The 144,179-nt window shown below is 35.2% G+C and overlaps 3 protein-coding genes across 4 annotated transcripts in view; 2 read left to right on the top strand and 1 right to left on the bottom strand.

The window, feature by feature from the left end:
• RCL1 (RNA terminal phosphate cyclase like 1) overlaps nt 1–15,637 on the top strand; it is a 170,847-nt gene extending 155,210 nt beyond the window's left edge. Inside the window, exon 9 of the mRNA XM_081067171.1 lies at nt 12,607–15,637. Within this exon, the coding sequence (XP_080923297.1) occupies nt 12,607–12,625 (19 nt within the window). The 3' untranslated portion in view covers nt 12,626–15,637. The remainder of the gene's footprint in view (nt 1–12,606) is intronic.
• A 10,894-nt stretch (nt 15,638–26,531) lies between these two features.
• On the top strand, nt 26,532–123,691 carry JAK2 (Janus kinase 2). 2 transcript variants are annotated; one of them, XM_081067163.1, is made up of 25 exons: nt 26,532–27,049; nt 27,432–27,558; nt 63,556–63,806; nt 74,048–74,171; nt 75,374–75,491; nt 81,038–81,183; nt 88,240–88,561; nt 89,347–89,466; nt 93,141–93,298; nt 94,148–94,259; nt 96,562–96,748; nt 97,728–97,855; nt 99,860–99,994; nt 101,038–101,125; nt 103,657–103,784; nt 104,584–104,722; nt 106,286–106,437; nt 106,590–106,740; nt 107,796–107,932; nt 110,119–110,308; nt 110,878–111,002; nt 111,151–111,323; nt 118,349–118,466; nt 120,030–120,143; nt 120,409–123,691. In XM_081067163.1, the coding sequence occupies exons 3-25, from the start codon at nt 63,587–63,589 to the stop codon at nt 120,514–120,516; spliced, it is 3,393 nt and encodes a 1,130-aa protein (XP_080923289.1). In that variant the 5' UTR covers nt 26,532–27,049; nt 27,432–27,558; nt 63,556–63,586; the 3' UTR covers nt 120,517–123,691. The 2 variants fall into 2 exon arrangements, with proteins under 2 accessions (XP_080923289.1, XP_080923290.1); XM_081067164.1 differs by having other exon boundaries at nt 26,559–27,049; nt 27,432–27,513.
• An 11,628-nt stretch (nt 123,692–135,319) lies between these two features.
• Nucleotides 135,320–142,910, bottom strand: INSL6 (insulin like 6; the record flags this gene model as incomplete). Its single annotated transcript, XM_081065967.1, has 2 exons — nt 135,320–135,737; nt 142,628–142,910. 2 exons carry the CDS (start codon nt 142,908–142,910, stop codon nt 135,427–135,429), a joined length of 594 nt encoding a protein of 197 aa, XP_080922093.1. The 3' UTR covers nt 135,320–135,426.
• Between the last annotated feature and the right edge of the window lie 1,269 nt (nt 142,911–144,179).

Raw genomic sequence — 144,179 nt, 5'->3', positions numbered from 1 at the left:
CCCCCAATTTTATTAAGGCATACGAGGTCAGACAATTAAGTTCGCGAACTCATCCTAGAAAAAGTGCTACATAACTCGTTGCTGAATATCACAATGGTCACCTTCAAAGTACTCCCCTTGGGAAGCTGTGCACCGACACCAGAGCCTAGTCCACCCTTCAAAGCAATTTTGGAACTCTTTTTTCTGGAATGGCCATCAGAGCTGTCGTTGTATTACCCTTGATGTCCTGAATGTCATCAAAATGTCTTCCTTTCAATATTTCCTTCATCTTCGGGTAAAGAAAGAAGTCATTGGGGGCCAGATCAGGTGAGTAGGGAGGGTGTTCCAATACAGTTACTTGTTTACTGGCTAAAAACTCCCTCACAGACAGTGCCGTATGAGCTGGTGCATTGTCGTGATGCAAGAGCCATGAATTGTTGGCGAGAAGTTCAGGTCATCTAACTTTTTCACACAGCCTTTTCAGCACTTCCAAATAGTAAACTTGGTTAACTGTTTGCCCAGTTGGTACAAATTCATAATGAATAATCCCTCTGATGTCAAAAAAGGTTAGCAACATCGTTGCCGCAAGTTCGTGATCTTAATTGGCCGACCTCATAAAGTTAGGTCATTGATTTGGTCTGTTTATTTTTCATATTATACATTTATTTTTATCATGAAGTAATTTCAAAAAGGAGAGAGAGAATTATATATTGAATGGCAATATACTCAGAATCCAGCTTAAAATAGAAAATATTTCAATTAGACAGCCTTTCCCTAATCCTCCTGGATCACCAACCTCCCAACCAGAGTTAATCATCATGTTATTTTTAAAATAGTGTTTACAAATTTCATTTATTACTTTATACTTTATTCTATATGTATGCAAATTAAAGCAATGTATATAGTATTATCTTCTGTTTTAATATTTAGGTTGTATCACTATGATGATTCATTCAGCTCTGTGTAATTTATTTCCAGAGCAGTAGAATGCCCTAGGATATGCATATACTAAAATTTATCATCTATTCTTTTGCCAATAGACATTTTAATTATTTCTAAATTCTTATGATTTCAAATACTGCTCCTTTGAGCGTTCTTGTGTGTTTGTATAAGAAAAAATATTTAAACATTTTTTTAGGGCATAAACCTAAAGTAGAATGGCATGGTTGAAGCATACACAGATTTTCAGCTTTACTAGATGTTTCCAAACTTGATTCCCTTGTTTCTTTCTTTTTTTTTTAAATTTAAGTATAGTTGGCATACAATATTATATTAATTTCAGGTGTATAATAGAGTGACTCAACATTTATGTACCTTACTATGTGATCACCACACCAAGTCTACTAATCATCTGTCACCATGCAGTTACCACAATATTATCGACTACATTTTCTTTTACCTTTTTCACCCATCCTCCCACCCCCCTTGGGTGGTTAGGCTCTGATAAAACCCCAGTAGTTTAGGTTCTGGTAAAACAATTTCTCTTGAGGGTAGGCCTTGTTAAGAACTATAGAATGTTCTGCCATATGTCAAAATGGTTACATTGCTCCTTCCACTGCCAGAAGCTAGAGAAAAATTTTCTCCAGTATTCCCCTTGAGAATCAATCAAGCTCTTAGAGATAAAACTCATGATAATGTGGTAGTCCCCCGTGACTGAGTTTTTATCTCTCAGGTTTGCCCTCACTGAACCTACAGCAATCTATCAGTTACAGTTTAGGTTTTCCTACCCTGACACTTGTTCTCTTGAAGGTTTCTGCTTTTCAGTTTCTGCTTTAGTAAGTTTTGGTTCTCTGTATCTACCTGTATGTCTCTCCAATTTTTTGTACTGCAGTTTGCCCTGTGATCTTACCTCTCTGATGGATCAAAGAAGAATTGTTGATTTTTTTTTGTTCAGATTTTTACTTGTTGTTAGGATGGAGTGATGACTGCTAAGCTCCTTAGACACTGTACTAGAAACTGGGAGTTTCTCTTTGATTTTAGAAGAATAGTTTTGCTATATGTAGAATTCTTGGTTGCACTCCCCCACTCCCAGTTCTTTAAATATGTCATTGCATTGCCCATTGCTCTATGGTTTGTGAATGGAAATCAGATGTTAATTTTATTATGGATCTCTTGTACACGACAAGTTGATTCTCTCTTCCTTTCAAGAGTCTCTTCTTGGATGTTTAGATTCATATCTTTCATCAAATTTGGGTGGTTTTCAACCATTACTTCTTCATATATTCGTTTTTGCTCCTTTCTCTCCTCTTACTCCAGATTTCCTATTGTATGTATGTTAGTGCACTTGATGGTGTCCCACATGTCCCTTAGGTTCTGTTCATTTTTCTTCATTCTTTTCTCTTTCCACTCCTAAGACAGAATAATTTCAAATGACCTATTCAAATTCTTTAATTATTTCTTCTGCCAGCTCAAGTCTGTTTTTGAACCCCTCCTCACAGCTATTATACTGTTTAGCTCTAGAATTTCTATTTCTACAGAGGGTTCTAAAAAATGTATACATATTTTAAGAAAGGAAAACTATGTTAAAATTGTAATACTCAATATATACCAATAACAAAAGATGAATGCAAGTCACATTTGACTTCTGCAATTATAAGAGGTGCTCAAAGTGGTTACCATCAGCATCCAGACACTTCTGATTACAGCAAACTACTACCTGAGGAACATTGACCAAAGTGCCCACTTGTATACATTTTTGGGGGACTCTCAGTATTTCTTTTATGGATTGAATATTTGTGTTCCCCCCAAATTCATACTGTGTTTCCCCGAAAATAAGACCTAGCCAGACAATCAGCTCTAATGCATCTTTTGGAGCAAAAATTAATATAAGACCCGGTATTATACTTTATATCATATTATATTATATTATATTATATTATATTATATTATATTATATTATATTATATTATACCTGGTGTTATAGTAAAATAAGACCAGCTCTTATATTAATTTTTAATTAATATTAAAAAGCTCCAAAAGATACAGTAGAGTTTATTGTCTGGCTAGGTCTTATTTTTCGGGAAACACAGTATACTGAAATCTAATCCCCAAAATCATAGTACTTAGAAGTGGGAACTTTGGCAAGTAATTAAGTTATGGGGGTGATGCCCCATTAATAGTATTAGTCCATTTATCAGAAGAAGACAGAGAGCTAGCTCACTTTCTTTCCACCATACTGAGGAGACAATGAGAAATTGGCAGTTTGAAACTGGAATAGATTTCTCACTACGACCTGACCATGCTGGCACCATGATTTCAGACTTCCAACCTCCAGAACTATGTTTATAAGCCACCCAGTCTGTGACATTTTGAGAGAGCAGCCCAAAATGACTAAGACAGTTCTATCTCTTTATTGATAGTCTCCATTTGGTGAGACACCATTCTCTTGGTTTCTTTTAGATATTTGAGCATATTAAGAAGTTGACATAAAGTCTTGGTCTAGTAAGTCTAATGCCTGCACTTCTTCATTGACAGTTTCTATTAATTTGTTTACTTGAATGGGCTATACTTACTTATTCTTGCATACCTCATACTTTTTGTTAAAAATTGGGCATTTTTAACATAGTAATGTGGCATTCTACCCCCTCTGCAGGGTTTGTTGTGTCTTGTTGTTGGTTTTTGTTGTTTGCTTGTTAAGTGACTTCTAAACTATTTTTCTAAAGTGTATATTCTGTGTTATGTGTGGCCACTGAAGTATGTGTTCTGCTAGCTAGTTGTAGGTCATGTTTTGAGGGTTACCTTACATGCCTGGAACCAACAAATGGAGGGGGAAGAGAGAAAAAAACCCTTCTTCCAGTCTTTGTAGATTGGTTCTATGTTGGCGCACTCCTTCAATACCTACCAGGCCATTTACAATTCTGCCTTAGCCTTTACTTTTTGCTTGCACAGAATCTGCAGACCAGCTAGAGGTGAAAACTCTGAGTCTTCTTGGGCCTTTTCTGAGCATGTATTTTTCCTTGGGTACTCATGGCCTTCTTGATTCTCCAGTATATATGGGAGCTTTTAAAACCCCAATTTTCTTGTGTATCTCCTTTCCCAAGCTCTTCCATGGTTCTCAGTTTAAGTGTTTCCCCTTGCTCCAGGCTGCTGTGTCTCATACCTCTGCCGTTAAACGATTTCAGCAAAAGCTGCCTGGGAAATGGTCCCAGCCCCGGGAATGTTCTGAGTAGAAGGAAACAAAGGGAAACCTTTGTGCAGGTCCTTGAGCGTCAAGACCCAAAACCACAATGCTTTGAGGTTTGTGTTGCTCTCTCTGGCTGTAGCAACCTGCAGCAGGGTTGTCAGCTGCCATACTCATGGCCACTTTTTTGTTGTTGTTGTTTGATTTTTTCTCTTTGTGCAAAGATTTTTTTTAACTCCAAATTAAATATATGGTATAGATGTTGGGCTTTTCAGTTAATCTACTCCTTCTTGAGTGAGTTTTGCTAGTTAAGATCTTCCAAGGAATTTTTTTATTTCATCTAAGTTTTCGAAATTATTGGCATTATCTGTTCATAAAATTCTTGTAATATCCCTTTATGATATGATATGCAGCAATGCCCCCTCTTCTTATCAACATATTAGTAGTTATTATCTTCTGTTCTTTGATTATTCTATCTAGAAGTTTATTCATTTTATCGATCTTTTAGAATAATCAGCTTTGTGTTGATTGATTTTCTCTATTTTTTTTCGGTTTTTAATTTCATTGTTTGCTAATCTTATCTTTGTTTTCTACCTTCTGTTTCCATTCATTTTAATTTGCTCTTCTTTTCCTATTTTCATAAAGTGGGCGCTTCTAATATTAATATTTATTTGAGACCTTTATTTTTTTCCTACTATAATCAACTGATGATATAAATTTCCCCCTAATCACTGCATTTGCTGTTTCCACAAATTTTGATATGTGTATTTTCATTTTCAATCAGTAAGGTATTTTCTAATTTCCCTTGTGATTGTTTTCTTTGATCTATAGATGTACTTAAAATTGTGTCGGTTAATACCAAATTTTCAGTGGTTTTTCTGATAGCTTTCTGTTACTGATTTTCAGTTCCAATAGTTCAAAGCTTAATACCTTTTCTTTGTATGAGAGAAGGGTGTGGGGACCTAGGCATGATTTCATCCTGTTCACATGGGCTGCTGATCACCACATGCACATAAAGTTGATTCTGACTGCTTTAGTTAGCTCATTAGTTGCTTTTGTAGATGGCAGAGCCCTGGAGTTTTTTACTGCACTATTTTCAGTCCATGTTATATATTTTAATGAACATGATTTTGATTGTTATATAAGATTCTATCTGGTAGATTGCCATCATTTACTTATTTTTCTATTGTTGAACATTTAGTTTGTTTCTTTTCTTTTTTTTTCTTTTTTTTCTTTTTTTTTGTTTTGTTGCTATTTTAGGTAAAGCTAACGGGAACATCCTTACACATAAAACTTTTGCCATTTCATTGAATTTTTTCTGTAGGATTCATTTCCAGAAGGGTTGTCACTAGGTCTGAAATAATAACTATTTTAACATTCCTGATACTATTACCAAATTGTTGAAAGGATTTTACCAATTTGTACTTAAACCTCATAAATAATTTGAAACTTGGAATTTTCCTGCAATTTCTGTTACTGCAAAAGGCTTTCTGAGAAGTTAAAATAATATGTATTTTAACTTCCTCTTAAGGTTTCAGAGAAGTGCTTCTTCAACTGCAATGTAAATAAAAATGACCTCAGGATCTTGTTAACATGTAGAAACTGATGCAATACATCTTGGGTGGAGCCTAAGCCAAGCTCCCTAGTTGTTCTGATAGTTCTCGTCTGATCCTGCTGTGAATACTAAGACTTGAGGCTTAAGCCATGGTAGAAAAGGAAGTAAGAAAGCCTTTCTTGAGTTACAAAAATGAAGCAAGTTTGAAAAAATATCTTACTTTAAAAAAATGTTCCAGAGAAAATAATCTCCCCAAACTGTTTATATTAGATCAGGAAAAGGGCACGATCTTGATATTAATGAAAGCCATAAATAAATAAATAAATAAATAAGAAGAAGAAGGAAAAGAAGAAGGAAGTAAAACTAGAGATAATGCCTGTGGTTTTGACTAAAAAACACAGCTTTGAGTGCTCCTCTGTGCAAGGAGTATGTTGAGGCTAAAGGCCTGATACAGTTTTGTCATTCGAATGTGTAGGTCTTTTTGGTATCATGGATTTCTTTGAAGAAATTTCCCATAGCATACAAACATGTCTAAGAATGTCTTTCCATGTTAAATAGATGTTCATCAATACTGTTAGTTTTCCTTAGGACAGTTTAAAAGATTATTGCTATTCTAAACGAATTCACATTTCTTAGTGAATATTTAGATATTGAGTACAAGGGCGTACAACCCAAATACACTCAAGGCTAATTTAATCGTGTATTGAATGTCCTGGAAAATAAAGGATAAAATTATGTTAAAATTATTTTATGTTTATATCATTGGACATCATACTTCATGTATACTGATGGTATAAATTTACACTGGTGGTATAAATTATCATCATTAACATAATTGAAGAACTTTTCTTTTTGTCTTCCCCTGATGGTAGTGCTAGAACAGTAGAATAAAAGGGTTCTAGATATGCCATTTGGCCTTTCCATGTCTCAAGTCAATTCAATAAATATTTGTTGAAGAGTATTTATTGTTCTAGGCTTTGTGATAACTGCCACACCTATGAGATGAAGTCCTTTTCCTTCAATTCTTTCCAAATTATTTTAGCTGTGAAATAATTACCAGAGAATCTTGTTCAGAGAGAAACTTGGCAAACAAATCACTGTGACAGTCCACCTTGTGGTATTCTACAAGTTGTTTTAGGCTGAGGTTTATATGAAGCATTAGAGATTGTAAGGTGGAAAAAAATTCAATGCTACTATTTTCTCACCATTTTTCATTGATCACAAAAGCAAATGTCAAATTGTTCATTCAAATAGCTGTCTTTAGATACTCTGTGTTTTATAAATAGATTTACCACTATGTTGCAATGCTGAGGACAGATTCCTCTACAGAGTAATATTTCTCAGCCTGTAACTTATGCCGCCTTTTAATAAACACACACACACACACACACACACACACACACACACACACACATACCTATCCAACAAAGCTCTAATATTAACTCTTCTCATAGGCCAAGTGGCCTGGCTCCCTGAGGATTAAGTATTAAGAGCAAGTATTTCCAACATGTGAATAAACCTAAGTAACTGCACCTAGACCTAATTGCAAGACCATGTCAATATTAAGACTCCTACCCTTAAAGTAGTGTTAATTTTCTGGTGCTGGCATAGATGTCTTCGAGTTCCATGTAGGACAATTCATCCTTCATACTTGGAACATAAATGAAGGTGAAAATGCTTTCACTGTATTTTTAAATTCAGTCAACGATAGATGGTTCTGCTTCTTTTTTTCTGCTTTTAATTACTCTGTGGCTCCCTTTCCAAATCTCCTAATTTTTGCCTTATAGACCTAGACCTACACAGGCAGGGGTGCTGGGGTTTCTTGTGCCAAGGCAGAGAAGTTGCTGAATGGTGAAGGGAAAGGCTGAAGGGCTTTGTCAGAGTGGATTCTGGGGAAGAACTTTCTGAGCTTGATGGCTGTGTTTAAACAAACTGGGTGGCCTCTGTCTGAGCCTTCAAGCCCTTTGAGGACTGCGAAATGAATCGGGCTCCACTCTAACTATAGGCCACTGTGACAGATAGCCATCAGAGCAGAAATATTTAGGGGTACTGCAGGCTATGCAAGGAATTAAGTATGAGTGTTCACAGTGAGTGTCTTTTTATGACTGCTGGATTCCTGTGTCTTATGGGGTAAAAGGTGGTGAGGGTAATTTATCACTTCTATTTATCTAATTTATCACTTCTATTACGTATTTCACCTTAATTTGAGGCTGGGTTTATCAACATCATGTAGAGTTGTGTTTCAACTCTAGCTGTCCATTGGGATCAACTGGGAAACTTCTAAATGACATCAGTGCTTGGGCCTCTCCCCAGACCAGTTGAATCAGAGTCCCTGGGGGTATGGGCCGTAGCACTGGTACTTTTTAAAAACTCCTCAATTGATTCTCATTTACACCCGTATATTAGGAACCTTTAATTTAAAGCAATGGTTTTCAGACTCCGCTGCACATTTGAATCACTAGGGGAATTTTAAAATATCTTGATACCCAGGCTCCACCCCAGGCCAATTAGGTCAGAATCTGTGGGGATGAGGCCCAGGCATCAGTATTTTTTAACACTCCCCAGATGATCAAAATATGCAGCCAAGTTTGGGAACCGTTGGAGAACATTCCTCCTCTCCATCTAAACTAATTCATACCTTATACAAATATGCTCTTTGCTCTGATGAATTATATCTGTGCTTCTCACAGATGAATCTTTATATGATTACCTTGGGATCTAGTTAAAATGCAAATTCTGAATCAACAAGGATGGCACTAAAATTCTGCATTTCCAACAAGATTCCAGGAGCTGCTGGTTAAGTGGACAACACTTTGAGTAGCAATGAGTTTTGCCACTGTAAATGGCCATCTTGATGAACCTTCAATGAAAAATGTTTATAATAGAGCATAGGATTTCATATAGAGGTCCACACTTCAAGATTGTTAGTTATAGTTAATTAACCTTTATGTAAACTTCTGGTGGGAGATGATATTTTATTTTGGCAACTAGGGAAAAATGTATAGTCCCAGATATTACTGCAGTGTTTCAGAAAGAACCACATTTCAGGCAGGTTTTAAAAAAAGATTCAAGCATTGGATGTTTCACTGGACTAGATCAGTGTTTTCAAATGGCAGAGGTTTTTAAAAAAACATTTATCTGCAAAACCTATTATGCAAAGCAGACATAATAATTATACAAAATTTACAGTGCTATTTAATTTTTGTTTGTTTGCTTAATGGGAAGATATGCCACCATTTTTTGGAAACCCTGAACCATGTTCACACGGCCTGTGATCCCTCTGAGCACAGACTGAAGTCCTGTGATTCAACATACAGAGAATAGAAGAAATGTATTCTGAGAAATTCAATTAGACGTAAGTTGAGTGTAAATATGAAATCTTCATTTACATGATATGGCTTGTTGGCCACAAGGTTAATTCAGTTGTTCATGATTTATTTAAAAGAAACACCCACAAACTTTCATTGTTGGCTTCTTATAGGCTAGCCATAGTTCTAGGAAATAGAAATACCAGTGGGAAGATCTATGCAAAATTAAAAGAAGAAATAATTTTGTATTTTCTAATTGAAATACATGCAATTATGCAAAAATTCAGAAAAAAATTGCTCAAAAGCAAATTCAGAAATCAAGTCACCTATAGTTTCATTATCCAGGGACAACCAATATTAACGTCTTGTCATATACATGTACTTAGTGTACTTATCGACTTTCTTCATATGTACATATACATACACATACATGTTTTCTTCATCTGTTGTCCCTTTCTTCTTTTCTAACTTTTTTTTTCTTAAGTGAGATTATATCATATATGCTGCTCTGTAATCTCTGTTTTTCCTTGATGTTGTGTCATGGACATTTTACCATCCGCAAACTTCAGATTTGCCTGACCCTAGTGCAGTGCGAAATGGTAGCTTGAGTTGGGGTGGGGGGTGTCCTTAGCCTCTCAATTATCTCTATCGGGCCTGCCAAAGCCACCTCAATAAAAATTTAGTTCAAATAGAGTGTTTCCTAGAAAATGTTGCTTCTATACAACTTCTCTGGTGGGACCTGGCACCACCCTTCCATCTATATTGTTCCTGTTAAATCCCTCCCACAGAGCCATCACTGTCAATCCTAAAGGATAAACTTGACTAACTTGTATGGGATTGGGTGAACAACTTTGTTTTACTGTTTTTTTACACCTTAGTTATTCTCCAGAGGTTTATTTGTTATATTTCTTTCCACACATTATGATAACCCAAAGTGATTTTTTTTTCCAAACCCACTAAAATGGGCACACCCACTTCCTCCAGTCCATTCATTGACAAAGCTCATAAGAAAATGGGGTGAATTAGGCTTGTTATTCTCTGGCCTCTTTGCCCCAGACAGACTAAACATTCCAGAGAAAGATGTGGATATAAGGAGTTGCTTTCCTAAATATTAAAGGAATATTACAGTGTAAAGGGCATACGTACTGAAATATTAGTGTCTTTTTTTTTTTAATGATGGAAGAAAGACAGCAGTTTTTTGTGGGTCTTGGTAATCAACTAAATATAGCAAGTAGAATGCGAAACAGATGTAAGTGCCTTTTTTTAAGTTTAAAGAGGAAAATTAATAGAAGAATAATAAAGGTTCTTGCAGGGATTCCAACAGCTGTCATGGGTTAATAGGTAGAATCACACCTTTCTGAAGGACAGACAGGTTGTAATCACAAACTTCTATTTCAGGGTTTTGCTAGATCACAAAGAGAAGAGAATATCCTAGAGAATGTGCCTCCCTGTATAGTGAATAAGAGACTAAAGCGTGGATTCATTTCCACTTGGTTTTTGTCCTTATATTCCTTTATGCTGGCCTCAGACTTATCAAGCACATGTTGGCAACATTCAGGAGCTCATTCAGGCCTCTCTGAAATGGCTCAACTGGAAGAGCATCTTGAATCTGAATGCGTAAATTAATTTTACTGGGTCCTCCTCATCAATCTCATTTGATGGTTCCTACTAATGTCTCCAAACTCTAAACACTGGAGTATTCCAGGTCTATGTCCTTGGGTCTCTTCTGTTTTCTATCTACATACATTCACTCTCTTGGTGAATTAACCTAATCCCATGCTTTTAAATATAATCTATATGCTGATGACTGACACATTTATATCTCCAGCTAAGATCTCATTCCTAAACTTTAGTCTAATATATTTAACTGCTTATCTGACTTCTCTTCTTTCATACCTAATATAATAAGCTTCTCATATTTAACATATCCAAAACAGAACTCTTAAACCTGATTCTTACCCAGTCTTCTTCTCAGTTAAAGATAACTCCTTTCTTAAAGTAGCTGAGGCCAAAATCTTGGAGTCATCTTTGACTAGTTTCTTTCCCTCACACTCTAGATCAATCCATTAGCAAATCTGTTGACTATATCTTCAGGATGTATTCAGAATACTGTAAGTTCTCACTACTTCCAAGGCTACCACCCTGGTGCAATCCGAACCATTTCTCTCCTGGCTATTGCAATACGCTCCTTATTGGTCTCCTTACTTCTGCTTTTGGTCCCTGGAGTTTGTTCTGAACACAATATCCAGAGTGATCTGATTAAATGGAAGTCAGCATACCATCTATGAAAAGACCTCTTTGAAACAACCAGGGATATTTCAATATGAATTAGATAATAGATGATATTAAGGAATTAATTTTTATGGTTTGATAATGGCATGATAGTTATGTTTTTAAAAAGTGCTTATTAGTTAGAAATGCATAGAGTTAGAGTTACATACTATTTATTAGAAAAAATTACATGATATCTGGAACTTGCAAAAAATGTGGGGCAAAGTAGAAACAACAAGATTGTTGATAGTGCTGAAGGTGAGTGACAAGCTTATGGAAGTTTATTATCTTATTCTCAACACCTGAAGAGAGTAGGGAAATACCTTCAAAGTCCTGAAGGGAAAGAAAGCACAACCAAGAAATTTATGTGTAACCAAACTTGTTTAAGTAGAGAGGAAACATGAAAACATTTTTGAATATGCACTAATTAGAGACCAGTTTTCCTGAATCCTTCTTGAAGAAACTACTAAAGGATGAACCTCATAGATAAACAGAGAAATGATAGCAAAATATTGAATCTCTTTTATTGTAAGGCTAAGAATAATGGAAATGTGGAGGTTATAGCTACAGAACAGAATGTAAATTTTTAAAAGGAACAATGTAAGTTACAAAAATGGTCCCAATAACATTCATTTTTTAAAGCTCAACTGACATCTACTTTAAGAGAACATCCTTTTTGGGGTGAGGGTTAGTTTCAAATTACAACTTTAATACTTGGTGGTCATGTTATTTTGGGCCAATTAACTTCGCTGACTTTCATTTCTTGTTTGTAAAATAGAGACAATAACACCTCATAGACTGTGCGGCAAAATAATGAAAAGTTCATGCATTCAATAGATATTCATTGCCTCATATCATATACCAGGCACTGTCCTAGGAGCCAGATCTATAGTATGAATATAACAGACATGGAGCTCACCTTCCACTTGAGGGAAGACAGACGAATAAATAAGTGAAATGTATGTAAAGTGGTAATAAGTGCTATGGAGAAAAACAAGTCAGGGGACTGGTGTAGGGAGTTCTGGGGACTGGGAGACACTGCAATTTCATTTGCATCACACCTGAAGGAGGTGATGGGGCAAGCCATGTGGGTAGAGGAACGTAGGGAAGGGGCCCAGAGAAAGTCACTGTCCTAATTCCTGGCTGCAACTGTAGTTACTGTTGTTAGCTCTTATAGGCTTCCGTGAAGCAGCAACTCTGACTTCTACAACTTCAGACAAGGTCTTCTGGTGAGGTACCTCCTGATTGTACTGTACAACTGAGCCACAAACAGCCCTGACTTGAGTTCTCTGTTTCCTAGAAAGGCCCTGGATATATAAGTATTTCATCTGGCATGCTCTTAATTACAGCCCTTTCCCTCCTTTCCCTTCCAGTCTCGGACACAGGTGCTAGATGACTGGGCTGGAGGGCAATCTTGAACAAAACCATCCTGTGCTGAACTCAGCCATCATTCATCACACCTCCTGATACTCATCATTTTCTCCAGGTTAAATTTCTGCAACTCAAATTCATACCGTAAGGTGAGTTACTTCCATATCCAGGCCTTTCTTCCCAAGGAGTTAAGTGGTAACTTGTTTCCCGATAGCTCAGAGGTATTATTAGTACAGAGGATTTGGTCACTACCCCCTATCATGTCCTGCTATGGTTTTTATTCGTTAATTTAGTTATACATTTATTTAGCACCAACTATGTGTCAAACTCTGACTGGTACTGGATGCGCACTGGAGAATGAAACAGACATGTTCCCTGCCTTCAGTGTCTAAAAGAGTTTCTTTGGGTTCTTATACAATAGACTCTTCCCACACCTACCAAACCAGGAAACAAATAGGCACATTGCTTGAGCTACGTCATTTTTGCAACCTCTGTGACTTGTAGAAAATGGTATTTAGATTTGATGATTTTATTTAATTAATGATCTCTACGATCTGTAATTTTCTTCAGTGTCAACACTTTATGATTTTAGAATTTGTTTGGTTTGTATTTAGTGAACTCACTGCTATTTGACTTAAATTCATTGTAACTTAATGTCTAGGGGCTCCTGTATGATCTAGGCATTATATAGGAGCTACATTCAAATAAAAACAAATTTAATAGTCAAGAGTAATTGAAGAGAAAATTTGAGTATTAAGGGAATGAAAGTGGTCCAATTTATAACATAAAGCAAAATGTGTTAAAATCCTCTTTTGTCATCCATATCTTATTTCCATCCACATAACTGCAGCAACTTGAAATAAAGATCTCTTCTTTTTGTTCATCCCTTAAATCAGGTACTACGTCTGGGCCTTATGTAACTTTCGTCTTTCCTCCTCCTTCTCTTCTCCATATCATCTGTTTATTAGGAAAGTCATCCTAAGCTTTTGGGCTTATTTCTTTTCTTTTCACTTCCCCCATTACATGGATCCTCTACAACAGTGGTTCTTAAACTTTAGCATACACCAGAATCATCTGGAAGTCTTGTTTAAAACACAAGTGGCTGGGTCTCACCTCTAGAGTTGATACAGGAGGTCTGGTTCGGGGCTCAAGAATTTACGTTTCTAATAAGGTCCTAGTATGGATACTGCTAGTCCAGGGACTACCTTTTGAGAATCACTGCTCCATAACAGTATTTGGGAGCTGCTTCAGCAAACAAAACTCATCCTGGGTAGAAGCCTTTGTTATACATAAATAATGTCACCTGATTTTTTAGTATATGTGCTGCCGAAGCGAGCACACCTGATTTTTTATGTTAACGTAAAGCTTAAGGATTTAATGAGTCATCTTCTATCACTATAGTTAACATTCTGTAGGTAGGGATATGGATTAAGTAGACTCTTCTATAAGGCAAGAAGAATAAAGAAAATAATATTTATTGCTTCATTGCCTGTATGAGAGATAATAGAGTGGGGTGGGTAGGAGAGTTATCTATGAAGACACGTCCTCTGGGATTCAGTCCTGTGGAGGCAGGATTTCTAGAAAACTCTGGCAAAGTTACTCTCTTGTGCCTCAGTTTCTTACTTTTGAAATGAAGATAATGGAAATAGCCATTTCAGAGTTGTTGTGAAGCTCAAATGATTTAATACATATAAAGCCCTTAAAAAATGACTGGTGTGTTTTACATAATATGATGTTAATTATTATTAGTGTTGTTGTTAGGAATTTGTTGAATGTTTTCTGTATTATCTCTTTAAAACCTAAAATCAGTCCTAAAAGGTAAGTATCCTTATTATTCTCATTGTGGAGACTAGGAAACAGAAAGTCCCCCCCGAGCTAGTAAAAATCACTGGTCTTTGTATGTCACCAGTATTTTTCTCAAAGGAATCATTATTTCCCATAAGAAAAATGGAACAGGGAAACTAATTTCAAAAGTGTATTTCAATGAGATTGAGTAATTACTCGCTTAATCAAAATGATTGGTAAATTTTATAATCTAATATTACGTCTACTTTAAAATGTATTAAAGACAAGTAATGGAGGCAAGGATGGGTATCACAGTGGCTGTATAACACACCAACAACAGTTGGCCTTGGTTCACAGCTTAGCCTCTCCCAGGCATCTCTAAGGCCAGCACAAGTGGCAACCATCTGCAGATCACCTTGTAGCCTATACCAAGTAGCCCCAGGAAAAGCATTGGCAGTGGCTGAACTTGGCCTGCAACAAAGCCTCTCCCATGAGGCCCCAGCAACAACACACCTGGTGACTACTTTCAGATCACACCAGAGCATCACCTAACCACCTCCACAAAAGACACACCCAAAAGGCAGACTGGACAGGCACTGAGCCCTGCTAAAGCGAATCCATCTCCATAGGGTCAGTCCCTACACAACAGCTCCTCCAGTGTAGTCACAGCCAATCCACAAAAACAAACAGCCAGAGGGTCAATCCTCCCATTATGTGCAAACAGCAGCCAAGACTCAACAACAGCAGGAGGGCCCATACAACCCACACAAAGAAACTCCTGGAGCACTGGCCTCAGGCGACCAGGGAGGATGTATGACTGAGCCTCCTTGGACACCTAGTCCATAAGGCCACTCCACTAAGACTGGAAGGCATAGCAGCCCTACCTAACACATAGAAACAAACACAGGGAGGCAGCCAAAATGGGAAGACAAAGAAATATGTCTCAAATGAAAAAAACAGAACAAAGCTCCAGAAAAAGGACCAAACAAAATGGACACAGGCAATCTACCAGATGCAGAGTTCCAAACACTGGTTGTAAGGATGATCAATGATCTCAGGGAGAACTTAAACAAAGAGACAGGAAACATAAAAATGGAGATAGGAAGCATTTTTAAAAGTCAGAAATAAAGAACACAATAACTGAAATAAAGAATACATTAGAGGGAATCAACAATAGATTAGATGAAGCAGAGAACTGAATCAGTGATTTAGAAGATAAGGTAGCAGAAAATACCCAACCAGAACAGCAAAAAGAAAAAAATCCAAAAAAGTGAGGCTAGTTTAAGGGGCCTCTGGGACAACATCAAGCATGCCAACATTTACATCATAGCAGTACCTGAAGAAGAAGACAGAGAGCAAGGAATTGAAAACCTATTTAAAGAAATAATGACAGAAAACTTCCCTAACCTGGTGAAGGAAATCGATATACAAGCCCAGGAAGCACAGAGTCCCAAACAAGATGAACCTAAAGAGGTCCACACCGAGACACATCATAATTAAAATGCTAAAGGTTAAGACAAAGAGAGAATCTCAAAAGCAGCAAGAGAAAGGCAGTTTGTTACCTACAAGGAAGCTCCCATAAAAATGTCAACTGATTTCTCAACAGAAACTTTGCAGGCCAGGAGGGATTGGCATAAAATATGCAGTGATGAAAAGCAAGGACCAACAACCAACATTAATCTACCCAGCAAAGCTATCATTCAGAATTGAAGGACAGATAAAGAGCTTCCCAGACAAGAAAAAGCTAAAGGAGTTCATCACCAAACAAGTAGTATAAGAAATGTTAAAGAATTGTATACCTGAAATCTATGTAACTTTACTGACAGTTTTCACCCCAATACACTTTAGTAAAAAAAAAGAGAAGGAAAAAAAAGATCAAAACTATGAATAATAAAATGGCAAAACTACATATTACCAACATTTACGTTAAATGTATTAAATTTTCCAATCAAAATATAGGCAGTGGCTGAATAGATAAGAAAACAAGCCCCTGACATATGCTGTCTACAAGGCACGCACTTCAGATTGAAAGAGATACACAGCCTGAAAGTATAGGGATGGAAGAAAGTTATTTCATGAAAATGGAAACAAACAAAAAAAGTTGGAGTAGCAATACTTATACCAGAGAATATAGACTTTAAAACAATGGGTATAACAAGAGACAAAGAAGGACCCAGTAATCCCACTTCTGGGTATTTATCTGAAGAAACCCCAAAATGCTACTTTCAGGGGCCAGAACATGTACATCCATATGTTCACTGCAGCTTTCTTTACAACGGCCAAGGTGTGGAGGCCGCCTCGGTGTCTGCTGATGGATGAATGGATAAAGAGGAGGCGGTACATACATACAATGGCATATTCCTCAGCCATGGAAGGGAATGCGTTCTTGCCATCTGTAGCAGAGTGGATGAACCTGGAGGGTATTGTGCTGAGTGGAGTGTCAGACAAAGCCAGGATAATGTAATATGATTTCACTTATATTTGGAATCTAAAGAACAAAATAAACAAAATAGAAGCAAACTCATAGATATAGAGGACATTTTGATGGTGACCAGATGGGAGGGGATGGATGAAAAAGGGGAAGGGATTAAGAAGTACAAATTGGTTGTGACAAAGTACTCATGGAGATGTAGGGTGTAGTTTAAGGAACATAGTCAATAATATTGTAATAACTACATATGGTGTCGGATACTAGATTTTTGGGGGTGATAGATGGGATGGGGTTTGGGGCACAGGGTGAAAAAAGTGAAAGGATTAAAAATACAAATTGGTAGTTAAGAATAGTCAAGGGGATATAAAGTAAAGCCTAAGGAATATAGTCAATGATATAGTAATAACTATGTGTAGTGCCAGGTGGGTACTAGATTAGCCAGGGGAATCATTTCTTAAGTTATATAAATATCTAACCCGTGCCGTATATCTGAAATTAATATAAAATAATATTGAAATTGAATAAAATTTAATTGAAAAATTAAAAAAGGGGGGAAAAGATAAAGGGGAATAAGAGGATCAAATTTCCAGGCATAAAACAACTAAGTCATGAGGATGTAATGTACAGCATGGGGAATATAGCCAATAATATTGTGGTAGCATAGTACGGTGTGAGATGGTTGCTGGACTTATGGTGATCACTTCTTTAGGTATATAGATGTTGAATGACTATTGTGTACACCTAAAACCAATGTAATATTGTATGTTAGCTATATTTTAATAAAAATCTTTAAAAATATATTATCCATTTTCTGAAGTTGATAAAAAAGATTCATAATGTCTAGAGTTTGTGAGATTATATATACAGAAATGGGCATTGATATACTATTATGATTTTTGGAAGTCAATGTGGCCAATGGCCACGAAATTTTAAATATACATATCCTTTGGCCCAGAGAGTTTAAGTGTCTATCCTAGGAAATACCATTGTGCCCATAAAAATGTATGTCCAATGATGTTCAAATTTAGCACTGTTTTTAATTGTGAAAATTATAAACCTGTATGTTGAGAAATGGAATTATCTAATAAATTATGAGTTGCTTATTTTATGGTGCACTGTATAAGAGTTAAAAAGAATGAAGGATAGTGGTACATTCAAATAATAGATCGCCAGGATGTTTTAAGTGAAAAAATGGAAAAAGAAAAAGGTATAGAATTATTAATTTTGTTTACACAGCTCAAACGACATCTATAGGAAATGTAGGGTAAAAACTTAGAAAAAAGTCGGAAAACTTACACACCAGACAGTTATCAGTGGTTATCTCTGGGAAATGAAGAGGGCTAAGAAAAGAGGGTCAAGAGGAACTTCCACTTTGTATACTTTACATGCTATATTATTTGGATTTTCCATAATTGGTATGTATTGTTTACTTGTAAGATGGAGAAAGAACAAAAAGGTAGCTTGCTCAAAAAATATACTTAAAATCCATTTAATAAGGATAATAGATGCTGAAATGTACAAGAGTAAGCTTTCACAAGACTTAAAACATGTCTATTCTAGTCATTAGCAGTTATTTAAAAAAAGAATTCCAAAATCACCATTCTTATTAAAAACTTGATTACTTGTAACGCTATTGAGTACAGAACATTTCCTGTGACTAGTGAAAGAGTTGAATTGGCATATGAGTGGAAAGCACATGATACAAAAATTCTTGTAGCATTATAGTACCTAGCCAAAGGAGCTTGCCTTAGGACTATTGCATCATTTTATGCTTGATCTGTAACAGCTGAAGGTGACAGTGAAAAACAAACGAAAACCCAAAACACCCGAAAAAACAAAAGCACCATTACACAAAAGGAGAAAACAAAGAAACAGTGTTTCTTTTTCCCCCTCTCCAAATGAATGGTTATATCAGTATTCAGTAGGAGACAGTATTAGGTGTGGGTGAGAGAAGAGAAAGTCATTCTCAAGCCTTTCTCAGTTTCAGTTTGAGGAATATAGCGTAGTGTATTAGTTTCCTAGACAACCATAACAAAGTATCACAAACTGTGCGTCTTAAAACAACAAAAATTTATTCTTTCACGGTTCTGGAGGTTGGAAGTCTGAAATCAGTGCCTGTTAACTGTGCCATGCTCCCTCAGAAGCCTCTAGGGCAGGGGTGTCCAAACTGCGGCCCGCAGGCCAACTGAGGCCCACGATCCATTGTTAATTGGCCTGCAGCAAATTCCAAAAATATGTTTGGTTTACTTAAATAAACCAGGTGAGGCAATACGTACTTCATGAGTGGCCCGGCTGTTTGTGTATTTTACTGCATGTGGCCCTTGGTGAATACCGTTGAAAAAAGTTTGGACATCCCTGCTCTGGGGATTTCTTCTTTGCCTCTTCCAGCTTCTGGTAGTTCCACATGTTCCTTTGCTATAGACGCGTCTATAGACTCCAACCCCTGCCTCTGTTCATATGGCTGCTTTTCCCCTGTGTGTTTCTTTCTCCTCTTCTCATAAGGACACCGGTCATATTGGAACAGGGCCACCCTAATGAACTCATCTTAACTTGATTATATCTGCAAAGACCCCGTTTCTACCTAAGGTCACATTCACAGGCACTGCCGGTTAGAACTTCAACTTATATTTTGGGGCAGCGCAATGGAAGCCAGAATAGATGGGTTGACGTCTAATCAGTTATTAATAACAGTTATTTAAAATGCATGACTTTTGCATAAGACTTTGTTTCAGTGGGCTTTAAACTACTTCATAGTCATTCAATTACAGTAATCTCAACAATAGACACCAGAATGACGTAGGTGTCTTTTTTTTAAGAAAGCAAATTTCAGGTACACAAATGCAGCCATAAGTCACTGTGATGGATCTTAGGTCTAGAAGGGAACTGAGGGGACAGCAATGGGGATAAAGAAAGATCGCCCTAAAGAAGGTGTTTACCAGCTGCCTCTCCTGGGAGGAAAACACTGGCTTTTCCTTGACCCAAGTCTCCTGATATAGAGACAAAGAAGTACAGCCTCTTAAAATAACTAATTTTAAAAGGAAACTTTATATCACTACTGTAACAGGAAAACTGGTATCCCCACCCAAAGTAAGAAAGCATTGGATATGGTAATCTTAAAGTTAATATGATGTTGTTAAATTCTAGCTCGATAATGTTGGCAGCCTCAAAGAGTTTATTGAAAAAGGAGATGAGCTAGTGTTAGATGTTATAGACTTATCTGCCCCAACTGAGACTTTCTCCCTTCACTTAAATCAGGAGGATTAAAAGACAAACAAAAGAATGACTTTCTCACTATGTGGTTCAGTTCTGCTTACTGTCATTGTTAAATCCAAAATTGTCTTCTGTACTATCAGGGACACGTGCTTCATATTTTGGGAAATATTGTATTTCCTCAAATACTCTTAATTAGAGAACAGATTCTCTTCCTTAAATCACAAACCAAATGAATTGAGCTGAAGATACTCTTCTGAAAGTCTGTAGCATTTGACACTGCTTTCTCCCTTCTTGGAGGTCTCCACTTCTGTAACACTAATTATAACACCTCTGACTTGTAGTGTAGCTAAAGCTTTACCAAAGCACTTTCACATTCACTATTTTTTAAAACCCACCATTGGGGGTTATGTTGAGATGAGAAAAGTTGAGGGTCAGCAAGTTAACAAAAGTTATTTGAAACAATGAGGAGAAAAACAATCTCTTAATGCCTGTAAATAAGTGTTTTCCAGAACTCTTCTCTTACTTGTTCCTGTTTTACTCATTTGTGTGTGTGTGTGGGGGGGGAGGGAGAGTGTGTGTGTGTGTGTGTGTGTGTGTGTGTGTGTGTGTGTGAGAGAGAGAGAGAGAGAGAGAGAGAGAGAGAGAGAGAGACAGAGAGACAGAGAGACAGAGAGAGACAGAGAGAGAAGGCATTAAGGGAAAGACAAAGGAGGGAAAGAAAAGGTCTATTTAAGGACAAATTATAGACATTGGGGGTAAGTAGGAGTAGAAATTAAAATTGAGAACATTTTCTTGCAGCATTTTCTGGTTCTGTTATGTATTTCATAGGTAAAACTGAAATACACACTATTTAAATATTTTATGTTTATGATATTTTAATATCAAATCAGATTTTGCTTTGGTCAGTAGTGTAGCTAGAGTGGCGTGACCAAGCAATTACTATAGCTACGACCCAAAAGATTTACAAAATTAAGTTACAGAGAAAGTAGAGTGAAGCAAGTGAGAAAAGAAAATTGAATAGTGGGAGGAGGAGGTGAAGGTGAGGAAATTTTCCCTGTAGGAAATATCCACCATACTCAAAGATAGCCTATTTTCTGCTAACCTATGGGTTCTGTGTAATGTTTTAGATTGTGACAAATACTTATATAGTTATGCTTAGTTTTATGATTGAAGATGGACTTTCACTATTTGTGGGTAAATTGAATTTTTTGAAAGACATACATTTTCCCTGTTGTAATCTGAGATAGTATTTTTTTCTTTTCTTCTCATCATGTACTATAATAGCTGCCTTACTCCAGTTTATTTCATTGCAAGTATTCTGACACTACTAAGTTAAAAACAGAAATTTGTCATAAGGAAGTATTTTCAAGATACCAAATACAGGAAGTTTCTTTGGGCCTTATAAGGAAGAGGAAACTGAAAAGCAATGAGGACTATTCCTGGTGCATGCTCTCTTTTTGTCTTTTCTTCTGTTTGTGTCATTCCTTTCTCCCAGAGCAAATCAGTGTTCTGTGCAACTCCACACATGAATAAAGATGGCAACCTCACAGTGGCAGCCTTAACTTTAGACCATGGGTAACTTTAAGTAAACAAAAGTCAACTGTCTTTAAATCTCAGTTCCAATTTCCACAGGAGGGAGACCCTGATTGGCTCAGCGTTTGTCAAGTGACAGCTCATGATGCAATCAAGGGTGTAGGAGAAGGGCACAATCACATGGGGGCTAGAGGCTAGCTAGTCTGAGTGAAGAGATAGTTCTCAGAGAAAGAAGCCAGAATCCTTAATCTAAATAAGGACTTTGGAATTAATGCTTTGTAAACTAACAATTATGCCACGGGAATTTCTATTTTTAAGAATGAATCTTGGTATGAATCCTTTTTCGAAGAAAAATATTTTTAGTGAATTGCTAACCCCTTTTTTAAGTTAAAAAATTTTTATAAAGTAGAGCATAATTATAATCGACATTTTGCATAATGTACTTATCCTCACCTGATGGTTATTAATTCCTGGCGTACAGAGGGGGAAATTGTTTGGGTTTTCATTCACGGAAGTTAAACTTATCTGGTTATCTCAAGGGAAGGAGGGACCTGTTTGCCAGGAACACCTTTTTCTTGGGACTATAAGGAAGGATGAGAGGATTGATACAGAGACAGAGAAACATTGTATCTCTGAAGTGCAGAGATGGCTTTGGAAAAGTTTTTGCCATATTCAACCAAACTTTAAAATAAATGGTCCTAAAATATCTGGATGATTCAAAGTAAAATCATTGCTTGTTTGTCTGTCTACCTGATACATAGTCCTGCCTTTGTCTTAATATATTACTAGACCTGGGATAAATCAGCCTCTCTTCACAGCTATTTCCTTTCTGCCTTCAGAAAAGTACATCTTCCCTATCTTGGAAAGAAACAAACTTTCAGGTCTGTCCCCAACCCTTTGTTGAGCCTATTTCCCCTTGCAAGGACTTTCCTATGTCTTTTTTTACTCTCACATTTATGTTCCCCTTAAGATTGTTTTAATTATTTCATGATTTAATGGCATAGTTTTGTTTTGTTAAATCCAAATGCAAGCCTTTGCATTTATCTTTATTACAACTCAACCTTTATCATTTCTGCCCACAAATTGTGACAAATGCTTCAGGATTACTAAGAAAATCCAACATCTTTCTTATACCTCCCAGCTTGGTGATATCTGTAAATTGTCCCTATGACAACCATAATAGGCATTTAAGAACTGCTAAGGGTATAAAAATGCTTTTTCATCTAATCTTCAAAACAACTCCAAGGAAGATGGTATTATTGCTGATGGGGAAATGGAAGTGTAGAAAATCTAAATGACTTCCTTGGTGAAAGCTGTAATTCAAACTTGAGTCAGCCAGACTCTCAAGTTCTTAAGTTCTTAAACCTTTGGCCATCGATTTCCAACTTTGGACCACCTAAGAACTTTCAAAAGAGATAGAAGCCAAGAACCCATTTCACACATAGTGTCACAATCTTTGTGCAGGAGTGGTTTTAGGGCAGGGCAGTCAAGAACCACTGCTGTCATGTTCTGCTACAGTGGAAGGACGGAATTTTGCAGCACACCACTACACACTGCCCAATAGTTGACAATTAGCTGCTAATTTTTACTTTTAGATATGGCCATACAATCCATTTTGAATCTAAATGTGTTATCATCCAACCCACATTTCTTGTTTCTCCATATTGTGTGAAAGAATGTTGTGAAAGAATTGGTTAATTTTTTTTGGTATTCTCTTTTATCTTTATCAAAGAATAGAGGAAACTTTCTGAAATGTTTGCCCTGGGATAAACTTTCTAGGTACAGCACTACCAGGGATCACATAAACAGTGAAAAAAATTCTCTATGGAGTGAAAAGAGCTAAACATTCCAGGGTAGGATTGGCTTAAAATCACATCTTAGTGAGGTGAGAGAGGCTTTCACTATCTGTCTGAATAATACTAAGCAAGTCACTTCATCTCTCTGCGTGGATATATTATTTCTCAATTGCATAAGCCAATATGATTTCTCAATTGTATAAGCCATTTGTATTAATAAGCCAATTGTATAATACATTTCCCTTGTCTACCTGTCTTCCATATCCAAATCACTAGTTTAAAAAGAATCCATTTCCCCACAAGAAACCCTCAATATTCACTAGTTTCAAATGTCTTTTCCCAAACAGGCAGTGGAGAGTAAAAATACCATGCCTGGTTGAACACATCATTGCACAATATAGCAACTTAACTACAATGAATGTATCTGCAGTTTCAGAGTTCTAAAACAGGTATTTTATTTTGTTTATTCTCACAAAAGAGAATGTTTCTATTTCCACAGTTCAGATGCTTTTCATTTTAACCCTGACATTAAGATGGCATTCAGCACTTTATCATCTTTTGTGTGGGCCTGTGTTCTGGTTTCTACTCCAGCAATAGATTTGTTTGCAGGCAAAGGGAACTCTCATGGCGGTTGCTGCTTATAATGTCAGTCTTAATATTCTAAGCAAGTTTTAGATTTGCTGTTGAGTCACAACTCCCATTTCAAATTTTTGTTAGAAATTTAAAAAAGGGCTACTTGTAAGACAGTAGCCAAATGAATATGGTTCCTGGACTCAATTCCATTGTGGCAAGTGGGGTTTCCCTCACACCAACAAATAGTTCTTGCTCTGACACCAGTTGAGTGTCCAAGAATTCAACTCAGTTCTGACACTACCCAGAGCAGCAGATTCCACAGGTTAAGGGTTCAGATCTATAAGACTGCCCTGTTCTCTACCACCCCACCCCAGAACACACACACTCAGATGCCAGCCACAAGCCTAGATTCTTACCTGTGTTTCTAACCAACCAAATATAAATTGGAGGTTCCAACAACCTCTCCAATTCTGAATGTCAATCTCAAATTCAAGTTGTTACCTGTACTTCTGATTGGCTATAAATCAGAGGTTCCCACAACCCCCCGTCTTGGGTTCAATTAATTTGCTAGAACAGTTCACAGAACTCAAAGAGAAACATTTTAATTACTAGATTACCTGTTTATTATACAAGGATGTTAAAGGATACAAATCAACAGCCAGGTGAAGAGATAACATAGGGTGAAGTCTGGAACAAAGGAACTCCTGTCACAAGGTGGCATGTGGAAACATTCTAATTTCCCAATTTGGAAGCTCTCTGAAAAAGGAAAAGCTGTCCTTCCGGGTTTTTATAGAGGCTTCATTACTTAGTCATGATTGACTGAGTCAGGGACCATTGGCAACTGAACTTAATCTCCAGCCCGTCTTCCTTACTCCGAGGTGGGGGTGAATGGGATGTAAAGTTATAAACCTGTAATCACTGGGTTGGTTTTCCTGGCAACCAGCCCCAACCCTCCGGTAGGGTCCCAAAGTATCCTCATTAACAAGAAACACCTACATCACTCTCAACACAGGAAATTCCAAGGGTTTAGGGAACTGTGGATGATGAACCCCAAATATCTTATAAGTCACAATATTACACCATAGGAATGCAATTCTTCTGAAATGCCTTCCTCTTACTAGAAAAGGATGTTAAAGGATACGACTCACTAGAGAAAACAGGGCTCTAGTTCATTATTTACTTTGAAGAAGTTAGTGTGAATTCGAGTCATTTCCTATCCTGCTATCATTTGCTCAAAGACCTTTTGCAATAGGTCTTATGTAAGAAGACATGCAGGAGTTGCTTTGGTGGTTTATTTAAAGAAACCATTAAATACAAGCTAGACCTGAATGGCAGGATCATTCGTGTATGTGGAAACCGGGGCTATATATGCATCAATTCTTTTAGATTGACAGAAAGAGGACTAATAACAAGAGAAAAAGGCTCTACACAGTCAGGTCACAGGCTACTTCTTTGGCCTCAGCTCTTACGCTGCCCCCTCCTTCACTGTCCTTAGTGAACTCTTTCTTAGCCCGTGAACTTGCTGAGCACATTCCCTCCTGGGGTCTTTGCCTCTTTGCTAGTCCCTCTGCCTGAAACTCTTTTCCAAGATAGTGACAGAACTGGCTCATTCTCATCCTGCAGATCCCTGCTCAATTGCAGTTCCTCTGCGAGGTCTTTCCCCGCCACCCTCACTAAAACAGCACGCCGCCTCCTCACTTTGTGTTCCTTTACTTTGTAGTGTTTTTCTTAGTGGCATTTATACACCCGCACATTATACATTTAAGGTATTTTTTGTCGCTTTATCAGAATACCAGCTCCAGGAGAGCAAGGAGTATGCGGATAAGTGTTCCCATAGCACCCTTGGGGGCCTCCAAGCCTGGCACACAGTAGGTGTTCTGGAAATATTTGTTGAATGAATGAAGGAGGCTCTTTGGGACAGTGGAAATTGTTTGTACTCATTCGCCCAGGCCTTGTTGACAATCCGCAGGCCGCTTCATTCCCCGCTCACCCATTTCTAGCAGAGGTGAGGGATTGGACTTCGGCGCCCCTGATGACACTGGCGCACAAGCGCGCGTGCGAACGCCTTGTCCCCACCCCAGCGCCACTTCCCCTCGGCCTAGAGGGCTGCACTGGGGAAGCGCAGGTTGGCTGCGTCTGGAGCGTGGAAGCAAAAGCAGAAAGGAAACACGAGTGCGCGGGAGGGGAAAGTCTCGGTGCGGAGCCAGGCCGCGCGCAGGGGGCGCCTTCCCGGCCGGGCTGACTCATTCCCAGCCGCCTCCACGGTGGGGAGCGGCCGCGCGCACACACACACACACACACACACACACACACGCACACACGCGCGCGCACACACACACACACACACACACACACACCCCATCTGGGGAGGGCCGGCCCCCCCAGCCTGCGCCCGCTCAACTCCTCCGCCCGCGCCGGCCCAGGGGCCGTCCCGGGAATCTCCGCGCGCGTCTACCGGCTTCGCGAGAGGCCACGGTCCTGCGTGGCCCTCCCTGCCAGCCCCGGCGCTAGCCGGCAGGGGAGCGCGCGGGTGGAGCGGCGCACGCGCAGTCCGGGGGCGCGCGCCAGGCCCCGCCCCGCCCCCGCCCCCGCCCCCGCCCCCGCCCTCGCGGGCTGCTCAGCCGCCTCAGCTGGGAGCAGGCTGCGGGGCTGGAGGCCCACTTGCGTGGGGGGTGCCGCGTCCGAGCGGGGCCGGCGGCGCGGAGAAGACAGGCCGGCCCGGGCGCGGGTGGAGAAGACGACCGTGACGGGCTTCCCGGCTGCCTGGAGTAGGAGTGCCGTGGGCTGCAGGAAGTAGAGAGAAAGAGGAGCACAAGGGGGCAGCAGCGACTGCGGCGAACGGCCTCCGCCGGCGCTGACAGGCGGGGCCGGCGCCCGGCTCGCTCGGGAGTTCGCGCCGCCGCCTCGGCCGCTCGGCTCCTGGGCCCCGACTTGCGGTGCGCGTCGGCGAAGAGCTGCTACCGCCGCGCAGGGAGAGGCCCGGTCCCCGCCGCCGAGGGATGTGAGTGGGAGCCGCACCCTCTCGGGAGGGCCCCCGAGGGCCCAGCCTGGCGGACGCTCGGACCCGTGCCCGCTCTTGGGGCTTCGAAGACCTTGGCCGGCTGGAGGCGCCTGGTAGGAGCAGCCCTGGTGGTTTTGGGGGCGCGTCCTCGTCGTCCGATCCGGGCGGCGGGTGGCTGTTGCTGCTGCCTCGTCTCTGGGGGGGGGCCGCAGTTGCCTTTCCACTTCTCTCTCACCTCTTGATCCCCGCTTTCCCCCTGCTTGTGGCGGTAAACTTCACAGCAGGAAAACCTTCCTCTTGAAGGACAACATACAATGCAGTGCTCTCCTGTTGACATTTGCGTCCATGTGTGCCTGATATCCACCCCCACCCGTTACTTAACCCTCTTTAAAATTTTCTAGACATCCAGACAGCCTAGAAAAGAGCATGCATTTCCCCTGAATTTCTGCAGTAGTAACTGCTGGGTTTTGTTTTTTTTTTTGTTTTTTTTTTAAGGTTTCAGACACAGGCAGGGGAACAAGATGTGAACTGCTTTTCTTCTGCAGAAAAAGAGGTCCTTCCTCCTCTTCCCCCGACGGTGGGTATGCAGTCCTGGCTGCGGTCCTTTATCGCTGCAGTAAAGGTGAGGGTATCCTGAGCTGCGAGTGCGTGCGTAGGAAGGTTGGAAGACAGGCGGGACTCAAGGTTGCTGACTCCTCTGAAAATGGCAGTGCTGCACTTTTAATGTTGGTCTGGGAGGGTAGTTTGGGGGGTGTTTATTGTTGGTCTTGGAGCTTGTAAGAAACAGTTATTGTTCAATAACACGGCTTTGCAGAGGAAAACATTGTCCTTTTTCTTCAAGCAGCCAGATTCTTAATCTTTCAAAGAGGAACATTTTCAATTACGTACTAAAAGATACCTCTTGAGAGAACACGTTAGCCGTTCTTGCTGGGGTTTCTGCTACCGCGTTGAATGCTTCCTGGATGGTTTTATCTGCCTAAGTGTGCTGTGTCGGTTGAATTTACCCAGTTTGCTTTCCGGTGGTTATTAATCTGCCAGGGGAAACTCCTTTTCTCTGAATGAAAGGCTGGAAGTGGCTGAGGTGTGTCATACATAGAGGGGTGGAGAAATGTGGAGAAAGAAGCTAGAAGTGGGAATAGGAGAGATGGTGATTGCTTTTGGTTTCATAATAGGTTTATACAAGTAAGTCGTTGGGTTACTGCAAATACTCTGATATAACACCCAGCAGATTTTAGGATGAATAATCAACCTTGGCCTCCCTCTCCCCCATACCCTTCACCTTTTACCTTTTCAAGTGTGAGAATCATTTGCTTGCATGTGCACATATCTGTTAGTGTTGTAACGTATCTCCAAACCGAATGTGTCCAACACTTGCCTGAATAGGACATGTATTTACTTACATCGGAAAGCTGTGGTACTTGCTGACGAGATAAGCACATAATATTTGTTTTTGCTTTAATTGAATGACCTGTGTTTGGAGTTTACAGTGTTTTAGGGATCAGTTAAGGAATAGTTTGTTTCATTTACTGGTGTTTCCTAGTGATTTGAGATAGTTGTCTCAGGTATTGGCAGGGAAGTGATATCTTCTCTGTACTTTTCACCTGGCTGTTGCTGAAAGGTGGGATGCTTTTTGAGGCAGAATAGGAAAGAGCATTGTCTTTGGAGTCAGATCTGCGTTTGAAACCTCGTGTTCCGCCACGTAACAGTTGTATTATTTGAAGTCTCTTTGAGCCTCATTTTTCTTATGATTGTTGTGAAGATTGAATAAGATTATGCATGCAAAGTAGTACATTGCTTGGCTACTGTAAAAGTCTCGGCCACTATCAAGCCTCGGTAGGCCAAGGAGATTCAGAGAAGGGCAGAATGACTGTGCATAAGGTGATCTGCCAGTGACCAGTGTTTCCTCCTCTTTAGTGAAAGGAGAAAAAGGACTTTTAGGCTTTGAACTGGTTAAGGGGTATATAGCCTTTTTATGGAAAGGTTCTATAGTCTTATCTCCCTTCTTGAAACCCCCTCCCCCATTGTGCTGCCCCTACCAACTGTTGTGCTGCCCTCTGGTGGTTAATTGTGCCAAGCACTTTCTTTTGCTCCTCCCACATTACATTTTTTTTTGGTCTCTTTTTGGGCCCCTTCCCTTTGCTCCCAGTTTCCCAGACTGTGTGCTGAGGTGCCCCGGAGCGCCAGTGAACTCAAGCTTGAACTATTCATTTGAAGTAGTTCACAGTTTCAACATTAAATTGACAAATTTCTTTCTACAATGTCATGTTTTTGCAAAGCTGTATTTTTAGAGATTGCTATGATAAAAAGCAAATATGCATGAAAGTCAATGATACAGGAAATGAGAGTGTAACATCCAGTTTAATTCCAAGGTTGAGAAGTTGTATAATGCCCAACAAACACTAAGTGGTAAGAACATTAACTTAAATGGTTAGAACCTACCTACTTAAGTATTTCTTTTGGCGTATGGGTGCTGGGAAAAAAATGACTAAGACTGAAGATTTCCTGAATGGACTAAGTTTGGGAACCTATGCCTTAGCTTTTGGTTGGCTTGTTTGATTTTAAAAATCTGTATTTGTAATGGAAAAACTTAATTTTTAAAATGTTGGTCACTAACTGATACCCATCTCCACTGAAATTAGTGCTACAATTGTTGATACAAATCTACTAGCAGCTGATCATGGCTTAATATATTTCCTCTCCTATTCAATACCTTTATAGCTGCTCTCAAGTTCTTTCATTTTAAAACTAATCTTAATGCTCCCTTGTCATTCTAGTCACAATACTGGTCTTCTAATATTTATGACTGTCTCCTTAAACTCAACATGCCCCAAATGAAAATCATTATTTTGTACCGCTTTGTAATTTCCTTCTCTCCTGGTTACATAGGCTTTAAATTAGGCGTCATCTTTAAACTATCTCTTTCATTTACCTCTTATATTAACCCATTCAACATGTCCTGTTCATATTTCTTTTATCCCTCTATCTCTGCTTCCCTCACTTTACCACCTGAATCCCAGGACTCGTTTCCCTAGCTTGGAATATCGAAAGTCGTATCAACCTCTCAGAATCTAGCATCTCTTCCTTCTATTTATCCTTAATAAAAATGTCACTCTCATACTCCTTATTGTGGCATTCTTTTGCCCCCAGGTCTTCACTGCCTTCCCACTTCATACCTGTTAAATTTAACTTCCCTTTTCTGGTTTTTAAGATACTCTGTTATCAGTCCCTGCTCTATTTATTCAGTGTTTTGTCTAAGGACCTTCAATAAGCATTCTCTTGCAAGCTGCTTTCCACGTTGTCTAAAGACAGCGGTGCTTATTCCATCTTTTAACTTGCACTCATGTTTTCCATACTTCTTCCACCAAGCTCAGTCCTGTATCCTGTTGCACTATTTACTAGGTGTGGAATAACTGAGCAGGGCCTCAAATCTCCTCATCTGAAAAATGAGAATTATAGTACCTTTTCCATAGGCTTGTAGTGAGAATTAAGTGAGTTAATACATGAAAAGTCCTCAAGCCCCGTCAGTGCTTGGCACATTAAGCACACCTTAAGTTTTGGTGATTATTATTATAATTATTTATCACCACTACTGTTATTACTACTATTACTATGACTATACTCCCAGTTAAAATTCCCTCTTTTGTGAAACTGTTTCTCCCTAAATATTGCTTTTCTCTATTTCTATAGTTCTGTTAGTCTTAGAATATCTTCACATAGTTTACTTATATACCATGCTTTGGTTGTTTGATAGTTACTTCCCTAGTGTTAGCCATATTTTTTCAAATTGATTGTGTATGCTTTGATGAACAATACCTAGATTTTTAAAAAAGTATGCACAGAGTGCTGAGCACATGGGGAGCATTGAATAAATGCTATGTATTAAAAGGGGACTTTAGTCAGTTGCCAAACAAATATTTATTAATACCTAGAATGTAAAAGGTACTTTGCTATGTCCAAAAGAGATGCAGAAAAATAGAAAATAGGTTTCTTTCACTGAGGGCTTAAAATGTAATTGGAGAGATAAGTAATGAAAGTCACTTAGAGTTGAAGTGAGCAGAAAAGGCTCCAGAGGAGAGGAGGAAGAATCACAACAGGCAGGATTTGATTTTGCACAAGAGGAGGAAACTTGTGTAGGAGGTAAACAAAGGCAAAATATGGGTGACATATTCAGAAAACTGTACATAAAACAGACTGAAATGAAGGTTTGTGTGGGAGAGTAGGGAGAAATCAGGTTGAAAATGTAGATTTGAATTAGAGTTGGATGCCCTTAATTGCTGGGATGAGAAGAGTGTACTTTGCTCCATAGGTAACAGAGAAGATTTAAAAGTTTTAGATTGAGAAAGAGCCTGCTAAAAGAAGTATTTTAGGAAAATCAGAGCAGCACCAATGCTAGGTATAGTATGAATTGAAATGAGAAGTGATAGGACTGGAAAATAATGTAGGATTGAAGTAATGAGGATGTGCATTTAGTGGAAATAAGACTGGAGAGATGTCACACAAGACTTCATTATGGAGTGGATAAGAAAGGAGGATGTGGGGGGGTGGAGAAGAGGAGTAATCAAAGATGACTTTGATTATTTTATTTTAGTAAATCCTGATTATGAAATTGAAGAGTGTTGGAACACCAAGACATCTGGGAACATCTGGCCCAATCTATACATTTTGTGCTTTAGAAATCTGCGACCCAGAGAGATTTAAAGACATGTCCCAAGTTACTCAGCTAGTTAGTAATGAAGAAAGAACCAGAAATTTATTAATGGCAATATTGACAGAAATAGGTATGAAAGTATAGGTAGCTGGTTGAGGAGATACAGATAGCTGGATTTATATTTTGGATATGTTGACGTGACAGTGGGATATATGACTAGAATTTGGCAGGGAAATTTAAGGCCTGGGTTGTGATGCTCAGCCTGGAGGATAGCCTGTAATTAGAGAGTGGGTGAAAGAAGAATTGGAAAAGGAGACAAAGAGGGAGCAGTTAATATGAGAAGCAAGTGGGTGGGTAGGTTAAGAAGGTGAGAATGATTAACATGTTGATCATTGTTGATCACTGCCAAGAAATGAGAAGAATCAGAATTGAAAAAAGTTCTTAAAAATATGTACTAGTGTTTTACCTAATATGAAATCTGTAAAAGCAGAAAAAAGAAGAAAGTTGCTTGTGGTTTCTCCATGCAGAAATAACCACAGTTAATATGCTGCTCTCTCTAGTATAACAGACGACATTTGGATTTGACACCTGGGTGAACAATAGAGCCTTCTATCCAAAACTTATCACTGGGACTAATGATGAGAATTTTAGGCATAATAAAGACTGGGATGTATTTTCGACAGTCATTCTTTGTCGTTCTTATGTATCCTTTCATTTCACACTACACAGGTACTGTTATTCCTGGTGGACATTAGCCCTGCATTTGTGTTATTTGAATAAGTAGATATTCAGTGGTTAGCATTAGACATTCAGAGTGATCTAACAGGAGAGACAAGTGATCCGAATAAAATGATAAGCTATGAGTTTCTAAAAGGAAAGAGAAATTCTTGGTAGATAACATAAAACTGAAGGTAGCGTGATTAAGAGTGTTCAGGTTAGGAGAACTAGAAAGGTCAAGAGGAAGCATCTGCTTTTGAAGCCTGTACAGTATAGCTACCAGAGATGGACGAGGTTGGGATGGCCCATGGGTTTGTTTTGCTTTCCCAAAGACAGCCTTCAGCCTGCATTTTTTATATCAGTCCTTGGGAATAGGGTATTCATTATTGCTTACTAAATGATTTTAGTTTAATAAATTCTGATTCTGAAATATAATGCCACTAGATAATATTTTTGTAATATGAAAGGTACTGCGCTGTGAGGAAGTGCACTGTTTTGGAAATCAGTGGATCAGGGATTGACTCTTGCCAACACCGTGTATGATTTTGAGCCAGTCATGTAATCATTGAGCCTTCTTTTTTCCTCATTTGGAAAATGAGAGGATGGACTAAATCTTTCCTAAAAACTTTATTTACTTTAAAACGGTGGAATCCCGTGGTAAAACGTGTATAAAATTTAAGAATTAAATGGCTTACCACTGTTTATAACAAAAACCCAACAGTTTCTTGCCCCTCCCCCCATTTCTGATTCCTGTTTTACAGGAAATTACTTTCAGATTTCATAATAGCATCTTCTGGTGCTTACTTCTATATTTCTAAATAACAATCTACCATCAGTACTCCCCCCACCCCTTATTCTGTATCTGTACCTATACTCTGCCCTTTTCTCCTTTGCAATGAATGAACTGTTCAGTGTCCCATCTAAGGCTTCTCCATCTACTTGTGTAGAGCAATCCATCCCCTTTTGCGCTCACGGACTTTGCCATTGTATTTCTCCCTCTTTTTCTTGTATTCTAAATTTTTCCCTGTACAAGATCATTTCTATCAGTATGTATTCTGGTTGCTATTTGCTGCGAGACATAACTACCCCAAAACTGAGTGATGTAAAACAAATTTTTACACTCACAGGTATTATGGGTCAATACTTCAGATAGGGCACACCAATGATGGCTTGTTTCTACTCTAGAATGTCTAGGATCTCAGTTGGGAAGACTTGTTGGCTGGGGGTAACTTGGAAGTGGGGGTCTGGAATCATCTAGAGGTGTCTTCACTCATGAGTGGTAGTTGATGTTGGCTTTGAACTCTCAGCTGAGGCTGTTAATGTGGCCTGGACATCCTTACAATGTGGGGCCTCAAGGTAGTTGGCTTCCTTACAGGGTTAGTCAGGGTTTAAAAGCGAGTGTTTGAGCACGGAGGATTGGACTCCACTTATTACTTGGGGAGTGTCAAGGTCACACTGTGGAAGAAAACATGTGGGATGGGAGATACTGTTATGGCCACCTCTGGGCAATACTATTGCCATAGTTTACCCTTTTGCCACATTTCATATCCCTCCCACGTCCAAAATACATGCAAAATAGAGTGACCTCCTCCTCGGAGAACTCTACTTCACGTTCCATTATGACTCAACTCAAAATCCACTATGTCATCTAAATCAGGTCCAGATACAGATCAGGTTCCTTGGGGATGAATTCTTGGGAATGATTCCTCTTCAACTGAAGACCTTTGAAGAGACAAGTTATATGCCCCCACGTAATTAACATGCAAGATTGGAAAGGCACTTGTTGACTGCAGTAGACACTCCTGTTTAAAGAGAGGGACAAGGGAGGCACATGGTCGTCTGTGCCAATTCTAAGACCTGGCTGGGCACATGTTGGCAATTCCTTGATTGGGGCTCACTCCTACTCCCTAGAAGTTGTTCGTGGACCATGGCTGCTGCTTCTGGTCTTTGGTTTCACTTCCTGCATCACTTTTTTTCCTCAGAAGAATTGATCTGTGTTTGCAACTGAGTAATCTTCTGAACTTGCTTTTTGTGTACAGTGTGATTTAGGGTCCAAAGGCCTCCTTTTATTTTATGTATCATATTTTGCTGTGTATAATGTGCATTTTTTGCCCAAATTTATGAGAGAAAAATAAGGATGCTCATTATACATGGGTAGTACTAATTCCATATCTATATAAATGTTTTTAATTCTTTTATTTGTGTTTATGAGTTAAAAGTGTAACTCTAGAAATCAATGACGATATCTGTATGCGATATCGTATTCCAAAATACCTGGAGTACGATAATCGGTTTTATGGAACTTAAGACAAACTTGCAACAACGAAGAGTTCTTGGCTTTCTATAATGTGTATACATCGGAAATTTGTTACTGGTACATAAATTTCTTCTATCTGTTCTTGTGTTTTGTAATTATTTGTTACATAAAATTTCTTGTACCATAATGTTAAAAAATAAATGCTAAAATTCCTTTATGATACAAAAAACAAGTAGCTAAATGTAAACAAATAAAAATGAATTAAAAAATTAAAACAAAAGATTTTTTCCCTGAAAGTTTGGGCCAAAAACGTGGGTGCGCATTATACCCACGAGCACATTATCCACGGCAAAATAGGGTATTGACTGTCCCTTTCATTCTCAGCTGATACAACTCCTTTAAAAACCTCGTGGACATCCTGTGTTCATAATCTACTCCATCAGACAAAAGCTATACCCACAAATCTCTTTTGAGAGGAGCTGTTTCCTGCTTTAGGTTCCCTGGGAGGCTGCTGTGGAACAACACTCCGAAGATCCTTAGATAATCTTTGGTCTGAAAGGATCTATGAGGTACTGACTTAGATCTTGCTGAGATTTTAACCAAGGATATTACAGCCCCATTCTAGATTTAATCTTTGTCCTGAGGCCCTTTCTTTAAGAATACTTTGCTGGCTGAAAAAACTGTTCTGAGCCTTTACATTTCCTTGAAATTCCACTGAAAAAGTGAATAGCTCATTCTTTAGTTCATCTCTCTGCTCTCTCAATTATAAAGACAGCTAGAAGAAGCAGGCTGCTTCTTCCACATTCTGCCTAGAATCTCATTAATTCATTAAGTAGAGTTGACCCATGAACAATTTGGGTTTGAACTGTGTGGGTCCACTTATATGTGGATTTTTTTTCAATAAATATATTGGAAAAATGTTTTGAGATTTGTGATAATTTGAAAAACTCCCAGATGAACTGCATAGTGTAGAAATATTAAAAAATGAAGAAAAAGAGTCCCACTGGCTGCTCTGAAAAGCCATCTTTGCCTTGTTCCCTTGTCTGGCTCCCGTCACCACAGCCGCCCCCGCCACGCGCGTCCTCCGTGGTGGTGGAGCCTGGCAGCTGTTTCGCCAGAGTTCTTGAACTCTCCTTTCTTTTTAATCCGCTGTAGCCGCTCACTGGCATGCCCCACCACGTGACACGGGCCGTGGACACCAGCTCGTAGATCACCACCAAGGACTTAAAGGAGAAGTTATGGAGGAAGCAGAAAATGTAAGAGAGGCACCTGCTAATGGGAATGCGAATGAGGAAAATGGGGAGCAGGAGGCTAACACTGAGGTAGATGAATAAGAGGAAGAGGAGGAGGAGGAGGAGGAAGGTGAGGGTGGGGAAGAGGATGGAGATGAAGATGAGGAGGCAGGGGCAGCCATGAGCAAAAGGGCAGCTGAAGATGATGAGAATGATGACGTTGACACCAAGAAGCAGAAGACCGATGAGGATGACTAAACAGCAAAAAAGGAAAAGATAAGCTTAAAAAAAAAAAGGCAGCTGTGACCTATTCACCCTCCACTTCCTGCCCCACGAAGGTGGTCACCAGCCAATGGAGAGTCCCGCCCACCCGCAGATGACAGACGCTCTGTACCACCCCGCCAAAAGCGCAACGTGAATTTGCAGCAGGGGAGGAAAAAAAGAACCAAAACATGCAAGGCCCTGCTTTTTTTCTTAAAAGTACTTTAAAAATGGAAATGTGTATTTTTACATTGTATATTTTTGTACATATTGTTAGAGGTCAGCCTTTTTTTTTTTTTTGAACAGGACTTTATTGGGGAACAGTGTGTACTTCCAGGACTTTTTTCCAAGTCAAGTTGTTGTCCTTTCAATCTTAATTGTGGAGGGTGCCGTTCAGCTTCAAGTTGTTGTCCTTTCAGTCTTAGTTGTGGAGGGCACAGCTCAGCTCCAGGTCCAGTTTCTGTTGTTAGTTGCAGGGGGCGCAGCCCACCATCCCTTGTTGGACTTGAGGAGTTGAACCAGCAACCTTGAGGTTGAGAGCCCACTGGCCCATGTGGGAATCGAACGGGCAGCCTTCGGAGTTAGGAGCACGGAGCTCCAACTGCCTGAGCCACTGGGCCGGCCCAGAGGTCAGCCATTTTTAATGATCTGGGGATGATCTCAAGCCTTTGGAGCATTCTTTGTCCTACTTCTGATTTTACTTGTAGTCTGACCATATTCATTGTAGTCTCAGAGGAGAAAAAAGGCCTTGTAAGAAAAGCAAAAAACAACCATACAAACATTCATTCCGAGCATTCCAGTGACTTTTTTGTGTGTGTACTTATCTGTACTATAAGCAGTTGCTTTGTTTGAGATGGTTAAAAAGGCCAAAGATAAAAAGTTTCTTTCTTTTGTCTATGAAGTTGCTTGCTTGCTTGCTTGCTTTCTTTCTTTCTTTCTTTCTTTCTTTCTTTCTTTCTTTCTTTCTTTCTTTCTTTCTTTCTTTCTTTCTCTCTCTCTCTCTCTCTCTCTCTCTCTCTCTCTCTCTCTCTCTCTCTCCCCCTCTCTCTCTCTCTCTCTCTTTCTTTCCCTTCCTTCCTTCCTTCCTTCCTTCCTTCCTTCCTTCCTTCCTTCCTTCCTTCCTTCCTTCCTTCCTTTCGCCTGTTTGATGCATGTGTGAAACAATGTTATTCAACAATAAAAGGAATTTTATTTTGCCGAGTTGTTCTAAAATAGTAATAATAAGAAGAAAAAGTTAGGTATTTTTTAAATGTATAGTTGTATGTGGATACTGGTCTATTTTATTTATTATAATAAAATGTACACAAGTCTATTATAAAAAGTTAAAATTTATCAACACTTATGTGCAGACTTTACATTGTGTCATTCACTGTCAAAATAAATGAAGGTAAACTAAGATGCAGTAGTAAATCATAAATGTGTAAAATTAGCTATAGCACATACTGCACTACTATAATAATTTCATACCCACTTCCTGTTGCTACTGCTGTGAATGCAAGTGTTGTTAGTATCCGCTTAAAATGCTGTGTGACACTAATCATCTCCACGTGTAAATTTCCTGTCACAGTCAAAAGTGATCTCTTGTGGTTCTGGCGTATTTTTGTGTTTAGTGCAATGCTGTAAACCTTGAATAATACCGTGGGACCCATACGAAGTGCCACTAATGATGTTTGAAGTGCTCCCAAGAAGCAAAGAAAAGTCATGACATCAACAAAAAGTTGAATTGCTTGATATGTACCCTAGATTGAGGTCTGCAGCTGCGGTTGCCTGCCATTTTAAGATAAATGAACCTAACATAAGTACCACTGTAAAAAAAAAAAAAGGAAAGAAAATTTGTGAAATTGTGATTGTAGCTGTGCAAACAGGTGTGAAAACTTTGTACTTTTTGTGAAACACCTTTTTATTTCATATTGAAAATGCAGCTTTTATGTGGGTGCAGGATTGCTATAAGAAAGGCATAACTATAGACTACTACGATTTAAAAAAAAGCAGTCATTATATGACAACTTAAAACAAAAGAAAGGTGAAGGATCTAAAGCTGGAGGATTTAATGCCAACAAAGGATGGTTTGATAATTTTAGAAAGAGATTTGGCTTAAAAATTGTCAAGATACCAGGAGAAACAGTTTCTGCCACCCGAGAAGCAGCAGGCAGATTCCCAGATATCATTAAGAAAATCATTGAGGAGAAAAGATATCCTGCTTGAACGTGTTTTTAATACAGACAAAAGTGCCCTGTTCTGGAAAATGCCTTAAAGAGGCATTTATTAGTAAGGAAGTGAAGCAAGAGCACCAGGATTTAAGGCAGGAAGGGATAGGCTAACTACTGCTTTGTGCACATGCAGTTGGCTTTATGATCAGGACTGCCCTTATCTGTAAAGCTGCTAACCCCCGAGCCTTGAAAAGATAAAACACCAGCTGTCAGCCTTTTGGTTGTGCAAGAAAGCCTGGACAACAAGAACACTTCTTCTGGATTGATTTTATTGCTGCTTTGTTCCTGAAGTCAGGAAATACCTTGCTTGTGAGGAACTGCCTTTTAAAGTTATTTTCATACTGGACAATGCTCTTGGCTACCCAGAACCCCATGAGTTCAGCACCGAAGGCATCGAAGTGATCTCCTTGCCCCAAAACATAGCGTCTCCAATTCAGCCTCTAGACCATGGGGTCGGTCATAAGGACCTTTAAGGCTCATTATAAACAGTACTCAATGGAAAAGATCATCATTGCTATGGAAGACCCTGACAGAGAATGCCATGAAAGTCTGGAAGGATTACACCATTGAAGATGCCATTATTGTTATAGAAAAAGCCACGGAAGCCATCAAGCCTGAGATAGTAAATTCCTGCTGGAGAAAACTGTCTAGATATTGTGCATGAATTCACAGCCCATCAGGGCAATCGTGAAAGAGATGATGGATATGGCAAAAAAAGGTAGGGTGTGAAGGCTTTCAAGATATGGATCTCGCAGAAATTCAAGAGCTAATACACACCACACCAGAAGAATCAACAGAAGACTGCGTGATGGAGACGAATGCTTCCTAACCAGTGCTAGACCATGAGGAAGAATAGGTACTAGAAGAAGTGGTGCCAGAAAACACATGGACGTTGGACAGTCTGACAGAGGGGTTCTGATTATTCAGGACTGCTTTGGACTTCTTTTACGACATGGACCCTTCTGTGATACTGGCAGGAAAACTAAGCAAATGGTGGAAGAGGCATTGGTACTATATAGAAACATCTTTAGAGAAGTGAGAAAGCAAAAAAGTCAGACAGAAATTATGGTATCTTTTCGTGAGGTTACACCTAGTGTCCTAGCCTCTCCAGTCTCCCCTTCCACCTCCTCCACCTCTGCCGCCTCTGCCGCTCCTAGACAGCAAGACCAAGCCCCCCTTCTTCCTCCTCCTCCGCCTGCTCAGTGTGAAGACTGAGGATGAAGCCCTTCATGATGATCCATTGGCCACTTAATGAATAGTAAATGATCATCAGGTGATGTGGACTTTATTGATAAATGCACTATTGTAAGTGTATTTTCTCTTCCTTACGACTTCCTTAACATTTTCTTTTATCTAGATTACTTTATTGTAAGAATAAATATATAATACATGTAATATACAAAATATGTGTTAATCGACTGTGTTATTGGTAAGGCTTCTGGTCAACAGTAGGCTAATAAAAGTGAAGTTTGGGAGGAGTCAAAAGTTATACATAGATTTTCAACTACAGAGGGGGTCAGCACCTTTAATCCCTGTGATGTTCAAGGGTCAACTGTGTATATTTTCCATGTTAGCGTTGGTAGTAGTTTTGCCAAGCTTTCCATTGCTGCAGCACAAGGGTCTCTTTATTCACCCTCCAGCAGCATTTTTCCTCACTGTCTTTCCTTGAAGCCCTCTCTGCTTGTTAGGCTTCCATTAAATCTCAGTGCCCGTTGTTTGTGAACACAAACCTCTGGGGGGGTCCTCTTTTGTTGCTGGCTGTTCTCTTAACTGTTCTCTAACCCAGTAGTTCTTATCAGAACCACCTAGAGGGCTGGTTGGAACATAAAAATGCTGGGCCCCACCCCCAGAGTTTCTGATTCAGTAGGTCTGGAGTGGGACCTGAGAATTTGCATTTCTAACAAGTTTCAAGGTGATTCTGATGATGTTTGTTTGGGGACTAGGCTCAGGATCACTGAAACCAGAGTTGGCAAAATATTTTAGGAAGGACCAGATAGTAAATATTTCAGGCTTTGCCGGCAAGATTGTCTCTATTGAAACTACTCAACTCTGTCTTTGTGGTGACAGACTACTCAACAGCAACCAAGGGCAATACATAAATGAAAGGACTTACAGAGGCTTATTTACAAAACAGGCAACTGTCTGAATTGGACCTGTGAGCATTAGTTTGCCATTTCCCAATTTGTATCATTACTTGCCACATTCTCTTCAAGCTACTGCCCCATGTTCCACTCCCTGTTAGAGCAAAGCTCTTTGAAAGAGATGTCTGTATTTTTCTCTTCTTTGTATTCTCTTAAAAATGTTATGTACTCTGAACAAATGACATTTTAAATGTTTTAAAATTCAAAAAATAGTAAATATCTCTTTACATATGTCAATTTGTGTATATGTAATCATAACACTAGATTAAATAGAAGAGGAGTTGCTTATTCAAAAGTGGTATATGTTACTAATTTCAGTAAGTATTGCCAAATTGATCTCCATAGAAATGCCAGCTTATACTTTTCTATACCTGTTTTCAAATGGTTTGATATTTGCCAATTTGAGAAGTGAAAAATGGAATCTTATAATCTGAATTTGCTTTAAGGTTTTTTTTTTCTGGGAACTGTTCACCATATCCTGGCCCATTTTCTGTCAGACCATTTACTTTGATTTGTGGGAGACCTTTTTAGACTAAGAAAAATAGCTCTGTGTTTGTGAAGTGAATTGTAAATATTTTCCCCAGGTTGTCTTTTAATCTTTTTGTCTCTATTTATAGTGTGATTTTCCTTTTTTTGGTCATGCATGCTTTTTTGGGTTTTAGGCTGTTCTTTTTGTTAGTATTCCTTTTAAAACTTAAAATCAAAAACAAAAACAAACAAATAAAAAAACATACTTAGGTCTCTGCTTAACCAGAAATTATGTTTTGAAACTCTCCCATGTTTTCTTGATCCATCTGAAGTTTATATTGGTGCAAGGTATAAGATGGAATCCATCTTTTTCCCCTCAGATGGTTGTCCAGTTGTTCCAACACTATTTGTTGAATAATCCTTCTTTTCTCTGATGCTGTGAAAGTGTTTTAAATGATGTATATAGTTGGACCTATTTCTGGACTTCACTTTGTTCCGTCATGGCTGCTGTGAAACTATACTGTCATTTCTAAGTTAGGGAATATTTCTATTTATTTATTTTCAGGCCCTGTATAGTGTTTATGGCACATGAGAGGTATTTAAATGTTTGAAAAAAATTGAATAAATCAACAGTTTAGGGATATAAGCAGATCTTTGTGTCAATTATTCAATTTAATTATCCTGTTTAATTTCCCTCTTTAGTCTTATTTTTAAATTTGGATTTAGCCTTGGTTTTTCCATGTTTATTTTTATTTTTTGGCTTTATTTTGAGGTGTTATTATTTGTATTTAATGAATGGGTATTTCCTAACTTGTGAGTCTGCTCTTATTAATCTATTTTTGGCCTTAAATTGTTAAAAATTCACAATACGGTTTTATCTATATCAAATTTGCATACCTAGAGAAGTTTGTCACGTTCATAATGGCAGTCCCTAGGATAGGGTGACTCATTGGAGAATTGGAACCCCTAACGTTCCAATGTATTGGTTTTTACAAAGGTTTGACATGGAAAGATTCACGAGGAGAGTATTTTAGGACTTGGGGAATGATCCAGAGGAGAAAATAGTGAACTATAGGGTAAGTCCACCTGACTCACGATGGATAAATGAGGAAGTGCAAATCCATCTGAAACAGAAAATGCTTCAGTGTCTAGAGAATTATGTTTCATTTCCATATTTATGTATTCCTTGATCTTTGCTTGTTTATCCACATGTGCTTAATTTTTAAATCTAATGCATTATATAATCTTTAAAGAATTATTTTAGAGGACTATCTGAAATAGTGATTTTCTGGCATGGTAGTATTTTTAAAATCATTATGAACTTAAATTTATCCTGATTTAAATAACTTAAATTTTTTTGAATACCAGTAGCAAAAGGTAGTATTGAAATTAAAGCAACAGTGGAATTAAAGTCCCCATGCAATTTTATTTTCTATAGGTAAACACATCACTTTTTAAATTAAAAAAGATCTTTAACATTTTTTTTTGTTGTTGTTGTTGTAATACAGGCTTGGAATATGATGGTTTTCAAATGAGATCTTAAGATGGGGGGAAAAAACCAATTTTCAAAGATCTGTTTCAAGCACTTTCCGCCATCGTTTTTCTGTGTGTGTTATAAATTTTAAATCTGCCTTTTCCTGTGTTGTCATCATTAAGCATGATTCTAAAGAGTAGCTCAAAATTTTCTCCAAAGACTAAAAATAGGAGAAGGGAATAAATTTGCAGAATAATTTACATTTTCTCTCCATTGTATTTATATGTAAACCCTGGCATCAGGTTTCACAGGAGGTTTTTAAACTTGTTGCCTGTTGTGTATGTGCTTCTGTGACTGGCCCAAGGTAAAATGATGGTTTGACTTTAGTATCCCTTAAATGTGAAGATGTTCTCATCGTCTTTTACAAAGCCTCAAGATTGACAAGTATTTACCTTAGATCCCTTGCTTCTTATGTGAATCATGATGTTATTTTTAAAAATATGCATTTGCATATATTTTATACACTGTTTTAAGAGGCAATAGTAATATACAAACTTTGAACCATATCTCTTCAAATAGAAAAATTCAAGTGAATAAAAATGGTCATTTAAAAATTACATTCATCAATAAAAAGGGCAAAAAGAATTGCACGTCTCCTTGTGATTGACAGAAAGAATTTGCTTAACAAATTTTAATACCTTTCTGGATGTTTCTGTGTAGTGGCAAATTCAGATACAGTTGTAAATGAATTATGTCATCTTGTAGGGTCGTCCACTCAGTCATTCATTCATTCAGCTCATCAGTCAGTCACTCAAGTCACTTAGTGGGTCAGTTGGTTACTTAGTGAGTCAATCAGTCACTCACTCACAAATTCTTAAGTACTGTTTTTTCATATCCTTGCCAACACTGCGTATTGCTGATCTTAATCTTTGTCAGTCTGATAAGGAAGAAACAATATCTCATTTTTATTTACTTTTATCTGATTATTGATGTTGACCTTGTCTTCATTTTAGGGAATGTTTGTGTTTTTTGTGAAATGCCTGTTCTTGTTCTTTGTCCATTTTCTCATTGATTTGTAAGGATTAGTTGTATAAACATATTAAGCCTTTGTAGCGTATGTTTTTTTCTCAGTTTTAAAAACACTTATGTTTGTAACTTTATGTAGTCAAGTGTATCAGTCTCTATTTCCTTTATTTTATTATTTATTTGTTTAGATGTTATGTTTGGAAAGGATGTACATATGTGAAAGATTTTATTGGTATAGAAATAATTAAAGTGGATGGCTTTCAAGCACACCAAAGAAATTACTGGAAATGTCCAACTTCAAATGTGTAAGGGAATGAGCGAGAAGAGCATGAAGAAGAGCTAACAGCAGTGATTTTTTTTTTTACAAACACAATACTATTCACAAACACTTGAAATGATTTAGTATTTAAGTCATTTTGAAGGAATAGAATACAAATATAAAGAGAACTATAATATAAAAATGAAATAAAGGCATCTATACTCATTGTAGAGTTGGTTTCCTTGTAACAGTTACTCCAACTTTGAAGTAATTTTTAGACTTCTGTCACGTTTACTTTTAGGAGGTTTCTTTTTTAAATTTCTCAGCATATGTTTCCTTATGATCAATTTTTAGGAGTTTTTTTTAAATTTCTGAGCATATGTTTCCTTATGATCAATTTTTGTAAATATTTTATGTGTTCAAAAATATATTTTTGGTGGAAGGTTGCAATATATTTGTCATTTTTCTAGTGGATTGTCTTTTATCAGTTTGTGGAGCTTTCTTACTGCTTGTTTAACAAATGAATTGCAGATATTTTCTCTCAGTCTATCTTTTGGTTTTGTTTATGATTCCTTTTGTCTAGAGAAATTGTAAATTTAATATAATAGATCTTTTTCTTAATTGTGCCGGTGAAAAACTTGAATGACTTCAGTGTCATTGTTGTGGATAAAGAGGCAAGTTATGTAAGATAGTGGGGAGAAGGGCAGACGGACTATGCGGAACGGAACAAGTGTATGTCCTGACTAAGGCATTGAAGTTCAAGTGGGAATGAAAAACGCTTTTATTAGGACAAGAAAATATGGACTCAGGCAGCCAATTGGTGTGACTTTCGTTATATGGATTTTGTGTTTCTCATTTTGCATAAGAAAGTTTTTCCATTCCAGGTAACTCATCTCAAAGGTTCTTTCATTATTCTCATTCAAAAATTTTATATTTATTTTACATTAAGTATTTAATTCATACATAATTAAATTTTTTACATAAAATATAGGTTTCTCATGTTTTTTTGCAGTTGTACTGTCAGTTATGCCAGTGCCTTGTGTAAACAAATATCCTTTTTCTACTGTATTAGAATATCATTATTAAGTTCCCTTATATACTTGGATCTATTTCTGGATGCTTTTTTGGTCCACTGATCTGTCTGTGTGTATACCAATACTGTTTGAGTTTTAAATACCTATCAAATACATTGAAACAGAATTTAATTGTATTAGATTTACAAAAATATTTGTCATTTGCATTTAATCTTGTTTATAGGAGATACACATGTCTTTGTTTAATAAATAAGATTCTCATGTTATCCCAGACACTACTCCGTTCATTAATACAAAGAAGGGTTTTTTTTTTTGTACTATTACAGTTTTTGTAAGTGTATTTTCGATGAAGAAAGAGTCTGTGTATGTACAAGCAAAGATTAGCAAATAACCAACTACTTTTTATGGGCCATCTTTTGGTTTAATGTATCAAATTCACAGAGGACCTTTTGCTTTAGCAAATACTTCTAAGTTTGGGCCAATGAAAATACATAACACTTCCCTTCCTACAGCCAAATAACTTTGGTTTTAAAGCATTAAAAACCTCTGTCTTTACAAAATTTATCCCATGGCTTTATAGTAAATGTGCTTAATATAATAGTCTCTACAATTTCTGACTTTATAAAATTTTAAATCTAATGTTCATAGTCGATTGAAATATGCAGCATAGTGGATTAGATGGTATGAATATGAAATAGAAACGTTTAAAAAGCTACCTTTTCTAAGACTTTGTTTCCTAAATTAGTTTTCCTTTTATATCTAGAATCCATCTTTCCTATGCCATGTGAAAAGGACATTTCATTTATGACAAGAGGAAATGAATGCTTACTCTCTCTTTAAAGACCAAAATACACATGAGAAAGAAAAAGAAAGTTTACATGTTAAAGTAATTTTTTTGCCTGTATTTACCATCCAGTTTTTACAATATTTTGGTCACTTTTTCCTTTAGACTTATTTTTTTGAGAATTAAGTATTATAGATCCAGTTAAAGCTCATCTACCCATTCCCATTGATGTATAGTGTAGTGTAGTGTAGTATTTCCATTGTATGAAGATTCCACAATTAATAGATACCATTTTTTTATACTGATGAACATTAAGGTTATTTCTCGTTTTTAATTATAACAAATAATGTTACTCTGAAAAGTATGTACTGGTACATTCATTTTTCTAGAGTTATACCTAGAAATAGAATATCTGGGTTGTAAAATAGGTGTATCTTCAGACTGATTAACTGTAGCCTAATTGCCCTCCAAAACCAGTTCTTTGAAGGATTCTTCTGCTCTGTATCCTCTCTACCATACTTGGTATTTTCAGACTTAATTTTGCCAACCTAATGGGCATGATTTAGTATTTTATTTTAGTTTGTATTTTTTGATTACATGTGATATTTACCGTCTTCTTTTATATTTATTTATTTATTTATTCATGTCTTTTGCTCCTTTTTCCAATAGGCATTTCAACTGCCTATTAATTTATTTTTTGCAGTTACCTTCTTTCACTTTGTAGCTTGGCTTATAATCAACAAGGATTAGTACCATTTTGTACCTGTCAAATCGATCATAATGTCCCTTTTTTTGGTTCACCTTTTCTGTATGGTTTGTTATGTGTCTCTTCTAAGCACTTATAGACCTTGATTTAAAAAATTCAATCTGATGTTCTTTGTCTTTGTCTTTTGAAGGTGGGTTTAATTGGCTTATTAGTTACATTTATTGTTTGGACTTAAAATTTTTTACTATCTTATTTTTTGTTTGTCATTTTCTTTACTTTTTTCTTCTTTCCTGCTCTTTTATAGATTATAAGTCTTCCTTTTAATGGTTACCTTTAAAATTTTTGACATACATACTTAAATATAAACTTTAATAACAAAGTCCAAAGTTGTTTAATATACTTCTCCTACTAAATAGGCAAAGAGGAGTCAAACACCATTTATCTTTTTATTCTTATCTAAAGTTTCAGTTTCATGTGTTTCTTTTTTAAGTTTTTTTTTTCATTTTTAAAAACCTGTAAGTACCTCATACCATTTACCAATACTTTATCAGTTTTAGTGCTTACTGCCGTAACTTAAATGCTTTCTATCTGAATTTTGTTTTCCTCTCATTAAAATTTATCTATTAATAGTTCTTTTATTAAGAGTCTGTATGGTTTAACATTTTTTTCTTTGTATGGATTTGAGTGGCTGAAAATGCCTTTTTCCCCCTATTTTTGAAAAATTATAGTCTGGACTATTTTCTGTCATCAATTTGAAGATATTACTTCATCTAGTATCGATTGTTGATGAGAATTAAGATGCCAATTTAATTTTCATTCGTTTGTAGATAATCTCCCTTTTCTCTTTGCTTTTCTCTTTATGCATGATGCTCTAATGTTCTGCAGTGTGCCTATGATGTATCTAGCGTGGATTTTGAAAATTTATTTTACTCCATTTGACTCCTGATGATGTCTTCATGTGGTTTTGGAAAAATTTCAGCCATTATTGCTTTCAGTGTTTGTTCTTACTGAATATCTACTAGATGCATTCTGGGGCCCCTCACAATCCTTTCTCTATGTCTCTTAACTACATTTTCAAATTTTTTATGTCTTTATTTCTAATTACTGCTGGGAGAATTCCTTAGTACTACCTTTCAATTTACTACACCTCTCTTCATCTCTTTCTAGGGTATCATTATCCCTTATATTCTGCTGAAATCATTTTTTTATAGTTTCTTGTTCTTTTCATGAATGTTATTCTTGCCCTTGTATCTTCGAGCATCAATAATGTATATATTTTGAAGTTTTTATCAGACCGTATTATTTCTTTGATCTTGAGTAGGAACAGACGTTGGTATTTTATAAAAAGTTCTCTGTGTTATTCTATCTTATAGCCAGGAATGAAAACCGTTGCTTTAAATTATTTCAGTATGGAGTACAGTGATTGTAATATTCTTTTAAAGATGAAGGAAATCAGAGAAGAAATGTGGTGAATACTAAAGACTCACACTGTGTTAAGATTAGACAGGGGACAAGAATTGGGACTAATAAATCTTAAACTGGATTATAAGTAAATATTTAAAAATCTATATTAATTGAAAAGTTTGAAAAGGTATCTTTAATAAGTTCTTACAGTGCATTTTTTCTTGCAGATTATTTAATTGTTCAAATTGGTTTTGTAAAGGAGAGTGTTTGATTAGATATTTTAGATATAATGGTATTGGACATCTTAAACATATTCTGTTTGGGATATTTTTTAAGGATAAGTAGTGACATTTTGGTTTTTGGCTGACTAGAAATGAATTAAACTTTGGCTGTATTTATATATCAGTATTTTTAAAGGAAAATTTTTTGTAGTAAATTTTATGAAAGAGCTTTGCTTTTAAACTTACAGGAGAGATGAATTATAAAATACGAAATAAAAATTCAGACTTCATTTCCTGAAATTTTCTGATTGAATAACCTAAAAACACTCTTATTACAAAATGCTAGATAAAATACAGCAAACATCCTTTTAAAAAGCTTCTTTTTTTAGGGGTAATTTTGAACATGCAAAAGTGGACACAATAGTATAATATACTAATCACTCAGCCTCAATAGCACTGATTACTTGTAGTCAATTCTGGGCCATCTACTCTTTCCACTACTCTGCTATTTCTACCATTAATATTTCTATATGTAACTCGAAAATATAAGAACTCTTTTTTAAATTAAAAAAACGCACAATTCCTTAACATCTTTAAATAGTCAGTTTAAATATTCAATTTAATTGTCTGATATATCATAAGTGGTTTTTATTTTTTTATAGCTATATGTTTTTAAACCAGGATCAAAGTAAGGTTCACATATTGCAACTTTTCAATCTCTCTTAATCTATGTTTCCCGCATTGCTTCTCCTTTTCCTTTTTTAACTAGGTTAATTATAGTTTCCCACAATCCAGATTTTGTGGACCACATTCTCATTGTGTAGTTTAACGTTTCTCTATTCCTTGCATGTCCTGTTAACTATTGGTATTTTACAGGCTTGATTGTCTTCAAGATTTTCATATGCTGCCAGAAAATATTTTCTTACATATTCTTGTCTTACTATTTCTACTTTTTCAGCTGATTGTCATTCCTTTCTTTTTATAGGGCCCATCTGAATCCCCTATTTTCTTGAAAATTGAGTTTTCTATAACATCTGTCTCCTTCTGCTTCCTTACCTTCATTGAATGTTGCCTTTCCTAAAGATACTGCCTCACATCTACCCTAGGCTCTAGACGAGGTATTTACATTGCTGCTTTATGTTTTAGCTTACTTTTGTACTCTTCTTTAATCTTTGACCATCAGTGGCTACCCTTTTTTGCTCTTTACCCTTAAGAATAGCCTTGCAACTTGATTTTCTTGTTTCTTAATTACTCCCTTCTAAAAATTTGCCTCCAGATATTTCATATACGTTGCTTTACAAATATTGCACAGAAGAGCTTACAATGCAAAAACAGTGGTTACAATAAGAGGCTCTATTCTTATGACTTTAATCCTTTTCTCCAGAGGGAGTCGGTTTTGACTCCTGTTGACATGGTAGTTCAATACCTATTTCACCGTTTTCCTCCCCCTTCTCTTTTCACTCTTTTATTTCCTATATTGGTGCACATTGTAATTTGAGGTAATATATTTATAAATTTATTTCTTGTTCCAGCAACCATGGGCAATATTTGTTGATTTCTGACTTTCTAAGAGTAATGCTCCTCTCCTAAGCTTCTGTTTAGCTCCCCTGTTTACTTTCACCTTTTAGCCTCTAACATTTGTATTTTTATGTTAAGATGAACATTCACATTCTGTTTAGTAACCATAATTAAAACTCTAGTGCTTTGTAGGTGACTCTAATTTGCAAAAACAGTACCAGTGCCTATATTATATTGAGGATTGTTTGTAACAGAGCCAAGGAGTGTGCTATACTGTTATTTCATTTCCTTTCTTGTCAAGCTGTCTTCCACGGGGATTGCGTTTTTTTTTTTCTTTCACTGCTTTCCTTTATGATTTCTTCTGCAGGTGTTTTCGTTTTGTTTACTTTTGTTTTTAACACCATCATAGCAAGCGATCTAACACCCATTTTTTTCTGAAGTCTTCCAGAGCCCCTCTGCTCCTGTCTGGCCCGAGTATGCCTGTCAGCATGCTGCCTGACTCTTATCAGTGACTTGACTACTTTCCAGGGTTGGATCTATTTTCTGGACAGGATATCATGTTTTGATTTATTCCTTTGGTTCGGTAGGTCTTAAGAAAGTAATTTTTTAAATACTACTTTTGAGGTAAACTTTGAATCTTTGAATGTTTGAAAATGTCTTTATTCTCCTGGGTAAGAATTCTAAGTTGAAAACCAATATGAGATTAGAAAATTCAAAATGAAAAGGAAAAGCCATCCTTACCCTTCATATCCTTTTCCCAGGGGTAGTCTTTTAACTTTTTATTTGCTAAGTTCAGTGGATTCTTTTTTTCTCTGTTTCTGTCTTATTTAATCTCTTCATAGGTAGTATTTGACAACTCTTCATGAAACTCTCTTGTTTTTAAGAGAACCTTGTTTTTATTAAAATATATGAAGAAAAGCACACTAATCAGAAATAACACATGTAGCAGAATGAAGTTTTGCAAAGTGAACACTTCCAATTTTTCTTCTATTTCTCTGGCCATTTCTTTTCAAGAATCTTTGCTGCATTTCTCTCTACATGCCTCTGTCTCCAATAATTCTAACTAGCTTTTAAGTGTTGTGGTCTCAAAGACTTGGTCTTTTCTCACCTTATACCTTATATCTGGGTATCATGTACATTTGTGATTATAGTTACCTTCTTTATGCCTAATGACTTTCAAATTTGTAGCAAAAGCACATAATGTTTCCCTTAGCCTTCATAAATCGAGCTGCTTGTAGGATATCTCATGCTGGGTGTGTCATAGGTAACTCAAATTCATTATGTGCCAAAATGGATCCATCTTTCTTCCTAAACTATTCTTCCGTATATCCAACTCCATGAATTGTAACACTGAACCCCCAGCCTCTCAAACCCCAAAGCAAAAAATCATTCTTAATTCCTCATATATCAAGTTGATTACTATGAATCTTCCATTTAATTGTCTCACAGGCGCTTTGGATTCCAATATCTTAAATTCATCTTTTCTTTCAAACTTACTGCTTTCTAAATACCTAGTCACGCAGTCGGAAATCTCAGATTCATGTTAGATTTCTCCCTTTTCTTTACATCCAGTTAGTGATCAAGGTAGATTTATGTAGTACATACTCGTATCCTTGCCATTTCACCTTGTATATTCTATTCCAGTTTCTGCAACACTTTCTGTATTGTTTCATATCTGTCCATATTATTTTCCTTCCACTCTAGATGAAGAGCTTTTGAGGCAAAGGGTTATAGCTTTCTTTTGGAAAATGTTGAATGAGTAAACGAATATGAGATAAGTTGAAATGAAGAAAGATAATATAACGATAGGTAAACAGAAAAGTGATGGAATACATTTAGACTAGAAAATTTGACATGACAAGTCTTAAAATTCTAAAATTTCTCATAAATTAACAAATATGGTATATTTGTGTTTTGTCTAGGTCTTAGCTGAATTACTCCTAAAATGTCTTTGTAAAGATGAGGGAAAAATATAAGGACATTTTATCTTGTTTTATCAAAGATTCATAAAGCAGCATTATGTATTTTACTGTATCACCAGGAAATTTCTGTGGCAGTCATAGCTTATTGTGGTGTACTTTCCAAAATAGTCTCTACTCTGTTAATGCTGGACTTAAGTGATTTTTTTTCTACTTTTAATTTTTTACAAAAAATAATGGAGAATAATGGAAACCAGCATTCACTTAAAGAAAATACAGCTAAATTCCAACAAATTAATTACAGTAAATTCCAAATATTAGCAATTAATACAAAAAGATATTTTACAAACTGTGTACAAAGATTGTTTTAAGATTAGCCCAAAGGCTAATTAATGAAGTAATTTTTAATAGTATCATATCAAAGAAGAATTCTACTTAATGGAAGAGATGATGGGGTGAAAACCCCCTAGGGAAATATTGCTAATATCAGAAAATGTGTTTTTAGGAAAATGTCCTTTTTATTTTAGATGAAGTGTATAGTAAATCCATTATCTTAAACTGCCAAATAACTTAAAAGTATGGGAGACAGAAAAATAATCGATACCTCCTCCAGTTGCCTTTTTAGCTGTCATTCCTCAAGTGTTAGCTTAGCCTTTGAGGAATGTCGGGATACAGAAGAACAGATACATTAATTCCATAGAACCCTAATACTCTAGTTCTCAGCCAGTGTTTGTCATTATTGTGGAAAGTTATATTTGAGGTAAAAATATCTGAGAACTTTTTTAAACAATAGTTGCTGAAAAGTAGATCTAACTTCTTTTCACTGATGATTTTTGTGAAAGACATGATGTTCCTATTACCAATGACAAGAAGCTCAAATTGGACTCTCTGCCCTTTTATTCATTAGAGCTGATGGTCCAGCTAGGTCTTATTTTTGGGGAAACACGGTAGGTATATTTTCTTGGCTGTCGCCTTACTTGGATGTTTGATTATAGCTTAGAGAGATATTGCCTTAGATGTAATTGGCCAAGTGTGAACTTAAAAGTATGTTTGGGCAGCCAAATATCTGGTAGAAACCAACACACCGAGAGTAGAAATGAGAGTAGATGAAGACAACAAAAGTTTGTTTTGACGCTAACACGTATCTAGGGGAATTGTTTAACATTTCTTCTAAGAATAGGCATACTTTTTTTAAAAAACAGTTTTATTGAGATGTAATTCACATACCATGCAATTTACCCCTCATCATACATTTTTGTTTTAATTGAAGAAGCAAAACTAGAATCTATATGAATGTAGGGCTTCAGAATGAGTCACCCCAGATGTGGTCTGTGCTGTGCCTGTTATTTTGAGCTAAAGGCAGGGGAGACCCTCCAGGCTCAAAAGAAACTTCTGCCCCCTCCCCCCTTAACTACCTGGAAGAATTTAAATTAGGGGCCTTGCTCATAGTAAGAAATCATCAGAGATAACCTTTTTGACTATCTATAGGACAAGGCAAACTACTGATTACTGAATGTCTGCCCTTCTTATCCTACAATGACCTTCCTCTCCTCTGAAGCGCCTTACCACAGTTTTAGCTCAGGGTGCTCTGTATACCTCATTTCAACTTTCTGTCCCCAAACCTCTCATGTACGTGGGGTCTCTGACGCTCATGTATGTGAGGTTCCCTTTTACATGAAATTATATTTGATTTTTCTCTTGTTAATCTGTCTCAGGTCGATTTCATTATTCAACCAGCCAAAAAAATAACTAGAAGAGGGAGGGGGGAATTTTTCCCTTCCCCACATGAACATGAATAGTGAGAAATTGTGTTTAGATATTATTCCCAACAGCTTTAACAGTAGGTTTTCTATTAGATTTTGTACTTTTCTCAAGCAATTCTCAAAGAACTTTTTAGGTTTATTAGATGAGGGTGAGGGATTATGGAGATAACAACCCTTTGTCTTCTGGAATGGTATTATGGACGAAGGAACAGAGGAAGAGGTTTTCCATGTTATTTAGAAATAAGTTAATTTTGCAATATTGGGAGATTTTCTAGATATCCTTTTGATATTAATTTCTAATTTAATTTCATAAATTAGAAGTCCAAGAACATAATTCTTATAAATTCAGTCTTTTCAAATTCACTGAAACTCAATTTATAGACCAGACCGGCATAGGGTACAACTTAGTGAATTGTCTGTGTGCACTTCAAAAGGACACACATTTATGCAGTTGTGGTGCATAGTGTTCTATACATGTATAAATTTCCATTTTCTTCACTTATTTTTTAATCTATTTTTGTTAATTCCTGACAGAGAAGTATTTCTAGCTACAACAGCTGTTTTATCTAGTTCTCTCTTTACATTTATGCTTCATGTAATTTTAAACTATTATATGTATATATAAAAAGTGTAATTTATAAATCTTTACTTTCATTGTAGTGTTTTTATGTCCTGTTTAAGAAATGTCATGAAGGAAAAAAAAAAAAAAAGAAATGTCATGAAGATACTCTTATTTTTTTTTTCTGGAATGTTTATTGTATTGTCTTTTACGTATTGGACAGTTACCCATCTGAAATAAATGTTTGTGAATGGTGTCCTCCCCCTATGACCTACTCTCTCTAGTACTACTACTATTAGGACTGCCGCTACCACCCTAGTATTACCCATGCTCACTAGTACGACCATTACCACTACCACTACCACCACTGGTACTACAAGTATTACTCCCGCTGCTGCTGCCTGCCGCTCAGCTGGTAGTGCCAACAACATTGACGGATCAGTTTCATGTGTCTACTCTCTAACCACCCCCTCTCCAAGTTTCCTTTGACTCATCCCTCTGGTACCTACTCAAGGGGAAGTGGTTTCCTAGCCCTTCTCACTAAGGATTTCCGTGCATCACAGATCTAAAGTAGCACCTGGTACCATTTCCTCCTGAGGGAGAAAGACAGCTTTTTCTTGGGTCACGGCTCAGTATGGTTTTGATTCATGCCCTGATTCAGATTAGCTTCCCAACTGAGACGGGTGGCACTGCTGTTTGACTCAGTAATCATTTGTGTTCATAACCCCAGATTTATATAGGTTATGGGAAAAAGATAATGTAAAATAAAAAATTAGATACAAATATAAAGTTAAATTTTCAGAGTGGCTAAGGGATGATACCCATTAAAAATATGTATGTGTATATATATATATTTATTTGTGTTTGTTGTAAAGTAGAGGTAAAGATTCTTTCCCCCCCTCCCATATGAGTTGCCAGTTGACTGAGAAGCATTTATTTAAAAAAACTAGTATTTCTTTACCAAGATACAGAGACACATTTGTACTAAATTAGATGACCTATTCTGGACTCTGTTCCATTTGCCCATTTGTCTATTTATGCCAATACCAACCTGACTTAATTAACTTTATAGTAAATTTTGATGTCTGGTAACATAAATCCTCCAAGTTTATGCTTCAAGATTATTTTGGCTGTTGTAATTATTTGTTTTTAACATATAAATTTTAGCTTCTAAGTTTCCTAAAAGAATAAGCTACTAAGATTTTAATTGGGACTGTGTTGAATCTATAGATCAATTTGAAGAAGAATTAATGTCTGAACAATATTGAGCTCTCCTATGGCATTATATCAACATATCCTCTTCCTCCATTTATTTTTCCTAGCAATATTTTATAGTTTTATTGCAGTTATTGCAAATGTTTCAATAGATTTATTCCTAAATATTTGATTTTTTTGTTACTATAGTAAATGATGCTATTTTTAAATCTTTATTTTTAAATTGTTTCTGGTATATGGAAATTCAGTTGATATTTGTATATTGATTTTGAATGCAATGCCCTTACTAAATTCACTTAATAATTGTTAGGTTCTTCAAAATTTTTTACATTTCTAATCTATCATTTGTGAATGATGACAGTTTTACTTCTTCCTTTCTAATCTTCCTTTCAAATCATTCTAATCATTTCTTTTTCTTGCCCCATTGCACTGGCCAGGACCTCCACGACAACGTTGAATAGAAGTCATGATTTTAGACATGCTTATTAAATGTTAAACTCAAGAAGAATGAAATCAATATTTCACCGCTAGGTATTTTAATTCAAGGTCTTTTATACTTTTATCGGAATGAAGCCATTTGTATTTATTCCTAGTTTGCTGAGAGTTTTTATCATGAACTGTCGTTGAATTTTATTAGAGGCAGTTTCTGCATTTATTGAAATGATCATGTTATTTTCTTATGTATTCTAACAATGTAATTCATAAACACTAACCTCACATGAACCCTTAGTGTTCTACCTATAATTTTATATTTCCTTAGTTCATTTTACTCTTCTACTTTCCTAAATAATGTATCTCAGACCTTCTCTTTTCTCCTCAATCCCTTGTTTTTGTTGTCACAGTGTTGTGCGTGCATTTGTTACCAAATTGAAGTAGTTATAGTTATTTTTCATGCTTTTACCCCTTTAGCCTCATGTTATAATTGTTTAACAATCTGTTCTGAACTAGAGTTGCAGTTTTCTGCTTCTGTCTGTTGCCTTACTCAAAATTTTGTACTTTTGCCTTTTTGTTTCAAGTAGAAGAGCTCTGTTCAGCATTTCTTGTAATGCAGGTCTTGTGGTAAATTTCTTCAGCTTTTATTTGTCTAGGAACGCCTTTTTTCCTTCATATATAAATGATTACTTTGCTAGGTAGAGTGTTCTTGGTTGTTGGTTTCTATCTTTCAGTTTTTTAAATATAACTTTCCACTCTCTCCTAGCCTGTGGAGTTTCTGCTGAGAAATAAAACAAGCTTTACATATCTATCGATTATAAATACTAAGTAGTGAGCTGGTTAAAGTCTCTGCCTTGCTGAGTCCCTGTGTAGAAGCAGGCAGTTGTGGTATAACATAGACTAGAGCCAGGTCCAGGGTGTTCACTTTTACTGCTAGCCATCACTTCTCTCTAAGTGGGATATTAGAAGGGGAATCTCCTGCCAAATTTGCCTGGTGCTACAACTTCAGATAATGTGCAAGTTCGGAAGATGAGGTGACACAGATTTTTAAGCACCAAAATGCAGCCAAGCATCTCCTGCTTTATTACTGGATGTATAATATATCTGATACCTCCTCAGGGCAGAAATTTTAACCTGTTGTTGTGAGACTTGGTTCTATATATAGATAGCCAGACAGGCTAAGTGGAGACAACCACAAATTGTTAGACAATGAAGGGTGACCGCCGGGTGTAGAGTGTATTTCTCTTTGTTTCTCTCTCGCGCTCCCTCTTTTCTTTTCTCCCTCTCCTTCTCCCTCTCTATGTGTATCTCTGTCTCTCTATCTTTGTCTTGGGAGTGAGGGGAAGTAGGAAATGGTGAAATGATCCTGTAAACCAAATCCAAAACGTATGAAAAAAATCTAATACTAAGAAATATAGTCGACAAAATTAAAAGTTGAAATATTGTATATTGTATATAAAATTAGATTTTTTTAACTAAACCTTTAATTGAAGTGGAACATACATACAGAAAAGTGTGCTAATTATAACTGTATAGCTTTACAATTATCCCAGGTTCAACACACCTGTGTAACCCTACTCATATCAAGAAGTAGCATGTTACCAGTATCCCAAAGGTCTCCCTCGTGCCTCGTGCCAGTCATTCGCCATGGGTCCTGCTGTGCTGGCCTTGACAATCTAAACATTGCCCTAAATTTTGTCACCAAGAAAGATTAGGTAAGAGAGATAGAAGTGAACTTGAGAAGCTCCCGTGGTCAACTAATAGGAGTTCTGCTAAAAGAACTAGAGGGAATTCAAAAATTAGAGGGAATGACAAAGATACAACTTTGAATGCATTGTAGTTGAGAATTTCGTGGAATAGATAAAAAGATATAAACCTTCGGATTAAAAGTATATAGTGAATTTTGGGGGTGGCTAGATGGCTCAGGTGGTTGGAGCACTGTGCTCCTAATGCTGAGGTCGCCGGTTCGATTCGCACATGGGCCAGTGAGCTGTGCCCTCCACAGCTAAGATTGTGAACAATGGCTCTCCCTGGAACTGGGCTGCCGTGAGCTGCCGGGTGTGGCCGGCAACAGCCAGTGACCGACTGGCTCAGCCGGGGGGAGCACAAGGCTCATACCACCAACATGGGCCAGTGAGCTGCATCCCTCACAACTAGACTGAGAACTATGGCTTCCCTCAGAGTTGGAGCGGAGGAGGGGGAGGAGAGAAGACGGGGAGAAAAAATAAAAATAAAAATATAAATAAATAAATAAATAAATAAATAAATAAATAATAAAAACAAATAAAAGTATATAGTGAATTTTGATCAAGATAAATAAAAATAAATCTATACCAAGGCCATTGCAATAAAATCGTAAAACATTGTTGATAAAGTGAAAAATCTTCAACTACGAGAGGGAAAAAACGACACCTGAGACTTACAATAGATTTCATATTTATATCAATGGGTGCCAGAAAACAGTGCAGTAATATCTTCAAAGTGCTAGGAGGAAAGAACTGCAAATAAAATTTTGAAAATGAGGGCATCATTTGAGAATTAGGGCAAGAATAGTTTTTCTGGGGGTCAACCAAAATGGCGATAATATGTTCCTGAACTATACTCCTCGCGTAGACACATTGAATGTACAGCCACACGTAGAGCAATTATCTCTGAAAGAAGTCCAGGAATTAGCTTATTGACTCCCATACATTGGACAAAACTGGTAGGAAAGGCTGAGGCACACTCTTAATGATAAACCCCGTCTGTGGCATAGCACTGTACAATCAGGTGGGAACTTATAATTCCTAGCTTCTCCCTGGAGCAAAGTGTTTGGACCCCACATTTAGCAACCCAACTTTTAAAATTCCCGTTTGAGAGATGGGCACCCAAGACACGTAGCTCTGAAAGCCAACAAGCCTTGTGTTCATGAGTACTACGAGACTGTAGCAGACATGCAGTTGGTGATGGGTATGCAAGTATTCAAAGAAACTATCTCCCTCAGCACAGAGGGAGCAAAAATGCCCATCTCTGTCTTGTCCTGAGAGATGTCCATCTGCATACTTTAAAAGTTGCTGTTTGATGGCAAGGCCCTAATTTAGCAGGCATCTAGGGCCTGGCTTTGATCCTCCTCAGAGACAGGGGAAGCTGGCAGTCACCTCCCCTGCCTTCTCTTGTAGCCTGTTTCAGGTTGCTACTATCTCCCTAGGAAGAGCTTGTACACATATCTGGCACTCAGCTTTTGCAGCTGCTTCCTGAGGGATGGGCCTTTGGATCGCCTGGCTCAGATAGCCAATGGGGCTTGCATTCACGAGTCCCACAGGGCTATAGCAAACAAAGAAGTGGTTCTTAACAGGCACAGGGGCTCTTCTCCGGCTATGTGGCTTTAGACCTGGGCCCAGCACAGAGGGAACAGGCAAAAATGTGTATCTCACTTTCTCCTGGGAAGGGGCTTATCTATGTACTTTCCAGGCTGATGCCCTGCATCTAGGTTCTGAGTGCAGTCTTTCCCATTGGGACATGGATAGTTCTTGGCATACCTGCAAGTACTAGGAGCCACTAAGAACAAAGAAGACTTCTTGGACAATCAGAAAGGATTTGGAGACAATCAGGTGTCTGGTACAGGCTGATTGACAAGGTTCATCCCCCACACAAAACCAATCTGTCAGCAGTGGGAAAGGTGGCTGCTTTATCCAATGCTCAGAAACCAACACAGAGTTAAAGAAAATGTTCCAAACAAAAGAACAAGATAAATCTCCAGAAACAATTCTTAATGACATGGAGAAATGGAGAAAAGTGATTTACCCAATAGAGTTCAACATGAGTCATCAAGATGCTCACTGAGGCCAGAAGAGCAATACATGAACAAAGTGAGAATTTCAACAGAAAATATAAAGTACTAATAGAAATCAGAGCTGACCTGAGAAAGTCAGTTGAAAGATTCAACAGCATATTAGATAAAGCACAAGAAAGGTAGATTAGAAGACATGGCAGTGGAATTCATCCAACCAGAGAAGCAAAAGAAAAAAGAATGAAAAAGAGTGAAGATAGCTTAAGGGACTTATGGGACACCATAAAGCAGATCAATATATGCATTATAGGGGTCCCAGAGGGAAAAAAGAGAAAGGGGCAGCAAGATTATTCAAAGAAATAAAAACTGAAAACTTCACTAACTTGGGGAAAGAAAACAACATCCAGATCCAGGAAACCCAGAGGACATAAGATACGATGAATTTAAAGAGACCCACACTGAGACACATTATAATTAAATTGTCAAAAGTTAAACAAGGAATTTTAAAAGCAGCAAGAGAAAAGCAACTTATTACTTACAAGGAAACTCTCATAAGACTATCAGATTTTTATTTTTTTTTTCCAGCAAAAACTTAGGTGGCCAAGAGGGAGTGGTATAATATATTCAGTGCTAAAGGAAAAAAACCGCCACGCAAGAATACTGCACCCAGAAGGTTGTCCTTCATAATTGAAGGAGAGAGTTTTCAGACAACAAAGGCTGAAGGAGTTCATCACCACTAGAGTATAGCCTTACCACTAGACCATTCTAGTCTTATAAGAAATGTTAAGGAAGTTCTTCAAGCTGAAACAAAAGGATGTTAATTAATAACAGGAAAACATATAAAAATATAAAACTCACTGTAATGGTAAATATATAATTAAATTCAAAATACTCTAATGTTAGTGGGTAAATCACGTAACTCTAGTATGAAAATTAAAACACAAAAGTATTAAAAATAATTAAATATATTTTGTTAATGGATACACAGTGTAAAAAGATGTAAATTGTGACATCAAACTGTGGAAAGAAGAACGTAAAAATACAGAGCTTTTTTGCATTTGAAGTTATGTTGTATTAACCTTAAAATATACTGTTATAAAAATGTTTTATGTAAGCCTCATGGTAATCATAAAACAAAGCCTTATAGAATGTACAGTTAGATTAAATTAGATATATGAGCATCTGAATAGACACAGAGGAAGCATTTGACAAAATTCAGCATATTTTCATATTAAAAACTCTCAACAAATTGGCTATAAAATGTATGTACCTCAATATAATAAAGGCCAGATTAGACAAAACCACAGATAACATCATCCTCAATGGTGAAAAGCTTAAAGCTTTTTTAAAAAGATTAGGAACAGTACAAGGCCTACTCTTACCACTTATATTCAACACAGCCAGAGCAATTAGGTAAGAAAACAAAAAGGCATCTCAATTAGAAAGGAAGAAGTGAATATGTCTCTATTTGCAGTTGACAAAATGTTATATATGGAAAACCCTAAATACTCCACCAAAAAAACTGTTAGAACTAATAAATAAAGTTGCAAGATACAAAATCAATATACAAAAATCAGTTGCATTTCTATACACTAACAATCAGAAAGAAAAAATTTTTAAAAATCCGTATTGCAATTGCACCAAAAGGAATAAAATATTTAGGAATAAATTTAACCAAGAAGGTGAAATACTATACAATAAAAACTATATAATATTGATGAAAGAAGTTGAAGAAGACATATAAATGGAAAGCTCATGAATTGGAGGAATTAATACTGTTTAAATATCCATACTACCCAAAATGATCTACAGATGCAATGCCATCTCTATCAAAATTACAATGGCATTTTTCATAGAAATAGAACAAAGCAAAACTTTTATGGAACTAAAAAAGATCTCAAATAGCCAAAGCAATATTGAGAAAGAAGAGCAAAACTGGAGGCATCACAATTTCTGATTTCAAACTATATGACAAAGCTATACCCTGTTTCCCTGAAAATAAAAACTAGCCAGACCATCAGCTCTAATGCGTCTTTTGGAGCAAAAATTAATATAAGACCTGCTCTTATCTAAGACCTGGTCATATTATATATTGTACTATATTATATTACATTACATTACATTAATTATATTATACCCTGTCTTATTTTAAAATAAGACCGGGTTTTATATTAATTTTTGCTCCAAAGACACATTAGAGCTGATGGTCTGGCTAGGTTTTATTTTCAGGGAAACGCGGTAGTCGTCAAAACAGTATGGTATTGGCATAAGTACACACATTGATCAGTTAAACAGAATAGCGAGCCCCCAAATAAACCCATGCATATATGGTTAATTAATATATGACAAATAAAGCAAGAGCATGCAATGGAGAAAGGGTGGTCTCTTCAATAAAAGGTGGTGGGAAAACTGAATAGCCACATGTAAAAGAATGACATTGAATCCCTATCTTACACCATACACAAAATCTACTTAAAATGGATTAAAGACTTGAATGCAAGACCTGAAACCATAAAACTCCTAAAAGAAAACCTAGATGTTTTGCTCCTTTGTGTTGGTCTTGGCAATGACTTTTTTGGATTTGACACCAAAGCAAAGGCAACCAAAGTGGAAATAAACGTGGGAGTACATCAAATGATAACACCTTTGCTCAGTAAAGGAAATCAATAAAATGAAAAGGCAACCTAGGGAATGGCCGAAAATATTTGTAAACTATCTGAAAAGAGGATGATATCCAAAATATACAAGGAACTCAGACAATTCAATAGCAAACAAACGAAAAACTAACCCAATTAAAAAAAGGTAAAAGGCCGAATAATGTTCCAGTGTGTGTGCGCGCGCCACATTTTTTTTGACCCATTCATCTGTTGACAAACACTTAGGTTATTTCCATACCTTGGCTGTTGTGAATAATGCTGCAATGAACATGGAAGTACAGATAGCTTTTCAAGATAATGGTTAAATTTCCATTTGATACATACCCAAAAGTTGGATTGCTGGGTCATATGGCAGTTCTGTTTTTAATTTCTTGACGAACTTCCATACTATTTACATAGTGCCTGTACCAGTTTCCATTCCCACCAACAGTGTATCAGGATTCCCTTTTCTTCACATCCTCACTAGCATTTGTTATCTCTTGTCCTTTGGATCACAGCCATCCTAACAGGTGTGAGGTGGTAGCTCACTGTGGTCTTCCTTTACATTTGCCTGATGATTCATGATGTCAAGCACCGTTTCATGTACCTGTTGACCATTTGTATATCTTCTGTAGGAAAATCACTTTTTAGGTCCTTTGATCATTACTGCTTCCTAGACCATTGCAGTAGCTTTGTGACTCTTCATCATTTCACCTTTATAATTCATCATTGACTGTGGAATAGTTTAAATTCTTTGGTCTGATGTTCAGACCTTTCTTAATTTTGTACTTTATAAGTTAGAATTACATTCATTTACAAGTAATAAGATGTCTGGTGATAGTAGGTGATTTCTGACATTGATTCACCTGCTTAAAGTTTCCAGATCTTTTTATTCTATTGGGCTTTCCTTCATGGTTGCTTCGTGGTTTTAAGGTGACTGCCCTACCCTATATTTATATTCAGATTCAGGTAGGAAGAGATTGAAGGATTAAAACCAAAAAGGACCCTAAGTCAACCTCTTTTTAAGGAGTGTCTTGGAAGTACCACCCAACAGCTTTCATTTACATCTCATTTGCTGAAACTGGTTCACATGGTATCCATCTGTGGGGAAGTACAGATTTTTTTGTTTCGTTTTTGTATTTTGCATATATTACTCTCCTCAACAAAATTGGGCTTCTGTCAAAGGAATAAGGAAAAATGCAGATTGGGTATGTAGCTGCAGTTTTATCACAAGTATTCATCTATCCTAAATGGTGTAACTCCTCAAATTCTATACTTCACCCCCAAAATTACTGAATGTGTTTGTACCTTTCTACTCTTCAGTTTCACTCTCTTGGAATGTTCTTCCTTTTTCATCCATCTAAATCCAATCCATTGTTTAAGATCAGTTTTAAGTATGACCTCCTGTTATAAAACTCATCAGTTAATCCCAGCTTCAAATGTTATTTTTCCTCTCCAAACACCAATAAGCAATTGGTACATAGTACATGCCATATGAGTGAGTAATCCATTTGTTGAGAAATCATGTTGTCTCATGGGATCTCTTGTTCTGCGGTCTGTAACTGATTTAGTTTGTTTTGTTAGTGTTACATATTTATATTATGTTTACTCAGGTGTAAACTTTACAGTTTTATGGTCATGGTCCACAGAAGTTTATAATCTTGATGTCTTTCACAGTGCTTTGTATATAGTACTGTGTTTCCCCCAAATAAGACCTAACCAGAAAAGAAGTCCTAGCACGTTTTTCAGGATGACGTCCCCTGAACATAAGCCCTAAATGCGTCTTTTGGAGCAAACCTTAATATAAGACTCAGTCTTATTTTCGGGGAAACACGGAAGTACACAATATTTATTCATTTAATAGATTTGACCGAGTCACTGTTGTCAATGAATACGTCTTTGTACATAAAGGATACCTTATCAGGATATCACTTTCATTTGTAACTATATTGTTTTTTTTTTATAGGCAGATGTTCTGAAAAAGATTCTGCGTGGAAATGGCTTGCCTTACAATGACAGAAATGGAAGGAACGTCCACATCTCCTATCCATCAGAATGGTGATATTCCTGGAAATGATAATTCTGTGAAGCAAATAGATCCGATTCTACATGTGCATCTTTATCATTCCCTTGGGGAAACTGAGGGAGATTACTTGAAGTTTCCAATTGGAAAGTATGTTGCAGAAGAAATTTGTGTTGCTGCTTCTAAAGCTTGTGGTAAGTATTAAAAAATAGGGGTTTTTTTTTTCTTCTTAATAGATCATTGCTTTAATTATGCTACTCTAATACTATGTACGTGTACATGTATAATGTGTTATTATTTTTAAAAATTTTTGCCTGGTTGATTTTGTATTTTGCAACTTTGCTGAATTCATTTATAAGCTCTGATTATGTGAGAGGGAATTGTTTATTCCTTTATATAAGATCGTGCCGTGTGCAAATAGGGACAGTTTTGAACCTTCCCAATTTGGATGCCTTTTATTTTTCTTACTTAACTGCTCTGGCTAGAACTTCCATTACAGCGTTGTGTAGTAGTGTGAATGGGGCATCCTTGTCTTGTTCCTGCTCTTAGGGGTAGGTTTTCAGTCTGTCACAGGTGTTATGATGTTACATGGATGTGGGTGTTTCGTAAGTGCCCGTTATCATGTTGAGAAGTTCCCTTCTATTCCTAGTTTAAACTGTTGTGTGTTTTTTTGAAGTCGTAAAAGAGTATTGGATTTTGTCACGTACTTTTTGTCTATAAATTGAGATGATCATGTGTGTGTTTTTTTTCCATTATCATGATTATTTTCATACGTTGAATTACCCCTTTATTTCTGGGATAAATCCCACCTGCTCATAGTGTATAATTCTTTTAATATTTTGCTGGATGTGTTTTGCTGCTATTTTGCTGAGGAAACTTGCATTTATGTTCATGAAGGATATTTGTGGTCTGTAGTTTTCTTGTAGTGTCTTTGTTTGGCTATGGTATCAAGGTAATGCTGGCCTAATTGAATGAGGTAGGAAGTATTTCCTCTTCATTTTTTTTTTTAAAGATTTTTGAGAAAGATTGTTATTTCTTCTTAAAATGATTGATAGAATTCACCAGTGAAGCCATCTGGTCCTGGGCTTTTCTTTGTTGGTAAGTTTTTGATTATAGATTCAATCTCTTTATTTGTTATAGATCTGTTTAGATTTTCTATTTCTTCTTGAGTCAATTTTGACAATTTGTGTGTTTCTAGGAATTTTTCCGTTTTATCTACATCATCTAATTGTTGGCAAACACTCTTCGTAATATTTTCTTGGAGCTCCCTTATAGCTTACTAGTTTTATACTCCTTTTGGTTTTTGTAATGTCATTAGTGATGTTCCCACTTTCATTTCTGAATTTAGTAATTTGAATCTTTTCTCTATTTTTCTCTTGTTCAGTCTAGCTACTGAACAAGAAATTCAGTCTAGCTGTCAGTATTCTTGATCTTTTCATAGAACCAGTGTTTGGGGTCATTGATTTTTCTCTGTTCTTTTTATTCTCTCTTCCCCTTAACTCTAATCTTCATTATTTCCTCCTTTCTATTGGCTTTGGGTTTAGTTTATTATTTTTTTCTAGTACCTTAAGGTGTGTAGTAAGGCTATTGATTAGCAATGTTTATTCTTTTTTAATGCAGGTGTTTACAGCTTTACTTTTTTCTCCATCTTCTGATTTTGCTGCATACCATAAGTTTTGATATGTTGTGTTTTTGGTTTCATTTGTCTCGGTGTACTTGCTAATTTCCCTTGTAATTTCTTCTTTGACCATTGATTGTTTCAGTGTGTTGTTGAATTTCTGCATATTTGTGAATTATTTAAGTTTTCCTTCTGCTGTGATTTCTACCTTTATTCTATTGTGATAAGAGAAGATACTTTGGATGGTTTCAGTCTATAAATGTATTGAGATTGCTTTTGTGACTTAACCTATGGGCTATGCTGGATAATATTCCATTTGCATTTCAGAAAAATGTGTATTCTGCTATTTTGGAGTTGTGTTGTGTCTATGTTTGTTAGATATAGAGGATATATAGTATTACTCAAAGCCCCTATTTGTTCTTCTGTTTTGTTTTTCTGTCCATTATTGAGAATGGGGTATTGAACTTTCCAACTACTATTGGTTTTCAGTATTCAGTTTTCAGTTCTGGGCCTAATTTATTAATGTGTGTTTGTAATTGGTATACCTCTTGAAGGATTAAAACTTTAATAATGTCCTTCTTGGTCTTTTGTAACAATTTTTGACTTAGAGTCTGAAAGGGTTCCTTGACCCAGTGTGTGTGTGTGTTTGTGTATGTGTGTGCGCGCAGGCTTTCCTACACTAACACACAATTCTCAGATACCAGCAGGGTGTTGAGAGTTCAACTTAGTTCTGACACTGTCTACTCAGAGATAGAATCAGATTCCACAGGTAAAGGGGCTCATTCCCACAAAATTGCCCTCCACTTCAGATGCCAGTAGCAAGCCCACGTTGTTGCCTGTGCTTCTGACTAACCAGCTATAAATTGAAGGTTCCAGTGACCCCCCTCCTTGGCTTTGATTAATTTGCTAGAATGGCTCTCAAAATTTAGGAAAACCCATTTACTCACTAGACTACTACTGATTTGTTTCAAAGGATATTAAAGGATATGAATCAACAACCAGATGAAGAGATAGGTAGGGTGAGTTCCCAAACAAAGGAGCTTCTGTGTTCATGGAGTTTGGGGCTTGGCATGGTAGCACATGAAAGCATTCTGGTTCCCCAACATGGAAGCTCCCCAAACCCCCTTCTTTTGGGATTTTATGGAGGCTTCATTAAATGGAGGCATGGTTGATTAACTCATTGGCTATTGGTGATTGATTCAATCTCTAGCTTTTCTGTCCTCCCCAGAAATTAGGGGCTGACAACCAGCCCCTTTTCTTAGATGAATTGCAGAAGTCATCTTTATTAACATAAACTCAACTGTGGTGGAAAGATCTTATTATTAATATCAAGACACAGTTTCACTTTTATGGCTCTGAAGTGTTTTCGATAACTGAGGACAAGAGACCAAATACAACAAAAGATGTTCCCATTGCTCTTATTGCTCAGGAAGTTCCAAAAGTTTTGAGAAATGTGAGCCAGGAACTGTGAATGAAGACCAAATATGTGTGAGAAATATATTTGGTCTACTTCTTCTGCTATTAGTTATAGCCTTCCCAGCTTTCTTTTTCTTACTATTTGTATGGGTTATCTTTTTCTATCCTTTCCCTTTCAGCTTAAAATTCTTTAGATTTAAAGTGAGTCTCTTGTGGACAGCACATAGTTGACTTGTGTTTTTTACCCATCCTACGAATCTTTGCCTTTCATTGGATAGTTTTATTCATTTACATTTTATTCATTTACACTTATCCATTTACACATTGTAGTAATTAGTGATAAAGAAGACTAATGTTCTTCCATTTTGCTGTTTTCTCTATGTTTCATAACTTTTTTTATTTCTCGTTTCCTCTACTATTGCCTTTTTTGGTGTTTAATTTTTTTTGGTGTTAATTTGAATCCTTTTTCATTTTCCTTTTTTTTTTTGAAGTTACTTTCTTAGGGATTACCCTAGGGATTACAAGTGTCTCTTGAATTTGTAACTATTTTAAACTAATACCACCGTACCTTCAGTAGTATGCAAAACTCTGCTTATATACACCTCTGTACCTCCTCCTTTATGATGATGTTTTACTAATTATATCTTCATGCATCGTGTGTCCATTAGCATAGACTTATAACTATTGGTTTATGTATTTGTCTTTTACATCATGTAGGGAAAAAGAGGAATTACTAATTACTAATACTTTATTCTTAAAGTTTAGTTTATCACTCACCAGTTTTTTTTGCTTTACGTTTGCATAGTGTATCATATTCCTTCTTTTTAGCTTCAACTTGTCTACGTCCTAGCATTTAAAGTATTTCTTTTAAATAACGTAGTATTTTTTACAATCCAGAATGATAGGCTGTATGTTTTAATTAGCTTGTTTACATTTACATGTAATTACTGATATAATTGTGTTTAAATCTATTATTTTGCTGTTTGTTTTCTGTTAGTTTCATTTGTTTTCATTTTCTATTTTCCTTCTTTCCTAATATTATTTTAGGTTTATCAAATATGCTTTTTTAATTTGTCTCTTCTGTTAGGTTTCTTGTGACAGTTTTTGTATTTTTCTTTTAGTGGTTACTCTAGCTATCACACTGTACATTTTGGCTTATTATAGGCTTAAGTTAGTGTGTTATAATTTTCCAAACATATAATTTTCCAAACAATACAAGAACTTTGCAGCAGTTTGACTCCGTTTACTTCTCACTTTTGGTGCTATTGTTATCACATAGGACACTTACATTATTGTTGCTTTAATTAGTCATTATTCATTGGTATTTATTCTTCTCCTTATTCATTCTTTCCTGTAGTTCCATACTTTCATCTGTCATTGTTTTCCTTTAGCCTGAAGAGCTCCTTTTAGTATTTTTTCAGGTATTGCAGATCTGCTGGTGACAATTTCTTCAGTTGTTGTTAATCTAAAACTTTTTTTTTTGCCTTCTTTTTTGAACGAGATAGTCACAGGGTATAGAATTCTAGGATGGTTTTTTTTTCCCTATTCATTGGTTTTAAGATGTCATTTCATTCATTCTTCTGGCTTCCATCGATTTTGTTGAAAAGCTATCAGACTTTTAATTTGTCCTTTAATACATTTCTATTCTCTGGCTGCTTTTAAGATTTTTTTTTCTATTGTTCATTTTCATTAGTTTGACTATATTGTTTTCTTTGTCTTTAGTTTGCTTCGGGCTCTCTGAGCTTATTGAATTTGTGGGTCTCTTTGTTTAGGTTTGGAAAATTCTTGGCTATTATCCCTTCAATTACATATAAATTAGGTCCATTTGACATGTCTCAAATGCCTTTTATACTCTGGTCAGTTTTTTGCCATCCTGTTATTTTTTTGTGCTTTAATGTTGGTATGTTTTATGTACTTGTTTTCGGGTTGACTAATTCTGTCTTTTGCAGTGTGTAGTGTTCTGTTAAAATCTATCTGTTAGGCCATAGATTAGCAGTATCAGCATCACCGAGGAGTTTGTTAGAAATGCAATATCTCAGGCCCCATCCTGAAATCAGTGGATGAATATCTATATTTTAACACAGTCTCTAAGTTATTCTTATACGTGTTAAAGCTTGAAAAGTACTGGTCTAGCTCATTCAGTTAGGGAAACAAAAAATTATGTATACAGTTTTTAAAACCCAATTAGGATACATTCCTGGGATATTTACAATGGAAGCCCTGTTATGTGCCATATATTTTGCTGAGCACTTTATTCATGTTATCATGTTTTATCCTTCCACCTATCCTATGAACTCAGTTTTATTCTTATTATAAAGATGATGAAACACTAGAGAGAGAAGCTATCACAAGCTTTTTACTTGTAAATGCCTGAACTCAGACTTACCTGTATCTGACTCCAAGCTGTTACTATATAACTAGGTTACCATTATTCAAACTGGGATACTTTTGAGATGAAAAGATATGTTGTTAATAATTAGGCTGGAACAGTACTCATAAATCAAAACTCTTTCAGTCCAGCCAGGTTATATTCTCATTCTGTCTGTAACTGTATGCTATATAGCACCTCTTTTTTCTTTTCTGTATAACTACTTTAGTTCTGGGAGCATTTGAAAATGATCCCCCATGCCTATGCACATTTTATGTACTCTGCCTGCAATCACATAGAGTTACATAGCTAAATCCTCATGTGCCTTCAGCTTATGTTTTACCTCTTCAGAAGCCTTCATTAAAGTCTTTACTCCACTTGGCCTCATGATAAATATTTTTAATCTCTGGTAAAAAAATATAAGAAGTTAAAATGATGAAGATGGATTTTATTAAAACAACAACAAAAACAACAACAAAACTATTGTAATTGGGGAAGATACTCCAGTATACAAGTGGGCTTAATTCTGAATACTATCTGAACAAGTGGGGATATATAGCTAAGGAGCCAGTTGGGTAGAGGCATTGGTGAATGGAAAATTAATAAGAGGAAACTACAAGTCTGCGTGGATTCTGGCTGAACCAACCTAACAGGATACTTGCTCCAGGCAGGCCAAAATGCTCAGATATTACCTGGGGGATAGTAAAGAAGGGGAGTTTGAAATATCAAAGGTGGGGGAATTGTTGCTAAAGGAATTTAGCAGGATTCTTGCCAAATCTGATTCTGTAGCAAAATACACAGATGGGCTTTGTTGGGTTCAGAGGAGCCTAACTAAAATTTGGTCAAGCAAGGAATCTTTGAATCTTTGTCACCTTTCCTCTGTACTTCTGTGTTTTCTTGTGGTCTTTACTACCGTTGTACTTAACCTCTTAAATTGTAATTCTCCAATGGCATCTTTGTGTCATCTACATGGTAAGATTTTTAAAGTCAGGCACTATTTTTCATTTTTGTATTTCCCATACCCATCTGGTGCTTATTATAGTATAGGGACTCTAGTGGAATGATGACTGTTCATGCTCTAGAATGATATGAAACTACCTTACAAATCTGGTAATGGCTTGGAAAAGAAGAAACATTGAAATATAAAAATAAAAAGAATTTGGATTTGTTATTTAGGGAAAAAAGGGAGTTAAAAATCACTTTGAAGTTTCTTTGAAGTCCTGTCTTTTCAATATAATATGTATCTCAAATACAGTGTCACTGCCTTTCTTCCTTTCTAGGACAACCCAATTAACATGAACTAAGAGAAAAATGAAATAAGTATTAATATATAATTGCCATTTTGAAATAAGAGATCAGTGTGACTAAACATGACTATAAGCACAGTCTTTTGTTATTGCAGGGCTGATCTAATGATTTTCTTTTGGTGTGCACCCCCTTTTTCTAACCCCTTTGTGTCAATTTATATGGATACATTCATTTTCCTATTTTGATACCTATAATTAAGGCAGGGAGTCTCTCTTATGTTAACAAATCATTATTCATCATTTAAAAAAAATCCTGATGATTCATCAATATGAATTCACTTTTCCTGTAATCATGCTATTATTTGAAAGTCATGACATTGTCTTATTCTACAAAATATCCCTATCAACATAAGAACAAAAGTTCCATACCTAATTTTATTTGTATGATTACATTTAAGTTAAATGGTAGTTTTTTGTTAAGGTTCTCTTCTCAGTATTTTCTCTTTCCAGGATAATCTTATAGTCAGGTCTTTTATGGCCCCTTCCTGGGCAGTTTTACCTCCCAGTGTGTCTCTTTTGTACCTAGAACACTGGCTTTATGGATAAAGGAGAGATATTAACTTCTAGAAAAAAGAAGTAGTATATGCAAGGCACAGAGACATGGGATTATGATGCTAATTATTTGATTAGATGATGTTATTTAAAATTTTAAGTTTAAGATATTTTTCAATGCAGAATTCACCTGCATCAGAATGATATTCAGATAAAATAACTTTCTCAAATTATTTCAGTATCGTTATTTCATGTCAACTTACGGTTATTTTAAAGTTTAGAGAATGACAAGTCATCATTCTCCGTAGTTTAAAGATGATTTATATGGTGAACCCTTATTTTGGTATTGATTAGTTTCCTTTTTTTCCTTTCTTTTTGACCTGAGGGCTTATTGTTTTTATGTAATAAATTCTTCAAAAGAAGAAATTTCTTCTCCACTGTACTCTTACCTTCCTTTGTCCTTAGTCCCATCCTGTTAACTAGAGCAATAATCTCTTATGAATTCTTCCATAGTTTGCTCCATGATGATATAATCAAATATGGACACATTATCCTGCTCTCCCCGCCCCCCCACACAGTCATTAGGATTTCAAGGTTCTTGTTTTGTAAAATGTGTGTTTCTTGCTTTTCTCATGAATACATACATTGTAAAAAATTTATTCAAGCCAACTACTTTTGCACTGACTCATTCTTTTTTTAATTTCATAATAACAACATGGATTATGCTACCACAATTTTTTATCTTCTGCACTTAAATTCATATTTTCTTATGAATCTGCTGCACTTTTAGGAGTTCTTGGGAGAAATTGCTGGGTTTAAATGTTATTTTAAATTTATATTGACATTGATTTCTCAAAATTGTATCAATATTGCTCTCTCAGAATCTGTAGCAGTTTACATTTTTAGAAGCTTTGTAACACAGTACCCTTTTCACTACAATTAAATCAGCATTAGATGTTATCATCCCTCTTGTTTTTACTAGCTGAATGGGTATAAAGTGATATCACATAATTTTATTTTGCATTTCCTTCAGTACTAGGTATTACCATCCTTTCGCATGTTTATTAGTTGTGTGGATTTGCTCTATGAATGACTTTTCCATTTTTTGGCCAATTTTTACTTTTTTATTTTGCCTTTTAAATTTTGATTTTTTATTATAAAATATTTCAAGCAACACTTTATGTAGAAAAATGTAATACATATCAGTGTACTCACCACCCAACTTTTTAAATCCATCATTTTGCTATTTTATTGCAGATTTTTCACTAATATTTTATTGTGATGAATTATTTTAATAGATTTTTCTAACTTAGCCATCTCTGCAATCTTAGGATGAATGAACTTTAATTTTTAAAAGATATATTGCTAGATTTGGTTTGCTAATATTTATTTTAGGATTTTTCGTGTCTATTTTGGTAAGTGAAATTATCCTTTTATGATGTCTTTGTCTAGTTTTGGTATCATTGTTAAACTAAACTCAGAATGTGTCAATATTTCTTTGTTCTCTCTCTTTTTGTTCTCTGTAATTAAGATTGGAACTATCTTCCATGTTTGGTTGAACTCACATATAAATTTCATCTGGGCCTGGTGGTGGTTTTTTTCTTTTTTTCTTTCTTTCCCATTATTCTTTCTTTCTCTTCTTAATTTCTTCTATTCCGTGTTTTTGTTTTTGTTTTAAGTAGATAGATTGTTTCTTAATGGTTATAGTTCTTTTGAGGGTTTTTTTTTTAATTGAATCCATTTTTAAAGCTATATATTATTTAAATTGTTCATTTGTCTAATTTTCAAATTTATTGGCATAATTTATTCTAGCACTCTATTTTTGTCTTCATAACTTATACTTTAAACAATTCTGTGTTTATCTTTACTTTTTTTCTTGATCAGACTTAACAAAGACTTGTTTATTTTATTAGTCATTGCAGATAATCAGCTTTTATTTTATTGATTCTCTATTAAATTTTTATTCTCTGTTATTAATTTCTATTCTATCATGTCTTTCAGCTGTCTTTGGGATTACTCTGTTGTTCGCTAACATTGAGTTAGATAACTTAGATCAATCTGTTATTTTCTCATATAAGCATTTTAAAGCTATAGTTTTCCCTCTTGAGCATCATGTTAGCTATATTTCATAATTTTTAATACATGGTATTGATCATTATTCATTATAAATGCTTTTTAACTTCTGTTATAATTTCTCCTATGTCTTGTGAGATATTTGCAAGTATTTGTAAATACAAGAATGAAGGCAAGGATACAGTTTAAAAATTACTGAATGTTTTTATATGTAACTTATTGAAATCATTACATATCTATGAGTACACAGTTGTTTTAATAATTTAAATAAAAATTAAAAATTTTTGTTGTCAATGTGTCAAGTTATTGTCATTTTTGCCTACAATGGAAAAGAATAAAAGTATTGCTAAAATAAAAATACTTTTATTTTCTTTGAGGCTTATGTTTTACAATATATAGCATTAAAAAAAAATTAAGTATTCATTTCTGATTTAAGTGTGATTAGAGAACACGACATGTATGATTGATTATTCTCTGGCATTTTTGGAGACTTTTTTTTTTAGGAGACTTGTTTTTAATTTCCATATGATTGGTGTGTATATGTGTGTATGTGTGAATGTTCTATGTGTACTTGGAAATAAAAGACATTGTGTGGCTTAGATGTTTTATATGCTTTTATAAAGTTCAATGGCCTTCAACCTTTTGTTAATATATAATAACTCCAAAAATATCTTTGAAAAAGATCACATGCCCTTGCAATTTAAGTTGACAATTAAAAATTTTCATTGTAAGTTTAAATAGTGTACAGAATATAATTCTTAGTATATTATATAAAACTTAACATTTAAAATAAAGCTGTTTCAGTGTTCTCTTAAAAGTATCCAATGACTTCAAAATATTTTTGTTATTTGATGCTCTCATTATCAGTTAAAGCACACAAATTTGGATCAGTCTTTCTGTAGAGACAACTAAAATGTTGGATAATATATATTTTAAATCTGCTTGGAAGAATCCCAGCAATCATATTTTAAATATGTAAAATATAGGGGGAAAAGATATTTAATTAAGAATTCAGTTGTAAGTTGTGTTGAACCAAAATTCGACTGCTGCTGCGTTTTGTGCCGATTTTGAGTTGTTACTTTAGACCCACTTCACATTATAGATGTTATGTGAGTGTGCTTTTAACTATCCGTAATCATTTCTTTTCTATTTCTTTCCCAGGAATCACACCTGTGTATCATAGTATGTTTGCTTTAATGAGTGAAACAGAAAGGATCTGGTATCCGCCCAACCATGTCTTCCATGTAGATGAATCAACCAGGCACGATGTACTCTATAGAATAAGGTACTTGCTCCAGTAAAGTGGCGCATTTAATGGTAAAAGGACAAAGTGGGAGAAATTGTTGAATGTATTTTTTAATGGCAAGCTACTTACTATCAGAGACCCAAACCAGTTAGCGTTGAATCTTCTTATTTAAGACTCTGTTTCTCCACTATGAGAAGTGTACATATGTGACCTTTACCTAGAATGCTCTGAGAATAAACTGTTCTGGTGAGATGCTACTTTACCTCTTACGATTATAATTAAATTTTTAAAAGGCTGAACATGGTTTTACCCACAAAATCCTAAATGTTTGGAGTATTGCTAGTTTACCAGGCAATTTGATGTTTTTTGCTCATCTCTTTTTTTAAATTACTTTTTTAAAAGTTGAAGTGAAGGAAAGATAAGACTTTGTCAGTGTTTATTACAGCCTCAAATGATAAGTGAATTTATTTAATAATTTATGGTAACATGTAATTGCAATTTAGAGAAATCCAAAGGTACTTTTCTACTCAAAAGGATGAAACAAAGAGATAAGTTTGATCTGTGGCTCATGAAGTAGATGCATTTGACTCAGTCAGTGTTGTATGGTAAAAAAAGAACATGGACTCATTCATAATTTTAAAAAGAAAAGAAAAGGAAGCCTAATTAACTAAGATTCCGGAGAGACATCCTTACCATGATAAAGGGTATCTATAAAATAACATGCAGCTAATAATATTCTAAAATAATAAAATGTTAGAAACAGTGTCTTTAAAATTAGAAATAATGGAGAAACAAAAATGGCCATGATCACTGCTGCTTTTTAGGATTTAAGTGGAGTTCCTAAGCAGTGCAGTAACAAGAAAAAAAATGTTTACTAATTGAAAACAAGTAAAAAGTCATTATTTGGAGATGATATGATTGTTAGCATAGAAAGTAACAAATCTACGGGCATCACTAATAAACATGTTTCTACATTTCTGTTTTCTATTATTACGTCTACATTCTGTGCATGAAAGAAGGCAGTATGTTGATTTTACACGTATGTTTCTTGTATTTTCTACCTGTATTTTTATTATGGTCTTATCCAGATTTCCTTTTGTTCCCAACTTGTATTTAACGTTATTAGCTGTGTTTTCTGATTATGGGATAATACCATTTAGTATACTGGAAGTGGTTATATATACATGGTATTTCTATTTGAATTGGTTGGAGGCTGACAGAATGTTTTCACTGTCTTACAGGTTTTACTTTCCTTACTGGTACTGTAATGGCAGCAACAGAACCTATCGGCATGGAATATCTCGAGGTGCTGAAGCTCCTCTTCTTGATGACTTTGTCATGTCTTACCTTTTTGCTCAGGTATGATTATGTTACTAATACATGTATTAAATGATAAATATCTTGCTGTGTAGTGTACCTCTTAATCAGGAAAATCTTTATATGTAGGAAAATTAATGTTCTGTCTTACATAGCAGGTGCAGATAGGAGTCTTTTATCACTAATTTTTAACCCCAGGTTTATGGATAACAGAATCTCTTTTATAAAGATTCCTTGAATTGGCTCTTTTGAATTTTTATTTTATTTTAGTGTTTTAGATTATTTTAAGGATTTCAAAATTTAGACTTGAGTTTTACAGCATGATTCATGTAGACATAAGTGTCTGGAATATAAGACAGTAAAATTTCTTTACAGAATTTTAAAAAGTTCTTGAACAATTTTAGACTTAAACGTGAGGAGTGAAATATAAAGAAACTAGGTAACTGCATAAAAAGTTAGCTATGATAGTTTGTGCAGCTGCTCATAGGCAGGTGGTTGGATGTTGATACTTAGTCTGAGAGCTTTGTTCCAGTTATTTGTTTATTAATAGTGTTATGTTAAATTTTTGTAGTGTTTTTGAGCATTTTGTAATTTTTTAAAGTATTACCTATATTTAAGCAGTAATTGAAGTGTTTTATCATTAAATAACTTTTGTTTTTATGTGCAAGAAGACTGAGGAGTAGAAACTAAAAAAAAGATATTAATGCTTTTGGGTAAAGATATGTTCTTGGTATCCCCAAAGTGTCAGATTAAGGAGTTCTAAATCAGATTTGTTAATACCATAGGAAATAATCCCACAGTCCTTATGGCTCACGTTTCTAAGATGTTTAGTAGGGCTAATTCAGTTTGTGAATAACAAATTAAAAAATATTTATCTTTTGTGGTATGAAGCAGCCTACTTTTTTTTATTGTCATAAGATATACTTACTAAAGTTTACCATTTTAACTATTTTTAACTGAATAGCTCAGTGGCATTAATTAAGTACATTCACATTATTTTGCCACCATCCCCACCATTCATTGTCAGAACATTTTTCGTTTTCCTAAACTGAAACTTCACACCTTAATCAATAACTCCTCATTCCCCTCTCCTTCTGGCCCCTGCCAGCAACCTGTCTGTCTGCTTTCTGTCTCTATGAATTTCCCTATTTCCAAGTACCTCATATAAGCAGTATTTGCTCTTTTGTGACTGCCTTATTTCTCTTAGCATAATGAATTTAAGGTTCATTTATGTCATAGTGTATATCAGAATTTCCTTCCTTTTTAAGGCTAATTATTCCCTTCTACGTAGTACCACATCCATTTATCTGTTGATGGATACTTGGGTTGCTTCCACCTTTCTTTCGGCTCTTATAAATCATGTTGCAGTGAACATACATGTACAAATACCTTTTTGAGACCCTGCTTTCATTCTTTGGATATATATCTAGAAGTGGAATTCATTGAATCGTATGGTAATTCTATTTTTATTTTTATCTTTTTTGAGGAACTGCTATGCTGTTTTTCATAGCACCTGCACCATTTTATATTCTTGCTAGCAGTGCACAAGCATTCCAGTTTCTCCACATCCTTGCCAGCACTTTCTTTTTTTTTTTATAATAATGATTCTGACAGATGTGAAGCGTTATCTCATAGTTTTGATTTCATTGCCCTAATGATTAGTGATGAGTATTTTTTTGTAAGCTTGTTGGCCATTTGTATATCTTCTTGGGGAAATTTCTATTCAAGTCCTTTGCCCATTTTTTAATCAAATTGGTTTTTTTTTTATTGATGAGTGATATTGATGAGTTATAAGTATTCTTTATATATTAACCCCTTATCAGACTATGATTTGCAGGTATTTTTCTCCCATTCCATAGGTTTACTTTTCACTGTGTTGATTGCATCCTGTGGTGTGCAAAAGGTTTTCATTTTTATGTAGTCCAATTTATCTATTTTTTCTTTTGTGACCTGGGCTTTTAGTGTATTAGTCAAGAAATTATTGCCAGATCCAACATCATGAAGCTTTCCCCCTGTATTTTCTTATCAATGTTTTATGTTTTATTGTTTTAGCTGTTACATTTGGGTCTGTGGTCCATTTTGAGTAAATTTTTGTATATGGTGTAAGGTAAGGGGTCCACCTTCATTCTTTTGCATGTTGATACCAAGTTTTCTCACCACCATTTGTTGAAAAGACTGTCCTTTCTCTACACTGAATGATCTTAGTACTCTTTGTCAAAAATTATTCATCCACCAACCAAATTTTATTCAGCTTCTTTTGTTTCAATAACCATTAAAAAGAGAGAGACAGGCTTTTGAGAATAGTACATTATGAGGTGATGACTTTCTGCTGCTTTTATGATTGTATCATTTCATCTGTGCTGCAGAGCTGATCTATTTTGGTGGCGTGCTAATTAAAGTCCCATTAATAAGGCAAGTTTTCCTAAACTAATCATTCAGTTACTTTACCCTAATATTAATATTATGATATATTTTTGGTCTAGAAAAATTATGGGTGATTTCCAATTTTGTCTTTCCAGGAGGGATTTTCATATTTAGGACAGAAAAATAAATTTTTTCCCCCTTTCACCTCTACCCTGCCCACTCCGGTTCAAGCCATTGTTTCTCAGTCTAGTTGTGTAGGACACAGCTCCCTGGCTCAGGCTGGTATTATGAGCTTTGTGCTCACCTCATACTCTGGCTACTCATGGCAGCCCAGCTACAGGAAGAGCTGTTGTTCACAATCTTAGTGGTAGAGGGCACAGCTCACTGGCCCATGTGGAAATTGAACCGGTGACCTCGTGGTGCTACAACCACCTGAGCCACTGGGCCGGCCCAGAAAAATAATTTTGTAATGGAATCCTAAATGGTGACTGGACAGTACCACGTGCATTTTTGTATTTCTTAATGTTTCTACTTCTATAAATCTGTGCCCAGAAAATAAAAACAAAAGGTTGTAATAAACTTATTCTCCAAGTGTACTGATACTAGGTTAGACTGTATGCATATTAGAGGCTAAATAAAACAAATTTGACCAATGACAAAATAAAACAAATTTGACAAATAACATTCTGAAGAGTAAGAATATGTTGACGTTTGAAAATAACTAAAAAAATAGTTCAGTCACTAAACTGTCTTTAGAGTTTTTAAGACAGTACTGTAGAAAGGTAGATTTGGAACAGGTAAGGAAATAAAAAGCAAAAAGTAAGCTGCCCTTTTTAAATTCATTTTTTCTGAGGATTGTTTTTATATCACCAAATATAGCCACTCGGGAAATGAATAAACTGCTGCCATGTAACATCATTTAATTAATTCATATATATTCAGCCAAAAAAATGGATATTTACTCTATGTTCTTTCTTTGGCTAATTTCTTATTTTGTGATTATAGCTGTTTTCTTATTTTTCTGGCTGAATGCAGATACAAATTCTTGGTTCAAATATTGTCATCTACCCAGATGAAAAACTTTTTCTACAATTTTAATTACACAAAAATTTATTGGTACATTCTGTGATGGTTAAGGAAAGCTAATTTAAAATACAGTGGTACCTGGGTTTTTGAACGTAATCCGTTCCGGAAGACCGTTCGAGTTCTGAAATGTCCGAAAACTGAGGCACGGTTTCCCCATAGAAAGTATTGCAAAATGGATTAATCTGTTCCAGACCTTTAAAATCAACCCATAACACTACAAATTTAGCATGGATTTTACTATCTAATGATACCATAGATCCATAAAATTTATGGTGTTTGTAAACCAAAATGTTCGTCAATGGAGACGTTCGAAAACCGAGGTACTACTGTAATATGCTTTGGTATTTGGGGCTGTATTACATTTGTAACTTTTCTCTAATGGATATATATTATGTTCTTAGTGTTGCTTTCCCTGATTTTCATATTTTTGTTTTCTTCTGGGCATGAGTTCCACAGAATATCTTCATGAACAAAATTTATTTTCCACTAGTCCAATATAGTATATGGAACCAAGAGCAAACTATTAAAAACAATCTACCTGGCTATCAGTTTTCAGGACCTCCTCTTAATCACAATAACGTACTTCCCCATTTTCAAAAAAATGGTGAAGTAACTGTTTGAAATTGAGCAAAAAGAAATCCAGCTCCTTCCTGGAATTAATTTTTCATTACCAACATTTAGGCCTTTGTTTTGTTAATAATGGTTATTTCATTGTTTGTGCCTTTTAAGTAATATAGTTTATTTTCTTATACTAAAATGTTTTATAATTGGTTAATAGAAAGTTAACAAATTTACATGCATATTTCTTTTAATAAAATTACTTTAAAGAATTTATGTGAACTTTAATTTCATAAGTTATCACATCAAAAGAAGGGAAATACATACAAATAATATACCAGAAGGCCCTATATTTTTCTTAACCAGTTTAAAACCTTGGTTAAATAATGGTATTCCAGCTATTATAGCTCTTACCTTTCTTATAAAGAAAATTGCTGCTTACCATTTATTATTATTATTAATTTGTCTTATTAAGAATATTGGTGCTGTTTATGTCCTACCCTTTCCTTTCTCCCATTACATGTTTGATCTGATTTTATCCATATCCCTAAATCATCCAGATCAAAATCTATAACTTCTGTTTTTTCCTTTCCTTCATTCTTTATGTATAATTACAAAGTTATCAGTGTTTTAGACTCTTTTAATGTCTTCTGTTTCTTACATCAGGTCCTTATTATCTCATATCTGAATAATTACAGCAGTCTCTTAAAGAGTATCCCTGAATACACTTGATATTCTTAAAGCACTTCTATCATTGCTGCTTCTACCAATGTTGCTTTAAGAAAAGATGCTTTAAGAAAATGATGCCTTAAGAAAATGGTTCTCTATTGCTTCTAGGATCAAGTCATTCAAGGATTCCTGCAGTCTGACCCCAACTTACTTTTACAAATTTTAATCCACACTATTTTTTCATAAATTGTCTGCCCCAACGAAACTAGTTTGAATCTCTGAACATGCCTTGTGCTTTGTTCTTGTTATTCCTTTTATTTCCTCATCTTGTTTTGTGTTCGTTAAAGAGTACTCCATCTTCAAAGAATACATGAAATATCAAATTTTCCACGAACCCTTCCCTGATTACCCCAACTGGATGTAATCCTGAAGTATCTGTTGTCTGGCCCTCACTATACAATATCTGGCATTATAATTTTCTGTTTATGTTGTTTCACTTCTCTACTAGATTTCAGTCTCCTTGAGGGCTGAGACCACATCTTATATCTCTCTGTATCCAATACAGTCCTTAGTATAAGGCTTTGAATGTATTTGGAACTCAGTACATATTTAATTAATATCTTTTAATTTAGGTAGTTTTGATGTAGAAGATACAATTTGAAGATATAAGTGGTGAAATAGGTTGATATCATATGTACTCTCCAGTTGGGAACCCAATTTCAATCAGTTTCCATTTGCAAAAGAACTTTCACTAACATTTTATGGCAAAATGATTGAAAATCAAAGGACTTCATGTATTTTTTAGGTACATATGTTCTGGAAATCACATTATAGGTTAAAATACTGTAGTAGATTAAAATGTGATAGTGAAACTTATGAGCCGTTTCCTTCTAAATATTTTTTTCCTTTAGTGGCGTCATGATTTTTTGCATGGATGGATAAAAGTACCTGTGACTCATGAAACACAGGAAGAATGTCTTGGGATGGCAGTGTTAGATATGATGAGAATAGCCAAAGAGAAGGATCAAACCCCACTGGACATCTACAGCTCCATCAGGTAATTTTCCTATGCAAATCCGTATACATAAATGGGAACTGCTGGAGCTTTTATGTAATGTATTTGTATTTTCTATGTTTGCCTATACTTTTTGATTTTATAATAATTGAAATTCATATTGGTAACTTTTCTTCCTTGTGCACAGCACATACTTTGTGAAATAAAAGAAATTATTTTTTCTTTTCTTCCATGTTTAAACCAAACAAAGAAGTTAAATATGTAAACAGAAAATTATAATGTCAGATACTGTATACTGAGGGCCTCAAACAGGTACTTCAGGATTATATCCAGTTGGGGTAATCAGGGAAGGGTTCGTGGAAAATTTGATATTTCATGTATTCACTGAAGATGAAGTAATTTCTGATGGACAGTTTTGATGATATAATTGACATACACCACTGTATAAGTTTAAGGTGTACAGCATAATGATTTGACTTACATATATCATGAAATGATTACCCCAATAAGTTTTGTTAACATCAATTATCACATAGATAGTAGGAAAAAAGAGAAAGAAAAACATATTTTTTTCTTTGTGATAAGGACTCTTAGGATCTACTGTCTTAACAACTTTCATATATATCATACAGCAGTATAAACTATCATTATGATATTGTACATTACATCCTGAGTAGTATTTATTATCTTACAACTGAAAGAAATTATCGAAAAGTTGGTGTACCATAGGACAATACCATAGGTGTTCAATACATATTCATTATTTGATTCATTTATTCTGAGAATGCTAGGTAATGTCAGAGGACAGAAAAGAGTACCTGGAGGCATAATTTCTGCCAGCAGATTCTCAAACTGTCTGTATAAATAATTCTGAATATCTCTAAGAGTGTCCATATTTTCTTGAATTAGTATCACCTGCCAAAATGAAAGATTTTGTGGCCCTAACCCGAAAATTTCGATTCAGTAAATCTGAGGTAAAGTCCACAAATATGAGTTTTTACAAGTGCTCCAGATTTGTTTTTAATTTTAGCTCTATTGAGGTAAAATTGACATATAAAATTGCAGAATATTTTAAGTGTACATCATGGTTATTTGATATATGTATAAAGGATTTCCCCTTTGTAGTTTAGTTTATTAACACATCCATCACCTCATATATTTATCTTCTTTTGTTGTCTTTTTTTCTTTTTTTGGTGAGAACATTTAAGTTTTAGTCTCTTTAGCAAATTTCAGTTGTACATTACAGTGTTATAAGTTATAGTCAACATATTGTATATTAGATCCACAGACCTTATTCATCTTACGACTGGTTCCGCAGATTCTTGTACAGATCCATACTCCACATTCTCCAAATTATTCTTCTGCAGTTGAATTTTTTGACAATCATGCCAAACATAATTTTTGAAACATTTTTAAAGCTGTAGCCCAGCTTTAAATGGCTGTAAAACTTCTATTCTTTTTAAAGGTATATATGAATATGTATATATATAAGAATACTTTTTTAAGTTCAAAGTCTAAATATGTGTTTTACATATTACATGCTTACCAAATGAAAAGCTTGAAGATGTCACGAATCTAGTTAAGACTCTTTTTATTACTTGAACTCCTCTCAATAATTGACTTCAATCATTCCTTTCCTGAGTACCTTCAAAATAGTTCATACGCGATTTGCAGGGTATCAATTTCTGTTTCCCTCTTTGGTTTTAGGTATTCTTGTTTTGTTTTCAGATGTCTGTTAAACCTTAACCTAAAGGTGTGGGGGCTTTGATTTCAGGAACTCACTAAGGAATCTAGAAGATTCGAAAGCCCAAAGTTAAAACAAAAACATTTCTGTTTCCACTAAAGTTTTGATCTCTATTAAAAGGCAGACAGATACTCCTTAGGATAGTAGCTCATTTATTTATTCATTAATTCACTCATTTATTAGCTATTGAATACCTGCTCTATGCCAGACCATAGGAGAACAGGGTCAAGGGAGGAGTATCTTACATATCATTAATAGAAGCTGAAGGAATTGAAGGGAACACAGTTGAAGAACTGAGAAGCTTTGAACTACTGAAGATTCACTTTATAAATATGAAGCCGTCTCTAGCTTATGCTATGGCGGAACACTTCTGTTTTGGAATCATGATATTGTCCAAAGTCTTGGCACAGTTTTTTTGTGTAGCTTGCGGTTTCTTTGAGGTCAGGAATCATGTCCTCTATTCTTCTCCCTACATTATTTAGTCTAGTGTCCTAACCCCAGTGAATGTTGAGTAATTGGCGTTTCTCTGGTTCTCTCAAACAGAATATAAGTGCATTTGCAAAATGATGCATTATTTTTTTTATTTTACTTTTAAAATTTTACACATACTAATATTCATTATAAGGTTCCATGATATTTTAAAACAGCTTTATTGAGATATAATTCACATACCATACAGTTCACCCATTTAAAGTGTACAATTCAATATTTTTTTATTGTTGAGTTATAAGGGCTCTTACATATTCTGGATACAAGTTATCATTTATATGATTTGCAAATATTTTTCCTATTCTGTGGGTTGTTTTTTCACTTTCTTGAAAGTATCATTTGCAGAACAAGAGTTTAAATTTTGAAGTAGTCTAATTTATCTATTTTTCTTTTGTCTCTTATACCATGATATTTTGGAATTAGATGAATAATTTATGCCTATCCTGAACAAAAACATGCCTGCTTGCTTGCCTTCTTAATATAATTTAACTCACTGTTTCCTGAATTCTCATTTAGTGCTCATTTCTGAGAAATAGTCAAGCTCTACTCAGTGTTACAATACTCAGGACTGATAGGAAAACAGATTATGAAAACACAATGATTAGTTTTTGGCAGAATTAAATAAACTGCTTTGTTCCCAGAACTACCCAGTAGGGTGTGGATCTCTGATTAGTATAACTAAATACGTATTCCTTCCCAGAGTAATAAAAAAAAAAAAAAAAAGTGAGTTGCATCTCTTTATGTCTGTGTGTGTTGTGTCTCAGTGTGTCAATGTCTGTGAGTACGTGCCTCCATGTTTGTATACGCGCCTGCATATATGTGTTTGTCCATGTGTATTTATTAGGTACTCACTCCTTTGTATTCCATTCTCCTAATTGGCTATTGTAACTTAAGTGTTGGAGTTCAAAAAGTGAAGGAAATGAGTAGGAGTTTTCTGTTTTCATTCTTCATCTGGTCCTTAAAATCCTAAATTTGCTAAGGGGTGGGAAGAGGACAACTGGAGAATGGAAAGTTGAAAGGAGACTGCTGACTTTGCAAACACTAGGCCGGGGCTAAGGACAATGGCAGCTGAGCTCCATAACCTCTTATCACTAGACTCCCTTTCTAAACAACTAAGCAAATACTAGATCTCCCACTGACCCACTCCAATTGTAATAATAAGTTGAAGATTTCACTTTCCAGTACAAAATGTAGTATAGTTTCTAAGGAAAGGCTCAATTTCAGAGCCTTTTAGAACCTTAATTTTAGCATTCTTTAAACAGTATACGAAAAGTGTTAGGACAAATGTTTTTATGCTTTAAGAGTTAACAACTTGTGTCTTTTGAAAAATTGTAGTGTTTCTAACAGATCTCGTTCTGACAACATGACAGTGAAGTGTATTCACCACATTCAAAGACCACACACCCCTGTGGTATTCCCAAAGGATGGATGTCTGGTCCTTTATTCTAGGAATCAAAATGGAAAGCCCTGTTGTATGGTGTTATCTTAAACTCTTCTTTTTATCGTCAAATAAGTTTTTCAAAGCCTTGTTAATAAATCAAATAGCCATTGTTGTTTATGTAAATTGCATTCCAAGTTTAGTAATGCTCTTGGTAACTAATGTTTTTGACAGAAGTAGATCAAGGAGGAATCATTTGCATTCTGTTTGTATTTTTGAGTCTTCAGTGTTTTTCCTAAGCTTATGAGGCTCTCCTATATGCTATCCAGACTTTTATTAAATTTTGTTGTTTAGTTACACATATATAATTGTTATGAAAAGGAACAGAGTGTGACTTTTGAGATCCGAAAAATTATTTAATTATTTATTTTTTTAATTAAAGTTCATTGGGGTGACAACTGTTAGTAAAGTTACATAGGTTTCAGGTATACAATTCTGTGATACATCATCTACATATCACATTGTGTGTTCACCACCTAGAGTCAGTTTTCCTTCCATCACCATATATTTTGTAAAAGGGATCAAAAATAAGTAGAATTTAATGGGTGGAGAGAGGTGAATGATGGAGAGTAGAGATTGATGGCAAAGGCCTTGTAGCAGAAGGGAGCATAGGAAGACTGAAGAGAGTCAGTATGACTAGAGCTCAGAGTCAATAGATGAGGCAAGAGCTAGACCATGTGGAACCTTAGTCAAGTAGACAAGGCTAAGAACACTATGAAACCATGCAAGGGTATTAAGCAAAGTGAAGTGATTAGATTTGTGTTTTTCATAGATCCCCATGACTCCAGTGTAGATAACAAATCAGAGGGTGGTAAGAGTAAATGGAAATGCGGGTTGATCAGAGAGAGTAAGGCCAGTGCAGTGGTGCCTCCAGGAGATGCAGTTGAATAGGTTAGTAATGAGAAAAATGGGCAAGTGAGAGAACTATTTAACGTAAAATCAAGGGGACATGGTGATGGATTGAAAAAGGGAGTTGAGGGAGAAGGTGGTGTAAAGGGTGATTCCTGGGTTTCTGGAGCTTGTAGAAGTGATGCTGGTTACTCAGGGAATGTTGTAAGAGGATCTCAGTAGGATGTCAAGGGGATTCATGAGTTTGGTTTGACTCACTGGAGAGCTTTCGGGACATCCAAATGAAATGGGTAGATTGACTGGACTGGAAGATAAGGGTCTGGAGCTCAGAGGTCTGGGCTAGAGAGAGCGATATCAGAGTTGTTTGCATATAGAGTGTCTAGACAGAAAGAGAATACGTGTGGATAAGAAGAGAGCCCATAGTTAAATCTTGAGGATGTTCAACATTTAGTCACCAAGTAAAGAGGAATGAACCTGTAAAGAAGATTGAGAAGGAGCAGCCAAAGAGATGGGAATAAAATCAGGAAAGCTAAGGAGAGAGAGTTTCAAGGAGAAAACGATCAACAGTGTTGGATGCTTCTGAAAAATTACAAGAAAAATAAACACGGGAATTCGGTTTTAGCAACATGGACGATTTTCCTGATTTTAGCAGGAGTAGTTTCTGTGGAATGATGGAGCGTAAGCCAGACTGGAGTGAGCTGAAGAGTAAATGAAAGGCAACGAAATGAAAACGGCTGTATAAGCTCTTTCAAGAAGAGGCCTGATAGGCTGTAGCTAGAGGGAGATGTAAAGAGATTTTACATTTAAGATGAGAAGACCATTAGTATTTTTAAAACATATGGATAGAAGAGACATAATAAGTAGAGTAAGTCTTCAGAGGGCAGATGTGTGTTAGCACATGTCAAAGAACTAGCTTTAACTGGCAGGTTTATACCTCGTTTATTACAGCAGGAGGGAAAGAGGAGAGAATGAGTGCAGATGTATATAGGTTTGCTAGCAGGATATTAAAGGAGCTCTGCTTAAAGAAGCTTTTTTTAGAGAAAGAGATGAAGTCATTTGCTGAAAAGTGAGGAGGAATGTAACTTAGGTTTGAGGCTGAAGAAGGGTAGGAGGTTTGAGGAAATTGGAGGTTTGACATAATTCTGGGACTTGGGAACATTAGATGAACAGAGAAATGTTATAAAAGTGATGGTAGAGAGGAAAGCCTATTTGAAATTGGTGATTATAAATTTATAATGCATATCTACCTTGTGAGATGACTCCCCAGCAGCTCTGGCTACTTGAGTGCAAAACAGAGAGTTCCTTTAGTTTGGGGGACGGGAGTGGGGAAGGTCTGATTTGTTTGTAATCTTTGTTGATACCCATGGAATAAATACTCTCTTCATGGCCAGTTTTGAGGTATCAACCTGACGTCACTGAATGCAGAATGGGGAAGAGATGAGCAGTAGCAAACCCTTTCCACCATTCACATATGATAGACTTACATAACCTCAAAAGTGTAGTTAATAAAATATAAAATAAGCCTTGTTAAATGTAAAATAATTAGGAAGTGATATGTTTTGAGTACTTAAGACCTATATTTTTAATATAATGTATTTATTTGTAGGTTTATATAACTTAAATTTTAATGAGGGCTATTTAACAATCAGCTCAAAGTAATTCTTAAAATGTGATAATAAGCTCTCAGCATGAGCCAGCTCCAGCATTGGCTGTAAATACTCAAATACCAGATAGAATGATAAATGATATTGTGGAGTGGTGTACAGAATACTGTCACACAAAACGGGGAGCATCTAATGTAGTTATAGAAGTCCAGAAAGGTTTCCTTTGATGATGCTTGAGCTGAGACTTGTAGAATGAGTAAGAGCTAACCAGATAGGAGATGGGTGATGGGAAGAGGTTTGGCATATGCGAAGGCTTGGAAATTTAATAGAGAAGTACCTTTAGAAATAAAATGTTTTTCATTTGTCAGATATTTGAGCAGGAGGGAAATAAATTACCTACCTTTTTTAGGATATTTCACATAGAGATGGAAATACAAAAGAGTCAGAACATTTCCAAATGCAATTGTTTCGATTGCAGAAGCATTATTAGGAGTTATTGAACCTGGCCTAAGAAAATTATGTATGCAAAAGAAGTATGTTTGCATAAGGAATAACAGTAGCATTCAACACAATGTAACAATTTCCAGAATTTAGATAAATGCCTTGTGTATGGGATCGTAGGAAATATTTGCAACACGGTGCCCCCCCCCAAAAAAAAGGGTATGTAAGATAATCAGAAAAAAACAAATTTTTAGACTCCATTATTAATTAGACTAACTTTTCATTTCATTAGGGGAAATAAATTAACATCTGCTATTCTGAACATGTGAACTCAGAGAGAATTTGTGTATGTATTCATATCATTAAACGAAACCTTAAGGTTTTATACTGTGTGGACGGTGACTGTCACTTTTCTCCACTGTGTGCTGTTGCACTTACGTATCACAGAGAAAAGTAGTAACTTCTCTTTTAATTTTGTTTTAGAATTATATTCCAATTTGATTTGTTTTTCTGTGTATGCTCTTTATCCCTAGCTACAAGACATTCTTACCAAAATGTGTTCGTGCAAAGATCCAAGACTATCATATTTTGACAAGGAAGCGAATAAGGTACAGATTTCGCAGATTTATTGAGCAATTCAGCCATTGCAAAGCCACTGCCAGAAACTTGAAACTTAAGTATCTTATAAATCTGGAAACTCTTCAGTCTGCCTTCTACACAGAGCAATTTGAAGTAAAAGAACCGGGAAGAGGTTCTTCAGGTGAGGAGATTTTTGCAACCATTATAATAACTGGAAACGGTGGAATTCAGTGGTCAAGAGGGAAACATAAAGAAAGTGAGACACTGACAGAACAGGTAATTCTTAATGATATGTTCTCATTCTTTGTTAATTTAAATAGAATGGCAATAGAAGCAAAGTAATTTTAGTTATTTGAAAAATGGTCTTGTATTTTTATTCTCTTATTGATAGAAGTGTTAAGTTTTTAATGGTGTGAAGCCATCAAGGTCATATTCATAGTTCTTTTCTGATTGTTCTTAAATGATTTTGTATTTAATTCTTTCTGACAAAGTAATTAGTATTGGTGTTCTTACAGTTTCAGAAAAGGTATGAATTCTGTGATTTTTAAGGTAGTTTTGTCTCCTTTTTTCTTTTACTATTACTATTACTGTTACAGGAGTCACAATCATAAAATTTACCTAGAAAAGATTAATTTTGATTGATTTTATGATGATGTATACCTGTTAAATAATTTAGTTTGTCTTAAGTTTGCATTATAAGCTTTAAGTTTGTTCATGTCTATGTTGTTCTTAGATTGTTATTAGAGATTTAAATTTTTCCATCTTCATTCTTTGGTAGTTAGAACTTTCAATTTTCTGGCAATGGTTCCTAGTAATGTTGATTGGATTGAAGTGTACTAGAGCACACTTAATCCTCTCATTTTTAAGTCAAAGCAAGATATAGTATAATCTTAGGGTTAGATCATTGGGGGAGAGAATACTACTTAATGCTTACCTACTGCTATCGGTACTTTTTTATTCTAAAAAGAGTCTGTTATGAAGGTTAGCTCCTTTCTAAGTCTTGTTTTAAAATGACTCCATAGATTCTACCGGTTTTTAACTTCAAATGCTCTTAATTATAGGATTTACAGTTATACTGTGATTTTCCTGATATTATTGATGTCAGTATTAAGCAGGCAAACCAAGAAGGCTCAAATGAAAGCAGAATTGTAACTATTCATAAGCAAGACGGTAAAAACCTGGTAAGTTTGCTTTATGACTAAATCATAGTTTTGCTGTTCAGTTGTTAGAAATAAGTATTTAGAATCTTAATACTGAAGTTATTTTCTTGTAGGAATTTTGATTGTAGTTTTAAATATAGCTCTAAACATAAATATCAGTTTAGTCAGCTTTTTTATTACATCTAGCTTTTTGTATCACTACCAACACTATCTTCCCAGAGTTTCTTGTACATTGATATGTTTTTCACTCATTTTTATGATCAACAAAGCACCAGTTACTTTTTCTTGCCACTCTGGCCTGTGTTCTCTGTTGTAGTACTCATTCCTGACTATAACCTTTTTTTACCAATAGAGATGTACATACCAGTCAGACGGCCTAGTTAAAGGAAAGAAAGAAACCAAAACAATACTATCAGGAGTTTATGTAACAAAATGTAAACCAAACCAGGTCAGCTCTACCCAAGCTGTAAGGCATGATTGACTCTAAAAGATTTAACCCTTTTTCTTTAAATAGCTTCAGAAATCCCACTTCTTTTAATTGAAAGGAAAGAAATGAATTCCTTGTGCTCTGCTGTTAAATTTCTTATTTGGCTCTGTTTTCTTTTTAACTCAGATATTTCTTGACTTCCTGGTTTAAACATCGTATTAATTAATGCTATTTGTTCATTTAACTTAAGTATCTGTATGTACCTCTGTGGCCATTTTAGGTTTATATGCGTATTATCAAAATTATAACTAACTTGCAACTCATTTTAGTCAGCACGCTTTCCTGTTCTTAAAGATATTATTAACAGTGTGCACCTACTCCCTACTAGACTATGAGCTTCTAGAAGGTAAGGATCATATGTTTTTGTGTGTTTTTATTCCCTGCACCTGGCGCAGTGCTCTAGGGCCTAGTTTAGTAAGAACTTGATAGGTATTTCATGGATCAATGAAAGGATAATTAATAATTATCAAGCCCAATGTGGAATTTATTGAAGAAATATTTACTCTATAAATACCACAAATATACATGTGTATTCTATAAAGAGTTTAGCGATGCTAATGTGAATATCCTGTAGTAACGTAAAGAACTTCTTTATGGTATATTCTTTGGACTTGGCCTTATTTTAAGCCTGTACTACAGAGAGATTAAATAACTTTCCAACGTCACAGTGTTAAGTTAAGTGACAGGGCCTGTGTAAACCCAAATGCATGATTTGATAACCTAAGCTCTTAACTGTGATACTACCTTGTTTGTTGAGGATTCCTAAAGCTCCTTAAAATACTACTTTGACATTTTGTTGGAATTGCTCTAAAAATTAATTTGGGAAGAATTGACATTTTCTTACCATATTACATTTTCTATTTTAAGGATACCTTATATTTCACCTTGTATCCAAGTATGATTTTTATGTTCTTCAGTAACTTGATAGTTTTATTTATATTGATATATCATGTTTCTTGCTGAATTTTATTCATGCTATTGTATGCTTTTTCTGTTATTTATGAGGATTAAGAACTTTTTCTTATTTTTCTAACAAGTTATTGCTAGATAGAAGAATAGTTAATTTTTGCTTACTGTTACATTTTCCAGTCTGTTAGTAGGTTAATTACACTTTTTTTTTATTATCCTTTTTCTCTTTACTCTGCCGTTATTTTTCTTTCTTTTTATCTTTAAAAAAATATGGTAAAATACACTTTTCATAAAATTTAGCATCTTGATCTAGCAATTACATTTCTGGTATATATCTGAAGGAAACAGAGTCACTGTTTTGAAGAGACATCTACACCCCCATGTTCATTGCCATATCCTAGGATGTAATCAATCTTTTAATTTTTTTGTCAAACTGATAGACAGAAATTGCTGTCCTCTTGTTATATTGCATTTCCTTAATTAAAACTTGAGATTGAGCAATTTCTCATGTGTTTATACATCAGCTGTTTGTATTTCTTCTTCTGCGAACTGCCTTTTCATATCCTTTGACTAGTTTTTTTTATTTTTAATTGATTTATGGCTTTTATTCCTTCAATGCATATTGGGTATTAATCCTTTGTTGTACAGGTTTGCAATTCTACAAGTCTTTTAACATTGTTTATGGTATCTTTTACAGTATGTATTTTTATGGCCTAATTGTATTAGTTAAATACTTTTTATGGTTCAACTACATCACACACTTCTTTCCTTATAATAATTTTTGTTATAGGTCTATATTCTATGTTCTCATTATAACTAAATATTGTTCATTGCTGAGCCAAATAGTATGCTGTGATCACATTTTCATTATTGTACAACTTTTTGTTTTCAGGAAGATAATCATGACGTCAACATTTTTTTCTTTGTATGTCTTTCCACTCCCTACGAAAACTCACTACAAAACTTTCCTACAAAGTAGCTCACTTCTCAATACAGCATTTCACATAGTTAAATCTGTCAAATATTATATCACTTCTGTTTCTTTCCTGGAAAAGTCCCTCCTTGATCAGTGGGTTTTACTATCTAATCTGGACTAATAGTTCTCTAGGCCATGCCCAGCTGTAATCTTTGAGCATCATTTTATTACCCATCGTGGGAATTCTCTTCTTATTTCTTTATGTTGGATCTCTAATTTGCTGAATCTCATATTTGCCTTGTTTTTCTGGATATATCCTTCAGGACCTGTTGGTGTCTTTATTGGGATTGTGACAAATTAGAAAATGAATTTAGGGAGGATTTTTACATCTTTATGATGTTGAATTTTCCTATCCAAGAACATGGCAAATCTTTGTATATTCAAGTAGAAAGTTGAATCTCACAAGAGTGTTTTGAAGTTTTTCTAAAAATGATTTTGTACATTTTTGGTTAAGTTTAATTCTAGATATTGTATTTTTTTGTTGCTATTATACACGGGACTGTCTTTTTTATTATATAATCTCATTGACCATTTTTTATATGTGAAAGATATTGATTTCTGTATCCTGCTATCTGAATAAATTATTTTACTGTGGTAGTAGTTTTACAGTTGTTTTATTTTGGGTTTCCCAAGTATACAATCATATAGTCTCCAAGTAGAGATCGTTTCCAATTTCCTCCTCCTTGTTTCCAATTTCTATATTTATATTTGCTTTCTATGCCTTCATTATGTTAGTACAGTATAATACCATACACTATTAAATAGTTGTCTTTCTTATCTTCCTGATTTCAGGAGAATTTCCTTCAGTGTTTTCTTATTAAATAAGATGTTGCATTTTAGACTGATACGTTCACATATATATGTATGATATAATCATAGCAAAGCTGTATATGATTTTAGTTTATACTACATACATTTTAGATTATAGCATGATTACTTTAACTTAGCATGTATATTTGGTATGTAAAAATAAATGCTTGTTATTTCTTATTAATGCCAACTTTTGTATCAGATTAGAGAGATTTCTAATTGAGTTGAGTAGCATATTTCTAATAAAGATACTGGAAAATACAGTAAAATTGTAGATGTAGAGTGCACTGGAAAGGCATGATAAGCCCATATTTGAGAGGGTCTTAAACATCAGACACAAGAATTTGCCATTCAAATTGGGCAATTAGGGCAATAAAAGACATTCGAGCAATTTAGAAGAAAATTAATTTAGGAGAATTACTCTAACAACATGGGGTGAAGAGAATTTTCAAAATATAGCATGCAGTTGACTTTTTCAATGATACTTACTTTATTTTTCTTTTCTCTGCTTAGGAAATTGAACTTAGCTCATTAAGAGAAGCTTTGTCCTTTGTGTCGTTAATTGACGGATATTACAGATTAACTGCAGATGCACATCATTACCTCTGTAAAGAAGTAGCGCCTCCAACGGTGCTGGAAAATATACAAAGCAACTGTCATGGCCCGATTTCGTGAGTAACACAGACTTTAGAAGTAAATTTTTAAAAAAGTAAGAGAGATATTTACAAAGAAGGTTTTACACAACAGAGTGATATATAATACATAGGTTTAAGAGTTTAGGAAAAAAACATCTTAACTTAAGTACTTTTTTGTAACAAAAGTCTGTTTACAATCAGATTAAATAAATAAAAATTAGGATTATTTAGGATATAATTTACCATCTGTGTCCCAATCTATAATACTGTTAATTTGTATAAGTTTGACATTTAGTTGACAGTATAATATAGTATAAATGAAACTTTTAGAGATGATTTCTGCTTTCAGGTATATTACATTTTGAGTTTTCTTTCAAGATGTGCAGCTTCAATAAATCATATAGTATATTTAAAAAATCAGTAGTCTGTCACTTGCCATGGGTCTCCTATTAGACTTTGGTATTATATTAAATATTAAAAGTGTACATCGTTTTTTTTATATTAGAAATTGCTATAGTGGAAGAGAGAAATATTTTATGATACATTGTTTATATAGTTAAATGAAGTTTTATGAGAGTGAGTGTAGTTTTTAAAATACTAAATTTGTAATCAAAAGGCAGAAAATTCAACTGAATGATTTGTTCTTTGTGATTTTGTATGTCCTATAATACCTTTTATTTGTTTTTAAAGCAATATAATTGCCTCTTAAATTGGTTTAACTGTATTGCAAAATAGCTTTGTACCTGTAATAGTTTTCCTTACAAGATTTTTGATAAACCTATAAAATAGAGGAGAGTTCTAAAAATTCTGAATTTTAGATTTGACTTTTGATCTTTTAGATGACATCTTGCTAAGTTATCATTCACATTACTTTTTTACCTTTAGAATGGATTTTGCCATCAGTAAACTGAGGAAAGCAGGTAATCAGAGTGGACTCTATGTACTTCGATGCAGTCCTAAGGACTTTAATAAATATTTTTTGACTTTTGCTGTCGAGGTTAGTATGTCACATTAATTAATGGTAATATTTTTATTTAGTCCATATAATTTCTCCTTTATGTTTACCATATTTCCTTTTTAATACTCTGAATTATAGCTCTGGATATGAAAACCAGCATAATAATGTTTACTTTAGAGATTCTGCGTATATAATAAACAAGATATAATTCCTAGGATTTATATAAAAATGTAAAATGATTTATAATGCCTTTCTATGTTTTTATTTAGAATTTATTTTATTTTTTGATGTTTGGGTGTGACAAATGTGTCAAATTGCATCAAGCCTCTTTATTTTTACAAAAAATAGAAATCTTTACCAAAACATGTAGGACAAAATAAATCAGAAGCAGTTTCCTTTTACTAATAATGGTTACAGGTTAGAATGAAATACGGCAATAACAAAGAAACAAACATTATTACACTTTTAACTACTGGTTTTCCAGTATTAAGAATAACGATCTACAATGTATGTTTTAAGTGTAAAATTACAATGAAACTGCACTATTAATACAGATTATTTTGGATTTCATCTAAGATTGCTTACTATCCAAAATTACCTAAAAATATACTATCACTTATAAGGTAGTTTTATGGTATAAATCTTGAGAAATCTCATAGCAACTTCCAAAATTTATCTTGCTTTTTAAAAGTAGAGAAAGTAAATATTGTGTTATTCAGTTATATTAAGTTTTATAAAATGCAACCGTCTTATATTTAGCATATGTAGAGCAGACTAACTATCGATAAAAACAGAAAGTAGGTCACTTCATAACATTAGCATTGTAAAATGCTAATAATCTATCCTAACTTCACAATATCTTCTTACTAGTATAATATACAGCTGTCCGTTATATTCAATTATTAAATCAAAATGTATAATTTTTTATGTTTTTCCCAGCCTAAGATGAGGGCTGTGTATTAGGGAATGTATGATATATTGTCCTTCTTCAAGAAATCTATCTTTTGGAAAAAAATAAGCAAGTACACCCCCAAAAATACTAAATTGAGCATTGTAATTATTCAGTATAGACAATAACAAAAAGGACTACAATTATTAAGAAAGATCTTTTGGAGTAGGAAGGACTTGAGATTGACCTTGAAGTATCTAGTCGATTTTATATAAATCATTCTAAGTAGGTTGAATATGTTTATACAAAGCAGCTCAGAAAAGTAGTTAGATGAATGAACAAGTTCATAATATATCACATAAGACAAACATTGAACAAATGAAAAAGATTAAAGTTGCCGTATTAGAGATAATTATGCAAATACAGTAGTGGCGCAATGGAATGGGTAATCACCTTTGCTTGTGGGATGGGGTGAGAGTTGTTAGGGAAGACCTCACAGAAGCAGTGATATGTAACTGAGTTTTTTGTTTTTCTTTTTTTTTTTTTTAATTGGGGTACAGTGGTGTGTTTTTCCCAGGACTCTCATCAACTCTCTCCAAGTCAAGTTGTTGTGCTTTTCAGTCTTAGTTGTGGAGGGCACAGCTCAGCTCCACGTCCAGTCGCTGTTGTTAGTTGCAGGGGGCACAGCCCATGACCATCCCTTGCGGGAGTCAAACTGGCAACCTTGTGGTTGAGAGCCTGCGCTCCAACCAGCTGAGCCATCTGGCCACCCCGGGAGCTCAGCAGCAGCTCATTGACTTCATTCTAGTTGTGTAGGGCGCAGCTCGCTGGCCCATGTGGGAATCGAACTGGCAGCCCCATTGCCCAAAGCCTGCACTCTAACCAACTGAGCCATCCGTTTGCCCCTTAACTGGGTTTTAAGGAATGAACAAAAGCCCTTTGCTCAGAAGGAGTGAATGTACATTCATAGGTAGAGAGATAGCATGTACAGTTATCAAGACATGAAATAGTATAGCATTTGCGTGAAAATTTTTAAGTCACTTAATATAGCTGGAGCATAAGCTGTATGTTTGGAGTGGCAGAGTTGAGGTTGGAGATGGAGGCAGAAGCCAGATAAAGGGAGGCCTTATATGCTAAATTAGTTTTCCACTTTATCTTGTAGATGATAGAAAGCTGTTAAGGATGGTATTATTATTATCATTGCTTTCTTTTTAATAAAAAGAAAGTCAACTCGTAAACCGTTTCTGTAGACTATGCAATTGTAATTAGATTATCCTTTTTGATGAACCAAGCACCTCTGTCACCCTAAACTGATACTACATTTATTAGGATTCATGATTCAGATATCTAAGTGTTCCGTTGGTTATTTTTGTGAAATTCATTTTATCCCAGTAATCACTATGATATCCATTGTAATTTTTCCTCCCTCTTTTTGTAATTTAACTTATATAGCGAGAAAATGTCATTGAATATAAGCACTGTTTGATTACAAAAAATGAGAATGGAGAATACAACCTAAGTGGGACTAAAAAGAACTTCAATAATCTTAAAGATCTTTTGAATTGCTACCAGATGGAAACTGTTCGCTCAGACAATATAATTTTCCAGTTTACAAAATGCTGTCCTCCAAAGCCAAAAGGTAAAATGATTTTCTACTTATTTTAAAAATGCTAGTCATATATTATGTTTATGGTGAGTGGTATCATTAGTATATTGATTTCAAAAGAAATATGAAAGAGGCAGCTCTAAAAACAAATTAATTTTGTCTCACTCTGTTATACAAGCATCCTCAAATAGGATTGTCCAGTTTGATTTGGCCTGTCTAGTAGTGACTTGAAGTTCCTTAATTCTAAAGTGGTGTTTAAAAATAATTGCTTGCTACCTGAGGGATGATGTAGATGCCTGATCACTGCACTGTACACCTGAAGCTGAACAATAATGAATGCCAACTATAATTTTAAATATATATGTATATATATATGTATGTATATACTTACAAGAAGTGGAGTACAGCATTAGAAATAGAGACAGTGGAAATATAATGGCTCTGTACGATGTCAGAGGGATAGTGGATGGGGGGAGGGGAGTTCACGCAGTGTGAGGGATATAAATGATAAACATCTAAGTATTACTTTGTCTTGTGCACCTGAAACTAATAAGATAAAAAATAAAAAAAAACAATTACTTGATATAAATCAATCAGTTATCTATTGAACTGAAAGAAACACCTCACTACCAAATTGTCATATGTTCTAAATAAAAGCTTTCATATTCTTTTAGAATTTTAATTTCTGTATTTTTAAAATAAAAATAGTAAAGTTGAAAAGCTCTTGGAATAAAGGCTTATTAAAAAGTAATAAAATTCCTGAAAAATTGTCTTAGTTAAGGAAGTGATTATAATTTTGAATGTTTGAAATAACTGCTTAGAATACATTAAAATTCAGTGAGTAAACTCCTAAAATAAGTTTCTGTGGGAAAACAATGAACAATAAGAAGTTGTTAAGCAATTCTTAGATAGAGAATATATTTTATTTTACCCTTTTGGAGCAGTTTATATCCTCATGAGTTTTGATTATATATGTATATTTTTTCATTGTTTCTTTAATTTTTCTTTGCAGATAAATCAAACCTTCTAGTCTTCAGAACCAATGGTATTTCTGATGTGCCCACCTCACCAACATTACAGAGGCATAATAATGTGAACCAAATGGTGTTTCACAAAATCAGAAGTGAAGATTTGATATTTGTAAGGCTGGTTATTTTTTTTTTTGTCCTTTTAAAATAACAACTGTTTTCTTAATGACCGACCTCATATACATTCATGTGACATTTGAAACTATTTTATTATAACTTATATTGTCAAAATTTTATTGCAGTTTATTTTTATTTCTTGTGAAAATGTGATACCAAACTTGAGTTAGAAATTAGCAAAATTAATTATTCTAAGAAGGAAATTGTATTCTTTCAGGGTTTTAAAAATATTTCTTTATAAATCCTAAATTAAAAATCTACAAATGACCTATATCTAACTCTCAAGTTGTAGAGAAAGTAAGGGAAATCTAAGGGATTAAAAATAAAGAAGGAACTGAAAACAAAGTGCTACAAAAGAGCTGATGTTTTGGCTGTAGAATGATGTTGGGAGGTTGGGTTTAGGCTCCCTAATCAAGGGGATTAAGATTTAAAAGCAACACAAAGAAGGGCCAAGTTTTAAGGCCTATATAAGAGCAGGAGTTAAAAGTGAGGCCTGAATAAAACCAGGACCTGCAAGTAAATACATCCTCAGTAAAACAATATGGGGATTGTGAAAAATTCATCAACTAGCCAAAGGATAAAAGGAATGTTGTCTGTTTTAGTTGGGCTCTTAGTTAAGAAAAAAAAAGTCTCTCCTGAAAATATGTAAGCATATGCTTTTGAGTTTGGGTTTCTTTATACCACCTGTATGGTCTGAGAAACCAATGGTACACCCCTAGTAATACCCTGTGGTATTGGCAGAAACAGAAACAAAATCTTTTTGGAAGAACATGCCATTAACTTAGGGCACCCAGGATATCACAGATGAAATGCCTGCAAACATGAGCTTTTAATTGAAAATTTTAAAACATTCAGGGAAGTAATCCAAGAGTAAGCAAGAGTCAGCAGACCAAGAAACATCAAAATTAGATCTCCAAGCACTTCATATAACAGACTTTTCAGATAAAGATTATAAAATCCATATATATGTTTAAAGATATAAAAAGAGTCGGAAACATGGGGGGAAAAACAAGACATTATTTAAAAAGATCAAAAAGATTTAGGGGAAAAAAAGCATAGAAATGAAAAACACATTCATTGACATTAAAACAAAATGGGCAGGTTAGAAAGCAGATTATTTATGGTTGAAGAAAGAATTAGTGAATTGGAAGATAGATCTGAAAATTGTTCATTTGCAGCAGATAGGGAAAAAGAAATAGAAATTATGAAAGAGAGGTTAAGGGACGTGGAGAGTAGAATTAGAAAGACCTACTGATGTCTAAGTTCCATAAGGAAACAGTAGATTGAATTATCAAGAATTGTAAAGACAGAAATCCTCATATGAATAATAGGAAGCATAGAGTCGCCAGGTAACCTAACATTACAAAACTAATAATAGAGATTCAGTTTGAAACAGGCAGCCCTGCTTCAGGGTGCAGGCTTTCAATAATTATTCTGTAAGGATATGCAAGTAAATAGTGTTAATAGCTAATTATTGAGCATTTACTATGTGTCTTGGACTGTACAAAGTGCTTTTCATGTATTTATTCATTTGTTGTTCATAACAATCCTGTGGAGAAATAATTATCCTCATTCCTTAGATGAGGGAACCAAGGCAACTGCAGAACAAAGAGATTACATTGCCTGTATAAGGTCACACAACTAGAAGATGGTAATAAGGAACGAGTCAGATATTTTGCCTCCATAGACCATACTGCACTGCCTTTCTACTGCACTATTCGGAAAGGCAAATGGAAAAAAACAGATTCATATATAAATAAATGTAGCTAAACACTGACACTGTAAAGAAGTGATAATGATAGCTAATTCAGGGGTTTTAAGACCAGAGTGGAACCAAAATACACTTTATTCATTAATCCTTATTTTCTGTCTTCTATTACTTTGTAAGGAAGCAGAATTTAATTAATTTGTAGTCTCAGATCTTGGTTTAATTGAGCATATTTCCTAATTCTCATATCTTTCTCCATCTGTACTCATTCTTTTTTTTTTCCTTCTAAAGAATGAAAGCCTTGGCCAAGGCACTTTCACAAAAATTTTTAAAGGCATAAGAAGAGAAGTGGGAGACTATGGTCAACTGCATGAAACAGAAGTTCTTTTAAAAGTTCTGGATAAAGCACATAGAAACTATTCAGAGGTATGTATGTTCTTTGTATCGTTAATATAGTTTATGATATTTAAAAATGTGATCTCACATGCACATAACAGGGTCTTTCTGAGAATGCCTTCTATAGATAATTATAGACTCTTTTCTAATAATATTTCCAAACTAATTACTTTTAGCATCGTGTTATAGGTATTATTACATCTCTGCATATACTAGGGCAGTGGCTTTCAAATTTGGCTTCCCAGAGCTTTATAGGTTCCACAGATTTCCTCCACAATTTCATCCAGTTAAAAAAAAAAAGTTTGAAAGAACTGTGCTAAGGAACATGCTAGGTGAAATATGGATGCCTCTGGGCATCATCTAGGGGTACTAGCCCACAGAAACCCAGCGGCCAGTTGCCAAAGTCCTTAGCATAGCAACGCATCACCAAATGTGACATAACAAGCATTTATGATACTTAAAATGTCTTCAAGGATGTTAGTGGACGATGATGTGAAACATACAAGCCGAAGAACTGTTCTAATCCAGAATACCACGGTGTTGGTGATTGTGACCCTCAACAACCATAGCCAGAAGGTTCTAGTCAAAGATGAGTTAGGGTAATGTTGATAACATGCAAATCTCCCGACATAGTTGCCATGATGTTTTATCTGAACAGAGATCATTGTTAATTCCCTAGGAAGTGTTATTTGAAGCTCCTATCTATTTATTTTAGTCCCATATTTGTATCTCTGGTGTCTACCTCTGTTAGTACCTCTGTTCTCTACTCTAGGTGTCATGGGTCTAAGCCCGTTTACGTTCCATCATTCATGGTGCCCTGTAGCACTATTGCTCTCTCCTTATTCCAGGCTTACTCAGGGGTTTTCCGGAATGAACTCTAGCACTAAGGTTGATGGCAGTTACAAGTCTATATAAGGGGACCAAAGCACACTTGTAGTCTTATCTCGAGTTCTGCTTAGAATAGGAGAAAGTACATTTCTCTTATGGCTAAGACTATCTTTTTGAACTATGAATACTTATACACACAAACAATAATTCTTTTGCATTTTTTATATGGTTTTGTTTTTTGTTAGTCTTTCTTTGAAGCAGCAAGCATGATGAGCCAGCTTTCTCACAAGCATCTGGTTTTAAATTATGGAGTATGTGTCTGTGGAGAGGAGAGTAAGTAAAATCTCTGGCTTCCTTAAGTTAAAATTATGCCTTTTTCAGAACATCCATTTTTGTTTAGATAGAAAATTCAATTTCAGCATCATAGTTAGGTATCAATATAAACTATAATTTAACAAGAGTTAAATATTGTTTAAACTAAAAACATTGTAGAAGTATTCAGTTATGTCTCCTAAAAAAGGAAATCAGTGAATTAAATTAAAATGCAGAAAACTGTTCATATAGCTTATGTTAAAATGTTAAAATAGTAGAATTATAGTAAACAAATGTCATAACTTTTTCTGTTTACCATAACAATAATGATTATCACTGGTTCAGCATAACATTGGAATAACTGGCCATTTCAGAACAGTACACATTTATTTGGAATTTTGAAGACAAGGCATACAAATTATGGACTGGATTTTTAATGAAGCTGACTGAAATGATTGGTTGTTGATATTAGATATATTCTATGTCTAAATTTAGACAGTTCATAAAAACCCACAAAGTTTACATTCAGAAAATTTCTCTGTAATTCCCCATTTTTCATTAGTAATGTATATTAAATACGCATCCACACTTATGTAACATTGCTTTGTGTATTTGAAAATTGCAAATATTTTCAAAGGTGGTGGTTTTCATATCTGTTCTCTGGAGGTTTCTCAGGTACCTCAGGAGTTTGGTGAAATGAGAGTAAGCGTAAATGGAGTAGTGGAGAATTCTGCCCACTCACTGCCAACTATGGTGGTTCTGTATTTCTCTTTTATTTATTGATGTCTCTCATAGCTTTTTATGGGGGGGGAAAGGAATACACTTATTTACAGAGTTTGAAAACAGTGTCTTAGAGCATTTAATGCCAATTTTTACCCTTGCTTTTATACTTATTTAATTGATTCTGTGATGTACTTTTTTCATATTTAAAAATATCTGAAATTGGGAAGTGTGATATAATCAGTGGCTTGTCAGATTAATTGGCAATGTTTTTTTCTTTTACGATATAAAATAATGGAGCATAGGACAATCAGTGGTTATCTGTGAAATTTAGTAGGTCTTAAATGCCAAGTGAGAAAATTTTATTAAGCTGCTATTCATTGTAACTCCTAGATCTTTTTTTTTTGATACTTGCCTTGTTATAAATTTACTTGCAGTCAATTCTTTTATTTTTTAAACTTAAATGTATTGGGATAACATTGGTCAATTATTAATTATTGGTATATGGATTGTTCTTCAAATTAACTATGGGCAGCAAAACTTTTATTCAATTTGTTTTTGTTACCCAGCAAGGCCCAAAGGCACTACAGTTGTTATAGACCAAATGTAAACTAAATTATTTTTAATATTAGCTCAAGCAGAATCACAATTTGAAATTAGATCTACAGTAGGCATTTTAAAGCAAATATCTGAAATATAGGCATATATGAAGTGTAGGTACTTAATTTACTGGTCCATGGACGAACATGGATTACAATGCAAAAGTCTGTCAGAATTTCTTTACAAATATATATCGTGATACCATGATTAAAATTTTTACTTGAATTTTTGTGGTTTTTATTTTATCTTAATGTTCCATTTTTAATGTTAAGAACCCAAATCCTTTAGTTCTCATTTATATAACAGTATTTATGCTTTAAAAACAACAGAATGACCTCAATAAATTCAAGTCCGAAATTGAGAACTTGAGCTTACTCCATTATTAATTATTACTAGATGACTATAAATAAACCCAAAACTCAGTTAATTACTTTATTAAATAATATGCCTTTATGTAGAAACTGTCTGGGCCTTCAGGAACTTGGTTAGTGCTAACAAATGGAATTTTTATCTCTGTCTTAAAGGCTGTTTTTAGGAGCAAACACTTGTTTCTCTGGCAAAATATATCTTAATAGTATTTTTTAAAAATAGTTTTAAAGATAAAGCAATGTAAAACACCAATTTTTTACAGCACAAATTAAAGGAATGGATGCAGTTCGAATTTAAATTCTCCTTTATGCCTCCAATAGAATAGACATTGCTGTTAATTTTTGTGTGCAGTAAAAGAATTTCAGAAAATGTTGAATGCCTGAATGGTTTCATGGGAGAAGAATTAAATATGAGAAATTTTCATTTGTTTCAAAAGTGCAGCCATAATTCAGTAATAATACATAGAGGTGTGTTGGAGTAATATTTTGTGTGTGTGTGTGTGTGTGTGTGTGTGTATAACGTTATGTATAATTATTTATGTGGTATAAATATAATATGTAATACAATATATTATAATGGATGTTATGTTATATATTATATATTCTATATATAAGAAATTATGTGTAATATTGTATATATAAAATTTAGATTCCTACCTCTTGCTGTTGTGAATAAACTGAAATCTCCAAATAAAATAGTACATAGCTGTTAAACTTCCTTTAAATTAGTGAATTTTATGTAGTTTAATCTCTTTTCCTATAATACCCACATATAACTATAAGTATATTTATAAAAGTTTAAAATTATATATTTTTATTATATGTAGACTAGAGCCTTATTATTATTATTATATTTTAATGCAGATATTCTGGTTCAGGAGTTTGTGAAATTTGGATCATTAGATACATATTTGAAAAAGAATAAAAATTCTATAAACATATTATGGAAACTTGAAGTGGCTAAACAGCTGGCCTGGGCCATGCATTTTCTAGTAAGTAATTAGGATATTCTTTTATCAGAAATTTATTCTTCTATCTTACAAAGCAATGTAGAAAAGATCTTGACCTGGGAACAAGAAATAAATCTATAAATGGATGCTGAGTCATTTAAAATAATCTGTGTTAGTTGCTGAAAGGTATTATTTTAGGCATACATTTATTTGTGTAAAATCACTTTTAAAAGAAATAGTTTTGCCATCCTATCAGTGTCGTAGAATTGCTGACAGACAATCTGTAGTTTGTGTCACTTGGATTTAGAGGATTTAACCAAAAATTATGCAGAAGCATGTTGTGCTAACTATGGATGGCAGAAAATCCCTGTAGAATTAACCTTGTTATGGTGTTGGTGGGCAATTAGAAATTATGTCCAATAAGAAAGCAATATTGCTGGAGAAGCAGGATACCAGAGGGCCAGCCAACACTCGGACCCCTCAGAGTGCACCTATATTCTGCTGCTGAACAGAAAGATGATTTATTTCTGCCAGCTGCCACCTAGGAATAGATACTACTTAAAATCTCAGCTTTATAAAGTGAAGTGGCTTTGGGTAGTTTTAATGTATTTGTTTTATTATGGGCATAGATTATTGTGTCATTTCAAATGTAAAACAGGAAACACAGTGTTGCCACAAAATTTCTTTTTATTATCTCAAAGCATACCTCCAAATAAATAAGTATTAATTAATACTATCTTACCTGTTTTTCTTCTTTAAGTTCAGTTTGGGGCCTTGGACATATTAAGTGCTCATATATTTGTGGATTGATATTTGAATATATGTCATTTAATTTTAATAGGAAGAAAAAACCCTTACTCATGGGAATGTGTGTGCCAAAAATATTCTACTTATCAGAGAAGAAGACAGGAAGACAGGAAATCCTCCTTTCATCAAACTTAGTGATCCTGGCATTAGTATTACAGTTTTGCCAAAGGACAGTAAGTTCTACAGGGATCGTATTTAACATTATTAAGCTTTACTTGGAGAGTAGCATAAAAAACGTTACTTTTTCTCAAACTGTTTTATTGACATGTTCTTGATTAGTAATAAAATTTATCTACCATTGTTAGCAGTCTAAATTAAATTAGAGTTATGTCCTAGTCTGTCCATTTCTCCTTTGTTATAATTATGTCGCAGGGACTGTAAGAACTGTTTTTTAAAACAGTTGTAATCCCTAATTATGTGTGGAAGATCAGATTTTATCCATTTTTAAAGTGAAATTTTCTAATAATCATTCTTTGAGCCATGAGTAAATTTTTTAAATTTTTCTTTCCTTAATCACTAAATAAAAATTAGAGAAGATATATTTATCTAGTTTAATTATTCAGCTAATTGTGACTTTTAAAAGCTTTTTCAAAACACCGTTTTTGTGTGTGTTTCTTAACCTTCTATTTAACACAATTAGTTAAAATGAACATTGCAGTCAAATAATTGAGAGTTTTTTTTGTCCAAATGTTGTAATAGTATTATCTTAGCTAATTTCTCTAATTAAATGTTCTAAATTTAGAATCAAAATTTATTAACTTTTGTACGTTGATACATGGTATCCTTTTTGAGCCAATAATACTTAAACTTGATGGCTTTATCTGACAGTGAAGACAGAGATAATAGGGCAGAAAATGTTACAGAATCTTAGATCTAGTGCTCAGTGAAATTTTACCCTTTGGAATAGTAGGTGAAGGAGAAGTATTCATATGGTGAAGGAGAAAGGCACCTGTTCTCTTTAATCCCTTAATTATACAGCAAAAATACTCACATTGCTTTACCAAAGTAGACCAAAAGATGCAACAGATTATCCTTCCTTCTTGTCTTCCTATCTATCTTTCTATCATCTATCGATCATCTATCTATGCCAGAATACCAGGAGGTGGGGTTCAGGTGCTCAATACGTGGGAAATTCCATGATCTCAGTAGAACCTATGTATGTTAATTCCATACCCAGTATATCTTGGTATAATTTAGTCATCCATCTGCCTGTTGGTTCTGGTTTTTTCATCTACAAATTAGAACTGTCAGTGCTATTGAATCTGCTATTGATGCTAACTTTCCCGTTACTACTTACATATTGTAAAGAAATACAAAACAAAAAAACCTCAAGAGACAATTTTAGCACAAATTTTATGGAAAAATATTTTTTTGAATGCAAAACTAATAGCAAGGGGTAGAGAGACACTATGATTTAATGCAAAGAAGTTTAATTGATCCGGGATATAGGTTTCTAATTCTCTTTGTAATACTAACGAATTGTGTGACTTTGGGCAAATTATCCAATCTTTATGGATCTCAAATTTTGTCATTGTTAAAGCTGAGATATTGAATTATGATCTCAAAGGTCCATTCTAGCTCTTAAGTGTGTTCATCTGCTTGCATGTGCCCATCCCCACACACACACAAATAAAAAAGACATGATTTTTCAAATCAGTTTTAATATTATATGCTTATAAAAGAATTGTTTGCTTATTGGAACTATTTAACCATACTTTGTTCCTATCATTTAAAAGTTCTTCAGGAGAGAATACCATGGGTACCACCTGAATGTATTGAAAATCCTAGAAATCTAAACTTGGCAACAGACAAATGGAGTTTTGGTACCACTTTGTGGGAAATCTGCAGTGGAGGAGATAAGCCTCTGAGTGCTTTGGATTCTCAAAGAGTAAGTTGATATGGACTGTGGAGTTGGAGTTACTCTGTGATCCTTGATACTTCTTTCACATAACTTTATGTGTTTTAGCCTATCTAATGTTAAAAAGAAGGTTGATACAGTGTTATACAATTTATTCTCAATGTGTGGTTCTTTCATTACAGAAGCTACAGTTTTATGAAGATAGGCACCAGCTTCCTGCGCCAAAGTGGACAGAATTAGCAAATCTTATCAATAATTGTATGGATTACGAACCAGATTTTAGACCTTCTTTCAGAGCCATCATACGAGATCTTAATAGTTTGTTTACTCCAGGTATGTATTGATGGAGCCATCTTATTGATTCTCCAGCTATCTTTCTATTTTTATTGTATTTAACAAATCTTTACTAATTTTGTAATCCCTCCGAGAAATTCCTTGATGTCTTTTAGACCTTCTTAATTTCTTATGTTCATATGACTTTTCCTACTTTATACATAATCTAGTTTCCTTTGTGAACACTTTGCAGTTTTTTTTTTTAATTTATTAGTTTCAGGTGTACACGACAAGGTAATACTTAGACATTCATCATTTGTATCCCTAACTCTGTGAACCCTCCTCCCCCATCCACTATCTCTCCAACCTCGCACCGAGCCTTCACATTATATATATAAAATTATAGTTGGCATTCATTATTGTTTAGCTTCTGGTGTACAATGCCATGATCAGGCATCTACAGTATCCCTGAGGTGGTCTCCCAAATGGGACACGTGTCCATCGAATACACAACAAAATCTTTACAACATTATTGATTATGTTCCCCAAGTTAATGTTCAAAAACTGCAGTTTTTAAAAAGGCTTTTTCTCCTTCAATAACCTAATTTTAGTTTGCCAGTTAATGAGTAGTGTACTATGGAAGTTTGTCTTATTTGACTTTTTAAAAAACAATTCTTTGTTTTTTCAAAATTAATTTTCATACATTTTATAATTGATTTTCTAACATGAAGTAGGTTTGTTTTTGTTTGTCCTCTCCTTTAAAATATGTAGCTAAATATGCATGTGTTTGATCCATAGGTATTTCCCATTCCAGTGCTACTCACTATTCTCACAACAAAAGTCAAAATATAATCTTACTTTATAAATATTAAAACTGCCTATTTTGGAAAGTAATCATTTATCCTTTACAAAAATGTTTCTTGAAAGCCTGTCAGATTATGGTTAATAATTAAAGGCTCCTATTAATATAATCTAAACTAAAAGCGTTGTCCTGTATTAATTTGTGTTTAGTATTCCTAACTCATTCTAATCATTTTGGTCAGCTTGACTACATTTCAGTTTAACCAGAGAATGTGTTTGCCGGCTTATGATGGTAATATTCTTTCTTTCTGCAGATTATGAACTGTTAACAGAAAATGACATGTTACCAAATATGAGGATAGGTGTCCTAGGGTTTTCTGGTGCTTTTGAAGACCGAGACCCTACACAGTTTGAAGAGAGACACTTGAAATTTCTGCAGCAACTGGGCAAGGTAAGATGTCAGAAGTTTTAAAAATAGTTAAAGTATAATCATAGAACATTTTATTTAGTAACAAAGATTTTAGAGATTCTCTAAAGTTTACATTTCACAAAATTTTAAGGAATGTTTGTAAAAGAAAGATTTGTTGCCAGATGTTGGAGAAGTGTGTTAAACAACTGTCTTTATTGAAGGATTTCTCACAATCTTTGACATGTAATGTGCATTCAAGAGGATGATCAATTAGACAGTATTTCCCCAATTGATTTGACCGTGGGACTCTTTCTTGATAAAGGGTGCTGCTTTAGTTTTGAAATGGAGAAAGGAACAATTAACCCTTTCTACTCACTCCCTTTTTTTAGGCATCTCAGTGAGAAATTATCTGATTATTAGTTCAGAGTCCAGATGTTGACTAGGCCATGTTCGCTGACAGTTTCTGTCTGATGAAAGACCACACAGTCATACTTAGCCTATATATTTTACGAAAGACTAAGAAAGGCTTAGTAGGTCTAATCATAGTGGTAAGCTCTCTTTCTTCCCCAAAGTTTGCTAGTATATTGTTCTGTACCATGTGACCTTATGAATTAGATTTTGGCATGGATGCATTATGAAGGCCTCACTTAGGACTTGGATCGAAGCTAAATGTTCTGACCCATCTTTAGTAGAGCTAAACATTGGGAGTTACAAAAAGTATTAGCTTAGCTATATTAATACTTTGCTGTTGTTTCTTGTTTGTAAAATATTCTTGGGAATGTTTCAAGGGGTGTTGTAATGGCCCAAAATAAAAAGGTCTAGGTATTTGGGTGTATTAGTCATCTATTGTATAACAGATTACCCTAAAATTTAACTGAAAACAGCAAACATTTATTATTACCTAGTTTAGGTGAATCAGGGTTCTGGGAGCAACTTAATGGATGTCAGCCAGACCTGGCAGTCTCATCTGAAGGCTTGATTTGCGGAAGGTTTACTTCTAAGCTCACACAGTGTGGCTAGTGACAGGCCTCAGAATATCTACTTGCAAGCTCTCTCACCTGGGCCTCCCCCAACATAGCACTGAAAGCAAACACCCAGGGTGGACCCCAGGGTCTTTTTATAACCCAATCACAGGAGTGATGGCACATCACACTGGCCTATGTAATTAGAGATTTAACTCTGAGCTACACCATGGTCTAGGTTTTTTAAAAATTGATTTCAAATATATAACTGAAAATATAGTCACCTAGAATCTTGCAGCTCAAGGACTATGTTGTTTTGTTCTTTAAGAATGCAATAATAGGCAAAATACACTAATTTGATTAATGCTCAAAACTTAATTTTAAATGTTATATATCAGTGTATTAATTCTGTGTAGATAATAAGTCTTAAGTAAAAAGAGAATAGATTTTTTTTAAAGAGACTGACCTTTAAAAAAAAAAAAGGTAGGAACATCCTTATAGGCTAAAAATTTACTTTCTTGAGCAAATAAATCAGACCTTGTATGAGTCTGCTCAGGATACCATGACAAAATACCATAGACTGGGTGGCTTAAAGAACAGATATTTATTTCTCATAGTTCTGGAGGCTGGAAAGCCCGATATCAAGGCTCTGGCAGGGTTCAGTCGCTAATGAGGGTTGTCTCATTGGCTTGCCTATGGCCGCCTTGCTGGGTCCTCACGTGACAGAGAGCTCTAGTGTTTCTTCCTCTTCTGTAAAGGCCCCACCCTATCAGATTAGGGCTCACCCTATGACCTCAGTTATCCTTTATTGCTTCTTCACGGGCCCTGTTTTCAAATACATTTCACATTGTGGGTTAGGGCTTTACTCATATGAATTTGGGGATGACATACACATTCATTCCGTAACAGACCCTTACTCACTGACAGTGATATCAAAGGGTGTATTGTGAAAAAGCAAAGTGCTTCCTGGAAGTTAGTGATAGAAATTTAGGAATTCCCTGGCGTGTCCTTTGGGTTGTCTTAATAATTAATGTTCATGATTTGTGTTTAAATGCTTTCTTGAAGTTGTTTGTATTTCAGCTTGTAATTCCTTTTGAAGAAATTAAATGCATAGATTTACCTGTTGAAATAGTTCTCTTTTTTTGTTCTGCAAGTTGCCTAATGTAAGCTTAGAGATGTTTGTTAATTCTAATTAGAATTGCCTATGTCATTAAAGTTTGTTAGGATTTGTGTAGAAAACTTACCCGAATGTGCTATGTTGTTTAGGGTAATTTTGGGAGTGTGGAGATGTGCCGGTATGACCCTCTACAAGACAATACTGGGGAGGTGGTGGCTGTGAAAAAGCTCCAGCACAGTACCGAAGAACACCTCCGAGACTTCGAAAGAGAAATTGAAATCCTTAAATCCCTGCAGCATGACAACATTGTAAAGTACAAGGGAGTGTGCTACAGTGCTGGTATGTTGCCCATTGAAACCTAGTTTGAACTCAAGGTATGTCACTGGCATCCTGGATAATAGAAACATATCCTGTCTCAAGATGGACTTATCCCAGTGCCCAGAGAGAGCAGACTGGAGACTGTGCTTAGTCATGGTGGGCGATAGTTAACAGGAAGTCTTTGGCGAGTTGGTTAATCATTATCTTCACTAAGGATGGGTGGTTATCATTCCTGCTTAGGCTTACCAAGTGGATATCATTTTTAAAGAAAAAAAATTGTCTTTCTTACATTTTCTTTAAAAATATTATTTTGGAAGTTAGATGCTTTTTGTTCAATGTAAGATGAGGAGAAAGGAAGGTTTCGGTTAGCATAAAGGTTTACACAACTATTTTGAAAGCTTCTTTTCAAAACTTTTTGATTTAAAAAGGCCCTTGTTTTTAACTACTGTATCACCTTTAATTTATAGTCAAATGTCATTTAGAGTCAGATTTTATATATCTTTAAGTCATTTGTATATGGTTGTTTTCTAATATTTCATCAGTAAAATATGGCAAAGTAAAACATTATGTTCCCATTTGTACATTAAAAGGCCGGCGCAATCTAAGGTTAATTATGGAATATTTACCATATGGAAGTTTACGAGATTATCTCCAAAAGCATAAAGAACGGATAGATCATAAAAAACTTCTTCAGTACACATCTCAAATATGCAAGGTACCTAATATTCTGTTTGTTGTAGATGAAGAAAGTATGTTGAAGTAATTGTTAAGAACTTGTTTTTTTTTAGATAATGAAGGGAGTATATGTGGGTAAGACCATGTAAATCGTTTATGCTGAAAGAAAAATGTTATTTTATCCATAGGGTATGGAATATCTTGGTACAAAACGATATATCCACAGGGATCTGGCAACAAGGAATATACTGGTGGAGAATGAAAACAGAGTTAAAATTGGAGATTTTGGGCTAACTAAAGTATTGCCACAAGACAAAGAATACTACAAAGTGAAAGAACCTGGTGAAAGTCCCATATTCTGGTGAGTGTATTTTAGCACAATAAAATGAATTTTTTAAATGAAATTTTAGGTCACAAACTTCAACCTTTATTGTTATTATTAATAGTTTGTCATTTATATATTTACAATAATAGCAAAATTTATCATGCCTACATTGGGCTTAAATGCATTTCATGGATTATCTCAATTCCCATAACAACCCTTGCAGAATATGTGTTGTTATCTCATCTTAAGCATGAAGGAACTGAATTGTAGACAGGTTAAATAACTTGCTCAAGATCAAGGTTTTTTTAGATCCTACGTTATATTAAGTGAAGTCATAGTGTTTGTCTTTCTCTGTCTGACTTCTTTCACTTAGCATAATACCTTAGAGGGGTTGGGGGAGGTAAGAAGATGGGAGAAAAAGGTGAAAGGGAGTAAGAGGCACAAACTTCCAGTTATAAATAAATAAAGAAGTCACAGGAATGTAATGTACAGCATAAGGAATATAGTCGGTAGTATCATAATACTTTTGTATGGCAACAGGTGGTTACTAGATTTATCACAGGGATCACTTTGTAAAGTATATAAATGTTGAATAACTGTTAATCACCTGGAACTCATGTAATATTATATGTCAACTGTACGTTAATAAAAAGAAATAAAGTGATAGTTACATTTTTTAAAAAAGTTTACTGGATAGACAAGAGGAAGGGCATTCCATGAGGAGGAGAAGAACAAGAGGATCAGGGCCTTGCAAGTGAAGGGCATAATTACGAAACAAACAGGGAGTAATTGGGGCTGGAATGGTACTGAGCCATGTGCACCACGTTAGTGAGTTCAGACTTGATTCAGTAGACAGTATGTAGGTGGGAGATTGGAGGCTTTATCCAGGGGAAAGACGGTGAGATTCATGATGTAGGAAGATAGCTCTACTCTTCGTGAACAGAAGTTCTCAAAGTGTGGTGAACTCTGGTACCTCCTTTAGGGAGTCTGATGTCAAAAGTGTTTTCATAGTAATACTAAGATTTTCCACTCTAATTTTTTCATGAGTAGATAGTGGAATTTTGCATAGCCTATAATCTTATAGTCTTCTATTAAACAAAAGATTAAAGAAACTTGCAAAAATGTAAAACAGTGCTTCTCACAAAATTTTTTCTTGTTTGGAAAATAGTTATTGTTCTTAAAAGTGTTGTGTTAACGTGCTGGGTTTATTGTTATTTAAATGAATTAATAAGCACTTTTACATTTCCTTAGTTTTAATATCTAAGATGGTAAATATTGGTAGATATAACCCACATAAACAAAAGCTGTTTGGGGACTTCAATAATTTTTAAGAGTACATCGGGGGCCTTTGACCAAAAGGTTTGAAAATTACTGATATACAGAATACATTGTATTAAGGAGAGGCTAACAGCAGAGAGAAGGCTAATTAGACAACTTTTGCAAGAATCTAGGCCATTGGTTTTCTTATTTATTTATTTATTTATTTATTTATTTATTTATTTTTTAAAGATTTTATTGGGGAAGGGGAACAGGACTTTATTGGGGAACAGTGTGTACTTCCAGGCCTTTTTTTCCAAGTCAAGTTGTTGTTTTTTCAATCTTAGTTGTGGGGTGCCATTCAGCTTCAAGTTGTTGTCCTTTCAGTCTTAGTTGTGGAGGGCGCAGCTCAGCTCCAGATCCAGTTGCCATTTTTCTAGTTTCACAGTCCCTTGCGGGAGTCGAACCGGCAACTTTGTGGTTGAGAGGACACACTCCAACCAAGCCATCCGGCAGCCTTCGGAGTTAGGAGCATGGAGCTCTAACTGCCTGAGCCACCGGGCCGGCCCCAAGGCCATTGGTTTTCAAAACAGATGTAGTAAAATAAGACCAGGTCTTCAATTCATTTTTGCTCCAAAAGACACATTAGAGCTGATTGTCTGGATATGTCTTATTTTCGGGGAAACACGTGTGTGTGTGTGTGTGTGTGTGTGTGTGTGTGTGTGTGTGTGTGTGTGTGTGTGTGTGTGTGTGTGTGTGTGTGTGTATCTCCACTGAAAGATTTATGAAAAACTGTGTCTTTTGCTGCACATTTTAAAATTGATAGCTAAAATTTTTTCTTTGTAAATTTAAATACTCATAAATAATATATTTTTTCAAGTGTTATAAATATTGACATTTAAATAACAGGTTTACTAATCTTTTAGGTGTATCCAATGAAATCTAAAAATAATAGCAATTTGACAGCTATTGTGACCCACTTTACAAAGTATAGGGACAAACATTTTACTTTTGATAGACATTTTCATTCTCTTTCTCGTTAAAATTATATTTGCACTTCCCTTCTCACTCAAAATTTTGCATGCTGTATTATATTTTGTACTTGGAAAATCTTTTGATCACCTACCTCCTTTGTAACCAAAATATGTATATAAATTGAAATTAATTTTTACATTTCCTCTGACTACAAAATTCATAGGTAATCACATTTTTCTTCAGGATTGAGTTCTCGTTGAAGTTACCAGGGTACAGTTTTTTTTATGCTATGTAAATAAATTACAAATTTGGATAATTGTTTAAAAAGTTTTATTGGAGACATTTCTTAATGAGATAAATGGAGGTTTTCCCCCCTCTGATTATTTCATATATCCTTGGATGAATATTATTTATTCTATGCTGGGCCCAGATTTCAGCATAAATTCTATGTTTATTTTGCATTCTTATAGGTAGGTGTAAACACTGAGAAAACTTGTTTGTGTGTAAATAAGTAGATGGGAATGGAAGAAGTTTTGTTTTAACAATATCATTCATTTCTATGACTACTTCTGAGATATGTAGTAAAAAAGTATATAGTGATCGTCCATTAAAATTTATCCGTTCACTGGCAATTTCATTAGATCCGTTCTTTTTTCCTTTTTATTGAAAGTAAATAATTGAACCCACTTGATTTTTAAAAGTGGATTTACTACCCAATCATTAGAGTCATTCATTTCTCAATCTCTGGGTAGTAGTATACCAAAAAATTTTTCAAATTAATTCAAATCAAGGTGTTGCTCTCATTTAGAGGCATGTTGTCTAAATGATACATTCAGTTACAAAAACGATATTGTTAATTTCAATATGGTATATTTAATAACATATTTTACCATGTTTTAAATACATTATTTAAATATGGCAAACCTTTGTGCTGCCTCGAAGCTTGAGTCATTTTATTAAGAATGTCCTTTACATGGGGCAGCCCGTTAGCTCAGTTGGTTAGAGCATGGTGCTCTTAACAACAATATATATTCGGTAGTATCATCCATATATATACTACCATCTCCTAAATTTTAACATCTTTGACCTTTCTTTTGTGCTTCCAACTTATTGAACATTTCCATATTCAAGTTCTAAAGGCAAATAGAACTCCATCCCCACCTTTTCAGCACCCTTCACAACTAGGTTGAAACAACTATGTGACTTGGAACTCACGGCTCCTGAAAAAATACACTTAAATAAACAAAAGTTAAAAAAAAAAAGAAGGAATGTCCTTTGCACAACTCATTTGGCAATGCCAGGCCTCGTTAACACATTACATTTAATTTCTGACAGGAAAATCTGACTTCAGTTTTTAATTCAAATAAGTATATTAATATTATGAAATATTTCTAAAAAACAAATTGCAAAACACATGTGCAGAGGTATGTTTATAAAGAAGCTAGGAAAGCATATTCCCCAGAGCACCTTCTTTTCAAATATCTTTTTAATTTAAATATTCACTTTCATATCTAATTTTATATTCTGTCATAATGAAAGCCCCCAAGTTATATTAATTTCGGGCCCTGTATTTCTCCCTGCATTATCTGGAAAGACACATCACAAGATAAGTGTCATTACTTTCATATCAAGTTATGAAGATAAGATAAATAACTTCTCATTACTTTATTTGCAATAAATAATACAGAATAAAATGTAGCTAAGATTATAACTTATGAAGTAAGGTATATGGTAAAAGGCCTGATATTCCTTCAGTTTATATGTTGGGGAGAGATATGTATCAAACTCTGATTTTTGACTTTGTGGAATCATTAAATAAGCTTGAATAAAAATCAGAAATAACATCATTTTCATCATGGTCCAATTTTTTCTATATATTTAATGAAGAAGAAAGCTATATACTGCTAAAACTTAGATGGGCTATTGGCATATAGTTTTACTTTAATATTAACAAGTAAAAACATTGTTTTATATAATGAAATGAGGTTGACTACATTTTGTATTACTATTTCAGAATATAAGTTGATAAAATAGATTTTAGCTAACTTATTGAGTAATGAACACTAAATCTAGTCTGAAAGAAATCAGATATAATTTTTATCCATAGGATTTAGCCATCATATTTTTTAAAAATTATAATTTTATTTAAAAGAATCTTTGTCATGTATTGCTTTTGTTGTTCAAAAGTGCTCTTTGTTTTAAGCTAACAGCATGTTCCAGCATGTCCTAGGGATTGGTTTTAAGAAGAACTGAGGGAAACATGCTTCTGCTAAAATATTTTTTTAAATTGTTGAAGCAGGGTTTTGGACTCATGGAGGACCCTTATACTGTTCTTGATATAGATTACCCCTGGCAAAATCTTTGTCTAACCCTGGGGTTATCTTCATCTGGTTTGAAGACCTCTGTACCCGTCATGGGATAAGGATCTGACTTGACCTAAGACTGTAACAGCGATATTGGGTTAGGATACTGATTCGAGACATTTCTAAAACATACTTTAAAGGGACTTGGTGGCTCATTAGACTTTGGAGTGAAAGATGAGTCAAAAATAATTCTTAAGATTTCCAGCTTGGGCAGTTAGTTTGTGATGCAATTCATTGCATAGCGAAAGTAAAATAATTAAAAGGTTTGGGAAAGGTGGGGATCGAGTTCTCTTTGCCTATAGAACTTGAATATGGAAATGTTCAATAAGTTGGAAGTACAAAAGAAAGGTCAAAGATGTTAAAATTTAGGAGATGATAGTATATAGATGGATGATACTACCTGAGAGAAAAGTTTTTGACAAGAGAGGAGGAAATCTGGTGATGGAACCTTGGGGAAACCCAGATTTAGAGGCTAGAGAAAAGTAGGGGAAGTGTTGGGGAAATATAATTAAAAACTAAATCCCCTCCCAAACCAGAACTTACCACAAAGATAGAAGAGAAAGAAAAGTTTTATTACTGAATAAGCATTAATCCAGAAAATGTGCGTCAGAAGCAATTTGCTAAGAGATTGCAAAGAGAGAAAGAAATCTTACTCTTTTATGTGGCTAAGCAGATTCAGCCCATTACATATGTGTTTTCAAGATAAGCAATAACTAACTAGCTCTCACGTGAGAGGACTTGATATCACCATTTGTCACACATAGTTCATCCTAAATTCACTGGTAATTGAAGTCATCATCTGTGTTAGTTAATTGGCTTTAACAAAGGAGAAATAAACTTCTCATATCTTTATGACAGGAGGTAGTTTTGTAACTTGGAAGAAGGCACCTGCTCGTAGGATCCTACCCTACCACAGAAACTGGGAGGTCGGAGTGCTGTCTTCCTTGATGATTTCATTTCTTTGAAATGACAAAGAATTTACAATGATAAGTTTTCTAAAATAAATGCTTTAAGAAAAAAGGAAGAAGAATGTTTTCCCTCATTTTCAGCAGGGAAAATTATTTTTTATTTGTATTTATCCTTTCATAAGTGATGGGAGAGAGAAAAATAGTCTTGGAATTGAGGGGGGGAAATTGTGAAGAGTGCCTTCATGAAAACCAAAGGAAGAGAATATTTTGCAGTGGTTGGGGGTGTAACTCTGTATTCAAGATTATATTCCATTTGTGGAATAAAACTAACATTCATTTAAAAATAACAAATATGTAAAGTTTTTTAAAAACCTAAATATAAAAAGAATATAACATTACATGGTTAATTGTGTAGTATGAACTTCTAGTTTAAAAATTCAGTAGCACGAGGTCATTAAGACCTTGAGTAATCAGAGAAGGATTTGTGGAAGTGAGTAAATTTAAACTAGATTTTGAAGGATAGATTAACTTTACATAATTCATAATTTTAATCTCATCAGTCTAAAACAGATCTCTGTTGCCATCCTCTACAATAAGGATGAACTTGGCGATGTAACCACAGTACTCACAGTCCATTGGCCAAAATTCTCCTTTAGATAGTATTGATACTTGAGTAGATGATGGTACCATTTCTCCCCGTGGTTCTCTGTGCTTTCTCTCATAATCACTCCCCTCTGATTAACAGGCTCTTTGTTTTATATGCTAATATATTCAAGTCTTGCTCTAGTTTAGAAGCCATTTTACCTTTCTGGGATACTTATCTGAATTCACTGAAAGCTTAACTTGCAAAGAGCTCCTTATATTTCAGTTCTTGGAAAGTACTTTGAGTTAATCCTGGTCTTTCCTATAGAGACAAAAGTAAATTTTTTTGGATTTTAGTTATCTTTGTGTGTTGGAGGTTCCCAAGACCACCCTCAGGTTTGATGATTCACTAGAAGGACTCATAGGACTCAGAACACAGTCAAATTCATGGCTGATTTATTACAGGGAAAAGATACAAAGCAAAATCAACAAAGGGAAAGTGAGTCTGGGGCAAAGCCTGGAGGAAAACCAGCACCAGTTTGTAAGGGTCCTCTCCCAGTAAAGTTCTATGGGACACACGTAATTCCCCCAGCAGTAAATTGTGACAACACATGGGAAATGTCTACCAAGGAAGCTCATTAGAAACTCAGTGCCCAAAGTTTTTATTGAGACTGCCTGGCAGCCACACCAAAATTCCAGACTCTCAAAAGGAAAGCAGGTGTTCAGCACAAACCACATTTTTGACACAGTGAGTCACTCTTACCATTTAGGGAATTGTGGAAACTCTCCTAAAATCTAAGTTCACAGGTACCAATCAAGTGCCAACATTGCAAGCAGCCCTTTTGAGGATGGCAGCCTCAAGCCTGCTATGTTAACTTTTTCCTGTACACCTTGCTTTTTTAAATCCAGTGATTTGTAGGTAACTGTAAAAGTTGGCAAATCATGTAACTCTTTTAAATGCTTTCATATATTACAGGTATGCTCCAGAATCACTGACAGAGAGCAGGTTTTCTGTGGCCTCAGATGTTTGGAGCTTTGGAGTGGTTCTGTATGAACTTTTTACATATATTGAGAAGAGTAAAAGTCCACCAGCGGTCAGTGTGTTTTATTTAGTTTCAACTTTGCTTTTTATTTAGTTTCAACTTTTCTTTTAACATGAGAAAAGCTTTTTCCAAACAATGGTAGTAAGCTTAAGGCTCATTTTAGAGCCTATTATTTCTTATTTGTAAGATAGCATCCAATAAAATAACTCAATTTATTCATTAAATTAATTTGAATTTTTAAAAGGGTGGGGTTGAGTACTATTTAGTATATTCTATTAACATTATTCTTACAAATCCAATAAACTCATTCATTCTAGGAATTGTTGCAAAAGTTAAACCTTTGAAAGTAATTTTTTTCCTGTTCATTGTAGAATTTTTTTTAATATAAGAAAGTATAAAAAGGAAATAAAAATCATCTCTAATTCAAATTCTCACAGATAACTAATATTGTGGTATACTTTCTTCCAGGCTTCTTTTAATTTTATATATAAAAGTGAAATTTTATTAAAAATATTTCTTTTATGAAATAAAGGTTCTACTAGACAGCTTGCTATCCTGCATTTTCATTAAGTATTGTAGCATGGATATATTCTTACATTAGTAAATATTTACTGCAAATATGACTTCTAACTTACGGGTAGCATTTCATCATAAGGCTATAATTTCTGGACAATTATTTTCCATTTTTCAGTCTCTTAAGTAACACTTCAATGAACATAGTGTACACTCTTATACATAAATATTTATGTTTATCTCTGGTTATCATCTTAGAATAAAAGTATAATTATGGATGAAAGGTTATGAACTCTTAAAGGTTTTTGATTATTTCAAAATGCTTTCCAGAAAAGGTATACCGGATTACATTCTCATTAGTGCATAGGGTGTGCACGTTTCATCATTTGACTCTATTATTACATTTTTATGCAGTTTTGCCAAATTGATAGAGAAGTTGTATCTGTTTGATTTTAATTTGCATTTCTCTTATTACTGTGGTTAAAAACATGTTTATTGGGTGTTTGGGGTGTGTGTGTGTCTGCATTGTCTCCTCATGTGCTTCGTCTGTTTTTATATTGGTAATTTTTCTTACCAGTTTAAAAGAGCTCTCTATATTTAAATAATACGTTGTAAATATTTTTCTCAGACTTTAATTTTATGACTTCTTAACCTTTGAAAGTTTTCTCTCCATTGAATTTATGCTTAAATAATCATTCTGCGTTTTCTTTTTATTATGTCCTCTTTTACATTCAAGTTTTTATTTCAGCTGCAATGTAATACGACATGTTAGATAACAACAAAATAATGTGAATAATAACAAAAAAATGTGAATATGTTTTTAGTTCACTTGTTTTGGGCCCTTCTCAGGGAATTTGTGTTGACTATGTTACAGTTATGGAAATGGCATTACAGAAGTTCCACATTTAACAATCTTTTCTGAAATATGACCGACAGGAAGTTTTTGATGCTTAAAAAAATCTGGTTTTTAAAAGTTTCAAACATAGAAGAAAACATACATATACAGAATTTTTCCCATTTACTGAAGAAGTTGAGAAAGAATTCTGCTTCAAATTAAAAGTACCCCCAAAAATCTCATTGAAAAGTGGGTTTGTGTTTCAGGAGTTCATGCGTATGATTGGCAATGACAAACAAGGGCAGATGATTGTGTTTCATTTGATAGAACTCCTAAAGAATAATGGAAGATTACCAAGACCAGACGGATGCCCAGATGAGGTAACAAAAAAAAATTTTTTTATTCAGGGTAATCATGCATTTTCTTTTCCTTTTTAAACAAGAATTTCAGGTCACTTTATGAAATTTACTTGATGACCTTTTAGATAAATAACATACTCACATGACTGTGGGTCTAGGTCTAGCTATAGCCATGCCATATACCTGTACGGGAAAATTAAGTGGGAGTTCCAAATCCATGTCTTCTACCAATTAAAAGATGGCACTTTGTATTTGTTGTAATTTTGGTTTATTTTCTCTTGTATAGATTTATGTGATCATGACAGAATGCTGGAACAATAATGTAAATCAGCGCCCCTCTTTCAGACACCTAGCGCTTCGAGTTGATCAGATAAGGGACAGTATGGCTGGATGAAAGAAACGAGCTTCACTCTGAGACCAAAACAGAATTAGAGAACAAAGTTTTGTATTTCCTATTGCTGTGGACTATTATTACATATATTATTGTTATGTATATTATGATGCTAGCCAGCAATGATGTGGAAATATCTGCTCAAAACTTTCAACGTTGAGTGAGTTTTTCTTCAAGAAGTCACCAGAAGAAGAAATTGATGAAAATTCCTTAGTACAGAATTTTGTAAAAAGTTTCATGAACCTGATCAGTCAGTTAACATCATCTTTCTTTGGCAAAAGAAAAATAATACACTTTTTTCAACTCAGAATTTTGAGAAATGAAGAGCTTGTAACATAAGTTTTGCAATGTTAAGGATGTGCAGAATACATATGTACAGTTTTTACCACAGTGAATGTATGCTACCTTGGCATCTTGTGTGATGTTTTACACAAGGGCCGGTATTCATTAATAGTGTTTTCTAACTTTTTTATAGTTGATCTACAGTAACTTCACAATACAAACAAATTAAGATGCTCAGATAATTGAATAAGCACCTTTGTGTCCTTGTTCATCTGTATCATTGGCCAGCAATATAAGCAGGTATACACTTTTAGCTTATAGCTCTATGTATTGTAAATATTTTTCAAAGAAAAGGGAACAAATATTTAGTTTTGTTTAGGAAATCTCCCTGACTCTAAAAAATACATTTTGAAATGGAACAAGTTTACAAAGCTGTAACACAATCTATTTTCTTATTTGTCTCCCTTGTTTCTGTTTGTGGTATGTTTTTTTAAATAGAACTATCTCCAAGTTTTTCTAAGACTATGGTGAATAGTTTTCTTTTAAAATTTTGAGATTACGAATGTAGGGATATTGTCATCCCTTGAGCTGTTAGCTGCCAGTGAGATTCTTCAATCCCTGGGACCTATAGACATGCATTAAATTAAGTGTAAGCCATAAAATAATATTGTTTTTAAATATATAAACTTATTAAGATGCATAGTGAGTTAGGAATTTTTTTTTCTAAAGACTATATTTTAGGGATTTCAGAAATCTCTGTTGCAGTTACAGAAGAAATTTCCTTTTGTTGGAGATTCTTATATACAAGGAAGAAATGAGAGTAAATTGGTGGGAAAGTATACTTATTTTATTCAAGAATGCCAGTAGAAAATTCATAATATATGCCTTTTAAGAAAAATGAGAGTGTACATATTTTCAATGAAGTAAAAAGGGTTGTTTATTGTTGTCTTTATTTGTTTTAGTGCTACTCCATTTTAGACACCATACGCAAAATATGGTGGGGTTTTTTGTTTTATTTATACAAAGTTTAAAGTACTTAGTATTTTGGTTAAAAATAGTTTCTTTATTTTCAGTGTTATATGCTATTTTTTTAAACTCGTACTTAAGACTTTTGATTATTTTTCTATTTTTGGGAGCTGGTTTTAAAATGCAAATTACATAAGAAAAAAATGCCTGACACATACAGTTTGAGATTTTTCGGTTGGACTGATGTAAGGAGAAGAAATGCTTTTTACATGCTCTTTAAAGCATCTTAGTAGTTAGTGACTGCAGAAATCATCTAAAATGATAGTATTAGATTTTTAAGATTTCTAGTAGATATTTTGATGAAAGTTAAATATAATTTTTATTTAATTTGTGAAGACTCCTCAAGGATCTGTAAATGTAATGCAGTTAAAGATCTTCCGTTCTGCTTTTCAGATTAAAAGCATATCATATGATATGCTTGATTTTAGATTTTTGTACTAAAACTTAAATACTTAAAGGTAGATTCTTAAAGTCTAAAACATTTTGTTTGTTTTTAAGAACAAATGTTAACTAGATTTCTTTTCAAAATATTTTTAATGTTTCAGTTTTAAGAAAAAAATCCCATATAAACATTCTTAAGTGTTTAGAGTGGGATAACTACCTTATTGTAAAATTCCAAGTTTTCAAGTGAATTACTATTCATTAAGGGTTAGTGATGTTTTACATTTTGATTTGTGACCAAACATAAAAAGAAATTAACCCTGTTTAGTTGGTTCTGCAGAAGAAACAGATACTAACTAATTGGTATTGTACCAACTAATACCAAAATGTTTCTTCAAATTAATATTCTTCAGAAATGAGGGTAAAGATTTTCTTTGAATTCTGTAGTTCTGTAAATATTCTAGTATATTAAGTTATACAGTTTTTATACAAATAATTCCCTATGTCCATGGCTACCTGCTTTGGGAAATAGTCACTTTTTAATGTTATTTATATATATGCTGCCAGTAGCACTATAATTTTGCTGTGAAAGAGTGCTTTTTTACAACTCAAGATTTCTGCTATAAAGTCAAATGAAATTTTTATCACAACTATAACTTCCGATATTTCCATTTTATTTGAACAGTTTTATTATGGAGTAGACATTAGGAAATACCTACAGTTCTATACCTGGGGAACCATTCTCCATGGGGTGGCATTATGTGGGCAGTTTATTGAGACTGTGTTATTTTCTTTTTGTGCCTTTAGCATGTTCTCACAAAATTGAAATATTGATGTAATAAATATTCAGAAGTTATTTTCTTTTGTACTGTCACCTAACCAAGTAAGTAGGGTACATACAGTGGTTTAGGGATGTGCAAAAAAAAGCCTTTTATAATAGTAAATTATCTTTAGATTTTTTTAAAGAAATGCTTCCTAAGATTGCTCTCAACTACTGTGTGCTCTTTATGAACATTGCTGTATCCACTCAGGTTTCTGGCATTTAAATTATTTCTCATGAAATTTTCTCTAATTTTCTAGTATAACTTTCTAAAGATCCTTCAGTTTACTATATTAGAATAAATAATAAGAGTAAGTATAAGTCAGCAGGATTACCCAAACAAAAGACTAGATTATATGAGATAAACTTCATTCTATTTAAGAAAAAAAATCAGAGTATGTATATCAGAAAATACTTTGTGTTGTGTTTACTCCCAGATTTGGGTTAGTGGTACTTAATTTCAAGACAACTAGCTGCTAAGTGTTTCATGATGCTAACAGTAACATTAGAGAGATTTCAGAATGACATCAAAAGAAGAGAATTCTAAAACTTTCACATTAATCATATTTGTACAATATGTATATCGTACAGCCTTTAACTTTTCATATGATCAAATTCTTAGTAAAATGTACATTCTATACCTAAATATTAAAATATTTATTATACTTTATTACAATATGTTCTTCTTTAGATTAAGAAATTAATTTCTATTGTGCTTATACTAGATGGCATTGCTTAATTGGCTGAAGCCCTAAACAAGGTTCATTTTTTTAATCTTACAAATGTATAAGGAAAAGCCTTGTCTCCAATTGAAATACCGGTCTTTATTAACATGTTGTTTTTTTTTAATTTATTAGTTTCAGGTGTACAAGACAAGGTAATACTTAGGCGTTCATCATTTATATCCCTCACACTGTGAACCCCCCTCCCCCCATCCACTATCCCTCCGACCTCGCACAAAGCCATCACATTATATATATAAAATTATAGTTGGCATTCATTAATGTTTAGCTTCTGGTGTACAATGCCATGATCAGGCATTCACAGTATCTCTGAGGTGGTCTCCCAAATAGGACGCATGTCCATCGGATACCCAACAAAATCTTTACAACATTATTGAATAAGTTCCCCAAATTAATTTTCAAAAAACCCTGAGGCCATCTTGTGGTTATCGGCTGCTTCCTAATCCCTTCACCTTTCCCCTTATCCCCAACCCCTATTAATATGGTTTTAAAAGTTGTTAATGGTATGTTTTGTGTGCTGGTAGTCTAAGCCTGTCAATAACTAATGTTGTGGTTGAACCATCCTAGTAGTTATTATGACTGCAAGATGCAGTTGAGGAATAACTATCAGGAAACTTTGGAGAAAAAAAAAAAAGGTTCATTACTTATAGGACCTGGAAATTACCTAGCAGACCTGGGGCCACACAGTGAAGTCGTGGGTCGAGAAAGAGAGAGTACAGGGGGGGGCCTGGGGTTGTTTTGTTGTGGTCAAGGGTGGGGGCCTAGGGTTTTGTGGGCTCTTTATTGGTGAATTTAAAACATAACAGCAGGAATTTAAAGCATAGGAAGAGAAAAAAAACAAGTTGCTCAAATGGTCAGTTATTGAAATTAATCAAGATCTCAGAAACAAAGGAGTCTTAGTGGAGGGAGGTAGACTGGTTCTTCTTCTAGTCTTGTGACTGGCAATGTGTTTATTGGAGATAACCTCTTTGTAATGGATGTATCAGCAATCAAAATGTAAGTCAGATATTTGCATTACAGAAAAGAATACCCAACTGTCAGGGCTTATAGTACATGATCCATTATAAAGCCTTTTATTGCGTAGGAATTGCTTAACATCTTTTTTTTTTTTAACACAACTGGATTTATAAAATGAGATGGTTAAAAGAACTCTAAGAGTCTCTGTTCCAGTCATCCATAGTCTTAGATTTTGTGACTAGTTTTGATTTTAATATCTGTAGTAGGAAGCACTCCTATAAATGTTTCTTGGGGTCAAATCAGTCAGCTTTGAGCAGTGTGAGCAGACAGAATCATAGCTTTTAGATTTGACTTTTGGTAAATAATAAATAGTGCAAGGTGGTAAGAAAAAGATTGTGTTCAACAAACAAAACTTGAATGGCTAAAAGCTTTTCTAAAAGAAAGGGTTTCTTGAGCCATATGCTAGCCAGGAAAGGACCCACGTCCTGGGGCAGGAAGTTTAAACCACCGTCAGCAGGGCTAAGTAGAAAAGATAAACATGTCTGCCGTCCTGGAGTTGATGGGCACTTTCACACATTGTGTTTTGGGGAAGAAAGATGTAAGTTGCTTTGAAAGAATTGACTTTGGTTACAGATAAGGGGAGTGTGAGAGGATGAACCAGGGGCAGTTCTACGATAGGTGCACAGTCTGTAAGGAAGAAATGTTTACTACTTTTAATTGGTTACAGGCAACAATCCGGAAAGTTCATGTATATGCAGGATGTGGTGGTGTCTAGCAGTTGGCTAATAGAGGGCTGGAGGTTGATTCAAAGCTCCAATATCCATCCAGGAATGTGAGCATTCTTTTGTTAGTTGGAACACAGCTATGGTAACTTAAAAATAAAGACCTTTCAAAGTGAGAGGCAACGTTTACTTGAGATAATAAGAATAGCTATTTGGGATTCATTTAGGCAGAAGCCCATAGTGTTCTGATTGGAAGACAAGGCAATGGGTATTTATGAGAAAGGGAAGGGGAACAATCATATCAATAAAAGAAAGCTATTGGTGCTGATAACATAGTGATGTTAATTCTTTTTTTAAAATTAAATTTATTGGGGTAACAATGGTTAGGAAAATTACATAGGTTTCAAGTGCACAATTCTGTAATACATCATCTATATATCGCATTGTGTGTTAATTCTAAACAATGTTTTAAATTTTAAGTTTGGTAGTCATCAGTCCAGAAGTCATAACAACTGCTTTCTTGTTATTTTTGCAAACAGTTCTTTGGGACACGATGTTGCGTTAGGCCCAGTCCAAAGGTTATTTTGCCCTGTTTTTACATTGCAAAGATTTGAGGCATAAGACGTGCAAGGCAGTTCCTCTGGCATGGCAGCTCCAGCTCCATTTTAAAGTGGCTCCATTTATATTATTGTTTACATTCCCCCCTTTTGATCAGGATCTTTCCTTGAAAGTATTGCTGATCAATTATTGGAAAGCAGCACTGATCAATTATTAAAATCATCATTGGTCTTCAATTGTCAGGTGGCTCGTTTTGGATCTGTCATCCCAGTCCCTCATCTAAGAAGGCTCATTCCTGGTATGTCACAGCCCATGCAGAAAGTAAAGTGTCTTTTTAGGAGCCTTAGGCCACATTTTAGCAACAAGCACACCAGATCAGAGGAAGGCTTTTACCTTCATATCTCTTGAAGGACAGACATCTGTAGTTTCTTGAGGCTTCTCATATGAAGTCTCATAGGCTGTAGTGATCATCTCAAAACATTGAGCAACCACTATCAGAATGGTGTCTTTATAACTTTGAGCTATGCAAAACAAAGATGTATAACAGCAAAAGTTTTTATAATAAACAAAATGGTAAGTTCAAGTTAAAGAATAGATCTGAGGGCAGTCAGCTGAGGATATTAAAGAACCATGAGGGGTTAGTGGGCACTGTGCAATGGGCATTTTATAGTGGCTTTGTTTATATGTTACTGTTTACAGCTATTAACTGGTTAACAATTCTCGTCTCTTTTTCTCACTGTCTGGCAGCTGTAATTTAGAACATCTCAAATTTTCTCTCTTCAGTGATTTAGCAGGATGTGGTAAAGACAGCAGTCAGCTGATAAGGCACATTATCAGTTGCAGATGATCCGATATCAGAGCAAGTACTAAAAACAAATGAAAGCATGCAATAGATTTATTGATCAATTATCCTTTCAAGCACAATTGTATACATAGATGAAAATGTTTAGTTGTGCTTTTCATACAAAAGACAATTAAGTGGGGAGTATTTTTAATGAAAATGTTTATGGTCTTTCAAATGCTTGGAATATATATGAATCTCAGTGTGAATTTTCTATTACCCTGTAGCACAAGACTGTGAGTTGGAATTTATTTACTGAAATTAAAAACATTAGTGATCAAGGAAATTATAGATACTAAAGAAAATGGACACAATGAGAAAGATAAGTCTAACACTCAAGGCACTCAATTATGAAAATATCTACTTGAAATTTTCTTTTCAACTTCAACTACCTGAAATACATATATGACACTTTCTTGCTCTGCATAAAAGTGTTTTTTAAGGTTGCTGTAACAATGAATGTAGATATTCCAAATTTTTAGTATAAAATATTTTTTCTATCCTTAGTAACATTTAAGACGTCTTAATTTTTGGTTGGAGAAGAAAAACGTTGTTCGCAGAATCAGATTTTATCCTGATTCTTAAAAATAACCGAATTCTCTAATACTGATCACAGTACTTTTAATCTGCATAACCAAGGTGCCTAAGCCCTTGATGTGCGAGCTTCAGGTGGCTCAGAGCTAAATGACAAATCGGAAGCGGTTTGTCCTGAAAGATAGCACTTATTGACTGCTGTTCAGAAAGTATTTTAACAACAGAGTAACAGTCACTATTTCCCACAAATCCTGCCAGAACATTTTTTTCTTTCCTTCCTTTTAAAAAATGTTTTAAATCCTTGTTTCTACCAGTAATTCTGAGGATAGCATGAATCTCCTAGTACCACTTCTTTTCCTTCTGTTATTAGTTTTATAACACTGCATTGCAGCTGTTGAATAGGAATTCTTGATAATATATGTAAAGTTATTGTTGACAAAGAACATTAAAACTGAAGTTTTTTTAATGTTGAAATTGAATTCTAGAACTTGCTTTTTAAATGTTGAATTCTAGAACTCTGAGTATACCATTACAATTCCTTAAGGAGGCCCCATTTATTGTATTTCCAAAACTATTACAGAAGAAATTTCTAAAAATTGAGACTATTGTAAAGAACAATCTATTTCCTAAAAATGGTTTGGAAATCTGAGATCTAAGGAACAATGAATATGATGCTGGGAAAATGGGTTTCTAAATTTCTGTCAGATCTGATGTTAAATTCCCATTTAATGGCAATTTTTTTCCTAACATGTTGAGTTTCTTTTATGTTAGGATTACTATAATAAATGTGGAGGGTAAGAGTATGCATAACTCAAATGCCAAAAATACTTTGGCTCTAGGTCATTATCTTATAGCTCCAACTTAGCTACTTAATGATCAAATTCTTAGTAGAGTCCTTTATACTTTCTAAATTTAAAAAAAAAAATGCACACAGACTACCTACGTTGTATATTACTGCAGACCTTCCTACATTTGCACTCTCTTATCAATTCTGACAATGCAAGCTACCTACAACTTTCAAGTTGCACCAGGTAATTGGTTAATGGTTGTAGTGAAGCCATCACCTCAAGCATGTTGATAAAATCCTAACTCCCATTCACATATTGAGAATAAAGAAGAGTAGATAAGCCAAGTATGGATATAGGCAAAGGGATCCTGGGTTATGTTCTGTGAAGGTGATCCTGATGATATATCAATTTAGAATTCCCTATTAAATAAACATTCAGATAAAAACAAGGAATTAAAACTTTCAGTTCTGCTGCAGTTCTGAGGCTATGAGCCCTAATCATGTTTTCAGGGAACCTAGTTTGGTGTTGCCCCAAATAATCTCATATATAAAGGACCCATAGGAAAGGTATGTTGGACCTGTTCCTAGGGTGAGAGAGTTTCATATATTCTCTTCAGAGAATTCCTACAGAGGTGATATTACCTCTAAAGGGATGAACATTGATGTTAGGGGATGAAAAATCTATATGTAAAGCACAGAAATACATAAAGTACATAAGTATGCAGTGGTATTAAATTTTCATGGTGGTGGAGATTAAGGGAGAATGTCTAAAAAGCTCCTTGGGTTAGGGGTGGTAAGAGAAGGGATAATTTAAACTTAGGAAACACCTATAGCCTGTACCCACAGGGCATGGGCCAAACCAGCACTACCTCAGAAATGACCTCAATAAGAGAGGGTAGATATGTCAGTGTCAAAATAGCTGAGAGTATTGGATCTTTAAGTCAATATTCTAAATAGTGTGTCTGAACTGAGAAAAATTAGATGACATAATCTTTTGAAAAAATTATCTAATATTAATCTCTCTAGAACTTATTTTCCTTAACAGATGTAATAATTTGGTCTTTTTCAATGGAGATGAATCCCCGAGTACCATTTTGTTGGCTTGGTTTTTACATTTCACAATAAGTTAATGAGATATAATAATCCTCTCAATGGCATAATAACATGAGTATATTAACAATTTTTCTTCTTTGTTATATGAGGAGATAAAGTAAGAAAGTACCTTTTGATATTAAAACCATGTCATTTACTGTATAGTAAAATGAATATTAAATTTCTGCAGAGAAAAAGGAAAGAGTAACAATGCCAAATAAAGGTCATATCTGCTATGAAATTTACCCAGAATACAAAGTATTCATCTTTGAAAAATGCTGCAGTTATATTTTTAATTCTGAGTGAAATGGTATAGCATTGTGTTTTTGATTTGCATTTCACTAATGATTATTGATGTTTAGTATCTCTTAATGTGCAATCTATTGGCCATTTTTGTATCTTTGAGAAATGTTTATTTAAGTCTTTTGCCCATTTTAAAATTGGGATTTTACAGAAGATTTTATAAAAATGTAGCTAACATACAATATTATATTAATTTCATGTGTACACCATAGTTATTCAACATTTTATATACCTAAAGAAGTGATCACCATGATGAATAAGTCCAGCAACCATTTGACACCATACCACACTATCACAATATTATTGACTATATTCTCTACGCTGTACATTACATACCAATGACTTACTTGTTTTATACCTGGAAACTTGCACTTTTTATTCCCCTTCACCTTTTCCCCCATTTAAAAATTTTTCAATTATAATTGACAATCTTATTTTATATTAATTTCAAGTATACAGCATAGTGGTTAGATGTTTATATAATTTAAGAAATGATTTAGACTAGTTTAGTACCAGTGCTGAGCCTGGAGCTACTCAGCAAAAGTCTCAGAGCACACCAAGGCCAGCTGCCGCTTGCCTGGGTCATGTGGATTCCGATAGTTTTTCAAGAAAGTGCATTATGGACAACTGGGGCTGGCTGCTCTCAGAGAAAGTGCCTCTGGTATTGGACGAGGGGGATGGGGCAGGGTCTCAGGGAGTCAGCAGGGCAGAGCAAGGGAGCTCACCAGGCCAATCAGATTCAGATTTGGCCAGAGGGGGCGTGCTCAACAGAGGAAAGATGGCGTCCACCTGCCATCTGCTTGAAAGGAAGACCCCACATGGAAAATGCCCACTGTCCTTCAGCCTTTGCTGTGAAGCCACACACCTCAGTCTGTCCCCCATATATCTCCGAGGCTCCCCGAGTCACCGACCCTCTGCTGGAGACCAAGATTGAGCAAGTAAGTCTGTGTGCGGGCTATTTAAAAGGACATCTGGTTTTCCCGAAGCTTTCCATCCCACCAGAATGGTCAGAATCCCCACTGTTTTTCACAGCCAGATGTGGGGCTCCTCTTCTTGGCACGAGTACTGTGGGCTGGGGAGGTCGGTGTAGGGCTGGGGACTCTCGCTCCTCTGGGGGCAACCTCTGTGGCCAACATATCCCTCCTGGTTCTCAACCACTGCACAGAGTTTTGGGGCCAGCCTTTTCCGCATCTCCACCCCTTCTACCAGTCTCAAGGAGGCTTCTTTATATCCTTAGTTATAAAACTGCTCAGCCAGACTTCAGATGGTTCTTCAGGTTGACCTATAATCTAGTTGTAATTTTAATGTGCTCACGGAAGGAAGCAAGCACAGTGTTTATCTACTCTGCCATCTTGGGTCTCCGGTTGTTTTTTTTATTAAGTTATAGGAGTTCTTTATGTATTCTGGATTTTTACCCCTTATCAGATATATAATTTGTAAATTATATTAATTTAACATATAATTAATATAATTATATATTATATAAAAGTATAATCATAAAATTTAATTAACAATTGTATGTTAATTAACTATTAACATATAATAATATAAATATATATATGTACACCCATTCTATGCATTGCCATTTCACTTTGTTGATTATGTCCTGTGTTTCACAAAAGTTTTTAACTTTGATGTATTCCGATTTATTTTTATTTTCGGTATCATATACAAGAATTGTTAAAGCCAATGTCATGAAGATTTTACCCCCTATTATGTAGGTTCAGGTTTTTTATCCATTTTAATTTTTATATATTAAAATGTAATATATTTTACATTTTATGTGTAAAGGGTCCAACTATTTATTTATTTATTTATTTATTTATTTATTTATTTATTTATTTATTTATTTATTTCAGTTCCCAATGGAAATTATTTCAGTATATTTTTAGTTGGATTACTACATCCTAACCTCCAAACAAAAGAATTTAAGTGCAGAACAATTTGATAATACAAAGAAAGCCTTTGTAGGAGCAATATAAGGATGATGAGAGAAAGTTGGCAGAAAAGCTTGGATTGGGTGACCTTTAACGCTGAGACTACTCTGCCAAAATATAAGTATTATTTAAATTGGACACTCTTAAGTCTAGACATATATCTGGTTGCTTGAGGAACTGAACTATGTTTTCCAAAGTCACCATAATATTTGCTATGTGAAGGATTACTGAAGTGAGAGAGAGTGGATCGGAGATTTAATTGAAACCATTCATTTTATAGTTGAGGAAGCTAAGTCCAAAGAAGTTACCTTAAATTTCCTGCATCACAGATCTGGTCAAGAGAAAATCCAGGTTAGGGCCCAGGTCTTCTGACTCGGGTGGATGCTCTTTACACTAAAACATGCTCAATTACCTTATTTTTGAAGAAATGGGCCTAAATTGTAAACAAACCATGAACTTTACTTATTTAATCTTCCCCCCCCTTCTTCCACCTCCTCCCACCCCACTCCGGTTCAAGCCATTGTTTCTCAGTCTAGTTGTGCAGGACACAGCTCCCTGGCCCCTGCTGGTATTATGAGCCTTGCGCCCCCCACGCCCACCCCAGCTGAGGCAGTCAGTCACCAGTTATTGGTCGGCTGCTCACAGCAGCTCACGGCAGCTCTCGCCAGGTGCCGGCCACTCACGATGGCTACCAGCCACTCACACTGGCCACCAGCCGTTCATGGCAGCACACAGCAGCACACGGCAGTCCATGGCAGCAAACAGCAGTCTACAGCAGCTCACACTCCAACTACCTGAGTCACTGGGACAGCCCCTTATTTAATCTTTTAACAAATCTTTTTTGCAAGGCAGTAGTGAACAAGGCACTATGCTAAATACTGTTAGTAAACCAAAATGCGCAGATCCTCAAGGGATTTTTAGTTGAGAAGGGAATAGGATGTATCTTTTAAAAGCTTTACAAATATAACTTGCAAATATCTAGGGGACAAAAAACAACATTAAGTAGTAACACATCTCTAAATGGAAGTTACTTCTGATGAATTTGTAGCAGAGGAAATAAGTGGTAGGTAAAACCTAACAGTATCAGTTATGCATATAATATAGCAAATCAATATTTAATATATTTGAATCAAGTAAATAATCTGGGAAATGTTAACCTAGAACCAAGATTGCAAAACCATTTTTTATGATGGTGAATGACCCAAAGAATTACACCAAGTTAAGCTATAACCATTATTCACAGCTATCAGTTCAGAAATTTCAGGCAGACCTCATTGTATTTTCTCCACAAAACAGCCACCCTTCCTCATGTGCTTAGTCATAATAATGACACCACAATTCTCTGAAGTCATCAAAGCTCAGATCCCCTGAGTAAAAACCATTGATTCTTGTTTTTGTATGTTGTACTCTTTCCATTCTTCCTCCTCTTTGTCTCCATCGATCTCTTCTTTTGCACCCCCTTATAATTTCATGCCTATACTGTTGTTAAAACCTAATTAATTTCCTACCTCTCTCAATAGTCCTGCACATAACTGTCAGGCCATTCTTCCCATAGTACAGTTTTAGCCATGTCATTCTTTTGCTCAAACGCTTTCTACCTCTCCCCATTTCCTAGAGTCAAGTTCAACACCCCAGACTGTCACCAGAGGCAGAGCCAGATTTTAACATCAAAAGGAAGGGAGTCTGCGGTAGGGCCTATTCTTCTTGAACAAGAAGAAAGTACTCTTAAAAAGACACCATCATTTGACAACCTTTCCCACCTGTCTCCATGTATTACCTTCATGCTGCTTTCACTAGCATCTTTTCATCGTAATCTTAACAACTGTTATGTCAGTATATTCTAAATTGAAAAAGTACCACTTTTCAGAAGAATTATGCTTCACAGGGATAACTCCATCTGCTCCTCTTGTAAACTAGGATTCTGTCAATTCCAAGACCTCCAAAACATGTCTCAAACTGCCTCACCAAGATTTACCTCTGCTATTCATCAATAATAATTTTCCAATCTAGCCAAACTGGTTTATTCACTATTCATTTCCTGAGAGTATCTGTAACTTGGACTAGAGACATGGGGATAGAAATGGGAAACGAGTATGTCAATATGCTACTCATGGATTGGATGAGGGGTGAGAAAAAGGAACAAATCAAGGATATCTCTTAGATTTTGGTTTGAGCGACTAGATGGTTGGTTGAGCTACTTAGTTATATGAGGGAGGGGTGAGTTTAGAAGAATTCTCTTTTGGACATGTTAAATACAAAGCATTAAAGTGTGTGGGAAAGTATATAGCTATGTAAATAACACACTTGGTTAATCTTATGATTCTCTAATTTGGACTTTTGATGTGTATATATTAGTAAACTGATAAACTGTATTTTTATTCACAAACTACAAGTACAGACCTATAATTCTTCAAACTGGCTCAGTTCATCGCAGTATTCTGGCCTACGCATAGGCAATTCTTAATGATGCATTTTCATCTGATGCCGAGTAGGCTTACTCCACTACTCAACCATGATATAATCTATCATTTTGTATCTAAACAGGTGGTTCCCTATGTTTAAAAAGATAAAAATGTAGACTGTACCAGGAACTGGTAAAAAAAATTTTTTTTTCAAACAATTTATTAATGCATTGTAATTGTCCATGATGTAGATATATGTAGAAAAGAACCTTTGTCCTAAGAAATAACAGAGCCAAATAAGAATAAAAAAATTTAATTGAAAAGAACATTACAGTATATATTTTGGAAAGAAACTAGAGAAAGATTTCAAATGATGCTTATTCACTAATTAAAAGTGGAAAGAAGGAATATCACTTTGGATTCCTTGGATTAAGTTTTACTCTAATTTGTAGCATTAAAGTATTTCATATATTGACATAAAGTGGAAAAAAACACCAAAAAGTTAGTGTCATAACATGTATATTGAATTGAGATATGTAAGCACATAAGTAGCAGGATTTTAAAAATATTCATATAGCGACTCTGTTAATGGTGGTTCTTGATCTTTACCCTACTTCAGAATGAGCTGGAGGGCCTATAAAAATGCAGATAGCCGAGCCCTACACCCAGAGTTTCTGATTCAGTAGGTCTGGGATGGGATCTTGGAATTGCATTTCTAACAAGTTGCCAGGTGATGTTGACACCACTAGTTTGGTCAACACTCTTCTCTGTCTAAGCCAGAATAGTGTCACATTAATTAATTATGACACATTAATAGTGTCATATTAATTATATCAATTAAGTACCTTCCAAGCACAGAGTATCGTGGAGGGATTTTGTAACCGAAAGAGATTAACTAAATTCTCCTTAAGTCCTCAATAGAAACTGAAATGATTTCTGACCAGTTACTATAATAAAACGCAAGGAATTAAAAGCATACATACTATGTTACAGGAAAAGAAAAAGGTTAGAAAAGCATTAGATTTAAAAAAAAAAAAAGTGTGTACCTACTATTACAGTATAAGACTCCTACTAGGAGTGGTAGTGGTTGGTTATTTTTAAGTTGGTGCCAATGTATTGGCATGCTGGAGTGAGCCCAACAGTCATGGGCATCAGTCTGTACGACATACAAAGAATGCAGACCATTCGACAATTCATTTAAATGCAGTTTAAGAGAGTCTCACCCACCATGACAAGGATGAATAGCTAATTCTTAGATGTTGACATGGATCATGCCATCTCCAGTAACATCTTCAAATATACAAATTATGAAAAATCAGGGTCAACAAAGAAAATACTAAGATTCCTATTAGCACCATAAAATATTGTCAAGTACTTGCATGTACATTCAGTTGTTCACAACAGAGAAGCTACAAGGACTACCAAAACATAAATAAATAAAAAGTAAAATAAACATAGTAAATTTTTATTAAGTTAGTGTAATTCCTGTGATGGTTAGTATATCTCAGTCACAGCTGATGCTCCTTTTTTAAGTTTTCATAATATATGGAAGGCATGCGATACTAAGTTCTTCTTTTGTACATCCTCTAAGACAACACTTTTCTGAGTACCCTCTGCGTATTCTTTGGGGGTGATTCCCCCAAAACAATTTGCTTAAGGTTTTAACTTTGTTTGTATTTTTCTTCTGAAATTCTGCCATCTCATGAATATATGAATTGATACCACGTGATAAGGAAACTTCTCTGGTCTCATTGGGTAGAAAGTTGGCCTTCTTAAACTCAGGCAGTGACGGCATCTCCAAACTGTTCATTGCTTCTTCCTGAGAGGCAGAAGTAGACACTGTTGAAAGATAAGAAAAAATACTACTTTATTAAAATCTTTCTTTAGCTGAAAATTTAATCATAATACTGGAATACTAAAGTCAGCTAATTATTAAAAAACGAGTAATCACATTTTAAATAATAAAATGGTTATTCAAAAGCAATATATACTTTTAACTAAAATACTTGTAGGTAGTGTTTTCCTATACAAAGACTTTTTTTTTAAACAAACAAAAGAAAACATTTTCTGGGTAGCCGGTGAGCTCAGTTTGTTAGAGTGTGGTGCTAATAACACCCAAGGTTGCTGGTTCGATCCCTGCATGGGCCACTGTGAGCTGCACCCTCCTAAAAAAACAAAACAAAAAAACCCAAACCATTTTTATTGAGATATTATTCACATGCCAAAAAATTCATCATTTTAAAGTATATAACTCAGTGGTTTTATTATATTCACAAGATTGTGTAACCATCACCACTATGTAATTCCAGAATATCTCTATCACCCAAAAAAGAAACCCCATATTCATCAGCGGTCACTCCTCGTCATCCAGCCCCTGCCAACCACTAATCTATTTTTGATTTCTATGGATTTTCCTATTCTGGAAATGAAATCATATCATATATGGCCTTTTGTGTCTGGTTTCTCTCATTTAGCATAATGTTTTCAAGGTTGATCCATGTTGTAGCCAATATTAGTATTTCATTCTTTTTATGGCTGAATAATTTTCCATTGTATGAATATGCCACATTTTGTTTATCAGTTGATGGACATTTAGGTTGTTTCCACTTTTTGGCCATTATGAATAGCGCTGCTATGAACATTCACATACAAGTTTTTGTGTGAACATGTGTTTTCAGTTCTCTTGGGTATAGACCTAGGAGTAAAACTGCTGGATCATATGGTAAATTTGTTTAACTTTTTGAGAATCATCAAACTGTTTTCCATAGTGGTTGTACTATTTTACAATCCCACCACGGTTATACTAGGGTTCCAGTTGTTCCATATCCCAATCAACACTTAATATTTTTCATTTTTTTAAATTATAGCCATCTTAATGGATGTGAGGTGGTATCACATTGTGGTTTTGATTTGTGTTTATGTGATGACTAATGATGTTGAGCATCTTTTCACATGCTTATTATATATCCCCGGTTATAGAAATATCTGTTCAAATCTTGCCAATTTTCAAATTGAATTATTTGTCTTTTTATGCATACTTTATAAGTATATAGTTAGTAGAAGCCATTTTGTACTTCATTGAAATATAAAGAAATGGAGAAGTGATATTTTCAATCAACTAACTGTTACTGTTATACTACTTTTAACCCAGTACAATTGGAAAGAAATTAAAACAACTCCAGAAGGTAATTATTTGGGGGCTTGTTGAATTTCTATTATTGCCCTAGCCCATACTTAGTCCCTTCTAGCCAGCCCTTAGACAGCCATGTTCGGAAGCACATGATTCAACCCTATAGCCACAGTTGAACAGATTGGAGGTTGGCACCTGACCCCAAAGAAACCAATCTACTACAGTGGCCAGTAATCCATGTCACATGAAAGATATAAGTTGGCCCAGTCAGATATCCTTCTCCTTGAAATTAGAGCTAACAATGAAAAAAAAGATGAGTCAGTCAGAATCAAAACTGAAAGGATACTATGAGGCTTGTCATGACAAGCTAAAATCATAAAGGAACATAGATGCTAGAGGAGAAAAGATTCAGAAAGAAAGAAGTGGCTTTTATAGCTGATGTGATTCCTTCGGCTTTCCAGAGCCTTTTAGGTCTTGATCTTGTTTTTATAGTAACTATCCCCTTTTTCTTAAGGTTATTTAGGTGAATCTCTATCCCTTATAGTTAGAGTGCAATGAGAACATTCTTTAATAACTTTTTATTTAATAAATGTCTAAGATGAACTGTAGAACATTAAAACTTTAGGATACATATTAAAGAAATAATAGCAAAAAATTAGTCATCTAAGACAGATATATACGTGATTAAAATGTCATAATTAACAGAGTATAATGAATTAGGTTGTCTTGGCAGGTTGAAGAAAGGGCTTCCTGTATGAGATGTATCATGTTCTGTCACTTCAGCGGGGGGAAAGCAGACACTAAGAAGGAAACTTTTTCATAAATGAATGCAACTAGGGACTAGTTAATGAAAACTGTCAAATTCGGGAGGGAATTTAAAGAGAAACAAGCTGTACTCATCAGGAAACAAGAAAGATTAAAAATAAGTATTCAAATCAATGAATTTGAAAAAAAGTAACAGACAGAACCCAAAGAAGGAAGAAGGAATCAATAAAATACAGAACTAAAACATATAAAATTTTAAAAAGCCAAAAGTTGGTTCTTTAAAGGATTAATTAGTAAGACAGATAGAACTCTAGTCAGACTAATCAAGAAAAAAGATGAAAATGAACAAAATACAGTAGGAAAAAAAGAAATACAGATATAACAGATTATTTTTATAAATGATTATTATGAGTTCTTACACATTTAAAAAATCAAAATGAACTAGATGAATTCCTAGAAAAATACAAGATGCCTTAATTGTCACATGAAGACACAGAAAATTTAAACATACCAACAATATTCAAAGAAATTAAAAGGGTAGTCATGGTTATCACCTCCCCAAAATGACAGGTGTAGATGATTTAGAGGTGGGTTCTACCTACTTTTCAAGAACAGTGAATTCTAATCATATACAAGTTGTTACAGGAAAAGAGAAAAAGAGCAAAAGATGCCCAGCTCATTTTATGAAGCTAGTATAATCTTTATTCCAAAACTAGATAAGAACACAATATGAGATTAAAAAACAAACTCATAATAAGCCCATTTTACTTACAAATGTTTATTTGTAAGTCCTAAATAAGATATCAGTTAACTGAATCTATAAACATATTTTATAATTATATCAAGAAAGGGTTTATCTCAGAAATGTAAGGATAGGTCAAAATCACAAAATCTATCAATGCAAGTTACCACATTAATAGACTCCCATCCTTACTCTCAGCTAATTTTGCTTTCTGCTTTATGAAAAACTGAAGCAATCCGAAGAGAACTTGCATTTGCTTTCTTCACCATTTTTTCTTATTCATCTCTTAACATCTATACCCATATAATCTGCCTTCCTACCGATTTCCATAGGTGAACTATCCACTCTAAAGCCAATTCCTCCACTTATCGGCTAGATCTCATCTCCTCTATTCCAGGTATCATCACTCCAGCAATCCTTCTCTATATCCTTCATCATCAATTTTTCACTTCTATTGAATCATTTCTATCAGCAAACAAATACTTCCACTAAAAAAACAAAAACGAAACCACTTCTCTTCGCCCTATTTACCCTGCTAGCTACCATCCTATTTCTTTTCTCCCCTCTGTAGCCAAACTTGATAGTATTCTGTATTTACTAATTCATTTTTCTTTTTTCATTCTGTCTTAAACCCACTCTAATCAGGGATGGTTTGAACGAGCAATTTTGAAGAAAAGATAGCAGAAAACACCCAATCAAAACAGCAAAAAGAAAAATGAATCCAAACTATTGTGGCTAGTTTAAGGGGCCTCTGGGACAACATGAAGCATATCAACATTCACATCATAGCAGTACCAGAAGGAGAAGAGAGAGAGCAAGGAATTGAAAACCTATTTGAAGAAATAATGACAGAAAATTTCCCTAACCTGGTAAAGGTAATAGACATACTAGCCCAGGAAGCACAGAGTCCCAAACAAGATGAACCCAAGAGGCCAACACCAACACACATAATTAAAATGCCAACGGTAAAAGACAAAGAATTTTAAAAGCAGCAAGAGAAAGACAGTTAATTACCTACAAGGGAACTCTCATAAGACTGTCAGCTGATTTCTCAACAGAAACTTTGCAGGCCACAAGGGACTGGCACAAAATATTCAAAGCCATGAAAAGAAAGGAACTACAACCAAGGTTACTCTACCCAGCAAAGCTATTATTTAAAATTGAAAGAGAGATAATGAGCTTCCCAGACAAGAAAAAGTTAAGAGTTCATCACCACCAAACCAGTATTGCAAAAAATGTTAAAGGGGCTTCTTTAAGAATAAGGAAAAAAAGATCAAAACTATGAAAAATAAAATGTCAACAACTACATTCTTATCAATATTTACTTTAAATATAAATGGATTAAATGCTACAATCAAAAGACGTATGGTGGCTGAATGGATAAGAAAACAAAACCCTTACATATGCTGCCTACATGAGACTCACTTCAGATTGAAAGGTACATACAGACTGAAAGTAAAGGGATGGAAAAAGATACTTCATGAAAATGGAAATGAAAGATAAAAAAAAATGGGGTAACGCTACTTATACCAGACAAAATAGACTTTGAAGCAAAGGCTATAACTAGAAACAAAGGAGGACCCAGAAATCCCAATTCTGGGTAATTATCCGAAGAAACCGAAAACACTACATTGAAGAGCTATATGCATCCGTATGTTCATTGCAGTTTTACAGTAGCCAAGACATGGAGGCAACTTGGGTGTCCATCAATGAATGAATGGATAAAGAAGAGGTACATGTACAAAATGGAATATTACTCAGCCATTAAAAAAAGAATGAAATCTTGCCATCTGCAACAACATGGATGGACCCTAGAGGGTATTGTGCTGAGTGGAGTAAGTCAGACAGAGAAAGGCAAATGCCATATGATTTCATTTCTATTTGGAATCTAAAGAACAAATGAACAAACAAAACAGAAACAGACTCATAAGATACAGAGAACATTTTGATAGTTGCCAGATAGGAAGGGTGTTGGGCAGGATGGGTGAAAAAGGTAAAGAGATTAAGAAGTACAAATTGGTACTTTTTAGTACCAATTAGTCATGGGGACGTAAATTATAGCATTAGGAACATAGTCAATAATATTGTAATAACCGTGTATGGTGTCAGATGGGTATACTAGGTCTATCAGGGTGATCACTTTGTTATAGAAATGTCTTATCACTACGTTGTACACTTTAAACTAATTTATGTACATTTATGTACATTTAATTATGTACATTTAAATGTACATTATGTACATTTAAACTAATATATGTCAACTGTAATTGAAAACTAAAAAAATAATTTAAATAATTAATGTAAAATATAAATAACAGTACATAACGGGGGGAAAAAGACTATGGGTTTTTAAAAAAAAGAAAAAGAAAATATTTTCCATTGTAGGTTTTGTCAGGAAGAAAGATTCCAAGCTCTTTTAAAATAACAAACTCAAGCTTGGATGTCTGAAAGTAAAATTTTGACTATAGTATACAAGTAGTGAAAGCACAGTATTTGATGCGAGAGAAATGCCCACCCAAAATGAAGTAGAAAAGGAAGGTACTCCTTGCACTTCAGGGAGAAAAGAATAAGGAAGGGAAAGAGACGTGTACTACACTCTCGTTACTCAAAAAGCATCATCCAAGTAGCAGCATCAACATCACCTGGGAGCTTGTAAAAATGTAGATTCTCAGTCCTGACCCCAGACCTACTGAATCAGAATCTGTGTATTAATGGTATCCCCTAGGTGATTCATATGTACATTAAAGTGTGAGAATGACTGAATTAATATACAAGGGAAAGACTTCAGGAAGAGACACTTCATTATAAAAGAAGGGTAAAATGAGTTTATATGTAGGTAGCTTTCATGGTGGAAAATGATTAAGATTCAGTCTGAAGGTTTCTATTATTTCTGTCTCTAAAAGTTTTCATTCAGGTAGCAGCACTAAAAGTGTAAGTTCCCTTCATTCATTCATTCATTCATTCAAAAAGAAGTTAACGAGTACCTATAACGTGCTTAGCACTGTTTTAACTTTGTTTCAGTCATCTATATCAGGGTCTCTTTCTTAGCATAATAGTTCTATCTCTTCCTTAATTTCAAAAATCTTGATTTTTGCAAAATTTGTCCAAATCAAATAAATTGAATTACTTTTAAAAGGCAATAATTTCAATTACATTAATGCTATGGACAGCCTACAAATAAAACGCATTTCCTTTTAAAATGACAAACCTTGTTGGGACTAAAATGTTAGTCATAAAATGTAAAAACATAGTTGGACAATAACAATAGCTCTGAAACAAGAATATTCTTCCTAAAGACTGCTTAAAAGGATTAAGTATAAATTCAATATATATGAAGCACATATAATGTGCTAGGCCCTCTGCCAGGCATCTCAGATAAAAACATGCATGAGGTGGTCCCTAAACTATGGTCTAGTATAGGAGGCGGGCGTCATAGGAAGGGGACTTGTGCAGTGGCGCAGACACAATGCTTAGAAGGACCCTGCATTTTAACGGTCTGTTGTCGCAGTCTTGCAGTTGTCAATAATTTTACCTTTGAACTTGTAAGTGAAGTCTGATGGGACTACGGACTGTGTGTGCGCAGAGAAGATAAGCACAAGAAAGGAAAACGGCTTTATATTTTAGGAACTTTAATGGCCCTTTCCTGCTTTTTTGAACAAGGGGCATTTTCATCTTGCACTAGGCAGGCTGGGCCAATTCCGTCGCCGGTCCTGATGGTCGTCAGAGAACTAAGTGTTAATAACTGGGGCCGAGCGGAGAATGGAGTGAGTGGCTATGAAAGTCAGCGGCGACTCTACAGGGAAAATGATACCCAAGTGAGCCTTTGAGGGACAAATGAAGTTTGCCAGGTGACGGGTACTCCGGAAAGGAAAGGCTAGGGAAAGCAGCAGCATTCTTACAAAAATGTGCAGATTTATATGTGCACGTTTATTGCCTCCAAGTTTAAAAAACCTTGTGTACATCCCAAATATCCCGGTTTATAAAAATGTATCTGTGTACTAGGCACAAACCCCATTTCCTGGGGAAGCTCACCGTCGGGGCTAAGAGATGTACAGAGAGGAACACACATGCCCTCGGTGTTTAGACGTTTACCTGCGTTTGTGCCTCTCCCCCAGACCGGGAAAGTGGTTTGGGAGCTTTCTAACCGGTCGGGTATGAAGCTTTCAACCCTCTCGGCGAGCTGGGAAAGCAGCGGCGTGAAAGGGGGATTCTCCTGGAAGTGGCTCCAGTCCTCATCGCCACAGAGTTTTACTATTCCTTCCAGCAGGTGCCTGCCGCACAGCTTCCTGGCTCTGCTGCTGTCGCTCTGCTCCCCGGAGAACCGCCGCGGCAGGAGCCCGAGCCACAGCAGACACAAGCAGAGGAGCCGCGGCATGCCTGGGGCCCCGGCCAGCCCTGCAGCGCACTAACTGCCGGCCGCCTCCGCGCCGGCCGCCACGCCCCCGCCCCGCCCCGGCCGCCACGCCCCCGCCCTGGCCGCCACGCCCCCGCCCCGGCCGCCACGCCCCCGCCCCGCCCCCGCGCCGGCCGCCACGCCCCCGCCCCGCCCGCCACGCCCCCGCGCCGGCCGCCACGCCCCCTGTAGGGCTTGTGAGCCGCATGCGGGCCTCGTGAGAACGCCGAGGCGAGGCGCGGGGTGGCTGCTACGTCCGGGCTTCCCACGGGCTCGCAGACCGTCGTAAGTAGCACGATTAATTTCGTTTTTCTTGCTTTCCAAACTAGGGAGACTGATCAAATGGAACACGGGGCCCCAGTACACCGAAAGAGCCATAAAAGATGTTGCTCCTTCTAGTGAAGCCAATTTTGCATGGGTTTTAGTGGGGCGTCACTTGCTCAGGGAAACCTCTCGTTCTGTGGTGTGTATCTCGGTAGGTTTGTTCCCATGTGTGTGCTTGTTTGATAACTTCTTTCTCCAAATCCCCAAGCTTCGTGATTTGGAAGGCTGTGCCTATGTCGGTTCTTGCTTCCCATTGTATCTCAGGGCCTGACGCGTAGTTGGCCGTGAAATATGTTGAGACATGTATGTGCTAGAGTATTTGTATGTGTGTCACGCGGGGTGGCCTGCAGGGCCTCTGGTCCCACTCCCCACACAAGAACGCAGGACATGGTGAGTCCAAAAAGAAACACCCTCGGGAGCCATAGGTAGGGAAGTCATACCACTATAGTCTCGCTGGAGACAGGATTCACACGACATGTGACCTGCTGTCCACTTTCTGCCAACTGACTAACTCTCCTCAACTCCACTCCCCAATGCAGCCGTGGCAGTTGTATTAGTGGCCAATGGCTCAAGGGTTACAGCTGATGGCCAATTAGCCACAGCTGATGACCATCTACTACCTGAGCCAGCACCTTTCCATGTGAGGCCGAGAGCCAGCCTGGAAACTGCTCTCTGAGACTGTCCCCACAATGTGCTTTTTAAAGTCAGATTCAAAGCTCCAGAGAATTGCTACCAGTTCCGCAGGGAGAAATGGGCTTAGGGTACCTGATATGATAATCTGATTCTTTCGGTTTGTGGGGACAGAGTCTCAGCAGTTTCCAGGCTCTCGGCTTCAGGTGGAAAGGTGCTGACTCGGGTAGTAGATGGTCATCCGCTGTGACTAGTTGGCCACCAGCTGTGACCAGTTAGCCATTGGCCACTGATATA

This window comes from Rhinolophus hipposideros (genome assembly GCF_964194185.1).
Source record: "Rhinolophus hipposideros genome assembly, chromosome: 11".
Classification (NCBI taxonomy): domain Eukaryota; kingdom Metazoa; phylum Chordata; class Mammalia; order Chiroptera; family Rhinolophidae; genus Rhinolophus; species Rhinolophus hipposideros.
This window is presented reverse-complemented; position numbering and strand designations above follow the sequence as displayed.

What these genes read in the sequence shown, in the direction of transcription:
- JAK2 (XM_081067163.1), top strand. Translation starts at nt 63,587, where the DNA reads ATGGCTTGCCTTACAATGACAGAAATGGAAGGAACGTCCACATCTCCT. An exon ending in GACATCTACAGCTCCATCAG is followed by an intron (nt 81,184 to 88,239) that starts GTAATTTTCCTA and finishes CTTTATCCCTAG; the next exon opens with CTACAAGACATTCTTACCAA. An exon ending in GGTGAAAGTCCCATATTCTG is followed by an intron (nt 111,324 to 118,348) that starts GTGAGTGTATTT and finishes CATATATTACAG; the next exon opens with GTATGCTCCAGAATCACTGA.